This window comes from Cinclus cinclus, chromosome 5, assembly GCF_963662255.1.
Source record: "Cinclus cinclus chromosome 5, bCinCin1.1, whole genome shotgun sequence".
NCBI lineage: Eukaryota > Metazoa > Chordata > Aves > Passeriformes > Cinclidae > Cinclus > Cinclus cinclus.
In genome coordinates, this window is record NC_085050.1 from 30,872,968 (window position 1) to 31,014,815 (window position 141,848).

At 38.3% G+C, this 141,848-nt stretch overlaps 1 protein-coding gene across 2 annotated transcripts; it reads left to right on the forward strand.

The window, feature by feature from the left end:
• Nucleotides 1-11,589: 11,589 nt before the first annotated feature.
• FAT1 (FAT atypical cadherin 1) lies at nt 11,590-108,010 on the forward strand. Of its 2 annotated transcripts, XM_062493545.1 has the most exons (29): nt 11,590-14,872; nt 40,733-41,047; nt 58,477-58,538; nt 61,328-61,657; nt 62,163-62,373; nt 64,396-64,464; nt 66,442-66,581; nt 73,930-74,205; nt 74,437-74,647; nt 77,114-81,181; nt 81,795-81,991; nt 83,306-83,459; nt 84,875-85,108; nt 86,327-86,716; nt 87,961-88,175; nt 88,578-88,715; nt 89,011-89,154; nt 91,462-91,659; nt 95,743-96,544; nt 97,472-97,603; nt 97,711-97,874; nt 98,427-98,889; nt 99,421-99,574; nt 99,805-99,915; nt 100,129-100,760; nt 101,008-101,145; nt 103,183-103,242; nt 106,005-106,040; nt 106,936-108,010. In XM_062493545.1, exons 1-29 carry the CDS (start codon nt 11,605-11,607, stop codon nt 107,553-107,555), a joined length of 13,932 nt encoding a protein of 4,643 aa, XP_062349529.1. In that variant the 5' UTR covers nt 11,590-11,604; the 3' UTR covers nt 107,556-108,010. The 2 variants fall into 2 exon arrangements, with proteins under 2 accessions (XP_062349529.1, XP_062349530.1); XM_062493546.1 differs by lacking the exons at nt 64,396-64,464; nt 103,183-103,242; nt 106,005-106,040 and having other exon boundaries at nt 11,605-14,872; nt 97,717-97,874.
• Nucleotides 108,011-141,848: the final 33,838 nt, after the last annotated feature.

Consider the following 141,848-nt stretch of genomic DNA (forward strand, 5'->3'; position numbering starts at 1 on the left):
TGCTGGCCTTTTGTACTGTACAGAATTTAGTTCTTACTGTAAAACCAATCAGGTCAGTTCATATTTAACTGACAGACAACTCACTGGAAACTGTGTCTGACCTCTTTACTGAAAAGATGTATTTGCCCTCTGTCACAGACAATCGATGTTTATGGCCCCTTTATTGCCCCTGAGTCACAGGCTGCTATTGTGTTCAAAAGTGCTTTTTTTGAAGCTGAACTCTGTGTAGCAATTGCAACTGGTTTACCCTCATAGAGACCAAGAAAGAGTTATTCTCGCCTTTGCCATCTCTGAGCTGGTGTAATTCTAAGCGCCAGTTTTGATCTTCAAAGTTTTATGCAGCTGAAGTCGCAACAATTTAAAATTATCCTCTCTTTAACAAAATAGGGGCTGAGAAATCAGTCCAAAGTCCTTCAGATATCATTTCCCAAGTGCATACCTTGGGCTGGGAGCAGGAAAATTTCTCAGGAGGACACTTGAGTTCGGTATTTACTTCCGATCTCACCCAGCTAACTACCACCTCCTCTTTGTTAAATATATAGCAAACAAGAGTTGAAATAAGTGAGACTAGGTTTTGAGATAAATTAGTGAGAAGAGTGTTAGTGCCATAATGTCTTAGAAGAAGAAAGTAATGGTTGTGATTATGATTATGTGGAAATATAATTTCTATTTCAGTCTTTGGGAAATCCCTAACCTGAAGGATTCATTTTTCTCCTGAAAGAAAATAGTCAAGTCCAAACAACTATTTTATTTTTTTAATTGAAATCTGAGCTGAAACTTGTTTCATCTTAGGCAATTTGATAAGGACAGACATATGTTAATAGATGACAGGGAGAACCAAACATATTGTACTACAATGGTTGCAAGATTGGAAGATTTTCAGCAATGTGGATGGTGCCCTGGACACCCAAGTGTGATTTCAAGTATTCTGTTTCGTACCTTTCCTATAGGTTAGCAAAATAAAACAGAATATAAGAATCTTCTTTGGGATAACATATCACAAAGATACCTTTTCACATTATAGTGAAAGTAAACAATAATTATAACAGCTTTATAGACACTGTTTCCAAGAAAGAAAAAATTAAAGGGCAGAGAACACACAAAATTAAAATGGAATATTCAGTAAATATAAAAATTACTTTGTCAACATTATTTAGGATGTTAGAAACCTGTTTTAGAAGGTAAACCTATCTATATTAAGCAGACTTATGAATACACTTGCTTGGACATCATGGCTCCAACACTTTATCTGAAGTGCTAAGCACCATTTACCTACTTTAGAAGAATGATGACATATCCCTTTATTCTGCTTCTAAAGTACTTACTGTCAGCAGAGCATGTCTAGTAGGAGATCCAAATCAGAAGCCTCTGATATTTTTGTTATCTTTACCAGATACTTTTCAGAGATGTTCCCGTCCAACTTACAGGAGGTTACTGCAATTCTACCACATCTCCAGGCATTAAGATTTAAAGTTTAGATGAAATTTTAAGCAATCTGTGGCCCTGTGCTTTTGTTACTCAACTCAGCTATCAACCACAATATGTTAGTGGAATGGTAGGAAATTTCACACTCCAAAATGACAAAATATTTGCAACTGTAGGGAGGAGAAGTGTGGTTTGCATTTGTTTTTAGCCCTTAGCTATAATGGCCTAAAGTATTTCCCTTTTAGTCCTTTTCTGGAATGGTATTTTCAATGCAGTTTATTTTATGCGATGCGCTTTGAAGCAGTTTTCACAGCAGAAAAGGTCATTTGGCCCAGTGGCACTTGGATAAGGACTCAGTATAATTCCATTTAGGGTCTTTAAAAAGAAGATGAGATGCTAAATAAATCAGTCAGCTGTGTCTGTTGTGGTAATCTATAAGGACAGAGAATTTTGACATTAAACTTTCCAGAGGTTTGCCCAAAGTGGACATTCCTAGACTGAAATGGCATGTATGCACTATTTGGAAATGTACTTAATATTTATATACTGCAGTTTGTATCTGCTCTTCCTATCCTAGAATCCTTCACACTCATTTGGCTGATAGATTTTAGTGGTGTATCTTTATAGGAAATAATGACCCAATGTCTTCAGAAGTCAATTTGCCTTTTTGAAAAAGGCCATGACTTTAAGGCCCTTAGGGATAAATTGTTTAGTAAAAGAATATTTTACCTTGAGAGAATCTCAGAGTACTTCACAACTTTACTGTTACACTGTGTCTCTCAGGCAAATAACCTGTAAAGCATTTTCTGTAGTTATCCCAAAATTTTATAAACCACACCATTCAGGACCTTCTTAGGCCTCTCCTTTCAGCTGATCCCTGCCACTAGGTAGTGCAACATCTCCTGAACTTTGTCCCAGAAGAGTAATTGTTTGGGGCTGACTTTGGATGAGGGAGAATCACATTATAAATACATCTTGCTTGCTTGTGATATATTATTTTAGAGAAGGAGAGGAGAGGAGAGGAGAGGAGAGGAGAGGAGAGGAGAGGAGAGGAGAGGAGAGGAGAGGAGAGGAGAGGAGAGGAGAGGAGAGGAGAGGAGAGGAGAGGAGAATTCTTGACAACGCAGCCGGGCGAAAGCGGGAAATTCCCGTGCTCAGCCCACTTGGAGCCCCCCGGCTAAGCTCTCGGCTGTGCCCGCCGAGAAGGAGCCGCCAGGCGCTGCGGCGGGGGCAGCGCCGTCCCGCCGAGTCGAGCGGCGTTGCGGCGGCGGAGCCAGCGGGGCCTCCAAGCTCCAAGCGGCGGCGGCCACGGAGAGTTGCGGCGGCGGGAAGGAGGCCTGGGCGGCGGGGCCGTGCCGGGCACGGAGCCTCCTCACCTGCGGGAGGGAGGGCGTGCGGCCGCGGCCCCGGTGCCGTGCCGGCGGGCAGAGCCGAGCGCCTCTCCCTCCAGCCGCCGCGCTCGACTGCAGCGGCGAGGGCAGGGAGGGGGTGGTGCTGCCGTGAGCTGGGTCCGAGGGGGACGGACAGAGTGCGAAAGAAGACGGAGGGAGAGGGAGGGAAGAAGGGAGGGAGAGAGGCGGGGGAAGGAGAGACGGAGGGAGGGAAGGAGTCGGCGATCCGGCGCAGCGTCCCCACTCTCTCACTCTCTCCGCTGCTCTAACTCTTCAACTCTGCCCGTTCTTTGCCTGGACATGTCTTAAGAAAGTTGGATCTCTCCCTGCTTCTCGCCTTTCTTCTTCTTCTTCTGTTTTTTTTTTTTGTTTTTGTTTTTATTTTTTTTCTTCTTCTTCTCCGACTCCCCGTCTATTTTTCTTTCCCCTCCTCGCTCAAGTTTCAAGCAGCGGATGGGTCGGAGCCGACATGCCGCGCTGTGGCGGTGGGGCCGGGCGCCGCGCTGGCTGCGCGCCGGGGCCGCGCTGAGCGCCAGGGCCACCGCGGGGCTCACGCTCTAGAGGCGTGTGGGCACCGGGGCATTGCTCGGGCTTTCTCCAGAGGACAAAAAAGAAGGCGGGGTGAGGAAGCGTGCGGAGATGAACTGAGCTGGAGCGGACTTTGTGAGAAGAGTGCCGAGTCCAGCTGGTCTGGTGAGTTCTTTGTTTAATGAGTTTATTATCAGCAGGGTGCTGAGAGGGATGAGTCCCTCGAGAGTTCTAGTGTTTTAATTTGTTGCGTTATTGAAAACAGTAGGGTCTTCGATTCAACCCGTGTTTTTTAACTGTGTAGAGTGTGTATGTTATATATATATATATATATATATATATCAATATAAGTATATATACCCGCACACCGACTCTATGGAAATCTACCTGTACCTGGAGCTGAAGGTACCCCAAGCTTTACCGCCCCCTTCACGGGAAGAGCGAGCCTCAAGTTTCCCGACCCGAAGCCCTACACCCGGAGCCGGGCTCGTCGCCGCGGGGCTACCGGCTCGGTTTGTGCTCCCTTCGGAAGAGCCGGCGCTGGGAGCAGCGCCCGCCGCCCGTGCGCTGTGGCGCGGCGCCCCCTGCCCGGCCGCCACGGAACTGCGGTGGTGCCGCCGCTACCGCGGGGCAGCCGGAGCCCGGGCCGGGGGCTGCAGGGCCGGCCCGCCGAGGGGGCGCGAGTGCTACGGGGCGGAGCCGCCCGCCTGCGGGCTGGTGACCCTGAGAGCCAGCTCTTTTAGACGGGTTTGGTTCCTTTTGACCTGCAGCCCTGAGCGCGTGTGGCTGTGGTTGAAGAGGGGCTCCCTCCGCCGCTGGCTGTATTTATTTATGTGGCTAATAAAAGACGTGGCGGGGCTAATGCGTGGTAAATGCGCCCCCGCTGGCAGCTCCTGCCTGCAACCCGGCTTCGTCGTGAGTCCGCTGGGACAGGATTCCCCAGGCAAACATTTGATCGTTATTAAATGTGATCACTTATTAATGAGCGGGGAATCCTTCAAGGACTGTTTCGGAGTATTAATCTTTAACGGAGGTCTTATAGAATGCCAGATACCCATTCGGTATGAATCCGGCAGGGCACTTTTCTGCTTGAGAGTACGGAGAGATAGCCCATACCCTCTCCCCGGGCCGCAGGGTGGTCGCCGCTGCGCTCCCCCGGCTGTCTACCCAGTTCCGCGCTCCCCCTCACTGCCGCTGTATTTCCCGACGCCGGAGCAGGGCGCCGTTCCTTACAGCTGTGCCGGGGAACCGCGGGAGCCGCCAGTCGCTTTTGGCTTCTTCTGAGACCTCCCTCCTCCTCCCGGCTGCCGAGCGGTGGCTCGCCCAGCCCAGCCCAGCCGAGCCCAGCCGAGGTGGGGAGGCGTGAGCCCCAGCTCGCCGGCGCGGTCCGGGGGCGGCAGCCCGGCCGTCTGTGGGAAGGGGAGCGGTCGCCGAGGCGCTGCGGCTGCCGCTGGGCGCTCCTGGGTTCTACCGGTGCAGGCGGGCACCGCGGGACTTGTCCCGGCCGCTGGCTGTTCCTCGGACGGCAGAGGACCGCGTGTTCCCGCTGGCTCTGATGGTCTCCCTTGCCATCTCCGTAAGACATCCCCGGCAGCAGCTTTCCGAAGTTTCGGAGTAGCCTTTCTGGGGGAGAACTTCGCCATACGCGAAGTCGCCCGCGTCCCTGGACCGGCACCCGATTCCCTGCCGCTCCCGTCGTGCAGGAGCGGGGCGAGCGCGGCGAAGGTGAGGCTCCCCCCCAGGCTCGGGCCACCGGGAGGAACAGCTTATCCTTGTGGTTCGCCCTTCCCCCGCTCTTCCGTTTCGCGTTTCGTCCTTCCACGGCGGGGCCGGGCAGGGGTGCCGGGTCTGCCGCCGCTCCTGCCGAACGCCGCAGAAACGAGTTCCGGAGGGGCGGCCGTCCAGCGCCGCGGAGGAATCCGGCGGCGGGGGGCGCCGCGGCCCGCAGGGGGCGGAGAGGCACCGGCGAGGCGCGCTGGTGGCCGGGGAAGAAAGGGGGAGCGGCGCGGCAGGCACCGTGCGGGGCTGGCCCCGGCCCGCGCCCTCGCCCCGCAGGCAGCGAGCCGCAGAGAGGTGAGCGCTGGGCCAGCCGAAAGTTGGCAGAAGTTCTGGCGGTGGGGGAGGATGGGCGGCGCGGACCCCTTGGGAAGTTGAGGCTCTGAAGCGAGGCCGGGACGGGAGCGAGGCCACCCGGAGGCGCTGGGCGAGCGGCCGCCTCGTGCTGCGGGCCCCGGCGGGGCGGGCTGCGAGCGGCGCCGGCCCCCTCCCCAGTGGCCGGTTTCCCCCTCCCCAGTGGCCGGTTTCCCCCTCCCCAGTGGCCGGTACCCCCTCCCCAGTTACCGGTACCCCCTCCCCAGTGGCCGGTTTCCCCCTCCCCAGTGGCCGGTTTCCCCCTCCCCAGTTACCGGTACCCCCTCCCCAGTGGCCGGTTTCCCCCTCCCCAGTGGCCGGTTTCCCCCTCCCCAGTTGCCCGCCGCCCGTCGCGGTCCCTGGCGCCCCGTTCCCCCCGCGGCTGGCGGCGGCCGGGCGGGCTGCAGCCGGGGCCGTGCTCCCCGGAGCCAGCAGGACTCTAGCGGGCAGGTTCCGCCTAAGTTGGGCAGAGAAAGAGCTGGCGGTGCTGCTTTTCCCTGAGGCAAGGTGTCTGAGTGCGTCTGATGGGCCATTGCAAACTTCATTCCCGGGTGAGCCGGCAGGGGCGGTTCGCGGCGGGTGAGAAGTACCTTAGGATGAATTTCTTCCTTTGTTCGCACTTCCACACCGCCTCCCCCGTTGTGTTCCTCGCCGGATTGCTCCGAAAGGTAAAGGGCAGTGCCCGCCAGGACCCGACGTTTGGCAGCGGCTCCGCGGAAGAGTCCGGCTGGACTCACCAGTCGGCTTCTGCTACCTCTTTTATTCTTCTTCAGGGTAGTTGACGCAGAACCAAGTTGTGTTTGAAAGATGCATTTTTTAATCTCACTGGTTAGTAAGTGACGCCGTGTTTTACCGCTAATAGTATCCCCCTTTTATAAACTTTTTTTTTTTTTTTTGTAAAGGCATGTTAAAGGAATGCTGCCTTCTAGCAGCAGGTTTTCCTGCGGTTTAAATACTTGCATACAAGCTGTTCCTAGGGAGTGGCATAGGAAATATACCTGTATTCTTTCACCACCTCTGCTGTCTCTCTGTAAAAGCTAAGAACCTTGTATAATAGGTGTGTATTTCCCATTTGCTTTTCTAACCGTGTGGAAATAATTCAGTTGTTTAGAGAGTAAATATCTTAATTCCATGCTGTAAATTATTTTAAAAGTTTTTATTTCATTCACTGTGAAACCCTAAAATCTCTTTTAGAAGACTGAAAGGTGAGCTTTAGTTGTCACCCCAGAGGAAGGATAGTTTGTTTTTTTTTTAATTAAGCATGCTGAAAAACTTTGTATGGTTAAGTTAGCTCTATTATCAGTTCAAGTGTACAAGTGTAAAATGGCTTTAAAGTCTCCAAGGTTTCCTGTTTTGTTTTTTGTTTGTTTGTTTGCTTGTTTTTTAAAGTTTAAGCCTGAATTCAAAATCAGTAGAACTGTTTTTGTTTTCACAAATTTTAGGCTGCCACGCTAAATTTCAATCAAATTCTTAATCACAGAGAGATTGGAGGTCTGCTTTTCCTTGTACAGCTGATGAGTTTAATATAAATGCACCAGGAAGTAACTGCCTAGAGATAAAATTCTCCATGTGAATCTTTGCCTGCTGTTGGAATTTTCCTTTTAACAGCTGCTGCATTTTCCTTTTAACTGCTAATACCTCGAAAATGTAAATCAAAGTATCTAATGAGATTAACTCATTGAGGAATACAAACATAAAACTTACTGGACTTCAGTCACAAGTTGAAACTGTTATGTTAATCTCTGCGACAATGTACATTTTTTGAATAATTTACCAGCTTTACTAAAGTAACACGACCATACACTCATCCTGTGTTAATTTTCTGAATACCAAAGCAGACACCTTCCCTCTCTGAAAAGCAAGAGACACTGTTTATTTGATTGGAAAGTTAAGCGTATTGAAACAGCTAAACGTAGTATTTCTTTTTTTCCCATCAGACTACATAAATAATTACTTTTAAACAATTGAAAGGGTAGATGTAATCACAATTAGTGTAGCTTGCAAAGTCACACGATCTATCATAGATTTCTATGCTAGAAATGCTGTCACGACTGTTTAGCTTCACAGTGCATTTCTGTCAGACAGCATCAGTTGGGTGTGCTGATCAAAACTGACCTTTAAGGTAAATAGTTAATGTTTTGCTTGGTAGGTAGGTTATTCTGGACTTAACTGGTAGAGCTTGCATGTAGAAAAAGAATAGCAATGAGACTAAGATTAACTTGGGTATATGGCCTCGTTTAGTTCCCTTTTCTGCCTGTGACTTCTGTTGGTGGGGGAGTAAATATCTGAGTGTGTTCGCCCCATAGATGTATGGTAAGCTTTGTTCAATGTATCTATGATAAGCAAGATAAGCTTGATTTGGTCTTGTTTGTTTTTGTTGGGTTTTTTTTTGCTTGCATGAAATTGCTGTTTACTAAGTTCTGCATTTCATGCTTAAAACTTTCAAATCTCAAACTATAAGCTTTGAAATCTAAATACTGTAAACTTCCTGCTAGGAGAAACAGTCTCTTGTGTGACTGCTGTCTTATCTGGTCATCTTAATTTGTAAGTTAGCAATTTGAGCTCTGCTAGCTCCAAAATTGTACTTGGACCTTTAGTGTCAAGATAATTCGTATTTTTAAGTTGCATTAATGTATTTTTTTCAATGTACATATTATGTTAACGTTTTAATGCGTTAATAGCTTTTGTGATGTTGTAACTAAGTAGTAAAACTGTCTTCTGTATCCCAGTGCTGAATTTGCATATACATAAAAATGACCTGGGTATGCATAGAAATAAAAATTGTCTGAATAATAATTTCCAGATAGCAAATCAAAGTTTATTTGAAAGTAGCTTTTCAGAATAATACGGTGTGCACTTCTTAGGCATTTTTGGCTATGATGTTTTGTTAAGCAAATGGTTGCCTTATATATTGAACATGGATACAGAAAATCCTAAACTGGTCATATTCCAAAGATAATAAAAATTTAGGAGTTCAAAGTGTAGCCCTTGGCTAAAATGTTTCCGAAATTCAGTCATTTTGGCACATGGTAATGAGCTATCTGAGTTTATATCTAACACATTATCACTTTATCTTAATGCTTTCATACTTTCTCTTGGTCGTTAATGGTCTTTATAACTGGAATTGCTTAATACTTTCTAGTATTCTAGTAGCTAGTAAATTCTAGTATTTCTAGTTTCTAGTAGCTATGTAAATTATAAGATGGAAATGGTATAATGTAAAAGAAATTCCTAACTTGTTTTTATCTGACATGGTTAACTGTTCTGTTGAGAGGTACTTTTACATTCTTGATTGAGACTCAGCAAGTTGTAGGGGTTACTGCTGAGGAGTGGATTCTCTTACTGGTGGTTGCATTATTACTTGTAATGGGCTGTGCCTGTTGCTGGTTCTGAGCAGACTTGAACTTGTTACAGAAGAGCAGCAAAAAGTGCTTCAAGGCATTACGGCACAGAAAAATTCTTAAAGTAATAGTAAAACCTACAAATGTGGTCAGTTTTGAATATTAATGAGATGTTTGGATACCTTAAAGCAGTTTCATACATTGTAGTGTGGTACCTGTCCCGTCTAATGTGCCTGAGATGTGAGAAGCAAATTCTAAAAGATATAAACGGATAGAGTGTTTTACATTATAAGGCCACCACTTCAAATAGCCTGTTGCCAAACATAAGCATAGGCAGTGAATTAGCAGGTGCTACAGCATCAGAAGTAAAGCTGGAATTCAGTGTAAATTAAAAACAGTAATAATTAAAAATCCTAGTGTATCTGAGGGAGAAAAGGGGGAAATATCTGATCAGATCAACATGAAATTTGATCATTGAGTAATAGGTCATTGGTAATAGATTGCTTCGAAAATTCTAGCAAGATGGAGGAAAAGCTGTGTTTGTTGATTTCTTTAAAATGATATTTTAAGCAGTCTTAATATTGCCTTTTAGGCCACTCTGGTGACATCTTAAAATTGTCAAAGTTCTGGAATTAGTGATATCAGCTGTTTATTGCAAAGATTTTGTTGTGTGTAAGGGTTAGTTTTGTTTGTTTCTTTGGTTTTAAGCAAGTATTTGTTAACTTGGCAGTATGCTGGGACATAAAGCCCTGGAGATGCAAGTATCTCTGCATTCCCAGGACATATCATGGCCTGGGAAAGAGAGTAGATAGGGGAGGAGTAATATTGTTAAGCCATTGAAATGGTGACTGTTCCAGCCTCACTCATTTGCCTTCCCAGCCTTTTCTTCATGCAGAGTTAAGACCTTGTAGTATTGGTTCCAGCTACTGATTTACTTCAAAGAGTACTTTAATGCTTTTTATTTTTTGCTTATTCACTTTTTGTTTGCTATGTTTATAGTTTTAATTGTGGAGCTTAAGTGCTAGATTTGGAAGACAGACACACTATTTTTTCCTCCTTCCAAAAGGATATTCCTTTTCATTACTCCTCTGCAGTACTTCCATAGTTTGTGTGAATCTGAGTCTTAAATTCCTGTCAAAATCATTGACTTAGTAATATCTGTGACTGAATTCCTTCTGAGGATTTAAAGTGAACTGTTGACACAAGTAGATTAATTTGCTCTGATGTTTGCTAGTGGGCAGAGTCAGTCCATGGAGTGTTAGTCAATGTGATCTTTCACATATCTACCTGAGCAGGTAGGAAGTAGGGAAGAGAGAAATTATTGTAAGAGAAAATGCAAGTGGAGGAAGGAGAGAATGTGTTATTATTTTAGTGGGGATGAGCAGAAAACCAGCATGTAGATAGGCACTTAGGAGAGATTGACATCCAAAGAATAGGATTAGGGCAAACTAGGGCTAAAATGCGGGGAGAAAAAGTCAGGAATGGTAAAAGAACAACACAGAGGGTAATTAGTTTGATTAGTATAGCAGATTGGCCAGGGAAGAAAACTCAGAAGGAGAGACAAGGGGAAAATTTGAGAATAAATAGGGAAAGTAGAAAGAAATGAATGTGTACTACTTAATTAAAATGATCAAAACAATGTTAGATTGTTTTCTACTTCCTGGAAAGACATTTTGCCCCCAGGATATTTTTGGAAGCTTGGGCCTGTTGAGGTACCCTTCTGAAGCTTTGATTTGTTGTATGGTGAGACTTGAAGGACTAAAAATGGCTGCTGTAAACTCAGATGAAGAAGGTGGTCCCAGATGTCTTGTTCTTGATGTTTCTGCCTTTCTTCCTACTGCAGTCTTGCCTAGATTTAGGTAGCAAAAATGTTATGCTGACTTCAAATGGCAAATCCAGTGAAGGTGTGCCTCTATGACTGTCTTGCTGTTCCAGGTAATTTCTCTGTAATTTCTCTAATTTCTGGAGTGTGTTGGGGAAACCTGACTGAAGTATTCCTCCAGTAATTTTGATAGATTCTTGTTCTCATAGCTCATGATATTAATTTGTTTCAGATCTGGTTCTGAGAGGGGAATAAAGGAATAAGTCTTATTCTTTATGGGCTTTACACCTTAGTGGTGTTTGATACTTGCATTTTATTTTATGATAAGCACTGCTCTTAGAGGGATAGTCAGAGCTGCAGGGAATACAATACAGAATTATTCTCTTCATAATATTTATAATTGTTGGAACAGGTGCACATAGGATACTGTAAAGAGTTGGATACTGTAAAGAACTGATGGTAATTTCAACACTTGCAGTTTACTTCCACATAGTTGGACATCAGCCATTTTAAAATCTAAATGGAATAAAGGACGAGAATTTTCTACTAGATGTCATTGTGATGTATGGATTAGAGAACTGGAATCAGTGTTCTCATACTTCAGATTAGTTCAGACTTAGTTTGTTTGCTCATAGCAGACAGCACTGACCTATTTCTTCTAGAGTGTTGCTTCATGGGCATGTTCATTTGAACTTAACTCTGTGTTCCTCTTGTGTTGTGTTAGTAATTCCCGGGCTTTTGATGTAACGGATTCTTGGCTTCTTTTAGGAGTTTTTAATTTATCTGTGTTTTTATCACTGCAAATAATTTGGACACTTTCTGCAAGAAAAGTATGTAATCTAAACGTGTAACTTACAGTTTTCTTTCAAGTATGAATTCTGAACTAAACATCAATTTGATAAACATTTGAACAATCGTGTCTTACTGCATCTCTTTCTTGTTTCAGGGTTTCTTTGTAATTGCTGCCATGGGAAGATACTTGACTATGCTGTTGCTGCTGATGCTGCTGGTGCAGCATTTTGGAAACTGTGAAGGAAATCAAAGGCCACATCATGCTCCATCAATGCAATTTACACAAGTACAGTATAATGCCACTGTGTACGAGAATTCTGCAGCCAAGACTTATGTTGGGCATCCAGTGAAAATGGGCATTTACATTACAGATCCATTGTGGGACTTAAGATACAAAATTATTTCTGGTGACAGTGAGAACTTGTTCAAAGCTGAAGAGTATGTTCTTGGAAACTTTTGCTTTTTGAGAATACGGACCAAGGGAGGAAACACAGCTATCCTTAACAGAGAGGTGAAGGACCATTATATGCTGACTGTTAAAGCAGTTGAAAAAAATACAAATGCTGAAACACGCACGAAGGTCAGGATACAGGTACTGGATACAAATGACTTGAGGCCTCTGTTTTCTCCAACATCTTACAGTGTTTCTTTGCCTGAAAACACAGCAGTAAGGACCAGCATCGCAAGAGTCAGTGCAACAGATGCAGATATTGGAACAAATGGGGAGTTTTACTATAGCTTTAAAGAAAGAACAGATGTGTTTGCTATACATCCAACTAGTGGAGTGGTAGTTCTAACTGGTAGACTTGACTACTTGGACACTAAGCGTTATGAGATGGAAATTCTTGCAGTGGACCGTGGGCTGAAGCTGTATGGTAGCAGTGGCATAAGCAGTATGGCAAAACTAACTGTTCATGTAGAGCAAGCCAATGAACATGCCCCTGTTATTACAGCTGTTCCATTGACTCCATCAGAATCAGACACAGATCCAACATATGCAATTGTAACCGTGGAGGACAATGACCAGGGTTCAAATGGGGAAATAGCATCATTAAATATTGTTGCAGGAGATGCTCTTCAACAGTTCAAAACAGTGAGGTCTGTTCCGGGTGGCAAAGAATACAGAATAAAAGCCATTGGTCCCATTGACTGGGAGAGTCACCCTTTTGGATACAACCTTACCCTTCAGGCTAAAGATAAAGGGAATCCCCCACAATTTTCTTCTGTAAAAGTTGTTCATGTGACATCGCCACAATTTAAGTCTGGTCCTGTCAGATTTGAAAAAGAGATATATAGAGCTGAAATAAGTGAATTTGCTCCTCCAAACACACCTGTGATAATGGTGAAAGCTGTGCCTAGTTACCCACATTTAAAATACGTATTTAAAAACACAGCAGGAAAAGTAAAATTCAATTTAAACACTCACACTGGTCTTATTACCACGTTAGAACCCATAAAAGCAAAATCTGCATCCCATTTTGAACTTGAAGTTGTGACAAGTGACAGAAGAGCTTCTGCAAAAGTATTAATTAAAGTACTAGGCATGAATAGCAATCCTCCTGAATTCAGTCAGACATCCTATAAAGCCTCCTTTGATGAAAATGTGCCAATTGGTACAAGTGTCATGAGAGTAAGTGCAAAAGACCCTGATGAAGGGGAAAATGGTTATGTGACCTATAGCATTGCAAACCTAAATCCTTTGCCATTTGTGATTAACCATTTCAGTGGGATTATTAGTACCTCAGAAGACTTGGATTATGAATTGATGCCAAGGGTTTACAGTTTAAGGATTCGAGCCTCTGATTGGGGTGTACCATATCGCCGAGAAGTTGAAGTTCCTGTTTCTATTATTTTAAATAACTTGAATGACAATATACCTCTGTTTGAGAAGATAAATTGTGAGGGAATAATCCCCAGGGATCTTGGTGTTGGAGAACAAATAACAACTGTATCTGCTATTGATGCTGATGAACTCCAGTTGGTAAGATACCAAATTGAATCTGGAAATGAACTGGATTTATTTAGCCTAAACCCAAATTCTGGAGTACTTTCTCTCAAACAGTCACTAATGGATGGCCTAGGTGCTAAAACGTCTTTTTACAGTTTGAAAATTACAGCTACAGATGGAGAGAACTTTGCAAAACCGTTGTATATCAACATAACTGTAGCTAGTAGTCGCAAACCAGTCAACCTGCAATGTGAAGAAACTGGTGTTGCCAAAATGCTCGCAGAGAAACTTTTACAAGCAAATAAGTTGCACAATCGTGGAGAAGTTGAGGATGTTGTCTTTGATACTCACTCTGTGAATCTGCATGCACCTCAGTTTAGAAGTACTCTCCCCAGCAGCATTGAGATAAAAGAAGACCAACCTGTGGGCACCAGCATAATATCTATGAATGCTACTGATCTTGATACTGGCTTCAATGGAAAGCTAGTGTATGTTATTTCTGCAGGTAATGAAGACAGTAGTTTCATTGTTGATATGGAAAGAGGAGTGCTGAAAATTCTATCTCCCCTTGACCGAGAACTAAAAGATAAATATACCCTCAATATTACTGTCTATGATCTTGGAATACCACAGAAATCTGCCTGGACCCTTTTAGATATAAAAATTTTGGATGCTAATGACAACCCACCGGAGTTCCTCCAAGACAGCTATTTTGTTGAAGTAAGTGAAAACAAAGAGCCCAACAGTGAAATAATTCAAATTGGAGCTACTGATAAGGATTTAGGGGCTAATGGAGAAGTGAAATACTCTCTTCTTACAGATACAGACAAGTTCACTATCAATTCTGTGACAGGAGTTGTGAAAGTTGTAGGGGTCCTGGATCGGGAGGAACAGCACATTTATTTGTTGAAAATTGAGGCTAGGGACCAACCTACTGAAGAACCTCAATTATTTTCAACAATTATTTTGAAAGTGTCAGTAGAAGATGTTAATGACAATCCTCCCAAGTTTATTCCTTCAAATTATCATGTGAAAATTCGAGAAGATCTTCCTGAGGGAACTATTATTACGTGGCTAGAAGCCTATGATCCTGATTTAGGCCAGTCAAGTCAAGTACGGTACAGTCTTTTGGACAGTGGAGACGGCACCTTTGACGTTGACAAAGTAAGTGGAGCAATACGCATTGTACAAAGACTGGACTATGAAAAGAAACAACTTTATAACTTGACCGTGCGGGCCAAGGACAAAGGAAAACCCATTTCATTGTCCTCTACGTGCTATGTTGAGGTTGAGATAGTTGATGTGAATGAAAACTTGCACCCCCCACAGTTCTCCATATTTGCAGATAAAGGCTTTATAAAAGAAGATGCTCCTGTTGGCTCCTCAGTAATGACAGTATCTGCTTATGATGAAGATGCAGGACGAGATGGGGAGATCAGATATTCCATCAGAGATGGATCGGGTATAGGAGTTTTTCGAATTGATGAAGAAAAAGGTAAGGTGGCTTTCTGTTATTTTTATATACTAAATAAAATCAAATGCCAGGAAAGAGAGAAGAGAAGCCGCATTGTCACAGTTGATGTAGGTGTTCTTGAGTGACAAAAAGATGTCACCAACAATGTGTATAGTTGTGTCTGCTACTTAAGTGAAACTATTTTTATATACTTGATAAGTAATTTTTCTCTAATATTCCCGCATCCATCCAGCCTACCTAGAGCCGTGCTGAAGTCTTAAAATCTATACCACCCAGAAAAAGTAAAAACACTCATGATATAAAATGGAGATCTGCCTCGTGTGAGCACACATACACTCTGTCTTGTGGGCAGTGGGCCTGTCATACTTTTCAGTCTTAAATGACATTATTTTTTTGCTGCTTTTACTGAAGGTATGCATGGGTGTGATATTGCCATATGTGCTGGTTTTGTTAGTTACTTTCAGCATTTACAGTTGCCCATCTAGAATTCAGTAAGCAGTGCTTTCTTCATCAGATGGGTTATGCCAAAGAAAGCTTTGATGCAGCCTTAGAAAAACCTCATGAATCAAGCAGACTGAACTGTTGACTTATTTAATAAGTAATGCATACATTGATGAGCATGTGAGAAGTTTTCCGTTGTCACATGTTCAGCAGAAATTTTATTTTCAGTAAAATTCTAGTGCTGACTTAACGTTTTGGTTGAATGTCTCCCTAGCTATGTATTCATTTATGTCTGTGATAATGAGAGCATTGATATTTTACAATTATCTAAGCATCTTGAAATAAATTGAGGAGTAATCTGGTGCAGAATTTGTCTACAGCTTACATATAGGTAGATGGTGACACATGTGATCGATGTCTTAAAAGGAAAAAAAGGCTGTAACTGAGAATAAGGGGTGGGAATTATATCTGATTCATCCAGTAGTCATTCTGTGCATTCTCTGTGCTTCCCACAGTTAAGAATCTGGGTAATAGAGACTCATGAAGCCACTTTACTCTTTAGGGTTTGGGTGAACAAACTGTTTCCTGACTATTTATTCTTCTCTAGAAAGTTAGTTATTAAGTGGCTTGTGGCTAAGGAACCAGCTGTACAGCTCTACAGTGCTTCCCTTAGCTTTACTTCTAATGAAGCACATAGTTAAGATAGTGAAACAGGTTTCCTAAAAGTGATGAATTGAATATTTTCTTTCCAAGACTTTGTAGTTTCACTTTTAGCCATTTGGTATGTGTGTAGAATATTAATTTGTGTGTCATTATGCATTTATTTTGCCATAAGTATATTAAAGTTCCCTGTGTGTTACGGTATTTTAGAAGAGTCCCTAGCTGTCCTATAGAATGAGTGAGTTTGGCAGTTTATTATCTGAGCGATAGGTCACAGCAAGTGAGAATGGACCTGTTTATGGGCATGTGTATGTGTATTTTTGTGCTACCATGGCAGAATTAGTTGTCTGCATGTCTTGCCTCTACTCTTTTGGCACAAAGTTAGTTTACTTGACTAACGAATTGGTGTGAGTTTAAGTAAGGTTTTTTTTGTCAGCTGGGTTTACAAAGTAGGCAGAGCTTGGGGCAAAAGCCAGCTTCTGTTTGAAAATGTTGTCCAGAGCAGTGGCTCTGTATTTTCAAGGCAGGGGAAAGGCATTGTCTGTATTCATATCTGTTATCTAGTGTTTGCAGTTCTTCAGGGATGAAAGTAGAGAGATTTGGTGGGAATGAGGTGGTGGCAGAGGGGGGTTGCTAGTTTTTAATCTTATTGAACAAATTCCATTTATGACGCTGGCTGGTGTGGAGAAGAAAATGTTAATTTCAGTTTCCTTGATGTGTTTTTTTCCATCAAATGGTGATCTAAAGAGAAGAACATTGAGTGTGTACAAACTTGACAACATAGCTTAAATTTTGGATTGACACTTTAGTTTGGTTCAAGGCCATCAGAATTGTTCTTGAAGGCACTCTTTATTCTGCAGTGTCTGAATATTTGTCATATTTTTCAAAATGGACTAGCCTTGATACGGGGAACAGACTGATTATCAGCCAACAAAGCACACTGAAGAATTTGTGAAAGAAGAGATTTGTCAAGCAACTTGCTAACTTTTTCAGCTTGCTGAAAGGTTCTGGCTTTACCCCTGAGCTACGTCTCATCCTGCTGTCTTTGAAGAGCATCATACTACACTGTCAGTTCAAAGATGGAAAAGTCAGATTTAAGAACTTATTTAAAATCAACACTTAACTATTCAGTAGCTCAGAGTGGTGGCTATTTTGTCCCTTGCTTTTAAGAAATTACAAACAGCAATCATATTTGCAGGTAGACTAGATGATGATAGAACCATTGGATAGCTCCTTCCATGTGTTGATTTTTGTTGACTTTCAGGTTGTTTCCCATGTTAACTTTGTTTTGATTTTACAGTTCGGAAGGTAGGAAATGGTATTAGTGTTTGATATTTGTACCTGGAATTCTGGTATTTTCACGAGGGAATTTATTGTATCTTTGCTAGGATGTCTTGAGTTCTGCTTTCCAAGACTTACCGTTATTTTTGGTCAGCAGGTTTTCATAGCTTCTGTTTTCTACATTTGTGCCCAAACCATTAGCACAGAATCTCTTAACAGGGAGCACTAAGCACCAATATTTCCAAACTCAGGAGCTGCTTTGATTACTTAGTTCCCTGACTGCTCTGGTGCTTTTCAAGTGGACACAGAAAAAAGATGTGTTGGGGTGAATTTGTTAGTCAGTCATATTTCAGCTTTCTTAGTATTCTTTAGCCTGAAAAGGCAATAATGGTCAGAAGAGGAGGAGAAAAAGATGGTAGAAGTCTAGAAAATTGCTATAGTTTCTGTAGCACCTATATTTCTGTCTGGTTTTTGTAATGCAAGAAATAGGGCACACTCAGTTAATAGGTTTTAAAGTATTTTTCCTTTCCTAAGCTAAAAGAAAGTGTAATAAAGTAATGAAACCCCTTTCCTGAGGAAGTTACAGAGATTGAAAAAAATTCTAAAGAAAATAAATTGTACTAATGAGGTTATTTAGAGGTTCAGCCTCATGCTATCTTCAGCTCATAAAATGTTAACTGGAAGCCAAGGGCGTAAGGGAGAGAGATCAGAGGTCATTGCTCAGTATATGATTCAGAAGTACAACAGTTCATTGTGCCTGATATTGTACAGAAATAGAATTTAAATTTCACGATAAATGAAGACTCTGCTATTATATGAGAAGAAAAATGTTAAAATTTGATCTTTGTGCTGTGAATTTATATAACAAGGCCATTTGTTTATCCCTTAGGTATATGTTCAGGAGAACTTGGAATTTAAGATAGCTTTATATTTGTGAGCGGAACTGAAGGCTGGAAATTGAGATGATCAATTTGCTATATAAATTGCCTGCTAAAGTAGCAGTAAAATATTTTCTCAAAGAATTTGATAAGAAGTGGAGCACATCGGTGTGTGTTAATAATAGAAGGCATTGTGTTGATGCAGATCTCAGTGTGCCACAAGAAAACCGCATGCACCATCTAAATCCCATTAGCACAGAACAGTAAAAGTGAGATAAATCATGTCAATACCATGCTGCTACTTGATTCAGAAAAACTCTAAAGAGTTACAGAAGCAATTGCTGGAACAGAACCTAAAGCAGAAACTGTGTGGGACCAATGCAATACTGAAAGTTCTTTGTCCCAGTTTTTATTGCAGTGGGCAAGGAGGGAAAAAGAAGAATGTCTTCCTGTTTACATTCTGGTTTTCAGGTGCAAGGATGGAGCATTTCCATTGAGTATTTGCGCCCCTAGAAGGCTAACTGAAAGATAGAAGCTCTAGTTTGTAGAAACAGTGTTGGGAAGAGCTTGTAGTACTTCTTCCAGATGTATAGGCAGGTGAACAGTGTCACTCGCTGGGTTGGATGGACGGCACAGTATCATGGGAGCACCATGTGGTGAGCAAGTGTCCACACTGATTTTCAGCTGTCAAAATGAGACTAGGAAAACGTGTAGCAGTTACCTGGCCTTCTCCAGACATTTTTTGCCAACTAGATTGCTTTTTTCCTTGCATTATCAGGAATTCTAGCCTATTATTGAGAGCTGTTCTTACCTTGTTTCAAGGTTGTTTTCTTATGGTTTTGCTTTTCTTTCTAGTGCTCAAAATTTAGATAGCTAAGGGAGCCAGCAGACTCCAGATGTGTAGATGCCATGGGTTATGTAGCCTAAGAAAGGTCTCGTTGAAATGTTTAGGGAAGACGAGAGCCCATCCTGGAAACTGATGTTCAGAAGTGAAGGAAGGTTTAAGTAATGAGTTCCATGGAGTCTGTTATGATTAACCAGACAAGTGGTTGCATTTACAGTCCTTATACATGGAAATGCTGTGTGTTACGTGTAGGCCCTGCACAGTAAGATTTCAAGCCACAGGCAATTTGATAAACTTATTATCAGAAACTTAGCAATTAGTTTAATTTTCAAGGCTACCAGCAGGTGTTTTTTAAACTTCTGCATTTGAGGATATTTTGCAGTATGTCGCCTAGTTCCAGAATGGGGTAAAGGATGGTGTGCCAGTCTGAACCTCATGCATAATCTCATTACACGTGTTTACAGTGTGTAGTTATTTGTTACCAGGAATCTAACTGCTCCTTCATTAACCTGAATTTGAATTATTAGGCCATAAGTGTTATAGAATAACAGTAATTCTGCTTTAACGATATGGACAAAGTTTAAGGTGATTAAACTAATTTGCTGACTTAAAAAGATGCACAACTGTGGTTTATTAAAACACAAATCTGTCTAGCCTGAAATGCTGTCTCCAGTAGCATAGGCAGGGCACAGAGATGATACTATCTTCTAATACTTTCCCAGTCTCCAGTTGTTTTGTATTTGGGGACTTTTCAAGTCACATGGTTTGTAGCATTCACATGCTTATCTTTCTTGTGTGGTCTTCCCTTGGAACCATGTAACTTTCAAGTGTAACCTTGCTACTGTGATAAGGAAAAAATGAATTGTTTAAGTAAAGAGCATTAAAGGAGCAAGTAAAAAAAATAGCAGAGACATATGGGAGAAAATTAATTTTATTGCAGTATCTCTGTATGCATAAAATGGTGTCAATGAAGCTTAATGGCTATAGGATGCTATTTTTAATATTACCAGAACTATTTCCAGCTGGGAAGACATTCATTAAGGGGAATGAATAGGATTTTAACTGTGTAAAGCAAAGTACTCAATTATACTCATAAAAGAAACAGAGCGTGGCTAACATGTAAGTATGTTAGCATCACTTTGTAGTATTCATGTAAATCCATTAAATACAGGATATCATTAACATTTGTACATAAGGAATAGCTTCAGGTTCCTTTTCTTCAAGGGTCTTTGACTTTTGAGCTTTTCGAAGACTGGCATTAGCAAAGTTTAAATGTTGTGATCATCAGTGGAGCGGAACACATAAGCACACTCTGGATAGCTGTGAAACCAGCACCACTTTCTGGAACAGTAACCAACTGGCTTGCATCTGTACCAACCATTCTTGTACCTTTAGGAAGGGTGACTGTACCCAGATCATCTGTTGGGAATCCTAATCCTGCAGTTCACTGCTAACTGTGCCCCCTGCTCTTTGAAAAATGGTAGTTGGCACAAACTCAAAGCAGTTTAACAGTACACAAGTTCAAATGCTTGGGAATGTTTTCTGTCTGTTTATTGTAAAGATACACTCATAAAATACTTGGAGATAGGGGAGGCATTTTTAATCAAAACTGAGATTAGTGTGATTTGGTTTTAAGTTTATTGTAGTGAAGCAACCTTATGTATACAGGACTTTCTTCACACTATTTCATTGAATGGTTCATCTTGAAGTTCCTCCTTCTATATGCTTTGTTACCCTTATTGTATAAGTCATGGATATAAACATCAGGATATTAAAAAACTAAGTTATCACAGTTAAAATTAAAAAAAAAAAGGAAAAAAAGACACCAACAAATTCTTAATAATTTCTTTTACTATACAAATTCCATATTAAATGTTGGCTTAGTGTTTATTCTGAGTTCTTTGAAGAGTGTAGTCACTGAAAACTATGAACAGAAAAATATGTTGAGCAAATCTTATTGTAAGAAAGATGTGAAACATTAAATTAAAATTGTAATTGATCAGGTGATGTCAATACTAGGGAAATAATATTCTAGGAGGTTTTAATATAATTGACTAATTCTTAGAGTATTTTCCCATCATAGACTAAGTTGGTTTACAAACATTGTGACAATGGCATTTCCTGCTTGGCTTCTGTCCACAGATGCAGTCTCATTGGCACATAGATTCTACCATAAAATTCCTTATGTGTGTATTTTGACTAGTTTAAAGTGAGAAGTAACTGGGGAGATGACCTTCAAAGAATGGAGTCTCCTGATAGCATTTTATTCCTGCAAAACACAGTAATTCTTCTACTGTGTTTGAAGAGAGAGAGGGACTAAGAGGTTCTTTCTGTATTTCTGCAAAATACTAAGTGGCTGCAGCTTTTTGCATAGTAAAATTTTACTCTTGCTAGCTCAGGTACAGTCATGAGTGAAGCTCAGAGCACAGACTAATCTTCCAGGCATCTAATTAGCTTTTCGGGCAAATTTTTTCATCCTACATTGCATTCTGCAGTGCATCGTACTGAAGTTAATGATTTGCCCATGTACCTATAGCAGTTAAATTTCTTCAGTAGCTGAGGCATACATGTCCTAGAGTAAGAATTTAGATTATTCTGATGCAATTTGAAGAAAACCCACAAAACCAACCCAGACTAAAAAAAAACCCCAAGAAACCAACCCCAAACCTAAAACAACAACAAAAATAACATGAACAACCCTCAACATGCAAAACAGCCAAAAAACCAACAAAAAAAACCCCCAGCCCCAGAATGATTACTAGGTACTGTAAACTCCAAGTTAGAGTTAAATTCTTAAGCTTATAAATGTTAATTTGGAAGGTTAATTGTTTAAATGAGAGGTTGCATCAGCACTTCAGTTTGCAGTTAAGAGAGAGCCTAATTCTAATGTGTGCTGGAAATTTGAATGACATTGTAGTCAGCAGACAGGAGTCTTTTCTTAATCAAAGGACTTAGGCAGATTATTTTTGGATTCTGGAGTTGGCTGATAAGTTGTCACACTGACATCTGGAAGAGAATTTCAGGTCAACACCTGGAATTTTGAACATAAACTGTTAAACTTACTTCTTTGGAAAACACTAGAAGGGCAAGGATCTGTTTGTCTGAATACTGTGTAATTGAAGCTCTTGAAATAATTAAAGTAACACTTTCTGAGTTTGTGAGATTGTATTTTTGTGTGTATCTCTGTAAAGGTGTATGTTGGATTGGGGGTTTTTGTGTTTTGAAAATTTTAGGAATATATCTGTTCAAGAAGTTTTAGTTTATCTGTGCTAAATAATAAAAAATATAGGTGTTCTGGAAGCATGAAGTGGTTTAGGTCAGAGATGCAGGAGTAGTAATTTCGTTAGCTTTCTCTGTGAGGCTAGTTTTGTAAAATAACACTATTTATAAAAAGGGAGCAGGGCAAGTAAGGATTACCTTGTCAGTTAACTGCTCTGGAAAGATATTTTAATGCTGATACATGTTAAGGACTTTTTCTAATGGCATAATTTGTTCTTTGGGCATTTTCTCTCTTTGGTGTTGAATTGAGAAAGATGAGCAGCATTAGAACATCTTCACTGACTCTAGACCAGGTCTGCGCATCTCAGCTCTCCTGCTGACACTCTTGTGAATCCTTTGCAGGAGAGTTTTTATCAAGCTTCTCCAGAAGCATCAGAAAAAAAAGGTTTTGTTAAAACAATAAATAATAAAGCCACTTATGGTACTATGCCCACCCAAATACTATGACCTGTTTTTTAAAGTATTTATCCCATGTTTTTATGACCTCTGTTTTCTACCATAATTTTCAGTGGTAGTCAAGCATGCTATATATGGAACAGAGCTGAAATTCTAGCTTAGTCTGCAAGATGGGAGAGACAACCATATCTGTTTGGGATACTTAAATGGAGGGGGCATATTTGTGGTTGTTAATTACAGATGCTAAAAAACTTAGGTAGACTATTTCTAAAATGGGGTATTATTTTCTGCTTTCTAATTAAGGACTACCCAGTGGGTTTGTGTGTGTTTGGTATGATGTTGAAAAGAGAGTGAGGCTGATGTAGAAGATGAACTTTCATTTTGGTTTTATGAATTGGTTTCATTTTGGTTTTATGAGTTTTTTTCTTCAGTGTCATTAACACAAACTTGTGCCATGGTGCAAGAAAAAATAGTTACGTTAAAAAAAAAAGTAACTGTTCCTAAATTGAGTAGTGTTTTGAGTTTAAAAAACATTTGCTTAAAATTTCATGCAACTAAAATGTATTTTCTGCCAATTTGTTATGGTTTTAAAAGAGGCATTTAGCACGTAGATTTTCTTTTATGAGATAGTACAAAAATAGTTCTAACACCGGCTTACTAAGAATGATTTTTGTACTTCTAGATCTCCTCTAGTATTAGGAGAAATCTAAAAACTTTTCTTTTAAGAGTATAGACCCAATTTAACACAATTTGTGTCTGATTAAAGAAATCTGTCTGTCAGACTGAGGACAAGGCCTGAACTTGCTGCTATCCATAGAAAGCAGTACAGAAAGTATTTTACTAGAAGTTGACTAAATTCCGGTGTCAGGCAGCCATGGTACCAGCAATCAAGCAAAGTATCTTACACCCAAAAGTTAGTTAAGTGCCTGTTAGTACTCCAGTTCAGAAGAGGTTACCTGGTTAACCTGTCAGGGCCATCTGCTTTTTAACTGCAGTTTGCAGCTTTGTACTACATTACTGATGGTGTGATAATGTTCATTCTAAGGTCTAGAACTTAGGGTGCCACTGGGTTAAACTGTGATATGATGCTGTTGCGTTTGTGTTTCTTTTTAGGTGCATGGAGCTGAGCCTGGTATTTGGAACTAATGTTGACTTTCAGTTTGGCAGAGGTTAAGGAGGCCTGGGTTTGGACCAAGGTCCTGAGCAGCCTGGAGCTAGGGAGTTACTTTTCTTTCTTAGGCTTGAAGAAAACCACGTAATTTGCATTTGTGATGGTGGCAACTCCCAGAGTGCTGTTAGGTTGTTAATGCAGGTTTTAGAACGCGTCTTTGGAAAAAGCTGAATTAGTTTTAGACAAACATATTTATCTTATGTTTTCTGTTGGCCGAGGTGTCTTCCAAAGTAGTTGGAGTTTTCTTAGGTATTCTACTGAGTAAAACATCACCTTAGCTGCCAAATAGGGATCCCCTACAAAAGCTGAGGCTCCCCTCCTCTACTGCAGGCCTGCTGAATGTAAGGGATTGTTCTGTTGTGAAAGGTGTTGATTGGGTTACAGCTTGGTTTGGTGAAAACAGAGCTGCCTGGGGGCTGTCTCTCTGTAGGAGATGAACTGGGGCTGAGCCACATGTGGTCCCAAAGATTACCTTATAAACAGCAATCAGTTCAGGCAGCAGAATAGATATTAAGGGCCTATTAACTTGCTTGGGTCTCTCTTTGACTTGGAAAGTACTTGTGAGCAGTGGAATAATAAAAGGGAAGGGTTGCCAAAAGCTATGGAAGGTGCATCTTGCTGTATCACTGTTGGGACATCTGTTGAATTGGGGATTTATTTCCTACTAAGCATCTGCTGAGCTTTTGAAGTACATATTAAGGTCAAAGGAGGGGAGCTTGAAATGATTGCATAATGTTTATTCTTTTCTTTGAAGATTTTAGACTTTAATCATGCAGCATTTGGACATATTTAACAAAGGACAAACCTACATGAGCTTTTGGCAAACTTCCAGAACTTATTACATGCAGTAGTTGCAGCTTTAGAACTTGGATTTAAAAATACTTTGAGCTTTGCTGAAACAAGGTTTTGCAGGTCCATTTTTTAATCTGTATATCATTCTTACTGCATCTGTGACTTTATTACACTGGACGTCTGAATGTGACCAAAAATGAATTTTCAATTCATCACTCTCCATGTGGCTTAAGAAGAAAACATCTCTAGCATTCCAGTGCCGTCAGAGAGGGATTTTTGGAAAAACAAAAGTGTCCACAGAATCTAGCAACAGGAGTGCAACAAATAATTTCTGTGTTCAGAAATGAGGTTTCCCCAAGCTCGTTGTGTTCTATCCATGATTGTAATCACTGCTTCTTTTTAATTTAAAATTATTTGTGAGCAAGGATAATCAATATGTTCATGGTTCTTATAAGTAGTTGCATAGTTTGGATTGACCTTAGGGTTAAAGAGCAAACTGGTGAGTTAGTGGGCATAAAATGACTTGACCTCCTAGTAGTGGTGGTCATTAATAGTTAATTTGGCTCAGAGTTCTGTGTCTTTGCAAACTTCTCAGTGTGGTATTGCTGATAACAGAACTGAATATCTGCCTGTATGTTGGGAAAACTACACGTAGAAAATACAGTAATTGCATTGCTTTGTTGGCTAGTCTTCTACCTAGAATAGTCCTCTCTGACATTAATAATTTCCAAAATCTGTATGTATCTTAAATCAGTAATTTTGGGTGTTTATAGAAAAGGCAGTCTTTTATTTTGCTGATGAAAAAGCCTGGTACCACCTCTATACACCAGAAAGTGAAAATTACTGAGTTTTGGTTTTGATATTGCTGATCATAGGATGCTTGTTCATGTTTTGTGTAGGATTTAAGGATTAAAGGTTATTATATTGCAAATTTCAAAATACAGGAAGCATAATTATGGAATAGCCTTCTGATTTTCGTGTAACCGGTAATGTACATGACCATTACAGAATTGACCAGTCATATGGATAAAAAAAAATGAAGATACTGGTAACGTAATATGCTGAAAGTGAGTTAAGTGAATGGATAATATGCTAAGAATGAATACAGATTCCCTGTATGTGTTGCCTGTAGTCCTGGATGCATTTATGAGAGAGAGGGAGTTCGGTAGTTCAGCTTGAAAGACTTTCAGTGCAAAGAAGTTTATGATGGAATTATGAATTACGAAATTATGAATGTGATCTTTAATGTTGGTATGTTGTCCCGTCCATTTCTCCAAAGCTGTGAGAATGACAGCTCTTCCAAAGGGAACACATCTCCACTCTACAGGGGGGTTTATATTTATTTTTTTAAATCTTCCTCCCCCCTTTGCCTGTAGATTTGCCATGACAGGGTATATCCTGTCTCTATGAAAATTAGAGATTGCTGTCTAACGATAAGGGTTTAATCTGCAACGAATCAGACATGTGGAAACTTCTGTCTGTGGAATTTTCTGTTTGATCTGAAAGGAATGCCCTTGCTGTGCCCTTCCTGTAATGAAAGCAAGGTAGAGTGAATTAAAGTGATTCTAGATAAGATTGGAATGTGTCCATTGGTTATGCCTCCATTATATTTGCTGTTGCAATTCTGGCCATTTGTATTATTTTACTATTTGAGATATTAGCAGCATAATTCATCTTCTTAAAAGATATCTCTTTCTGTTTCAGCTAAAAGTGCTATTTTTTGCTGATGAAATTTGAGGTGATTAGTTAGGTTTGAACACAGAAAGCCTTGCTCGCAGCAACTAATATTGTCAGCAAGATATTGAGTGAGCTATAATAATAGAACATCTTTTTCTTACTGCAAATAATTTTAGAGTACTCACTTCATCTTCTGTTTTAAAGATTTTGTTGGTGTACCATTGTGAGAAATAGCTAACAGTTTCTCTCCATCATTATTTCAAAACTAGTTAATGATTAACAAATGTGCAGCTGCCTGTGCAAGGAATGCTACTTACTTTGGGAGGAGGGAAGGAAAGATGATTATTTCTTCACATAAGCAGTCTGGTGTGATAGTTCACTTTGAAGGTAGTTGAAATATTACAGGATCAATTTCAGCAGATTAATCAGAAATGGGAAAATGGCCTGTGACTTTCTTTGATATTTGGTTATATCTATATGCTTTCTATCTGTCCTATTAGTTAGTACAGTAATATTTTGGGTTGCCTGTGTTAGTCCAGACAGTAGTTTTAAAGTAAAAAATACGTAAGAAGGGATGTCTGTTTCTTAATAAGTTGATTACTTTTGTATGGATATAGGCAAAACATGGTTAGAAAAGAGAAGGGGATAAAAAGGGGATAAAATCTAAGCAGTTCATAGTCCAAACTATTTTACACCACTCCTAATCAGATTTCTGAATGGGGCCTTGTCTGTTAGGTACAGAAACCAGCAGATCAGGAACTGTGTAAATACAAAAAACCCAAAACTATTACAGAGTTTGTGCTATTCAATGTGCTTTTTGCTTGCTTCAGAATGTTCATTCTGAATGGTGAAATTTCTTACTGAAATTTTGGACTGACTTGAATCTTTACAGTTAAGGTAGAGGAAGAAAGTGTGAGAAGGTTGAAAAGTGGATAGTGGAAAATGAGTTGTCAAATTGTCATGGAATCAAATGACGCATCAGTCTTAATGTGCATTGTTTAATAAGAATTTGAGGGAGTGATGATTAGAGTGAGAGCAAGATTACTGCTGATTATTGGAGTAAATGTTTGAGTGAATATTGATCCAGCAGGTGATGATGGGAGGAAATGGAATAAGAAATACATGCCATTCTATGTCTGTAATTCCAGGGATGATGAAAAAATACTTTGGAAACTGAGTCATTTAGTCTAGTCAAACACAAGAATGGCCTACATGTGAGTGTTTTTTGACAACAGCTATGCATAGTTACAGAGATTTGAAAACGTCTCCTGGTGCAACTCCATCTAGTTGCTGTGTATTCTGTGAATTTCTTAACCAAGGAGGAAAAGCCTCAGTGGTTAGGATCAGAATGCATTTTGTGCCTAAATGGTCTGCTATTTACCTACAGTATCATATTGTTCTTTCATTTACAGAACATTCTAGTGTTGATAGAGTCGAGCTACTTCTTTTTTGGCTTTATGACAAATTACTGTTTTATGAAGCATTATTCATAACACTTGTTTTCTTTGATATTGGTACGAAGATTGCTGTTATCTTCAGCAAAAATGTTTGTGGAGAATAATTAAGAACTTTTTCAATGGAAATTCTGTCAGACTGACTCTGTGACCTCTGTTTGTCCAAATGCTTGCAGTTTCAGCTAGCAAGCAATAAAGTGAATTAAATTTATAGGTTTTTTTATAACTCTTTAGCTGTAACTTGCATTCATTTCTACTACCACTAGTAACTTTTTATTCTGGAGAGTGTTGATTAAAACTGTGTATGCAGTTATTCATTACGTGAGAAAGACTGAAACCATTTCCCAGTAAGCATCCAGGGTTCCCACAAATAATTGTACTTGACATCTGGTAAGTAATCTCTAGTTTTCCAGTTGAAAGTCTTCTTTTTAGATGTTAGGTATTGATTCTCCACTGTGCTCTAAGAATTTGCTTACAAATGGAGGATTTCTCATTTGCTTGATATACTAATCATAACCAAAGAGAATAAATGTAATATTATAGTACCAAAACTCTTTGCCTTCATGATTCCCCTAGCTTTAAATTTTTATTCAAAACTAGACAAGTTCAGAAATGGCCTTGTTCTTAATTTGATTCATATGCAAAGGCAAATAAGGCTAATAAAAAAAATGAGTTCAACAGGTATTGATCAATGTAGAATCCCCTTTGGAAACACGAGCAGAAGTAAAGTCTGAATAGGTAAATGAATACTTTGTAAGTTAATAAATCTGACTTTGTCAGAACAAGGATGAAAATGTCTTTTGATGTCATTGGATCCCAGATGCTTTAATTTAATGACTTTGTCAGTTTGCTTTGTTCTCCTTGCATTAGCATGCCCAGAGGTATATCAGATCTTCTTTGTACACAGAAATCAGCTTGGGAGCAGCATTTCTGTTGGCAGTAATTAAGTTCTATTGTGTATATAGCTATCTGGTGCAGTAACATGAACAGCAGTAAGGGCCTGATTTCCAGTATTCCTCAACATGCCACCTACCTTTTGATAGATATCAGTATATTTTCTTCTTCAGAGCTGGTCTGGAAACTGTCATTGCTAACCAGCAGTTTCTGCAACTGCAAATATTCTGGAGACTGAAAGCTTGAAACAAAATGCAGTAGTCCAAACCACAGCCATGTGTAAATAACACACACATGTGCTAAACAACAGTTTTTTATCGCTGGTTTGTCATGAGCCAGAGTTGCTGTGGAAGGCAGCTGTAACTGCTTCTTACTGAAGGATAGGATTGCTCTCTTGCTGGGCCTTCAGTGTTTTGCAGTAGTAAGAGGTAAGCTGCAGTTTCAAATTGCCATCAAAAAGGGAATCTGAGAGAAATGCAGTGTGTGCAGGAAAAGTATTCTTGGGGTACATGGAATATTTTTCCATTTTTAATATGGTCATTAAACCTTGAGATTTACAGACAAAACCTGTAATCTGTAAAGTTTAATAGTTTCAAAGTATACTTGTTGCAGAACTGTCCAGGTTTTAATAGTTTCCAGAGGTCTAAACAGCTAGATCCTTTTGTATCAACAAACCAATTTCTGAACAATTAAATGTGTTGCTCTTGTGCATAATTGGCTTCCCATGCGTCTCATTATTTTCCTTGTAGACTCTTCTTCTGCCTAAGGGGGACCTAGGTTAATCTGTCAACTCCAGTTAGTTTTGAAATTCCTGGGGCCATTTGCAGAGGAATTTCCCCTTCAGAGGCTCCCCATTTCCCAGCTAAATTATTAGACTTACCACACTCATAGTCAAAAATTCCTCAGTAGTAAGAAGACTGATAGAGAAGTTAAAGAGGGATTTTGCAGTCGCTGGTGAAGCCAGAGTTCTAAAGACTATATTTGTTCATTTGTGTATTTAAGAAATTCTTGTAAACTTTAACAAAGAATGTCGGAATTCATCATTTGCGTTTCTCATGCAGAGGCAAGTACACATTCTTTATAAAATTTTTATTAAATAATTTCCTTCTTTGTCCTTGATGTTCAAAACTAAACAAACAGTGGACCTGCAAAAGCCTTTGCTTGTTTGTGAATCACCTGCATTTTGGTAGCAATTTTCTTGGTCATGAAGGTAACTTAGCTTAAGATAGCTCAACAATATTATCCCAAAGTGTTTTGCTTAAATGTGGTTTCTTATTCTAATTTTATAGTACTATATAACTGAGTTTCTTGGGACATAGAAACTGGTTGTGTCTTTATCTGAAGACAAAAAGCTGTCCTGCATAAGGGATGGGTGGCCAGAGCAATGACTTGCCTGGGATCCTACAAACCTAGCTCGTATAATGAAGTAAGAGAAGCTTCTTTTGCGGGTATCAAAATCCCACGTGCTTGACCCAGAACTTGCTAGCAGTTTGTTCTGCTTTCTCTAGTATTTTGTAAACCTGCTGTAATGTTGATGTTGTAGTGCAGTTATGGTTTTTTCAGCAAGCTTTCTCTCAAATCATGAATGATGGCTCATGTTAACAGAAGAGCTTGCTTTACTTGCTCTCTGTTCAAGGAAACGTAGCTCCTGTGTGGTTGTATTACAATAATTTTTGCTATTGACATAGGAGTTAACATTACATTTCCCTAATGTGGACTCATCAGGGGGTTTTTATGTCTCTTCATATCAAGCTTTAGCAACATGGTACTGTTTCTCTGTATAGCAATTATATTTCCTGTCCAAAAGCTTGACATACAAGCTGCCTAGCTGACAGAAATAAGCTGGAACTCTTAAAATAACCATAAATGAGGCTGACAATGGGAGCTGTCTGCCATTGTCCCAAAAGATTTTTTGAGCTGGAAGTAATCAGTTGAGTTCTAAGGCAGCGCCATCACAGATCTTCTAATTGCAAAAATTCCCCCTTGCCAACCACCCAACTTCCTGAAAGGGAGTTCACAGTCTTTGTGGACCTTAGGAGGTTTATTGCTTGTAGCCCAGACTACCTAGTACCAAATCATAATTCCTGGGCCTAATATTTTATATAGACAGTTTTAGGAACATATGTAAAAACTGCTTTTCTTTTATAAATGGTCTGAACACTGTGTTTTCTGTTCATTTGACTTGCTTTTTTGTAGAAATGTGCAGAAAGTAAAGTGGTAGGAACTGAAGTTAAAATGTTACTGCATCTAATTATAATACAATTCTCTTTTTGGTCCATTTTTATTCTACTTTACCCATTTAACTGCCACATAAAAATCTGTTTTTTCAATGTTTTAAAATATAGTCTGGTTTTGACATAGAGTTTAACTATGCACATCTATACTTCTAGGTCTTTGTGCTGTCTCTAGATGCTTATTTAAGGGATAGCTGCTCTTAATTGTTGACCATTGTGTATTTCTTCAGATCTGTCTACCTACCTGGTTTATAAGCTGTACATAGCAGAGGACAGTAGTGGCCCTTTCTCTCCCTCCACTTGAGCACAGTTCAAGTTACTGCTGGTGATTATTGTTCATAGCAGAGAATTGACACATAAACTGTTCTGTGTTTCAAGTTTTATGTCAAGGTTTGGATTTGACTACATGCTGAGGTTCTTTGGATGTCAAGTTTCTGTTCCCAAAAAATAAAGGACAGCCTTGATAACTTCTGTGAACTTGGAAAAGTGAGACAGGTTTCACTGGACACTGGTAGTGTGTGATTGTTTCACTGGCTACGTTTGTTGTTTGGTTTGTGTCATAGAAATTCTTTAAATACAGTAGTTTTTTAATGAAACTTGGGGGATTTGAGAGCTTGTATTGGTATCACATTTACTTAAGCTGCTGCTATGAAACTGGATTTGGCTATATATTGCGCTACATTTAGTCAGTTCAGTTAAGTTGAATTTGAGATATAAAACATCATTTTACTTTGAGGTTTTTCTTTGTTCCATTTGTGTTTTTTTGGTTTAAATTTTAAATCTGCTCCACTGGTGATGGTTCCTCTGCTCTGTTTAAGGGTGGGTTCTGTGTGCCTTGCGGTGATATTCTTCCCCTTCCATCTCCCAGAACTTGCAATAACTAGTCTGTGGAAAGAAAGAAAACAGTGGTAGACTCTACATGTTTAAGGTCTTGCTACTGCTGCAGTTCTGTCAACTTACTGATATTGGTAGTGATTTTACTTGAAACTTTCCAGGCCTTGATTTGTTAGAAAATGAGCAGTTTATTCTTGAAACAGCAACAGGAGTTGCCTTCCATTTAACAGTTCTAGATAAGCATTTCTCAGCTGGTAGTACACAAGACATAGCCTGAAATGTGTATCATTTTCTATGTCAAAGAGCTAAAAACAAAATTTAATTACATTTTCTCAAATCTGCCCTTATACATGCTGACAAAAGATCAGTGGTTCTAATATGATACTTTAACCTTATTTTAAGTACTTTTTCTGTAGAGCTTCCTGAGAAAAAAATTTCTGTGCATTCTCTAAAGCTGAAACAGGGGAGTTTAGGTTTTTTCATTGCCTTTCTTATAAAGAAAAAATTAATTTATTCTAAAGAAGAAATGTTATAAGTAAATATAATACTATAGAAGTGAATGAAAACCACTGTAATTTATTGAATATTTAAAGAAATGTGTGAAATCTGTAAAATGTATGTGACAAGCATTAACTTTTAGAATGAACATTTATATTGATTATATTGTTTATATTGTATGTTAGACAATATTATCTTGGGGTACAAGAGAAGATGTGAGGTTGGTAGGTTGGTTTTTGGTTGGCTGTTTTTTCCCCCAGCATTACAATGCAATTAACCAGGGTGCATGCAAAAGGTAAAGCATCAAATTATTTTAAAAATAAATCAGAATTTGCATTTCAGCTTAGGCAAAACAGAAGAATTTTTGAGTGGTTGAAAAGGAAAAAATGAACTATTTCAAACTAGACTGAATAATTAGTTTTGCACATTCATATTCCTCAGACCTGTTTGCAGACAAGTCACCTCACTTTGAGGTATGTTAAACACAGTGTCGATGGTTTGTTGCCAGGTTACAGTCTTTCTGTCTTTGCCTAATTAATGGTTCTGGAGAGGAGGTGAGTGAAAAGCAGTGAACATTTCTTGTTCATGGGTGATTCAAAGGCAAGCAACAGCTGCTAAAACTTTTTGCTCTCCTTCAGGGCTGCAGGCAGAGATTATTTATATTCTGAAACAGTACAGTTTAGTCTGTGTCAGTCTTCAAATGCAAGAAGTCTGATATGAGTAGCTTGCATTGTCAGTGATAAGCCTAAAATTGCTATGGAGCTGAAGAGCAAATCATATTTCTCTGGGTGGCTTTTGCACTTTGTTCCGTTGGGGCGTAATCACATAATGCTTCCTGTTCAGAGTGCATACACAGTAAAAGTAAGGAACTTTTCCAGCTCAGCTTATTTGTCAAAAATAAAACTTTTCTTGAAATAAGAGTTTGTATATTCTTTAAAAAAGTTCCCACTGCCTGCCACAGGTCTTTAATATTTCAGGAGTTGGAGTGCAGTGCCTCTCTTGGCATTCTGCTGTGTTTATAGAGTGGATGAGCTGACATTTCACTTTTGCAAGAGGAATCTCATTCCATTCCTTCTTTAGAAGGAGATTGTTTCATGGAGTTACTAGGATGGGGATTTTGGTCTTTTTAGCTGATGTTTTATGTGCTGAATAGTTTGTTGTCTCTGTGGCAGGACGTACGTAAAATTTTCAGTGCTTAAGGATAGTTGGTTTGTGTAAAATTAGGGCTGATGTGATACTGTGCTGTCTTTGTTTTGGTTTTGCTAAGTGGTTATTGGATCACTTGAGTGATCAAATGCTATTAAATTTTGTTGACATTAGCATTGAATGCTATTTTAGAAGCATCGTAGGATTACGATTTGGTTGTCTCTTACACACTGGTGCTTGGTAGAGACCTGAGTTACAGTAGCACAGTGGCCTCAGGGAAAGAACAATTTTTTTTCTTTGGAGTTCAGTAGGTTGCACGTTTCAAAACCTTCAAATTATAAAACACTTCGTGGTATGTAGGGCTGTGACTGCTGCTTCAAGGCATTTCCCAATGTCAGATTATAGTCGTGACCAGAAGTTTCAGAAGTTACCAGAAGGAAGTTGAGAAGCTAACAGAAACATAGATAAAGGGTTGTTTTTTTTTTAATTGCAGAAAAAGTTGAAAGAATCTGAGCTAGGACAGTGGCCACAATTAGTATTACAAATGGGTGTAGTACTTGTAAGTAGTGCACTCTAGTCTGCTGTAGTCTGTTCTATTTTGCATGGGTAGATACCATAACTGTTAATAAAAAACACTTTTTTTCCAAGTCACCTTCCTTCTTCTTAGCGTTTCTGACAGGGACCATGAAGTGGAGGGGAAATAAAAGTAAAAAAACCCTATGTGTAACGCACAGGAGCACACAGGGTTGCACTTGCCAATTGTCCTGGTTTGACTGTGCCTCTAGAAGTTACTCAAGGGGAAAAGAAGGGTAAAAGAGAGTGGATATGTTCCTCTTTAAGGCCTCTGGAGTCTGCTGAGAAGCTGACAAGCACTGCTGCTTTTCCTGTGCCAGATGCTCTTTCCTGGTTTCTTGTGAGTTCGGGTTTTTGAGGGGCGAGGGATTTTTTTTATTTTTATTTATTTTATTATTTTTTTTAATCCTGTCTTCTCTGCTGTAGCCTCTGTATTTACACAGCTCAGGAAAATGCTGATCATGTCATGACAGGTAATAATGTAAGGAAAAAATTAGAAAAAATAGAGCATATAAGAAGAGATGAATAGGAAGTAACTTGTGTTCATCTTTGTTTGATCTGGATGTGTTTGAAGAACTACACTGTCGTTAACAAAGTATTGGTTAGAAAAGATGCTATTTTAAGTAAAATGAGCTATGCAAAAAGCAAAAGTTGAAAATACCAGCTTTATAAAATGTTTTTCCGGCCTGTTCTGGCTATACAGTTGTGAAAATTTTAGTAACAACCTGAAAACTGTCTGTTCTGAATTGTATAGCATTAGAAGCCAAAGTATGATAGTATTATATGAAATAAGAATTTAGTTTGGAAGGTAGCCAAACCACTAACAAATGAGGCCGATGTGACTCTTTCTTTGTTTTAACAACAGCTTAAGCAGAGTTTCACAAAATGTAAAACAGAAATTTTCCCAGAAAAACTGGCCAGTAAACTTCCGGAAGCTGGGATCCTTTGGACCCTTGTTCACAGGGTAACTTCTGAAAAATCTGTATGTTGCCTCTCTTGAGGTAGCAGAGATTCATGTAGTAAACTGCAGTATGTGCTGAGCAATTTCATCTCTAATTTAAGAGTGTGCAGGCCATAGTGATCGTTTACCCTGCACTGACTTGCTGTTTGTTTAGAATTCAGGACAGTTGCAGTCTGGGTTGGTGAGCTGGCAGTCCAGTGCCATTGAGAGCAGCACGTCTCCATGTTTATAACAGGCTTAATCCACTGGCTTTTAAAACTTTGATTTGAATTGGTTGTTTGTTGAAGGTCATATTTGATCAAAACTCCTGCTCACGCAATTCATAAAATATTGCTTTCCCCCTAGCCCCCAGAATGGCTTTTAAAGCAGCTGAAGAAGCTTTTTAATTTACCCAACTTATTACAAGTTAGATTAATTGTGTTTGTAATCAGATTTCAAGCATCATGTTCCAGGCCAGGGATTTCTTAGTTTGTTCCAAATGTCATTCCCGGGGCAAATTCTGCTAAACTGCATTTTCATGCTTTGCTGAGAAATGATTGCAGGTTTTGATTTCCATTATAGAATAGTTAATATTGTTAATTAGAGTTCTTGTGGATAAGCACACTTAAGGAGGATCATCCCTGGGAATTGGGAGTATTATAGTTTGATCATTTGTTAATTAGATAAAATTGGCATACGTAGGAACATCAGATTTGAGGTGTATTTTATGCTTATTTTTGTTTTTAAGAGTGCCTTTGGTTGTAGTGATTTGTGTTGTGAAATTTAAACTAGGGGAAGTATTGTTTCTTGTTGAGAGTGGGTTTACGGTTTTGACTTTTTCCTCAGTTGCTGTATTCATAAGCCATCCTGTTCCTCCACATTAAATTCTGTCCAAATTATATTCTACAGTAGTCACTTATGACTTTTGCCTTCCTATAACGGAATTGATAAAAAAGCCCTACTACATTGAGTGGGAACAATATCTAGTCTAAAATTTCAGAGATGAATATTGTAAAATCAGTTCTGATGTCCTCTTGCAGATGACTCAGAAACTTTTAATCAGAGCTCTTTTGTGCTCCCCTCTGGTGGTTAGTGACTGAATTTAAATTTCTTTTTATCCTGACCACCTGAAAGGCTTCAAGATTGCATAGCTAGTCAAGTGAAAAATGCTTTTAAAATCTTTGTTTCACCTTATGTTTTGAATAACAATGTTTGCAAGTGCTTGTGTTTATCATGCAGGCAAAAGATTTGTTAGTAGACTTCTCAGCTTGTTTTGCTCCATAAAAAGCAAATGGTTTGTGAAAGTCAAAATTAGCCAACTGCCCTAGCATAAAGGTTGGATGGGAAGTGTGCTGATTAAAGATACTCTGTGAATAGGAGAAGAGTTAGAGCAGACAAAGATGGAGCTTTTATAGCATTGACAATACTGGAGTGGCACTTAAGGTGTATTCCTTGAATGTGCCTTGCAGCACTTGAAAAAATAAAAAAAAAGGAAAAATTATTTCTAGCAGCCAAAACATGCTGAAACTGAGGTTATAATCAACATCTTACTGATGCTTAATGGATTTAGAAGTTTGCAAGATTATAACAAATTAATTCTTACTAGATGGTTTTATTATTTCTGTTTGATACAGGAGTTCCGATCAGTTTTTTCTGTTACCTTGAGAACCACCTGAACTAGAAACCAGTGAATTTATAAACTCCACAAGTGCTGAGTGCTGGCTTTCAGGCAGAGTACAGTTTTATGATGCCCTAATATGTAAAATAGGCTACTGTAGTCAACATTTGCAAGAGTAGCAAACTGAAACAAGGACCGATGGCACTTAAAGGACTGGTTCTAGACCTGTGATTTGGTAGGAGAATGGTTGTTACCATTGTTAAAAGAAATAATCAGTCAAATCTTTTGAGCTTGTGTTCCTTAGGTGTAGTAGGCTGCTGAAGTTTTCATGCAATTTTATTAATTATTGTTGCATAGAAATTAAAAAAGAATCTATTAGTGTTCTCGTAGGCAAAATCAGAAAAGATTTAGTGTTAAACTTGCAGGAGCAATTTCAACTAGATTATTGACAATAGGATGGTGTTTTGTAATTATTGATGTAAGATCAGACTGTTGAGGAGGCAGAGGAAAAACTGAAGTACTTCATGTAGGTATGTGTGTTTATTTGTTTTGATTGTAAAAAATCAAGTATAGTTTTGTGACATCAAAGCTCATGTAGAACCAGAAGAAATTCAAGTTTTAATTGTCTGAGCCTGCCCTCACCCCTAGCCATGTGCTGGATTAGTATATCTGTTCCATTTTATTGTTGGGTTCAAACATCAGGAAGAAAGCTGAGTCATATTAATAGACCAGTCATCCCTTCCCTTGCTATTGCCTGCAGCTTTGAGTGATGGGGAGAGCTGGGTGCGGTGGCCTCTCCTCCATAGCCCTCAATATGTGAAGGCTGAAGGGACACTTGTTCCCTGTCTTCTGTTCCCTTTTGCATAGCTCTTACGGAGGAATGTTATTTTGAGTCTTCATTTTTGATATTGTCAAAGTAATCCACTTACCTGAAATGCCTGTCTCTAGTAATCATGGAATTGTAGAACTGGAAAGAACCCTAAAGTTCATCTAGTTCCAACTCTGTGCCCATTGGCAGCGGCACTTTTCACTAGACCAGGTTATCTAAAGACCTATCCAAGCTGGCCTTGAACACTTCCAGGGTTAGGACATCCACAAATACAGACAGAAGTTTCCCAACTTTCATGTTCATACCTATCTATTGCAGCTCTTTTAAATCGTGTCCTTTGTGCCTTAAAAAAAATAATTAAAAAACATCAGGAATTAACCTGTTGATTAGTGCTAAAATGTTAGGCAGACAGTTCTGCATAGCTGATCAAAAAATTGTTTTCCTGGATACTCTCTATTTCAGATTGGAATTATAAAGGCCACATAAAGAAAAAAATGATCACCCTAAAATTCAGAATCAAGAGTGAGAAACTTGAGAAAAATGGAAAAACAGTGACCTGTTACTTTGACTAATGCATGCTTAGAGTGTGAGTGCCCATGTAGGAAATTGGGACATTCTGAAAGCCAGGGCTGTCTTGTTGGGGAATCTGTGTTAAGTGGTGCATCCAGTAGTCATCAGACAGATTCTAAACCTTTTATTGGACACTATGCAGAGTCTATGTAAAATATACAGAAGTAACATTATATATGCAGATCTAATTTGAAATTAAAAATCTTCCAAATGACAAAGTTGCCCATGTGTACTGTATCATACTGCAAGTTTTTCCACATATTTCTTTCTGAGATATTTCTTTCTGAGATATTTTTTGGGTGTTGTACTTTTTTTTCCTCTTCATCCCATGTGATGGATGTGATTTAAGGGAATGGACATTTGAGAACTGATACACTACCAAAGCAAAATAGGTTCAGTCATCCTTTTATTTGCGGAGGGCTTTGATAACTAGGGAGGTAGAATTTGTGAATGTTAGGCGAGCAGATTGCAAGAAGTGAGCTTCATTTCCAGAAGAATCTCTCTTTATCTTTCTTTAGAATCAATCAAGGCTATGTTAAAATTGATCTGCCACTTCTTATGCAGCTACTGTTTAGAAAGTGGGATGTGTAAAATGAAAACAGTTGCTCTTTTCAGCAGGAATCACAAGCAATAAAGGAGCATTGCTGGAACCCTTGCTAGGAGGGAATTAATACAATCCAGTCCTCTCTTTGGTAGGACAAGAAGGGTTTACAGAACTTTCCAAGGCATACATAGAGTCTACCCAAGATTAAGTGCTTGTATGCTACATCCAGCATTTAGATTTAGAAGTGAGGCCACAGTAAGTAATGAATTTGTTTACTCTCTAGCAAGTCTCCTGGGTGAGGTAGAGTCATGCAAACAAATGTGCCATGAGTTACAAAGTTTGGGTAACTGAGTGCTCAAGGCTGTGTCCATTTTTAAGAACAAATTTATGCAGAAACCAGTAACCAGTTCACAAATCCAGTGACTACTGGATAGTAATATATTTTCGTTTTAATAGTAAAACTGTCATCAAACAAAATATAAATAATGAGGCAGAGAAATTTAGAATATCAGTATTAATTAACACCTGAACTTAGTTGTTGATGATGTTGTTCTGCAAAAAAATTATAAAGGAAATTATAAAGCCAGTAGTTTACTTTCAGGAAAACTTTTATATTTATACTGCATGCATATTGTGAAACTGCAGTGCCCCTCCTTTTTATCAAATTTTGTAGCCTTTGGCGCTGTATTAAACCAATTTCCACACTGACATCTGGTGGCAGTTCTGAAATGCTGTGTTGCTTGAAATGCTATATATGGGAATTTGCTGGTCTAAGCATGAGTTTTAATCCTCTCCAGTCCTCCTGAAGTGATCTTATTGATATATTAAAATTTTAAACTGTCATGATCAGACCTTTATGCAGCTTCTCAGAAGGCAAAGAAAGTAATGAATAAATAAGTAATTACTTAATATTTTGCTCAGTCAGTACAATGTATTTAAAAAGTGTCTGTAGTGTGTGAAGGACACAATACTTGGAGTTAATTCCTTCCCCGAAGAACTCCTGTGAAAACGGTGACATATTTTTATTGATGGTGTGGGTATGTAAGTATATACACATATATGTATCTGTGTGAAGTAAAGGAGCTCAGTGGAAGTGCCACATCTTGTATACTCACATTATGTGGCTTTATCCAGAGTCCAAAACTGGCTGTCATGGTGATAGTTTGACTCATCTTGGCTCCAGTCCCAATTAGTCCTGGTGTGTGAGTGTATAACAAATAGTAAGAGCCTTGACAAAGCCCTTCAAAATTTCCCCTGAAATGGCTGCAAGGGCTTAACTCTATTCCTCATCCTGACATGTATCAGATTGATTTTAAGTTCTATTAAGAAAATATCTCAAATCAGACACCCTGTAGGAGTGACTGGATCAGGAAAAGAAAAGTGTGGAAGTTTTTTTGTCCATGTCTCCATGACTCTATTTAATACTCATTCTCCATCTTACGGGTTACACCATACCCCACATACCCTTTCAACATATGCATAATGTGGCTGTACCTTTATTTCATAAAAATAAAATTGTATTTATTCGCGCTGTGTAAATTCTTTAGTCCATTCTGGCTTAGACAATCTCCATAGGCTGAGCAGATAGCGTTTTATTAAGTTTGTGAATTGTATAGTTGTTTCTTATTTGGTAATTAATTTTATGTTTGTAAGATTGAACAGATTTTTGCCCCTATTTTTGCTGCCTTCCATTTCTAGAGTAATGGCAACCGTTGGTTAGTCCTGATGCAGCAAAGGTTAGCTTTGATATGACTTTGGTTTTCTGTGACATGTCTGTGTGAACATAAATCAGCACATTAAGAAAGTTCAGTCAAATAATTCACTTGGGCACAGAGATAAAAATATTTCATATTTAAGTAGTTGCTCATGAACACAAATAATAGCAAAAAGGTCAAGAATTTGGCATCCCAACTGGCTAGTTTAATATGGTATAAAATTTACTGTAATGAGTAAAGAGGGTAATTCAAATCCCAAAAGATTGTGAATTATATATTTGATTTAATCTTTTAGGCAAAACAGATTTTGTGAATAGTGGTCTGATGTATTTCAAAATATGTTGGAAAGGAAATCAATTAATACATTGTTTCAATATGTGATGCATAATTGCTGAAGTACTTTTATTTTTTGTAATTTTTTGGGGGGGCTTTGGATTAGCCTTAATATATTTGTGTGTGTTTATTAGCACACATTGTAGAATCACAGCTGGTTATTTTGAACTTGTATTCATTTTGATTGATTGATTGATTTAAACTTGTTGCTTACTGTATTTTTGCACATTTGTGCATGCTTATTGAACATTTTCTATTTATCTTTCTTCCTATTAAACAGGTATTATTGAGACTGCAGATCACCTGGATCGTGAGACTACTTCGCATTATTGGCTTACTGTTTATGCAACAGACCAAGGCGTTGTGCCTTTATCATCTTTCATTGAAATCTACATAGAAGTTGGGGATGTTAATGATAATGCTCCTCAGACCACAGAACCAGTTTATTACCCAGAGGTCATGGAAAACTCACCTAAAGATGTATCTGTCATTCAGATTGAGGCATTTGATCCAGATTCCAGCTCAAGTGAAAAATTAACCTACAAGATTACAAGTGGAAATCCACAGGGATTCTTCTCAATAAACCCCAAAACTGGTAAGTACAATACAGTGTTTTATCTTATGTACTAATAAATTAATGTATTTGCATAAATTCATAAACCAGGTGAAATTAAAATCTTTCGTTTAACATTGAAAACATACTTTCACAATAGCTGGAGTTAAGTGTCTTGGACTGTGTCAATATTAGTAAGTTACACAAACATAAGAAAGGATATGAGGGAAGGACTTGGTTCAAAGTACTTGACATCCACATCAGGCATGTTTTATGAAGGCTTACTTCTGAGTAACTCCACCCCTAGACTGGTCAACATTCCATGCATTTTTATAGTGCAGTAAGTATACATTAAAACCCCATATTTTAGTTTTCTAGTTTAGTTTCAAGCAAGTTGTTTTTAGTTGTCCTCAAAGTTTCATGGATAGTTTTCTTTTGTCAGGCATTTTTACTTTTTTTTTCTTTTTTTTATTTTTTTTTTGGTTGGGGGGGTTGCAGGGAGGGGTATTGTGTTAGTCTAAGCAAACTAAGCCATTTATTACCTGCAGAGTCACTTGTCCCACAGTCAGAAGATACTTTCTTTGCAATTAACTATTGCTGCTGCTAGAAATACATAAGTGGAAGGATTATTTTCAGGTATGGTTTTTACACAATGAAAAGAAAGACTCTGAGTTCACTGGCTATTTGGAAAGTTTCAGATTTCAGAAAAAAAACACTTGAGGTTTTAGCATGGGAGTAGAAACACAAGAGCCAGGTAACCTTTTAGTAACTGAATTGCAGATACATATGAAAGATGTGTAGGGCAGAGAGGAAGCAAAATAATCAGTCTTAACTGAAGCTACCCAGTAATTTTGAAAATATTTTAAGGGTTTCTTACCATCCCTTCCTTCTGAATGTGGAGAAAATAATACGTATACTGGATGTTTTTCCTACATTTATGCCTAGAGAAGAGCTTGGTGTTTCTTTGCCAGGTTGTGCCCAGCTTAGCTTTTTATATGTTGTGTTTAGGTATTATTTCACAGTCAAAATTATGAGAGATGCTTCTGATTCACTTAACCAGATTTTTTTTTTTTCTCAAAATTCAGAGAGTTTTAGATTAGAGGTCCTGCAGAGGTGTAGTGAGCCACTTTAATCTATTACAAACCCAGTATGTACAACGGAACGATAGAAGCTTTATTACTTTAGTTCTTGCCCATTCATGGAAGCAATTTCAGGGGACTTAAAGGAGCAAAAATGGAGTGAAAAAAATGTTTTGAAGGCTGTGGCTTTCATTTTGGTTTGTTGTTATTTTAGCTCAAGGTATGAAAGACTTGTGTGCTTTATCAATTACAATTGCTGTGTCAGCAAAGCTCTGAGTGCAAACACAGGTATGTTATTTGGGTTATTTCTGCCAATAATTTCTTTGTTAGCATGTGCTGCCTCTGTGAAAACACTGCCAAGAGGGACATATGAAATAGCTATAGCAACAGAAGACATTTAGTATTGTTAAAGCCTTCATCTGAATGCTATATTTACAAAATGCTGGTTTTAGGGAAAAGGGAGCCTGACAAGCAAAACAAAATCCAACTGCAGTGTGCTGGAGTAAATGCAGAAAGTGTTTGTATGCTTTATTTCTATTCGGTTTACTGTATGTCTCTGTTTTCTCTCATTTTATATGATGTAAAAGGAAAATAATCTGCTTTTTTATCTACTTCCTTGCCCTTTCTGATTTTGAAAAGTACTTTTGCCTGACACTTTGATATTTTTTGTTGTCTCAATATCATGCTGAATAATAATAGGAATAAAATTGCTTGTGAGTTGGGTGGAGAAAAATGAGTGACTGCAATATTCAAATTGCAAAGGAACATAAATGCTACTTCCATTCATTTCATCAAGACATATAATTGGCCAGTTATTTTTGGTTATTGTTTCCTTAAATATTCCTGCAGGTCGTTTTCTCTTCCTCCTTCTGTTGTTTTCCTCCCCTTTCCGCTCCCTGTATCATCAGGTGGCATTTTCCAAACTGTGATTTGAGAAAAGACACTTCTATACCTCCATTGCTTAAGTTTTGACATAAAGAAATATCTTTATTCCTATTTAATGGGTAGAAGAATTAAGGCACTTTGAGATTGTGACTTGTCTTTGACCAGTTTGCAGTTTTCCATATCAGTAGCTTACTGTGATTTCATTTATGTTAGAAAGGGACCTTGAGAGAGAGAGCTCAACAGACTAGATGGTGAAGTGATAAGGAGCACTTAATAGAAAAGGAATAAAGATTTTCTGTCAAGAGAGTTTCTTACCTGCCTCTGTTGTAGCATGCATACAGTAGAAGCATGCAGTGATTCACATTCTCCTCAGCTTGGTGTTAAAAAAAAAAACAAAAGGCCACCTGGAAATAATTAAATCATTATATTTCAGAACACAAGCACTGGGAATAAAAGAATATCCCTCTGATTTACATTCAGCAGAAGAAAATTATTTTTTCCCTCAGTATAGTTAGCTTAAGTATTCACTTATCATGTACCATTAATACCAACCTTCATTGGTGTCTATTACTGTTAAAATTGTAATGCTAGGTAGACATACTTCTAGACAGACATCTTAAACATAGTGATAGGGAAAAGGTGGGCAGAGGAGAGAAGGAAAACTTGTTCCTAGAGTGCACTCAGATAATTCAGTGGATGTAAAAAAGCTAACTCATTTATAGATTGTCTCCCCATTCAATAGGACCCTGAATTTAATGTGCTCTAATGGGCCATACTGCCTGTCCTGTACATGACTGTTTGAAACTGTTAGTCTGGAGTGGGCAATAACTTAGTGGTTGAGTTTTTTTGACTGAAGTTATCAGGTTCATGAGTTCTCAAGTCTCTCTTCTGCCTATTAGATATTGAATATATTTAATCTGAATAGATCTTATTTGGTGTGAAAGTGGTTTCAATAGAATTGGCATGTTAAGGAGTTGAAAAAACACTTTAAAATGCTGGTTTCTGTTCTAGTTATAACACAGTGCATTTTAACTTCCCCGATGAATTGAAGGAGGGCTCAGCTGAAGAGTACATTTGAGTAGTTCACTATGTGTGTATATTGTTTGCTTATGTGTGTATATTATCCTTGTTGTACCTTGTGAAGTTACCGCACTGAAAGGTATTTGTCCAAGGAAAAGAAGCCCCAAATTTCCCTTCCAGCCACAGAGGAGATAGGGCTGAAATATGAATAAAGTCTTTTTAACTGTATCCTCTTGTAACATCAAAAGTGACAGTGTGAGTTAGGTGGGTGCTGTTGTGCATCCTCAAAGGTGAGTTGAGGACTTAATGGCATTCAGTTCAAGTCAACTAAAAGCTAGTATTAAGATTCTTAAAATATGTGATAAGTGTTAAAAATATGTTTCAATTGGTAATGTGTTGTTATCTCTGCTCCTGGTCAAGGACGCATTGTTTCCTTTCTCTTTATAAAATTTAATGCTGTGGTATTGTGGTCCATGGCTAGAATTCCCACACAAAGTAGTAATACAGATTATAAATAGAAACAACCCACATGTAACCTGTATCAAGTGAAGCGCTGCATTCTGTTCTCCTGATGTAGCTAAGGCGTTTCTAGAATTTTGTAGACTCCAGACTAAAATGTCTGTGTCTTAATGTAATAATCCTGAATTTTTAGAAATTGAAAATTTAGCAATCCACTGACATGGATCTTTGTAGGATAGAGTTCATCTTTGACAAAAAGAAGAGATTTCTTTTCATGACTGATCTATTTCTTAGAAGTGCTACTGGCTTAAGTAGTATCAACACGCTTCTTGCTGCAATCTGTTTCCAAGTATCCAGTAAATCTTCACTGACAACTTATAAAAGTCTTTTTATTTCAAATAAGTATAAAATAACTTAAGGAAACACTGCTGAGTTTTTCTTTGCATGCTATTTCACTTCTTGGAACAGGATATATAACATGGTACATCACAGGATATTTTGTAATCTTTTCACTTGTAATTGGTCTTTCATGAAAGCAAATGAAATAACATTTTATTTGTCTTTGGAGTTTCCATATAATGAAAAGAAAGTGATGTACTTATGTGCTGTCCAGGTAGAATAAAAGTAGTTAGCATAATATTATTTGCCAGAAAGAATGAGAGCAAAGATTTACTTCCACAACTTTTCATGCTCAGTCTGTAGACAAATGTGCAAATTATGATAACTACTTTATATCTGCTTAACTTCTTGCAACAAAGCTTGTAATTTAATACAGAACTAATTGACAAAGTGGAAGAGTTTCAACTCATGTTAATACATTCTGGTGGAAAGAGTTGAAGTTGCACTATTTGATAGCTGTTGTGAACACATGTCCTGGGACTCTGTGGTTAATCTCAGCACTTAACGCTAGAGCTATTGCACTGAGGCTCAGAAAAGATTTGCACATTTAGCAGCACTCATGTACAGCAAAGGATTATATAGCAGTAAACAAGTTCTGGGATTTGTGCTTTGGAGCTCAAAATACATATACAATTCTTTTATAGGCACATGTAATACATATGTTGTATATAATAGTGGTTTAGTACTAATGCTGTTTCTTGCAGGTGTGGTTTATTTGCTTGTGAGCTATTTGGGTATATGTAGAACAGATAAGTTTTACATATGATAGATGTGAAGTCCCTGGCTGTATTTACAAAATACAATTAATTATTTTACTGTTTGGAATAAACTACTCATTATTTCTATTCTATATGAATGCAGTGATATTGAGTAGAAAAATTTATATTTTTCGTCATCTTTGAACCTTTCATATTGCAATATCATAATTTGCTTTTTTTTGCTTTTGAGAAGTGTTGGAAGGATGACACTTGATTGCAGGATTGCTTTCTTAGAGAAAGTGGAGCAGGTAATTAGTATGGCATCTAATAGCTGAGGATACGTATATAAGTGTAAGTTTATGAGTCTATGGATTATTATTTTATAAATTCTAATCTATTTGGATTTAGAAATTATATCTTTAGAAATGGATCTGTTAGTGCCTATTCAAAAGAGTTATTGTATTCATTTTACTAAAAGCTTTCAATCAAACTATGTACTTTCTTTCTTAGGAGGGTAGGGCATGGATGAAATAAGAGCTTTTTGTTTCACCCAGTAAGAATTGTAAGGGTGGTTTGCAAGCTAGCTCTCCAATTGAAAATGTGTGTTTAGAGTTCCCCAGAATGACATTGTCAACCAAATTCTTTTCCTATCATTGTTTCCTGTTTTGTATTTTTTTCTTCTAGCTTTACTTTTTAAATTGTGGGCTGGCAAACATAACATGAAATTAGAAAAAATGTATTAACTTTTAAATGACTAACAGTAGCTAAGCAAATGATATGTTAAACATGGAAATTGAAGAGTTAGGGAGAACTTCCTTAATTGCTGCAGAACTAGAGCCATTAGACTTAACTCTCTCAAAACCAAAAAAATCTCACTGAATTCCCTGAACTCTGTGTCAGTTTCCATATGGATGAAATAAGTTTTGCTATGCCATGTTTTTTTTTAAAATATGTCTGCTTCTCAGTGTTACAGGCTCTATATTATGAGTACCTCAAAGACTACTGAGTTAAGGTGCCTGAAAGAAAGTTAGACTGCTTTGTCAGTGGCAGCATGCACACAAGAATGGCAAAATCTGCATTTGCATAGTGAAAGGAGTTCCAGCTCTCCTTAGTATTACTGAGCAAGAAAATGGAATCCTAACCAGATATCCTATAAAGGCCCTTATACTCTTTTTGTATTACTGTGTGCATGTATTCAGGCTAGAAATAATTTCTGATCTTTTGCCCATTTGGTATGCTTCTTTGCACTTCCCCAGGACTTCTGTTACATTTGTTGTGCCAGCCAGATTTGGCTGGGGGGGGGGGGGGGGGGATGCAGGGCTACCCAGCAGAGCTGGGTAGCAAAAACAACTTTCTTAAGAAGCCATGCCTTACCTCACAAATTTAAAGCAATAATAGCAGATGAGGAAGAGAGGTACCGAATATTGTGCCATCCAACAGCTTTGATTCAGATTGGCAGAAATGCTGTTCGCAGAAGTATAGCTTTCTATGCTTTTAATGAAATTTGGTATGAAAGTGATGCATACTTCTGAAAACTAGACGTGGGTTCACAACCTAGACAGGAGAATGCCAAAAATGAATTTTAAATTGTTAATTTTCCCATACTTAGGTTTTGCAGGTGTAAATTGCATGACCTAATTACTTGGGAGTGTTGTAAAGATATATTGATCTATATATGAAGTGTTTTAGTATTATTGTGAGAATATGATACCTTTGAGGAAGTTAGTAATCATACAGTTTAGGAGATACTCCATTTAGATAAGGAGATTAGTTGTGGAATTCAGCAGAAGCTTTGAGTAATTCCCGTTTCAGAATATAACTGTATCTGTCCATTTTACACAGGAAGTGTTAAAGCAGTGTGTGTGTGTGTGTGTGTCTGTCTGTCTGTCTGATTTGGAGACTGAAGTGAAATGGGAAATGGGTACAACTGCAAACAACTTCCATGGGTTTCCGATAACGCTGGAGAATTACTTAGTGAGGAAATGAAGGGTCAGTGACCACAGAGTAGTATTGGCTTCGTTTTAACAAAGGAAATCTTTGTTGTTTAACTACTTGTGGGTTTTAATCCCAATTGACGTAATACTTTGGAATTGGATAAAACCAATGTTAGTATATTGCATGCTTACATGATTTAAAATTAAATAAAGATCAAAATGCTGAATTTTTTTCATGTAACTTCTGTAGCTGGTAAGCAATGCCAGGCTCAATTATTGTTCACTTAGGTCGCACAGCTCGAAGTGTATGTAGCAGCCTCCATGTGCTCAAGTGTTTACCTGTGACATGCAGAGAAAGTAAAGTATTTGATTATACTGTCTCTAGAACAGAATTTTTTCTTCACTGAAAATGTGACCTAAATTAGCCCAAATGTTTGTAAAAAGAGTTTAATTCTGCAAAAAAGTACTTGGATTTTCCTTTTTAAAAGGACTTGAAATGCTAGGTCTTTTTTGTAACTGGGAAAACAAGTTAATATCTGAAAATTCCAGTATTTTCATATCCACTTACTCTACACTATTTAGAGATTTAGCATTTGTAAATATAGAAATTTTGCTATAATAGAGGCAGCTATTTTAAAGATTACTTGAAAGAATTTATGTAGAGAGCACATCTTTTAAATCTTAGTTGGTGGTGGTGTTGGGGCTTTATTTATTTATATTATTTGTTCTCTTACATCCCTTTGGAAAAAGAAAAGTTTTGGGAAAATAAATGGGAAGCACAGCAGTCCTTTCCTTTTCCTTTATTTGTTCCTGGAACTACATAAAAACTTCAGGTCATACTCTGCATGATCTGTGTTGTAAACCAAGAGTAAAAGGAAAGTGAAGTTCTCTTTCAATTTTCCCATGTTCTGATGTAGCAGTCATGGAAACATAGGCTTGGGTTGGAAGAGACCTTAAAACTCATCTGGTTCCAGTGCCTCTGCCATGGGCAGGAAAATCACCTACTTGATCAGCTTGGTCAGGGACCCATTCAGTGTGGTCTTAAGCACTTCCAGGAATGGGGCATCCACAACTTCTCTGGGCAACCTGTTCCAGTTCTTCACTGCCCTCTGAGTAAAGAATTTCTTCCTAATATCTAATCTAAATCTTCCCTCATCAGCTCTTCCTTGTCCCATCACTATCTGCCCATGTGAAAAGTTGCTCTCCTCTTTTAGAAGCCCCCTTTAGGTAGTGGAAGGCTGCTATAAGGTCTTTCCAGAGCATTCTCTTCTCCATGTCAAGCAATCCAAACTCTCTCAGTCTGTCTTCATCAAGAGATGCTTCAGCTCCCTGGTTATTTTCATGCCCTTCTGTGAACCTGCTCTAACAGGTCCATGTACTTCTTGTGCTGAGGACCAGCCCCAGAGCTGGAATGCAGCATTCCAGGTGGGGTTTCACCATAGCAGTGTCGAGGGGCAGAGTCTGCTTCGTCAACCTGCTGGCCATGCTACTTTGGATGCAGCTCAGGATGTGGTTGGCCTTTCAGGCTGCAAGTGCACAGTGCAGCTTTTCATCCACAAGAACACTCAAGTCCTTCCCAGCAGGGCTGCTCTCAGTTTATCTCCCAGTCTGGAGTCATATCAGGGCTTGCCCTGCCCAGTACATTGCACTTGCTGAACTTCATGAGGTTCTTGTGAGTCTGCCTCTTAAGTTTGCCCAGGTCCCTCTGGATGCTATTCAGTCCTTCTGTTGTGTCATCTGTGCCACTCAGCTTTGTGTCATATACAAACTTGCCAAGGGAACATTTGAAATAGTAATGGAGCCAGACTCTCCCTATATCATGTGGTTTTTTGAGCTGGACTATACAATATGCAAAGTTATAATTCTTATCAAGGACGAGGCAGTGATCAGATACCGTTGTGAGCCACTTACAAAGTCCTTCATTCACGTGTACTTTCAAGGATAAGAGGCTTTGCTTGGTGGGATCTCTGAGTAGTGTAGCTTGAAGCTGTGTATATAACACCATTATGACATTAGTATTGATTAATTTCATTATAAGAAAAGATTCCTCAGAATTAGTGCCCTGATTCGCATCAGGTTGGCTTGATTTTTTTAAATCAATGAAAATCAATCTCAGAAAAAAATGTCATTCTATATGAGGTAATATTTTTCTCTCTGAAGTATTCACAGCGGAGTCACAGTTAAGAACTAACTAGAAGTAAGGTATAAAATTGTTCTTCCTCAGTTTTGCTGAGAGCCAAAGCAAGGTCTTTGACAGCCATTTACCTTATCATCTCTCTTACAAGCATTGCATAAAGTTCTTTATGTATATGGTTCAGTTACAAAAGCAGTTCCCTTTAAATCAGTAGATAAGGCTGCAGTGCACTTATTCTAGTACATTTTAAATGTAGGAAATAACATACAATTAAAAACAAAAGAAAAAGGGTAGAGGCAGCAGCATTTTATAAATCTCCAAACTTTCACTTAGAAATTAATGTTTTAGGTTTTAAATGTATAGGGAGTTCAGAGCACTACAAAGTAAGATTATGTCAGGTTTGTAAAGAACTTTCAAGATGATGTGTGATTTTGTGGTAATAATTATGTACTTAGTTATTGAAGATGGCATATTTCAGGCCATTAGATATGATGGACATAAAGTAACTTAATTACTGAAGGCATTTGAGCTTTGAGTTGGTGTGGCTTTTGAAGCAAGAGTATTTTCACAAAGTAAGCAAAGAGGTAACAAAAATTTATAATGTTCTCTTGATAGTAAGATTGAAGTTCATTCTAGAGGAAATGTATTATCGTTAGAGGAAATGTATTATCACTTACTAGTTTCCTTAAAACAACCATCTGTGAGTTTTGTTGTTTAATCTTTCATTCAAAATTATTATAGCTATTTGCTGTTACTTATTAAATACCTTTCTTATTGGATCTTAGCTTATACTGCTTTTGACTTACAGTTCTGGGTTTTATCTTTTGTGTAACAGAAACTAGCAAAAGAATATGAATGACAATGAAACTGGACTTGCCCTAAATGCTTTCAAGCACTGAGAATGCAGGATCATAGGCATTTTAATGTAGCTACTTGGTTGTTTTTTGTTATTTATATAGTTCTTTATCTCCCAGATAATTTTACTGCTAAAAATTACTGCAGAAGAAGCTAATGCCACTGTCTTAGTAAATCCAGAACAAAAATAATGTAGTCAGTGACTAATTAGAGTATTCAAAACTACATGGTGTACTTTTAGTTAGATATGTTTGTGGAATTTTCTAGAATTACATGATCAATAAACTTCATTTCATTTCACTTCATTTGAAATCTAGTTGAAATTGAAGCTCTAAAGTGTTTGCCCTATTGGATGGCTTAGCTGTTTATGTAAATTCTTTTTTTTTTCCTTGTGCTGTACATATATAAGCTTTGGTGGGTTGCTTGTCTTTGCTTCATGCTCAGATCACAAACATGATTAATGAGTAGTATTCTGCTCAGCAAATTCCAGGATGCTGTTAAAATAGTTCGGGTAAGTGACTCAACTTCAGATGTGCACCTTGCACTTATACTTTATAGTAGTAGGATTGAGTAGTTAAATTGCCTGGTTACGGATAAACATGGTGCCTGGTGGTATCAAATATTAGCCATAGGGTGAAGTAACCTACTTTTTGATCCTGTATAAAAAGCTCCTAGTCTGTCTTGGTAACAAGAAACAAGCTAATAAACACTGAGCTGGACTTGATGATCCTTGTGTGTCCCTTCCAACTCAGCATATTCTGTTATTACTGTACTTCAGTAAATATGCTGCACAAATACACCCTTATGGACAGGGTGTTGGCCCTTGTTTGATGTAGTCCTGACTTGGGTAGGACTGAGATCTCAATTATTGCTTGTCTTTTCATGGAATCATACAAAGGGCAAGAAGTGTTCATCTGGGACAGATGTGCCAGTGTGTATTTTGTGGATGAAATCGGGAGCATATGCATTAGCATTTGAAACAGGAATAAGGAAATACCTAAGGAAAAAGAAAAGGTGATCTGAAGAGCAAATAGAATGTGTAGTTCTTGATATGTTTCAGTCTTTTCAATCTGGAGTTTACTTAGGTGTCTGTACATTGTGGGAGTGTCCTGTTGGCTTTTGCTTGAATGGCTATACATGGGAATTGAAGGGGAAAAGGCACCAAAGCTGAGAAAGACTCTACTGGTTGAGGGCCATCATGCTATACTTGACCAAAAGGGAATAGTAATTTCAGCAGTGTACTACAGTAGGTTTCCATTTTAATTTTTCTAAAGCTAGGGTGTTGTAACTCATTGGTGTAATTACCCTCATCAGGAAGTTTATATATGAAGTAGAAAGTAAGTCATTTAGCCCCAAAAGTGCATTTAGACTATCCAGAAAAGTCTCCTAGCCACAGGCTGTGAGCTCTGCTAGGTAGAACGAATCTGTGTTCTACCTAAACAACTGCATAGCAAAATGGTAAAATTCAAGAGGCCAGAGAGAACAAGCGAGCAACAGCAGAACTAGTGGAGAGAGTATATGGCTAGGAGAATTGAAAGAGGAGCCCAGGCTCTCAGTTCTTGATGAAAAGTGGTACTGTTTTTGAGGCCTTTATTGAAAGAACAGTAATGATTGCTTTTAAGTGTTGTACTTGAGCAGAAGAGGCATTTGCAGCCATTTAAGGTGCTTGTAAATGATATTCATAGTTTCTCTTGGGACTGTTTATTTGCAATCATATTTCAGCATTAGAAAATTACTGGTGACAATTCTGTTGCTGGTTTCGATGAAAGTTATTAAGGTGCTTAGAATAAGGAAGTGTTTAGGAATGAAAAGCAAGTGAAATTGCCAAGGAATTATCTTTAAGACTATGTTAATGAAAGTTCAGTTCCTTTATGATATACTTGTTCCAGTGTGATAGCTTGTTAGCACTATCTTATTTCTTTTTTAACTCAGCAGTCTGCCTTCATGGTGATGTATGGCAGTGGTGATATATTAGACTTTCTAGCTTATAATAGTCATCATCAGTCGTTCCATGGCTAGTAAGACAGTTTATTTTTTGCCAGCTGCAAAGCTGGAATCTCCTCTTCAATCCCTCTACTATTAGTTTTTATTTTCCTGCTTTTATTAACCTGTTCATTTGGTTTGGTTGTGAAGACGTTTTTTGGCTTGCGTAGAAAAAAAGGTTTGACTACAGTCTTGCCAAAAACATCTGAACATCTTTAGAAAAATAATGTAAGCCTTTTCTGGTGGTCATGGATTGTATGGGAAGTTAGGTGTAAAACACAGTTAACTTGAAATCAGTGTAAAGAAGACTGAAAAAAAGTAATCTTTATGTGTCAGTGATGAAATAATAATGGATTAATTTATCAGTCATTTTGTTCATATTTTGGAAAGTGCTGAAATATCAGAAGAGGTTTAAAATGTTGTCATAAGATCTTTCAGACAGTGAGACTTGACACTCACTGTATTATGATAGATGTCTAAGACATGACATCACACCTGTTACTTCTGGGAGGAGGAAACTGCTGATTCCTGTGAACTTCTTAGTCTGTCGTACAAAAGAAAGATATACTCCTCTGTCTAGAAGGTAAAGCTGTCTTGAATTGGATATATTACACTACTTCTTAAAAGAGGAAGACTAGTAGGAGACCCTGCCTTGAAGGGAGACAGTATCTCTATCACCTGAAGAGATATAATTGGTCTTTGACTTACAAAATATTTGCTGTCATTTGATCAGTGCTTTTGGGCTGTGTTATGCAGTAATTAACATGATTACCATTACAGCCATATGCGAGTTTTAAATCTGTACTTCCTTCAAACCTTAGAGTGACTTACATATTAATACCTTGTAAAAAGATCTGAGGCTATAACAATATGTTAAAAATAGAAGAAGAAAACCCTTTATCATTCACTAGTAATTTGTTGTTTTGGCGGTTGAAGTGGGAGAGCGAGAGCTAAAATAATATTTGACTAAATTGCAGTAATGATGACTGAGAATTTAAGTGATAGTTGGCTGATGCAGTCCAGAGAAACCATTTCTGCTGGTTAGTTATGGTTTGCCTTTAACACAGAGGACAAAAACCACATGGACCAAATATAACCTCCCTCATATTTAATTTATAACTTGTATCTGTTGAAGTTAGTGATAAAAAATTTTGTATCTGCTTTCTTAATTCTTCAGTGCCAATGCATTCAAAGATCAGGGAAACTGTATTTCTTTTCATATGCTGCAGTAAGTGTTACACTAATTCAAATCAAGCCTATCAGTTCAAACTCATTGGAGGCAGCACAGTACACCTGGCATCTGCTTTAGTCTTTTGGTTCACTGTGGGAGTTAGCCATGTCTAACAGGCAAACTCTGTCCCAAATCTAGAATCTTCATCATGTCAAGCTGAATGTGCAGTTGGAAAGTCTGCAGATATTTGTGAAAGCACGAATGCATGGGGATGCATGATGTATACACAGCAAGATAAAAACTTTGAGCCTTCCTCCTCTCTTTGCAAAGACCACTTTTTCTGATGCTACTTCTTTCATCACTGGGATCATCCATGCCTTAAAGATAGCTAATAGATAATTCTTAACACAGTGTCCACCTAATATTCTATGTTTTTTAAAGATATTGCCATTTCAGCATTGAATGAAAATTGTTGTTGAAGTGCTAGGCTTCAGAAACAGAGATAATATGATGTAGCTGGGAACCGATGTGAAATAAATCCCTGCTAGTACCTGATATCTGGTGCTAATTTCTGCTCCAAATGTAGCAGTTCTATTTACATTTACATAATTATATGCTGTAGTTGCATTTTTGTATGTTTGTTTTGCTGTTATTTAAAATAGAAATCTGAAGTTTTATCTGAATGTGGGTGTGTTAGCTTTGGGGTAGACCTCAAATAGACAGCGGGTATCCCCAGAATGAAAAGTGAAATAAGGAATGAAGGAAGAATACAGTTGTATCTGCTACCAGTACAGATTTTTTTGTTTTGTTTTGTTGGTTATAGATGTTTACAGTTAGTTTCAGTTGATTCTAGTAGCTCTCCAGCTAGTGAGGCAGAACAGCTATGATTTATCCTAAGACTCTAAATTATTAAGCTGCTATTGGGAAAATGTTCCTGATGAGGCAACCTTTTAAATATTACTAAAAACATAAATTTCACCAATTCACTCATCATTATCTTAGAAATGTTTTTTATAAACTTGTATTTCTCAAGAATGCTTGACCCATCTTGCCATAGTGACATTGATTTCAGGTGAAATACAGTAGTCAGTGATGTGACTTACTGGAGCTTGCTGTTCCTGTTGGTTTTGGGAGAGGGAGGCTGATAAGAGGAGGCAGAAGCAGAATAGAAAACTGTGACTATAAAACAATGCTCTGAGTCAGTTTTGATTTGAAATAGCATGGTTTGTCACAGTGACCTGTTTCTCAACATGTTGCTATTTCATTCAGCAATAAACACATTCTCCCCACCTCATAACAAGGATTTAAAAACTGAATTTTTACAGCCTTCTTCAGAGCTTAATTGAAATCATTTACTTGCCACTCGTTTGGGGATGTGGTGTGTGCAAAAGTGTGGTCATGCGTTTATTTTTGTGGAGGGAGGGGCACAGCAATGATACACACAAAGTAAGGAGCTCAATCTAAAAAAACTTAAGAACAGAGCACAGTGGTGGGGTTTTTTGCAGGGAGCTGACTTACATTAGGTCCAAAGATTCTCCTCAGCACTCTTAATAGGCAGTCACAGTGCATGGGAACACTTGACCTTATTATCACAGCTGTAGTTCAGGAAAGCTCTTCAACAATGGACAGGATCTGTTGGTGCAGCATTTAACATTCTGTAATAAAGAAAAGCATGGCAAAAATAGAAAAATGTAGTGATTGCACTAATCAGACTTTTCATAGTCTTAAGCTGAAGTGAAACCTTTCACTGAACCTGAATTTGCACTTAGCAAAGTGTCTAGCAGTAAAGAGTTAAATAAAAAGAATGTCATGCATGTGTATGTGATTCTAAATCCAGAAGTGTTACATTTCCTTTGTTGGCATTAGTGATTCTAAATCCAGAAGTGTTACATTTCCTTTGTTGGCATTAGTTTCTGCTGAATATACAGGGTATATATGGTGAAGACTAAGCCCTTCTGTTATTGGTCTGAAGTGTTTTAACACTTCAGTTAACAGTGAGGTGTGGCATGCTTGGCTGAAATGACTGGAGGTTTTAGCAGATTGAAGCATGTATCTTTTGTTCGTACTGGATATTTTTCTTCTTACCTATTTGAGTTGTATTGACCAACTTCATTAATAGGAATTCTGTCTGGAACAAGACTTCCTTTAGGAATCACTAGTGTGTATAGTAGTGGTAGATGGTAGAATTTTGTTTTGAGTGCTTAAAGCAAAAGCTTTCAAATGGTTTTCTGACTGATATTCTTTCCCTCCAACTATTAATTGCCATTTTTAGGGGTGGCTCCAGTCTTCATGGCTATTGATGAAAAATCAATTGGATAGGAAGCTGTTGAAAAGTGCCATTTTTCTGCTCTCATGTAATTCTCTACTTGGTGCTGCTGTGAGAGATAGAGTCTTATTATTGTCAGAGGATGTAGACTAACTATTGACTATTCAGGGGAGTGCAGGCATCATGAGGTATTTCTGATAGGATTGCTTCATTTTTCTTGGTCTTTTTTTTTTTTTAGATTTTCCCCATCTTCAACCCAGCTGTTCAACAGTCAACTTCTTTAGTGGCTGTGCTGCAATCTACCCTTTTCTCTCATAACTGTGGTGAGCCTAGAGATGAATGCTTCATGGGGGGGCTTGTGCTGGCTTTTTACAGAGGTACTTAGTAGAAGGAGGTTTTAGAACTTGTGTTTCATGAAGTCACCTGCAAGTCCCTTTGCTGGAAGGAAGCAGATGAGGTGGTGGCTGTGCTACTTGTGCACTTTCAATTAACAGTCCTGTTCTGTTTCCCATAGAGCCTGTGAAAAGAAAATGTGTTGCCCAGACTAAGGCAGGATAGTAAAGCTTTTTAGAATATGTAACAATAAATATTTTCAGCTATCATTGTTCACAGCTCTGTAACATCCATGTGAAAATATTATCTCAAGGAGGTTAATAGACAACTTTCACATAATTTTCTCTCTTCCCCTGCCTCTTCCTAAATTCAGAGTAATAATTTAACCTTTTTTTCCTCATTTGTTTGGTTTGTTTGTTTTGGGTTTTTGTATGTTCTAATTTTCATTCCCCCTTTCTTTGTAACTAAGGACAATTACTTCATAATACCAAAAGATATATCCTAACAATAGCAAATGTATCTTCTGTGTACTCTAAAAGCATGAAAATGTAAAGCAGGAGAAGATGGCATATCATTATCTAGAATACTACATAAATAATGGGTTTGATATGATGGCAAACAAGCTCGCTTGAAAAACAAGGGCAGATTTGACCATAATTGAAACAGGTGTTATTTGCACTGTGTTTTAGAGAATAGTTGTTTGAACATTTGACAGCTGTAATATCACCTTATATAGGTTTTGTCAGTATTATTTAGTACAGGCTGTTTTGCTGGTATAAGCAGACTACAGCTGTTTTTGTCAGAAGCACTGAGTAGCTATGCATCTGTAGTATACAATTCTGCTTCTCTTGGCCTTTTTCTTTTAAGTGAAATGGAAGTCTTTATTGTTTTCCTTACACACTCTGCTTTTTATCAGCTGAGAGACAAAATTGAAGGCTTTTTTTACTGTAGCAGACCAGCTTTGAAAACTTTATAAGTGGACTTGAATTTTACTTATATAAGATCATATTAATAAAAAAAATAATCTGTAGTTAAAAATGGAACATGAAGTAGGCTGGCTATATTTTGATCTCTTTCATCCTTCTTTGGATAATTGCTTCTGTGTTTTCCGGTGTGACCATTAAGAATCAAGATGGCAATGCTTTCTTTTAACTATCAAAAGCTGGGATAGATGGATAAAATGTCTTCTGACATTGCAGAAGTCAATGTTGTTGCTCTTTGTTGCTGCTTCAGAGAATATTGCATGCTTAGATCAGTAGTTGCTTAAGCTGGGCAAATCCAAACCTTGGTGTTTGCTTCATGTAGGGCCAGCAAGATTTACTAGCACAGGCTCAGTCCCATATGAGCACAGCAGTGGTATTTCTAGGGCAAATTTGTACCTGCAGAAAGGTTAATGGCTTTTGTGCAGCAAAGAAACTGAATTCTCTTGTGTCTGCATCTGTGGCACAGTTAACTCACACAATAGCAAATAATTTCACTATGATTGAGAGTTGACCAAATTAACTTTTCATGAAACTCAGTAGTTAAAATTCTGTACTGTTAGGGAGAGTTACTTCAAATAAGATCCTTCTGTATTAGATTTTACTTATTTTGTTAGCTCTTATTCTTCGACTTCCTTCATTTAAAGCAAAACCATCATGCTTTCCTAATCTTGCATCAAGACTGTATCAAGGACTTGAGATAAAATATAACATCGTGCATCAAAAACTTGTGGTTCTTCTCTACTATTGTCAGCAGCAACTGTTTGACCAATTGTCATTGTGAAATTAAACCAACACAGACCAATTACTCCTTTTTATTATTGCATCTCTTCAGGTTATCCTTCTTTTGCCTTTACCACTAAAATTACAAATAGGTGTTTCTCCAGAAGAGATGAGTAATTAATTCAGATAATGTCTGTCAGCACCCTTTGAAAAAGGTGCATGAATGCCTTCTGAAAACAAGATTTCATGTGAGGGAATTGCATTCATTACTCTGTTAGAAACATAACACTCACAGATGTGTTGGAACACTGAACTGTATTTGTCTTAAGTGTTACAGCACCTTAGTTTTCAGATTGCAGAGTATTTTCACAGCTTTTAAGGATTGGAAACCCCTCACCCTTTCCCTTAATGAAAGCATAAATTCTACAAAAATGGAAGTGGCCACCTAAGAAGAAATTGATATTGAGGATATCAGTAACTGCTGATTTAACCTAACTTTCATTCAGATTATTTTCTTGAAGGATCTGATTAATTATTCTCTTACGTTTACAGGGCTAATTACAACCACATCCAGAAAACTAGATCGAGAGCAGCAGGGAGAGCACATACTGGAGGTAAATAATTTATTTAGATTGCTGAAAAACAGTGACTATAAGTTCATTGCTCTTTTAGACAGAATTAAGTTTGCCAGGCTTGATTACCATATGAAGAATGAAAAAAACCTGGCTTTTGGAAGTAATTTCCTTGTGTGTTCATTATGTTGCAATGCAGATAACCACCTATCTTATAAAAACAGTATGTTGAGGCTTTTTTGCTTAAAAAAGAGTGAAGGTATAGATTGAATGCAATTTTTTTTCCTATATCTCAGAACAAAGGTTTGCGTTCAAATGGTACAAAGGCTTGATTGTCAAAAGGAGTGTGATTTCTCTTTTTATCTTCCTGTTTAATTATCAGAATAGCTATTTCAGCCTAACTTTTGCTGGGTATAGGCTGCTGAAAAAGAAATGCAGAATGTTTTTATCATGTGGAGAATACAAAAGGATGGTATGTGAGTAGCCCTATTTTCTGCATAACATGTTTATCAACCACATCAGTTGCAGGACATGCATTATAGAGCCCAAATCCAAGGGCATGAAACTTGTGACATAATGCTGTTACTTAACTACATGTAATTAATTGCCTGGACTTTATTTAAGAGCTTTTCTCATTCTCCGTCAAACAGCCTGAAAGGAAAACACATAGAGAACTTTAAGTTGGTTTCACAGTGTTGTTGAGCAGTGTAATGGCATGTTACTTCCCCTGTAGTGAGGACTTAAAATCCACAGTGATCCTTATGTCCTAAGATTTATTTGGGATGTTTTATTGTTCCTCTTGTCCTGGATGACAGATAAAAGGCTGCAATGGGAGTTCACCAAATTAATGTTAAAGACAGAGAAGCAACTCTGGACTTACACAGAACTTGTGAAATCCTTAAAAAGGTGTTCCAATACAAGTGCAATGACTGCAGAGACATGGAGATAAATGTACTTATTTCCTGACAGCACAAACTATTCTTTTGTGTAATTGCAGGATAAGTACAGTCTTCCTGGGCCTTTTGTATCCCTTTGGTGCATTGTGAGGTGGATTAATGCAGCTGTTGGAACAATTTTTTTATCATTATTTTCATTTTTGTGTCAGCTTTGAAAGAATGCTCTGTACCCAAGTAGCAGTGGGGCAGAATTTCCTCTGCAGCGTGTTTCTAGAAGTAATAGTAATCAAATTAATTAAATGGCAAATCTGATTTAGCACTAGACATAGTATTCAGGTACATTTTAAAGTAATTATATAATTCTCTTTTCAAATTGCCTCCTCAAACCTGGTTGTTTCAGTTTTCCAAAGCACTTCATGTCCATTATGTCTTATTTCTTGACCACTGTTAGGTATATTGGTTGTAAAATTGGTAGATAATGAATTCTAGTTCTCTATATATTATACAGGGGATTTTTGTTAGATTTATACAGTAAATAAAATGAGCTGTGGATTATTTTCTGATCCTGAGGCGACATGGCCCATATGGCTTTGACTGCTTACAACTTAGCCCTGGAACAGGGTGGCCACATCCAAGTTGCCTGCTGACAATTGCGTCTGAACTGTGTGAATTCTCAGGCTGCAGCTAAGCAGTGTCTGTGTGTGTGTGCTACTTGTTCTGGGCCAAAACTTATGCCAGATGTCGCACTCATAGTGTAATATTAGGGGCAGTTGTCTGCTAGTAGTCTTGCTAATTTAAGCTTACTTTTATAACCTTAAGCTAACATCTACAGAACTCAGAAAGTTTTATTTTTAGGATTAAGATGTCACGTAATGGTACATAAATCCTCCTGCTTTCATCATTCTGTATTAAATAGCAGTTAAGGCTTATTGCTCTTTAGTTTGGAACGTTGTTTACTGCATGCTGGTGTCATTTATAATTTTTTGTTCTTTGTTAATTTTGAATCCCAACATTAAAAGTTTTTGCTAAATGTCTGTGAAGTATCCGACAGGAGAAGCCTTTACTACAGAGCAATACTGACAGGCAGCCTGGCTTAAAGTAGAAGTTTTCCTATGTGTTAGTTTTATGTTGACAACCCTGATAATAGGTTGGAAAGAAACCCATGAATGCACAGAATGGTGGACAGTATTATGACCCCAGCGCTGTGAATCTGGCTAATTAATTGAGCATTGAAATGTTGACCAGATGGGTTGGTGGGTTTATTCCATTTTGCTATTAAATTTGATCTTTGATAATACTAATGTGCCCCATTTTTTTATTCCAAATTGGTTTTCTGAGCTCCAGTTCGCACTTTCTTATGCAGTTAATTTAGATTAGCTTTATGTTATTCTCTCATATGTCTTGGTTATGTCAGTATTGTCTTCAAAACTGATGTTGCATTCGAATCACATAGATGTTTCTCAAATTTGCCTTCGTTATTTTCATGGTTCAGGGCAATGCTAATTTTAAGTTAATGGGCATATTATCCCATACCCCTTGTAATTTCCTCATTTGGGATATGCTTTGGTTTTCTTATTGGGTGTAGTTGGGTTTTTTTGTGAACTGAAGGGTATATGGTGGTGTTCCATTACAAGTACTAAAGGGAACAGATACTCATATGTGTGGAAATCATACCTCATACCATCTGTTAGAGATGAGCATGAATATTTGCATTTCATATTGCATTTCATGTATTGAAATATTAAGGTAATAGCTGAATATACTTTTGAGTGCCTTTTGCAGTACTCATCTAATAGCTTTAGGCAAGTGCTTTAATTGGAGTTAGGGGATAACAGTACAGTGGTTTAGGCAGTTGTAGGAAAATCTCATTTAGGGAGGAGCATTGTTGGAAAGACCATGTTTGAGCTCTAACTTTACCCTTGTTAATAAAAACAGGTAACAGTAACAGACAACGGTACTCCTGCAAAATCAACAATTGCACGGGTGATTGTGAAGGTCTTAGATGAGAATGACAACAAGCCTCAATTCTTGCAAAAATTCTACAAAATTCAGCTTCCAGAGCGTGGTAAGCCGGAGCGAGAGAGAACTGCTAGGAGAGAGCCAATCTATCGAGTTATTGCTGCAGATAAAGATGAAGGTCCCAATGCAGAGATCTCCTACAGCATTGAAGATGGTGATGAACATGGCAAATTCTTTATTGAACCAAAAACTGGAGTGGTTTCATCAAAGAAATTTTCTGCAGCAAGGGATTACGATATCCTTTCAGTGAGTGAAAATCTTGTATAGCACTAATATGTAAAGTGTTCTATAATCTGTTCATTTCTTATTCAGTACTTGGCAGGTGACTGCAGTATCTGAAGGAAGAAAGCTTCAACAAATCAAGAAGTATTGTTTTGTGTGTTTGCTTGGTTTTTATTAAATGATGATTTGAGATGTTTGTATTGTGTGTTAAGAACTGCTGTTCTTTCCCAGAACCTGACAGATAATTTATGTGATGGGAGAACATAAACAATCAGTTAGACTCACCTTCAGGAAGAAAGCAAAATAAAAGTGAATTTATGATAGCAGTTTGTGCTGCTATCAGGTGCTGCATACTTTTTCTCCATTTGCTGCCCAGATAATGAAGGGCAAGTGGCACTTTGAGAGACACTTAACCTTTTTGGAAATATCTCACACGAGCAAACATGCTTGGAGCTTATTACTGCTTTCTATTTATGTGACATAATGATTTATGTGATCCTGTAGCCTAAAAGATGTGTCTGTTTCACAGATTAAAGCTGTAGATAATGGTCGTCCACAAAAGTCTTCGACTACACGGCTTCACATAGAATGGATTCCAAAGCCCGTCCCACCCACAGAGCCTATTTATTTTGAGGAATCATTTTTTTCTTTTACGGTGATGGAAAGTGACCCCGTTGCTCACATGATTGGTGTAATAGCTGTTGAACCTCTTGGAACACCACTTTGGTTTGACATAACGGGTAAGGATGCCTTAAGGGCCTTTATTATTAGAAACAAATGTATGGAGTCTGAGATACTGGAGGGCTCATTGCAGCTTGGTTTTAATCACTCTTCAAAATAATGCAGGGCTTTGACATTCTTTAAATGCAGATATGGATTTGATATGTCAAATTTATTTAGTTTTTATCAATGCCACTCTGTATCAAAGATTAACATAAAGTTGCAAAATACCTGCTGTGTTGCGGTTTTAAAATTGATTTATTAATACTGCGTCACCGAAATGAAAACTAATGAAGTCAATCTCATAGACTCTATGATAGGCAAGGAAACAAGATGCTAGTTTTCTGCAAATCAGGGTAGCATGCTCAAAAAGAGATTTTACAGTTCACATGGATTTCTTCTCCTCTGGGCTGCTTCTCAGTTTGCTGTCCTTTGATTCAGTACTAAAAGGAAAGCTTGCAATGTTCCTAACCCCAGCAATCTTCTTCCTGTATATATTCTTTATACTAAATAATGTGTTAATCTCTACCATTGAAAGGGGATTTCTAACCAGTAGTATGACTATATGTTGATGTCGTGGTAACAAAACTAATAGTACATTTTTGAAGTTTAGACTTTGTCACTAGACTTATGAGTGCCAGTGTTATACACAGCATGTTCATATGCAGTCATAGCTGATAGTAAAACCAAATTCTGTTGTGTGTTATCTGTGTTAGAATCCAGGAGAATGGCATAGCTTTGTTTCAGGAGACGTGCCTCGTAGTGAATTGCTTCTAGTCTTAAGTAAAGTCTCTCTGTCAGTCTATCAGATTTTTGATAGACTTGTGATTCGATAGATTTGTGATTTTTCTACTACATTAATGAGAACAGCAACAGCTAAACATAAAGTATATGAAACTGACCCAAGTAGCAGGAATATATAATGCCAAATACTGAGTGTGCTTTCAAAAAAATTTTAAGCACATGTGAACAGATGGAATTCTTCCCTAGAATCATGCTTCATGCATGAACAACCTGTGATGATAGTGATAATCATTGCTATACTTGCATAGAATTTTTAAATGGTTCTTTCTAATGCATTCTTGAAAGAAAAGTTCCTGTCCAAATAGATTATAATTGAAAACCAAAAGTTGGCATTTAGACAAATCTAGGGATTACAGATCTGTACAACTCTCTAGAGGGACTGAAAAGTTGAGGATGCTTTCTTGCATTCTCATAGGAGCAAAATTTTGCATTAGAGGTATTTTTGAACCAAGGGTGCTCTTTCATTATTCTCCCAAACACACTCAAACACTCATAGATATGGGAGTAGAAGAGGAGAAAGTATAAAAATGAGCAGGAAAAATGAGAAGGTATCATGTACTCCAATTCAAATTAGGGTTATCCAGTCAACAGCAAATATCTGTAGACCGAAATGAGTCCATTAAAAGAAAGGTTAAGAAAGTGACATTGCCAGAAAAAGGGAAGCAGTTCATGGAGATGAAAGATAGTAGATAGAAGACGCCTCAGATTTTTGGAGTCTGAACACAGTACAGCAGTGATGTTTTCTGGGGCCTTTTATTAGCAAAATTTTTTAATTAGATTTGGGATGTACTTTATAGAAAAGTTCTTAGTGTGCTTCAACTACTATGCACTCTGAACAGTGTGTAGGTATGAATAGAATTCTGATGGATAATATTATTTTGATCTGCTCCTTCTATGTATTCAGCACAGTTTGGACATTTACATATTTTTATTGTTTGCCTAATGCAGAAAATGAATGCTCTTTTCCTGCTCTCTTTAGAAAGAAATATACAGAAAATTCCATGGGGAAAGAGCATAACTTGTCCAAGCATTATAAAATAAACCATTTTGAAAGTTTTCTTAATAAAAGTGTTTTGAAAATTTTGATATGTGATCATGTTGTGAAGTTATGGGCTACTCTTACAGGTGGTCTACCACCCTCTTTTACTGTTTCTAATAGCATGAATGAATTTGATTGACAGCTTTCCTTTGTGTTCTGTGCTTGCTTTCCATGCTTTCTTTCTTTTTGGCTGAGCCAGGAGACAAGCTTGCTAGTGAAGTATTTTACATCTTACAGATGGCTTGTGACCTGAACTGTACAGCAGAAGGTATCTGCTGAGATCACATAATTTATTACCAGATTATGAGATCTGAAATGAAAGCGTACATTTATAAACTATTTATTTTGTTAACCCTTCGGAAATCAAAGTGCTCACGGTTGCATTTGTGACAGGTTCGTTTTTGTTTTGTTTTGTCATCATTACATTTATACAGCATCAATTCTGAGCATCCAGTTTTGGCTTTGGCCAAAACTGTTGCTTTTACACTTTCAGTGTACTAGATGCAGAAGTTTGGGTTGAGTTCTGCTTCAGTGGATCACCAGATATCACTACTACTACAAATGCGGGCAAGGCTCTGGTGATTTTCTTGATAAGAAAGGGAAAACTGTTGGTTAGAGAGCTTGTCTTTGTGTCAGGAAAACTGATTGTACCAATTCATGCTCATTCACTTTACCCTTTCCTTAAAATGTAGAAAACTTCATTGAGACATCTGAGAAAATGGTTTTGCCTGCCAGGTGAAAAAGGAAAAACTAGATTCACCTTCTAAAACTGACATACTGCAGAAAGCCCGTTGAAAAAATATCATGTATATCTGTTACGAAAAGAAAAAAGCTGCTACCTTTCATGATATTCAGTTTCTATGCAATTGAGTAATTCAGAAACTGCTGCTGGGCCAGTAGGAGTAGTCTGCTTTCAGTTGAACTAGAAGAATTATGCAATGTTGGTCATTATCAAATATCTCAAATCCAGTGAAGCAGAACCCAGCCCACCTTTCCTAAACTGATATGTTTGTCGTGCAGTGAAACCTTCTAAAGGCAAAATCCTTTTTACATGTGAATGGGGGCTCATTTCAGTATTTACTGTTTTTTTTCTTGGACTAAGTTCAAATTTGCAACCTTTGGAATTTCACCCTCTCACTCCTAACCATGCCATGGCTCTTCATAAAAGGCATTTAATGATTTGCAAAGCTTAGCATGTATAATCTTGTTAAAGGAAAAAAAAAAGGCACTCAGATGATATCTGAATGCTCTCTGCTATCCTTGTAAAATATAATTAGAAGTGCACATGCCCGTAATTAGGAGAAATTGGTTTGCCATATCTAGCATTGGCTTGACCAAAATAAAAATTGATTCTTCCATTTTAGGCAGTTTATTGAGAGGTATAAAGCAATTGTAGTTAAATGGTAGTATTCATCATCACTAATAGTATTTGGACTTAATGGACATTGCATTCTCAGGACTGTCTGCTCCAGGCGGCAGAATGATGATCAATTAAATGTTTAAGCAACTGAGTGTAGCTATTGATCTATACAGTTATTTAACTATATTTCAAAGAGTAATTTGAAAGTTTCACAAGGGAAATTAAGATAATTTGCTTCAGAAAAGGAACTTGGCCATATTTAAACATTGGGCATTTAAACATTTAGCACTATTCTGAATCCTGCCTATCTCAGTAAGAGTGAGATAGTGAATTCTTGAGATACTCAGCATTAAGATGAGAATCCTTTGGAGATTCTGCAGCTTTTTCAGCCTTATCTATAGTGATATATGATTATAATAATATGTACTCTTCTCCAAAAGACAAAAATTTGTATGTCTGGTTTGAGATTTTAATGTATTTTGATAAAAAGAATGCTTTTCACTCATTAAACAAAAATCTGTCCAAAAAGAGCTATTGCATTGGACACAGTAATTGTCAATGGCCTGCTCTATGGAATCATTAAATTCCATGGATTTTTTTTTTTTTAAGTAGAGAATCTTGCAAATAAAAATGTCCCTGCTGACTTTCCATGATGCAGGCAAGTCAGCTTTGTCCAAAACAACTCACTTTTAAATATCTAGTAGCAGCATATCATGTTACCAGGAAAAAAATCGAAAGTATTTAAACTAAATGGATGTATTAATATATGTGTATATATAGTTCCACCTTCATTAAGTATTGGAAGACAGCACATGATCATACATGAAAACAATGAAGCAATAATGCCTTTTATTAACTTCTCCCTCTCACAATTTCCTGAACAAGGTGGCAACTATGACAGTCGATTTGATGTGGACAAGGGCACAGGAACTATCATTGTTGCAAGACCTCTTGATGCAGAACAGAAATCAAATTACAACTTGACAGTAGAAGCAACAGATGGAACCAGATCTATCAGCACTCAGGTAATGAACTTTCTGATGAAATATTTATAAAAAGAATGTGTAGCTGGAGGGTGGGGAAGGTGTTGGGTTTTCTTCTTACCATTTTTTTAATCCTAGACAATGAACATGGTTTATTTAAATTAGGGACTTTGTCTAAAATAGAAGTGAATTCTGATATTCACAGAGCTATGCTGTTTGGTGCAAGGTAGTATGTTACTATACTGTGGTCTGAACAGCTTTGAAGTTATAACATGTTCCTACAGCTAAGTAAATGAAAGTAGAAACTAAGCCCAGAAACTAAGTCATGCACACATGACTTTTTCACAAGAAAAGGATTAATACTACTTACCTGAAGTTATGTTTTATATGAAACTGAGCTGCTTCTTCTGCATAGCGTACATAAAAACAAGGTTTAGATTATAATATTCTCTTTGTATTGTCCCAAATACAATATTTTAGTTTTGGTGGAAGTAGTGATTGTTTGCCAATCTCCAAAATAGCTGCAACCTCAGACAAACCAATGTTTTAAAATTACCTTTTTACTAACACTCTGTGATGGTGGCAACTCTTTGCAGTTGGACTAATAAGTTCACTTAAAGGTGCAGAAGCCTTTTGTGACAGTACTGGAAATAATTAATAGTAAAGTAGTTTATGATGTGTATCCTGCCTGTTTTTCCCATCTAGTTTTTTTACCCAGCCCAGAACCTGAATATATTTGAAAGTACAGTTTAGCTGAGGTTGGTCTGAAGAGAGGATCACAGAGGAGCTTCTCTTTTCTTCCGGCTGGAAAGGAAAGGCTTTATTTACCGATTAAAGACTTAGACTTGGGCAGTGATGTGTCTGTATTACCTACCCCTATCATTGACCTACCCCTCAGGCACTCAAAGAGCAATAGTTGGGTTGCTTCTGTCTTTTCTGTACATAGAGACCTGTGTTACAAATGCAATTTCTTCTTGTTAAGCTTCTGTGAAGTTCATATGTTCTTCTGTTATCTTTTCTAATGTCTTCTATGTTGTCTTCTGCTTTTGGCCAGAGGAAAAGATGTTTCTTGTCAATGTTCAGGATTTTAATCATTATTGAGCTGAGTACTTGTCTGGAGGCTTGACAGGTCAAATAGAGTAAATTTGATAGTAGTATGGTGACCAAGTTTAGCAGTTTCCTTTGAGAATTGCCTTTTCCTTTAAAGGTGACAATTGTGAGTGATTTTTCTAGACCATGAATCTTCAAAGACAGCAACATATTTCCCAGTAGGAACTTGCTGGAATTATGGCTGTGGTGTCATTGCCTCTGGTGCTGATAACCACCATAAAAGGTTTGGAGAATCCTGCTGTAAATCTATTAAATTTGCCTACTTGTAGTAAAAATATGGAGCAGATTCACTGCTAGCGATTACAGAATGCTGGATAGAAGGCAGGAATTACTTAGGACAAAAACCAGAAGAAACATGAATTCAGCTAAAAGTCAAAAAGATAACAAGAGGCTTTTCCATAAACACTTCCACCCCCCTCCCAAAATACATTCAAAAATGCCATCATACAGTGTATTGGGGTAGCCTAGGGACAAGGAAAGGCTTAATATGGGGTCTTGGTGAATGCAGATAGCCTATTCAGTGCTGCTGCTTGAATAGCTGAATTTATGCAGATGTCCTGAGCTGTCACAGTTAAACCATAATCTGCTTTGTCTTTCAGAAGAACCAAGAATTGGAAAGTCATAAAATTACTTTAACCCTCACCCTTTCTCTTCCTCTGAGTTCATGGGATTAATTTAGTTCTTCTTGGGAATTCACTGTGTACCTTTTTTTCCAAGTTCTTTAAATGAATTTATTTTAACATTTTGTAAAGCTAAGTGAACATTATAAACGTTTACCCTACAGCACTCTTCTCCAGAAGAACTGGAGTAGTAGTCTCAAGTTTGTCATTTCTGTGATTGCTTTTCTACGATTGTTTTTCATATCTTTCCCTTCTTCTCTCAGTCTGGCTCAGCAGGAACAGAGGTTGTGGTTTCTCTTACAAAAAAAGCACACACTTCCTTTGCGGTGTCTTCCTTTTGCCCTGCTTGTGGGATAAGCACAAGTTTTCCCTGTTGCTGTGGGAATCTCACTCTGGTGTTCTAACTAGATTGAGGCGTGTGGACTAGTTCAAATTCTGCAACTGTTGGTGCATGATCCTGATTTTAATTGATTCTCTTAGTTCTCCCATAACTCCTGGCCCACCCAAATACACTAATCTGTTAAAATAACCCTCAGGACTATCCCTCAAAGGATGCATTTCAGATCAGACTTAAATTAAGGGGTTAGAAATGTTGATACAATACCAAAACTGAAGGTGTGATTTATGGCTGCCAGTGCGCAAACTCCATTACTCACTGGTGAAATGCTGATGATTAAAGTTTAAATGTGCTTTAAATTCTTCTAAGAGCTGATAAACAGTTAGAATGGAGTGACAGGCCAAAGAAATTCTGAATTTTGAGTGCATACATGAGGAGCAGCAATATGACATTCAGAGCTTTTAGCTTACAATGTAATTGCTATAAACACTGGATATACAGTAAACAGCTTAACAGATCCTGATTAACAGCAGAGTAAGTAATTTTACATTTAATTTGGAAAAGGAAATGGCATTTGCAGGAAATTGGGGAGGGGCACATGAAATGAAAATCTTACTTAGTAAAAGCAGTGCATTGAATCTGACTTCAAACTCGAAGGCATTTGTTGGCCTTGGGCCATTAACATCTGTAGAGCATTTGACTCTTTCAGGACTTCAGTTAAATAGCTTTTTTGAAAAATAGAGCAATAGTAGGCGTGGAGTCTATTAGAATTTTGCATGCATCTAAATGCCAAATGTATGAGTCAAAGCAAGGACAAACAAATTCCAGGCCTACAGTAGTGGTGTTTGACATGATGTTAGAAACTACTAGTGTCACACTTCGAAGGATTATGATTAGAAATAAAACAAAAATACAGAAACTAAATAACTAAATCCCACAAGTCCATGTACCTATGTACTGAAACACAAAAGGTTATTCACAGGCTGTAAGTAGTGATAAATGAACTATTGAATTGATTTTTAGGGGAAAACAAAAATAAGTAGTCCAGTTTCTAGCTATAGCCACTTGCAGTTATTGCTATGCATATCAATTTTTTTCATTGAAAGTAATACTTCAGATGGCTTACAGCTAATTGCAGCCTTTTACATATTCCTTTCCTATTGCAGAATACTTAATCTTGCTTTATGCAAAATTTATATGGATTTGATGCTTTGGGAATGAAGCATAGAATAATCATCATTTACTATATTTTTGCATGCATTTTTGTTTGCTTGTGATTGCCCTGCTCTACAGAGACATTTAGAACTGGAATGAAGTTATATTATTTCTGGGTAATGCAACTTTTTATTTATGAAAATTATTATAAACCTGGAAATGTAACTTTCTGTAAGTATGGGACAGGAGTAGGTTTTGAATTCCACATAGAATCAGTAAGCGAAAAATGATATTAAAGTAATCTAAAGGAACATGAGTGCAAATATTGCACATTGAGTATATTTTGTCAGTGGCACATATCTTCTCTTATTAGCAATCAATACATCCCTATGCGAATTTAGGTTTCAGCTGCCAGATTATTAATAGATTTGAAGTCCTTCCTCAAAATAATCCTGGGCTGCTTTGTTCTCTGTATAACCAGTGTGCATTGCCCTCAGTGGGATCTGTGGGCAGAAGGCATCTGTGCAACATGGCCCTTGCATATTTTTGCAAAATGGGTGAAGTTTCTTTGGTTCCAGAGCATTTTGTTTGAAAGATCATGTTATGGTCTGCTTTTCTAGATTGTGCCTCCTTAATGTGCAACTATTTTTAAGAGATTAGTGTGTTTCATTTGAGTTGAATCTTACAGTTTCACTGAGAAATGTTCAATAGCTAATTTTATTTTGTGCCACATTATGTTAGAATTAATACAAATTCTTTGTGTGTTTTGTTCTCAGACACACTAAACCATATTTTTCTGTATAGGTCTTTAAAACTACTTACAGTTATTTCTGCAAGTGCTTTCCATTTAACTTCAAGGTCTTAACAGTTTACATGAAAATTCGGTCCTCTTACGGTTAAAAGGTAATTGCACATCTAGCACCTGTCACTTAGCCTCAGTAAGAATTCCTGAATTGAAAATGGGGTTTACATAGTACATTTATTTAGTATTTATTTAACAGTTTAGATTGGAAAGAGCCCCTAGATTTCCAGTTAAAACTCCTGGTCAAAGCAGAGCAAACTGAACAGTTGATCAAGTTTTCCAGTGACTGGTCAGGTTCTAACTGCCTGGGATGACTAGGTACACCACCTCTTCGACTTGCTGATGTTTAACAACTCTCCTTGAAACCTTTTTTTTCTTACATCTGGTTGTATTTTCGCTTACTGGAGCTTGTGAGTGTCACCTTCTGTGCTTTCACTGTGCATCTCTGAGAAGAGTCTGGCTCTTTCCTGCACCCCTCCTGTGGACAGATTTCTTTTCAACCCCCACTGATTTTAATGACCTTTCATTGGATTTGTTTCATTTTGTCTAGGTCTCTCCTGTACAGCAGGTCTTAAAACTGTGGTGGGTCTACATTCCCACCAGTGAGTGTCAAAGAGAAGGGGGTAATTCCTTCCCCCTGCCCTTATAACAGCAGCCCAGTGTGCAGAGTTAGACAAGTTACCAAAAGGGAACCCATCAGGTCATGTTATGCTTGTCCACCAGAATTTGTGCCGGGACATAAAGTAATAGCATCACGGAGAGCAAAATGAATCTTTGAGTATGCAGATAAAACACTTCACTTGAAGAGAAGATAAACTTTGGATTTTGCATGCATTTGAAATGATTGCACTAATATATGAAGTTGTGTATTTGTAGTTGTTTTTGGCAGTGTGGAGAAAAACTGCAGCCTGAGCATCTAATATGACAAGTAATGGAATACCTGAGCTAACAATTTATAGTGACTTAGTTGCTATGTTTATTTATTGGCAATATTTATTTTTAATAATTAATATTTAATAATGCTGTACATTTTGAGGAGCTAACTCCTTATCTGCTTAGCCCAACAGTACTTTCTGGAGGATTTCTCCTCATGTGTCATTTTAATGTCTTTGCTAGCTAATACTCGAGTTGATGCTAAATCCTGATGCTATGGTCAATGACTCGCTTTTCAGTTAAGCTGGTTCATTGAATGCATCGTTAGTCCTGCAGGTACTGATGTTGGTTTTACAGTCATTACATTCCTGGCATTAAATTTACTAGTCTGCATGGGGTTTTTTGTGGTGCTCCATTCCAGAAATGCTGTTTTTCTTTCTTTTTTTTGTGTACTACCAGCGGCATGGGTGGCCATGGCTTCTGCTCCGAAGATGCATGTAACAGAATTTCTCTTGTTGCATACCTTCTGTCTTCCAATTTTAACCTAAGTTTCTGTGCTTCCTCATTTGGGAGTGGAAATAAACATGAACTTAAAGAGCAATTTAAATTCATTGCATTTGACACCTTGTCTTTTCACTTTGTTTCTTTCCTGAGTATGACCTTAATAATTTCTTGAGGGTGGAAATGTAATAAAAAATTGGTAATGAGTTAATTTTTGAAAGCATGGTATACATTAATGAAGTGTTGCAATTGTATATGGCCTTCAAAACTTTATTTTATGTAAACATTTTTTATAGTTTGATTTGTGTTGAGTGTTGGGGTTTTATGCTTTTCCTTTTCTGTTTCTTCATCTTCATTTTGTATAATTTTTAATTTTCCTGAGCACAAATGTTCCGTGAGCAGCTTTTTTTACTCAAATGCTTTGAGTGTGTATTAGACTCTTCTGTCTTATTTCTTCCAAGAGGCATTAAAATGTATTTTATGTATACAAAATTTTAAAAGAAGCTAACAACTGTGCTTGCGTTGCTTTATTGTATCCTGTCTAATTATGACAATATAAAAAGACCACATTATTTAATATAATACTGATTCTTGCTTGTCATCTTCCAATTGATTTTGTTAGTTAATATATTTAAAAACTTGTCCTAATAGGTATCCCGAGTCACATACCATTAATATTTCTCACCACTGAAAGTCAATATTTATTCTGTTTCTTTTATTTAATCTGTTTCTAATCCATGACAAAACCAAACTCCTTAGTCTCCATAGCAACACCTTGCAAGGGATTTTATCAGTGAGGCAAATGATTCAGTTTCAGAGTAAGATGCTAGGTTGACGTTTTGCAAGGTTGACGTTTTCTTTTCCTGTAGCAAGAGGTATGGTATTTTCTAATTATTTGCCACCATCAGGATTCATCTAGTTTAGTTTCTTCTGCATGCAGTTGGGTGTCTAAATTACATCTGTAAACTCCACCAGTTACCAATGGAAAGCAGTAAGTGTCTTCAAAGAGCGATTTAACCCACTTACAGTATTGTAAGTGCATATTTTAAAAACCTGTTTATATCCAGCACTTTACAAATTTATACAAAGCACCTAACCTTTGGATGGATAAAAGCATGGCTGTACGTGCAGCACATAAAGAACTTGAATTTAGCTGTGTGTTGCTGGGGATTTGCTGTCTACTTGCCAACTCCTTTGCATTACTGTTTCTTGTCCGATGTTATCGCTGTTGAAGGAGCAGGATGGTGGTGGTCTGTCTTACCCTTTTTATACAAAACTTTGGTGCTGTGAAAAGCAAGTGGGGGTGCATGGATCTTGTGTGGTTCCAGTGAGCAATATTCTACGAAGACGCAATTTAAGCATCTGATTTAATTTAACTGTAACTTCAGAGCAGTCATGTTGGTGACCAGTGAGCTATGCTGAAACTGTGCTACATTGCTGGAGAATAGTAAACAACACCACTTCTTCAAAATAATGTGTGGCAATTCCACCACTTTTCTATTCTTGCCTAGGCTTGTAGATTTGTGGGGCTGAAAGAGGATGGGTTTTATGTGAGGGCAAGAAGGAGTATTATATGTGCACTGCCTTGAAAAAAACATTTCTTAAAATTGTAAATTTGTACCCCCAAAACAGGATTTTTGCCCACCCTAGGATCCATATTATATATTTTTAATTTTTTGATTGCAAAATTAAAGAGGATTTTTTTGACGTCTTGCTTTGGACAAAAATCATTCCCTTTAAGATGTCTTAGATAAGATGCTTCTGGTAGTACAGATTTCTGGTTTGACTTTGGGGAAGGTGAGGCAGATTTGGCTTTAGTGACATTCTTCCCTACATGTCTTGGATCTCTCTTCCTCCTCCCATCAAAGTAAAATTGTCTTGAGGTGGTTTTGCTTCAATATTATGGTCTGATTTTTAATGAAATATCCTATTTTCATCTCTTTTTTTACCAAATATCATCAATGTTTTCCCCTTCCCATTGTATCATTTCAGGTGTACATCAAAGTTATAGACACAAATAATCACAGGCCTCAGTTTTCTGCTTCAAAATATGAAGTTGTTATACCTGAGGATACCTTACCAGAGACAGAAATTCTGCAAGTCAGTGCCACAGACAGAGATGAGAAGAATAAACTGATTTATACAATGCAGGGCAGTACTGATCCCATCAGTCTTAAAAAATTTCGTCTGGACCCTGCAACTGGATCCCTTTATACCTCAGAAAAACTGGATCATGAGACCATGAATCAGCATATTCTCACAATAATGGTAAGTACGTGTGAGGTGTCTTCTATTGTGAATGACAAACAGATACTTTTAAGTGTCATTTTAGTTTATCCCCATAATTCAAACATTTATTTGTATGTTTAATTTTTATTGTATTTTTAATTTTTATGTAGTCTTGGACTCTGTGACTGATTGCACCTTGAATAATTACTAATATCTGGTGAACTGCTGAAATAGCAGTGCTCATTGCTAGTGATGTGCTGACTGTTGCAGGTTCGAGATCAAGATGTTCCTGTGAAGCGCAACTACGCCAGAATTGTCATCAATGTCAGTGACACAAATGATCACTCTCCATGGTTCACCAGCCCTTCCTATGAAGGACGAGTGTATGAGTCAGCAGCTGTTGGATCAGCAGTACTCCAGGTTACAGCATTAGATAAGGACAAAGGAGAAAATGCAGAAATTGTGTACTCTATTGAATCAGGTATATTCACTTTCTCACATTTTCAGTCTGTTGAACTCGCTGATACCTTTTCAACTGTAGATGTGTAAAAACATACCTGTGAAAAAAGGGGGCAGTGCAGGTTTATATGCCATATTCTGAGAGATATACTGAAAATGCATCCTCAGAGTATTTAAAAGAAAACAACAAATATTCATCTATATACTTGTGAGCTATTTATGTTATCCTCTAGATACATTTGGCATGTTTAGTAGTAGGGGAAGACAAAGCCATCTCTAAACGTTCAAAACGAGTAATTTCTTCAGAAATTACAGAATTGTTCCGTTCAGGTCTAAAACATGCATTCTATTTTGATATTGTCTTATTTTTTGTGGCATAGGCAAAGCAAGGATTTGATTAATGGAGTAAGAGCCCGAGTCAAATGCTTTCATGTTTAATATAATGCAGAAATAAGGAGCTAAAAAATAACTTAAATATGCATGTACCAAACTCTTAAATAATCCCAACTTTTAAGGTAAACTTTCTGATAGATGCAGCAAAGAAGGGGTTGCTTTCCATACTTCTCTCTGGCTGATTTTTGTAGTGGGACTGCTATTCTATCTTATTAAAATATTTGAGAAATTCTTCAAGATCTGTTTAATTTGGCATTAAGACTCCTTCCAGATTGCAAGCTAGGAAAGAACTGCTCCTTAGTTTTAACCTCAAAGTATGTTTCTGAACTTGCATACAACAGTGTGATTCAAATAGTGGCAATTTTTAATATTAGAAATCAGGATGACATTGATTGAGTTCACTTACCGGACAGAAGTGGGTTTTGGTTCAGTCCATTAAATCTGAATTAATGCAAGTTCACCATTATCAAGGTCCTAAGCTTTGTAGACACCATGACTAGAAAAGAAAAATTATTTAAATTTCATTCTTTATGTGAAGTACTACTTTCAAGGCAAAAAAGAATTTAAAATAAAAATACCAGTAACAAGCATAAGAGACTGTATATTAATGAGATCAGCAACAGGCAAAAAGTTACTCAATTACTGTTGCATGCAAAGTGATATGTGCAGATTTTTTTTAATTTTATGTAAATTGCTATGTAAAGGATAGGAATTATTTATTATTAAATTTTTCTTCCCCGAAGTGCTGTTTTCATATAAAACCATATTTTAACACTGTATTAAAACAAAGCTGTGATTATGATACTGTGACAAGACTGAATTTTTTGAGTGTCTCATACATGAGATTCTTCTGTTGTTTCTAGAAATACGACATTTACTGAGCAGGACACCAACGTCCATGAAATTTTTCTCTTGCCTTTCCCATTTTGTTAGTGCTTGTTTTATGAATGCCAGAAAATGACAAGAAAAAATGCATGTGCCTGCAGTCTAGAATGAAGTAACATGCAGTTCTGTTCCTTTTTTCTAGCTTTTTGTAGGAGTAAAAGCGAGACCTGTAAGATTTATATTATAGGATTGTGATCTACTGGGAGGTTAAAGCATCATAATTGATATGCTAAGCAAATGGAAGGAACATTCCTTAAATGCTTGTAATGGCTGCTTAGATTTGTAATGGGATATTCTAAGAATGCCAGTGTGTTTAAAGTCTCCTCTAAAAAGCCCAAAAATACCCAACCAAAAAAACCAAAAAAAAAAAAAAACAACCAAAAAAAAACAAAAAAAGAAAACCAAACAAAAAAAACAACAGTAAAAAACCCCAAACGAAACACAAAACCTCCTTCTTGCCTACTTGTGTGCAGAACTCAGAGATTTTTAATGATTTTTTTTTCATGCTGAGATCATGTAATGTAATACAACTTCTTAGGTAAGTAAAATGTTAAGTCTTCGCATATTTAATACATGAGCAGGGTCTTGTATGCAGTGTACTTAATCTGTATATTTCAAAATTTGAAGCAAATATTATATTAAATGGAAGCTGGTTCTCAGCAGGCATTGTTTTTCTTCTAATATTATCACAGGGAATAGCTTGTCTGTGTATCAAAAGGAAGCTGAAAGAGGTAACTGTTAGTCCAATTCAAAAAGTTTGTTTTTGAAGCGGTGATTTAAATACTGGTATAAACAATTAAGATTCACAGAGGTTTGTTGCAGCCCTTTTTTTTTTCCTGCCCACAACATTCCAGCTGTTTTAGATTGTAAAATGCAACTTTTATTCCACTAATGTTAAGTTCTGAATATAGGCTCCTTTCAGCTACAGTCAATATTTGTTTGTTAAAAGAAAATTTTTGCATTTATTTTCAAGACTTGGATGGCTTTGCTAACTATATTTTATGCAGAATTTCCAGAAGTAAAGTTAGAATTACTGCCAGCTCTTGATTACAGAAAACTTTCCAGACAAGCTAACAAATGTTTATCAAGCAATACTAAGAAACTTCCATAGTCTCTGTGTTCTATGTCTTTTTAAGTATAAAGATAAATAAGCAGTCATCCCTTTAAATTCTGTATACCTCTTTCTTAATTGCTTTTTCTTTCTTCACAGGGAATATTGGAAATTCCTTCCTTATTGATCCCATTTTGGGTATGATTAAAATTGCAAAGGAATTAGATCGTAGTAACCAGGAAGAGTACAACCTCATGGTAAAAGCTACAGATAAAGGACATCCTCCAATGAGCGAAGTGACCTCCGTGCACATACTTGTTACAGTTTCTGATAATGCCTCACCAAAATTCACAGCCAGAGAATATTCTACAGAAATCAGTGAAAGTGCCAACATTGGCAGTTTTGTGGGAATGGTTGTAGCATACAGTCAGTCTTCTGTAGTTTATGAAATAAAAGATGGTAATACAGATGATGCCTTTGCTATCAACCCCAACTCAGGTGTCATCGTTACTCAGAAGATACTGGATTTTGAAACTTTGCCTTCTTATGCTCTAACTGTGCAAGGAACAAACATGGCTGGTTTGTCCAGTAATACAACAGTTTTGGTCCATCTTCGGGATGAGAATGACAATGCACCAATTTTTATGCAGGCTGAATATACAGGACTCATCAGTGAATCAGCTTCAATTAACAGTGTGGTCCTGACTGACAAGAATATCCCATTAGTAATTCGAGCTACAGATGCTGATAAAGAATCTAATGCTTTGCTTGTTTATCAAATTGTTGAACCATCTGTCCGCCAGTATTTTGCCATTGATTCTAGCACTGGTGCCATTCGGACAGTAATGAGTCTGGACTATGAAGAGACAAATATTTTCCACTTTTCAGTGCAAGTACATGATACAGGGATACCACGTCTATATGCGGAATATGCAGCTAATGTTACTATTTATGTGATTGACATCAATGATTGCCCTCCTGTGTTTTCAAGAGAGCTATATGAGACATCCATTCTAGTTCCAACTTACAAAGGCGTGAAAGTCATCAGTGTAAATGCCACTGATGCAGATTCAGGCATTTTTTCCCAATTAATTTATTCCATTATTGAAGGCAACATTGGAGAAAAATTTTCAATAAACCCTAAGACTGGAGATATAACAGTACAAAACACAACTCAGTTAAGAAGCAGATATGAATTAACAGTGAGAGCATCCGATGGCAGATTTGCAAGCACTGCATCTGTAAAAATTAATGTGAAAGAAAGCAAGGCAAGCCAGCTGAAGTTCACACAGAGTTCTTACTTTGCAACAGTGCAGGAGAATTCCACAGAGGCAAAAACAATAGCTGTTGTTACTGCTATAGGGAGTCAAATAAATAAGCCTTTGTTTTACTATATTCTAAATCCAGACAGCAGATTTAAAATAAGCCAAACTTCAGGAGTCCTTTCAACAACAGGAATACCATTTGATCGTGAACAGCAAGAATCTTTTGATGTGGTCGTGGAAGTGACAGAGGAAAATAAGCCATCAGTTGTTGCACACATTGTAGTTAGAGTCACAGTAGAAGATGTAAATGATAATGCTCCATTTTTTGTCAATCTTCCATATTATGCTGTTGTTAAAGTAGACTCTGAAGCGGGCCATGTTATTCAACGTGTGACAGCAGTAGATAAAGATACAGGCAAAAATGGAGAGGTGCATTACTATCTCAAAGAACATCATGAACATTTCCAAATTGATCCCACTGGTGAAATCTCCCTGAAGAAGAAGTTTGAACCAGACACACTAAATAAGGAGTATCTGGTCACAGTAGTGGCAAAAGATGGAGGAGACCCTGCATTTTCAACTGAAGTTACAGTCCCAATTACAGTTATGAGTAAAGCTATGCCAGTGTTCGAAAAGCCTTTTTACAGTGCAGAGATACCAGAAAACATTCAGCTCCATAGCCCTGTGGTACATGTACAAGCAAACAGCCCTGAGGGACTCAAGGTGTTTTACAGCATCACAGGTGGAGATCCTTTCAATCAGTTCACTATCAACTTCAACACTGGAGTCATAAATGTTGTTGCCCCTCTTGACTTTGAGTCTCATCCAGCCTATAAACTGAGTGTCCGAGCAACTGACTCACTAAATGGGGCACATGCTGATGTGTTTGTAGACATAATAGTGGAAGACATCAATGATAATCCTCCTGTGTTTACAGAGCAGTCTTACATTGCAACACTTTCTGAAGCATCTGTCGTTGGAACATCTGTTGCACAAGTGAGTGCTACAGATGCCGATTCTGGAACCAACAGGGGAATTTCCTATCACTTGATTGAGGATAATAGTGAAAGTCATGACTACTTTCATATAGATATCAGCACTGGACTCATTGTTACAGCAAGAGCTTTGGACTATGAACAAATTAAGCAACACAAGTTACTAATAAGGGCCATAGATGGTGGCATGCTGCCCTTGAGCAGTGATACTGTTGTAACTGTGGATGTAACTGATCTCAATGATAACCCCCCTGTTTTTAGCCAGATGCTTTACGAAGCCAAAATTAGTGAACTGGCTCCTCGAGGACATTTTGTGACATGTGTGCAAGCCTCAGATGCAGACAGTTCAGATGTTGACAAGCTGGAGTACTCCATTCTGACAGGCAATGATCAGAAGAACTTTGTGATTAATAGTAAAACTGGCATTATCACCATCTCAAACCTACGCAGACAGACACTGAAGTCACATTATAATCTTAATGTGTCGGTTTCTGATGGCGTCTTCAGAAGCTCAGCCCAAGTCCATATAACTGTAATCAGTGCCAACATGCACAGTCCTGTTTTCAGTCAGAATGAATATGAGGTTGAACTAGCTGAAAATGCTCCATTGCATACTTTGGTTACTGAAGTTAAAGCAACAGATGAAGACTCTGGCACACACGGACACATGACTTACCACATTGTAAATGACTTTGCCAAAGACAGATTTTATACAAATGAGAGGGGGCAGATATTTACCTCTGAAAAACTTGACCGTGAAACACAAGCAGAAAAAGTAATTGCCATTAGTTTAATGGCCAAAGATTCAGGAGGGAAAGTTGCTTTCTGTACTGTTAATGTAATACTTACAGATGACAATGATAATGCTCCTCAATTCCGAGCAACGGAGTATGAAGTAAATATTGGGTCTGATGTTCCACGGGGTACTTCAGTCATTAAAGTGTGGGCATCTGATGCTGATGAAGGTACAAATGCAGACATCACATATTCTATTGAAGCAGAGTCTGAAAATGTAGAAGAGAACTTAGAAATTGATTCATTGTCTGGTATAATTACTACGAAAGAAAGCTTAATTGGTTTGGAAAATGAGTTTCTTACTTTCCTTGTTAGAGCAGTTGATGGTGGATCCCCCCAAAAAGAGTCAGTTGTTCCTGTCTATGCTAGAATACTCCCACCAGAAGTGCCTCCTCCAAAATTTTCAGAACCATTTTATTCTTATACTGTTTCTGAGGACATTCCAATTGGAACTGTGATAGATGTTATCAAAGCAGAGCATAATCAGACTTTAGTATATAGTCTGATTAAAGGGAACACTCCTGAAAGCAACAGAGGTGACTTTTTTGTGATTGACCGACAGACTGGAGAGTTGAAACTTGAGAAGAATCTTGATCATGAAACAACTAAGTGGTACCAGTTCTCAATTCAAGCACAGTATGCAAATGAAGATTATAACGTTGTTTCCTCAGTAGAGGTAAGCATTCAAGTAAAAGATGCAAATGATAACAAACCCATTTTGGAGTCCAACCCATATGAAGCATTCATTGTAGAAAACACACCAGCTGGAGCAAGAGTCATACAAGTTAAAGGAACTGACTTAGATTCTGGACTCAATGGGCAGGTTACTTATATCTTGGATCCTTCTCAAGAGCTAGACATTATAGAGTCTTTTACCATAAACATGGAAACTGGCTGGATTACCACTCTGAAAGAACTTGATCATGAGAAACAAGACAAATACGAAATCACAGTGATTGCATCTGACCGGGGTGAAAAAATTCAACTGTCTTCTATGGCTGTGGTTGAAGTTACTGTCACAGATGTGAATGACAATCCTCCACGGTTTACTGCAGAGATATATAAAGGAACAGTCAGTGAGGATGACCCTCCTGGTGGGGTAATTGCCATCCTGAGTACAACAGATGCTGATACAGAAGAAACCAATAGACAAGTCTTCTATTACATCACAGGTAAATCTTTTTGGGTAATGTCAGAATAACCATTTTAGTGGTGCTGGAATCATGGGAGATACAACTTAATCTTTGAATAGATTGGCAAGTGTTTGAAACCATAGAGCTGCAAAGAGAGAATGTGTGCATCTTAATATGAGTACTAAAAACTTCAGTGGAAAAATGAGTTTTAGTTGGTTTTGTTTTGTGTGTGCCTTGCTTAAAATGCCTTTCTCCGTATAGTATTTATATATTGAATTTAATTTTAAAAACTATACTTAGATTAGTGATGTAGTTAAAGAACTAAGGGAAGAAATTTCACAAAATAATAAGCTGTTAATTTCCAGTGGAGTATTTTATTGTTTTTTATTTAGTGTATGTCATGATATGATGTTTTCTATAATGCTACATGAATTTCTAAATTAATTTTTAGGGATTCTGTTGGCCACAGTTCAATTGGTTTTGTGAGCATCTACTGAAAATTTCTACCTGGGAAATGAAGCAACGAAGCTGTCTCCTCATAAAGCCGCAGAGTGCCTGCTTATTTGCTTTTTTTTATAAGCTATACTTTAATTTTGATAGAGTATTAGTAGAAATATCCATCATCAAATAAGTACTTATTTTCATATTTCAGGAGGTGATCCTTTGGGACAGTTTGCTATTGAAAATATACAGAATGAATGGAAGGTCTATGTCAAAAAGCCTCTGGACAGGGAAGAAAAGGATAATTATCTTCTAAATATTACAGCTACTGATGGGACCTTTGCAGCTAAAGCTGTGGTGGAAGTTAAAGTCCTTGATGCTAATGATAATAGCCCTGTTTGTGAAAAGGTAGGCAGAGTCTTGTATCTTCCATCACCCACTTGCTTTCATACTTAAAATTTACATTTTCTCTGAAATGCTTCTCAGGAGACTGACAAATAGCTATTCCTTTTAAACCAGTAATAAAAATTTCGACTGTTAAGATAGAATGCTGTCAAATAAAAGATACTTAACAGTTTTTTTTTAAAATCTAAAGACAATTCATTTACACTCAGTGAGTATTTGAGAGAAATAAGGTGAATTGCAGTACATTTCTCATATGCTGATTCTTTTAAAAAAATTCTTTTAAGCTGCAGCCATCATAGTTTATATGCTCTATTTTATGAAAGAAGAAAAGTTTTTAAAGAAAGCTAAATCCCATTGCTTAGTTGAAATATGTGCGTATTTCCAGTGATAAAATAGTTGAAAAGGGTGGAACATTACCCTGTAATTGCAGTCAACAGCACCAAAAATTTGTAAGCCATAAATGTTTTCTTGTTACAAAACTGTCTGCTATACCAGATTTTATAGTCTGCAAAAATGGACATGAAAAACAAGGAATGGAAAGAACTCGGGAAGATAGCCCCTGAAAGATGTGTTATTGCCTCTTTTGGACTTTTCATAGTTGAACACAGATTTGATATTACTAGGTTGAAATCTTCCCTTGTACTAGGAAGGACAAGTATAGAATGAACACAAGATTCTTTTTCTTAGTTGATGCTTATGTTGGTTACTTCTGTGTAAATGATTGCAGTTATACACAGACTGGCAGGTCAGTATTTTTAGCTTTTTTTCCCTTTAATTTTCCCCTTTGTTAATATTTATGTTACAGGTCTTCATGCTTATAATGTAATGCACATTCCTGACATGGTTGAGCTTAAGAGTGCTTAGTGCCATTAAATTCTGAATTCTTTTTCTTATTTTTAATTTAGAAGCTTTTGTGTCATTAAAAGAGCAGATATCAAGGAGACAGACCTAGAAAAGATGATCCACCAAAAGAGATAAAAGTGAAATTAGCAAAAATTTGTAACTCCTATTTTGGGAGCACATTCCACTATCAGTTAATCAGTTAGAAGTGTTTAGAGTTCTGAGCAATGCAGTTCAGGAGTCCCTACAGTTGCAGTATTAAATTCCTTTCTGAATAATCTAATAAATGTGAAGTAATTAAATAGAAAATCATGAGTTATTTTAATTTCCGGTGTTTTCATCCTCCGGTTCACATTATATGTTACCAAACATGCAAACAGAACATTATTTGCTCAATTGTTTCTTCTTCCCCTCCCCTTTCCAAGCTTTGCTTACTTTGTATGTTTGGTTTTTCAATGTAATTTTAAAATCTTGCAGACTTTATATGCTGATTCAGTTCCTGAAGATGCTCTTCCTGGAAAACTGATAATGCAGGTGTCTGCTACAGATGCAGATATTCGTTCCAATGCTGAAATTACTTACACACTGCATGGCACAGGAGCAGAAAAATTCAGACTCACTCCAGACACGGGTAATAATACTTTATACATTATACAAGATTCTAGTCACCTCATTTTATAAATTGTTTTGCTATTACATTAAGACATAAATGTCAGTCATTAAAACTTTTCACTAAGGGTTGGTTTATTGTACAGCGGTTTAAAATGTGACTTTCTACTACATAAATACTAATAATATATTGAATAAAGTCAGGCAAAAGGCAAATATTTTAATATATGAAGAACTAAAGCTTAAATAGGGTAATTGCCCTGAAGCCAGAAACTTTGATGCCAAAGTCACTGGAATAAAAGTATGCCATAAATTTTGCTCTTTTTTATATTTCCTGTAGTAGTCGTAGCAATCATGGTTTGTAACTGAAAATATCTTCCTTCAGATTGTCTTTGCCATGTTTTGTTTTGGAAAATTAAATGGGATGAGGTTAGGTGGAGCAACAAATTTCTTTTCCATAGCAAACACCAGAAGTGCTCCCAGTTTTATCAGAATGAGATTAACTTTTAACTTGCTTCACTTCGGTCTTCATGGTGTTTGTGTGTTATGTATTATAGTAGAGGTCACAGCTATTGCCAAAATCCTATACTGTGCAGGCTGCAGTAGACATGCAGTAGGAAGGTAAACAGCGTAGAAAAAAATGGAATAAGATGAATACAAAAATGTAATGCAAGTAGAAGCAATTAGAAGACTTCAGTGACAAAATAAAGGAGGAGGACCTTACTTCATGGGTTTGCAGGGTTTTTTCATATTTGAATGTCACCTGTATGATGTGCTGCTGTTCTGTTACATAAATTGAGAATTGATAGGGCTAGAATACTCACAAGAAGTGTTTCATAATACTTTTTTGAAATGCTCATAAGGAGACAATGACATACATAGTAGTAGCCTCTCATGCTTTCTATCACTTCAGAAAGAAAGTATGTGATAGAGTTCTAGAGGTATTTCTGTAGTAGCAGTTGAGACATCCTGGTGAATAGCTGTGTTTATTCATGGAATGTTAGAGGAGGAAATACCAATGGCTATGGAAGGAATACAACTAAGTATCCCAGAAAAAACAGACATGGATTTAACCTTGCATTTTTTTTAAGCCAGAGTTCTAGCATTTAAATTTTCTTTGCACAAACACACATGGGGTTTTGCATGTATATACATTCTCTCTCTGTACTATCAGAGAGTTTAACTTCAGCTAATTTTGGTTTCAAGAGCATTAGGACAAAAAATAAAGGGTTTTAGTTCTTAACCTTTTTGAGATGAAAAGACAGGTCACTTACATGCTTTGCCCAAAGTGGAGTTCATTAATAAAGTACAGCTGTTGACTTAGCCACTGATGAAATTACTGTAAACATGAAAACTCTTGTTCAGCTTCTCTGAAAACATGTTAGGGGTACTTAAGCCTTGCAATTTGCATCAACTTACGTGTTACGCTATTTGTAGGTGAACTGAAAACATTAATGACACTTGATCGTGAGCAGCAAGCAGTTCATCATCTTCTAGTGAAAGCCACAGATGGAGGAGGAAGATTCTGCCAAGCTAACATTATCCTAACTCTCGAAGATGTGAATGATAATGCTCCAGAGTTCACAACTGATACTTACTCCATTACAGTATTTGAAAACACAGAGCCTAAAACCCTTTTGACAAGAGTGCAGGCAACAGATGCAGATGCAGGTATGCATTCTTAGACTGATATTTTTGTCAGGTTCTCAGACTTACAGTGTTATTTTTTTAGTTTTATCTTGAGAGGTGTCAAGTGTTTCAGTAGAGCTGACAGATGTTCAATACCTTCAGGATTAGACTCCTGAAAGATATATTTTGGTCTGCTAAATCATTTAACACCTGACTTCCATGTGTTAGTAGCTTGGAAGACATCCCTATAGTGTCGTTGGAAAAAGGAGGAGAGAGGGGAGACAAAATGTAGGGTATTTTTAGTGTCATAAGATATTAATGTTTTGATTTATTCGGTTCATCCTTTTACTGCTGATGTAAGTAACAGGACTATCAAGCCATGTCTGTTCATGTAAATGAGCATTCATGGATTTTTGAATCCATGTGTGTTCTGAGGCCAGCCATCGGTGATCAAGAGAACCCTGGTCAGCTGTAGCTTTATGTATATGCTGTTAAGATTTTTACTGTCTCGTTGTCTTCATTGTTCAGTTACAAATATTTAAGTGAGCATGAACTGAAAATGACATTAGTTTGTTCATAGACTTTGTTGTGAGGAACACAACAGCATAAAGTATTTTTTAAGTGTATGATTTCCATGTCTCATCAACTTCTTAATCAAGTAGTGCTAATGAATAGTTGCCTTAGTCTGCTAAAACAACTGAGCTGCTTTGTGCTATGATAAAGCTAGGTTGCTCATTTGGAAGGTAACAGATGTTTTCATACTTCACTAGTCTTTGAGGCTCAAATGGACCAAAATACTTGCCCCTGAAATTTATAAGGTTTTTGTTTGTTTTATGAAGAAATATTGCTAGAAATTATGCTCCTCTTAATTTTGGGGCATGAGTTTTTGAGTCTAGTTAATTAGTACAACCCTTATTCTCGTCTGTTATTATAAACTTGCTAAGCAGACACTGTTGTTCTGAAGTTATAACTACATTTATTTTAACAATTGTTTCATATTAACTACTGCTGTAACCAAAGCAGAACGATGGTTCATGTTTTCTGTGTGGCAGAAAATAGTGCAGTGAAGTGTTAGCTTATTTTCTTTTGGAAGTAATTCTGCCCTTCACAAAAGACTTTTAACTCTTTTTGAAATTTACTTCTAATGTGAATGATAATATTTAGCATGTATGTCTTATTTCCATCACTACCAGATGGATTATTCTGTTGTTACGTACTTTAATGGCTGCTTCATACTTGTAAATTGTTTTCACAATGCAGGGTTGAACCGTAAAATCCGTTATTCACTGGTGAACTCTGCAGAGGGGCAGTTCTCTATTGATGAATTCTCTGGAATCATTCGTTTGGAGAAGCCTTTGGATCGGGAATTACAAGCTGTGTACACGTTAACTTTGAAGGCTACAGATGAAGGCTTACCTAGAAGACTGTCTTCAACAAGTATTCTTACAGTTTCTGTTCTGGATATTAATGATAATCCACCCGTATTTGAGCACAGGGAGTATAGTGCAAGTGTATCAGAGGACATTTTGGTTGGAAATGAAGTTCTCCAGATCTATGCTGCAAGCAGAGACATTGAAGCCAATGCTGAAATCACATACTCAATAGTCAGTGGGAACGAGCATGGAAAATTCAGCATCGATTCAACAACAGGTAACAGGTTACAACTCTGAATATTACTTTAGGCCAGGCAAGCATGATGCCGTGTTGACTTTCTCCATAGTTCAACTAGGTTATGTATAATCTAAGTGCATCTTCTTGGCTGTAAAGTTGCTGCTTCTGTCTTTTCACCCATTTTTCCAGTATACTTTCTAGAGGAGTGCAGTAAAATGTAGAATATGAAGTTTATTTGTTTATTTGTTGCTTCTGTTTATTGGATTATTACTTGGATTAGATTCATTTAGCTGGCAAGAGTAAGGGTTTCCAAACTGGAAATTCCCCACTCTAGAGGCAGGCAGGTAGAAGGACATAGATTTGTAGTGAGAAACATAATAGTCTTTCCACAAAAGATATATAGATGGCCAGGCTTGGCAAAAGAAGGATTAGAAATAAAATCATTTGGGAAGACTAGTCATTGGTTCACAAAGGCAGTAATCCTAGAGAAGTTTGATATGGCATTAAAGAGAGCTTGGAATAGGAATGCTATGTTCAACCATGTATCCAGCATGACAGTGGAGATTTTAGGCTTGTATGAAGTCGGATTTAGTCGCAGGGACTATTTAGGTTATGTTGAGAATTTTTCCCTATTAACAACGATTCTTTGTTAAAAATCAATAAACACCTCAATTTTAGTTTTGTTTACTTATATAGTTCTTTTTTGAGAGCTAGTTTCTCGTAAAGTTGTTTGGGTTTTGTGGTTTGTTTGTTTTTTTTTTTTTTTAAATAAGATTTCTACCCAAAAGTTGATTATAACTAAATTTTTAGTTGAATAGTTTATTCATAGTAGTGTAGTAGTTAATTGTACTGGTGTGGTGGAAATTACAGTTCTGCTTTTCCCAGTGGACATGCTGGTACTAAGGTATAGAAGCACTTTGCCAGATAAACTTCATATATTTGAAAGGAGTAAAAGGGTTCCAGAAAAACTCATCCAGCACATCAGTGTTGATGCTAGGGACTGCACTGTCTTAACTAGTCAGTTAAAAACTGACATTACAAAATGTAAGCCAGGTATTTTAGAACTGTGAATCTGTTATGGTAGTGGCAGGAACTTTGCATCTTTTTACTTATATGTGTAAAGCATAATCATTTCTTTGGGTAGCTCTAGTTTTACAGTGACAAATCAAGCCCTGAAGCTGAATATTTCTCTGGTCAAAATGAAAAGTTGCAACACATAATACCACAGCAGTAGCAAAGTTTGTGTGAGGCTTTGGTGTTTTTTTTTTTTTTTTCTTCCCTAGGAGCCATTTTTGTCATTGAGAGTTTGGATTATGAAAGTTCCCATGAGTACTACTTGACAGTGGAAGCCACAGATGGAGGCACACCTTCATTAAGTGATGTTGTAACAGTGAATATTAATGTCACGGATATCAATGACAATTCTCCAGTGTTTAGCCAAGACACTTACACTGCAGTCATCAGTGAAGATGCTGTGCTTGAACAATCTGTTATTACAGTATGTATTGGTTTTTTACCTTGAAATACTCTGTCATGATGATCATGCTTTCAGTCTGGAAGGAATTAAGCATTGATTTGAAGGTGAACGTCAATTAATAGATGTTTGCCACTGAGTGTAATGAAAATTTACTTAAAAAAAGTTTCAGAAGTAGAGACTTTAGCTGCTGTGGGAAAGTAGATAATATTTTGTGAAATGTCTGTGTTCTCTTCACGAGACTATGACAACTGTCAGAAGAAATTCAGGAAATTAAGTGATGTTGGTATATTCTGTTGACATAGCATTTCTCCTGTGAACTGTGAAATTTGTTAGACCAAAAGAGCTCATCTTCAGGATGAGTTTATCTGAAAGGTGCTAGATTCTATTTCAGCCTGTTTTAAATGAGACTGTAATGTCCCTTAGGTTATGGCAGATGATGCTGATGGACCTTCCAACAACCGCATTCACTACACAATTATAGATGGCAATCAAGGAAATCCTTTTACAATTGACCCTGCCAGGGGTGAAATAAAAGTGACTAAGCTTCTAGACAGAGAAAAGGTGAGTTTTTTGTGTTTAGGGCAGCTGGGATTAATTTACTTGTACATAATTGATGACCACCATTTTCTTACTCTATTTATAAAACACCATTTAATGTTCCAAAATCAATATAGCTATAATAAAGTGCAAGCATCTCTTTATATCAGTACTTTTGGGAGGAAGAGAAAGAATTAAATATATGAAGGAAAGCTTTACTGGGGGTTGTGCTAAAATAATTCTTCCATAAAATAAAATCTGAGTTTGTTACTTTTTTTCCTCTTCAGTAAAAGTTAATTTTTTAAATTATTTTTTTTAGATTTCAGGATACACCTTGACAGTTCAAGCTTCAGATAATGGAAGCCCACCTAAGCTTAACACAACTACAGTTAACATTGATGTTTCTGATGTAAATGATAATCCTCCAGTGTTCTCAAAAGGAAACTATAGTGTTATCATCCAGGTAAATACAACTGGTGAAGTAGTTAAATCAATAATGTTACTGGACTGTGAATTTGTGACTTGAATTTTTCTGTAATTTTAATTATTTAAGGTCGCCATTGAGACTGCTTATCAAATAAGTGTTGAGGGTTATAAAATTCCTGTTTGCATGTTATGTGGAAACTTACATTGTAAGTTGTCAGAATCACAGGATGGGTGAGGTTGCAAGGGACCACAGTGGGTCACCTGGTCCAACCTCCCTGCTAAACTCATCATAGAGCACATGGCACAGGATTGAGTCCAGACAGTTCTTGAATATTTACAGTGAGGGAAACTGCATAACCTCTCTGGGGTCTTTTTCAGATTCCTTGTGTGTGTACATATTATACATTCCATTTATGCATAGAACAATCTTAGAATCATACAGGGATGTTAAAATACATAATAATTTTACTATTTCTTTTTAGTCTTTAAGAGTCACTGCTTATAAAAAGATCTTTTAGATATCTGTTACTGTAAAGCTAGTGTTGTGCACCATGGCACATAGGTTAAGCCTTAATTCCCATTGGCCTCCTCTGGGATCAGCAATAGAACCTAGAACAAGAGTGGAATTTCATTTGACGGCATAGCAATCCTTTGGCTAATTTTACCCCGTAGGATGGTAGCAGTAGGCCACGTTCTCAAGTGTCTGGCATGTACTTGCCTGATTGAGAAAACTGCTAAAGCAAAGACAGCAGAGTCAGCTTCTATAGTTCTTGTCTTCCTAAATCCAATAGGAAATAAATGGAAGTCAACAAAGGAATTGCATTAAGACCTTAGTAGAGTAGTCATGTAAATGAGCTCAATCCCTTGTGTCCTTCTACTGTTTCCTGGCCTGGTACACTAGGTCAGTGAGGATCAATGTTACCTGGTGCACTGTGCCATCCTAACATACCACTTGTGTTTGAGAAGTGTGCGAAATTCATAGAGGCAGCTTTCTGAAATAGAATAGGGCAAAGTGAATATGTACAATATACACACAGTGTGCAAGTAAGATGTCCTGGATCTTGCTTTAAAAAAAAAACAACCAACCAAATAAAACAAACAAACAAACAAAAAAAAAGAAACAACAACAAAAAAACCCAAATCAACTGATTTATGTCTGTGTGCTGTCAAATGCATCTTCTTTTCCCCAGTTACAGTCTTTCTTGAAATAAATGTTAACTTATATCTCTTAAAATGTAGACTGTATAGCCAAAGTCTGTACTATTTTGTCTGTACTATTTCCCTTAATTAAAAAGGAAAGCCTCTTGTTTTATAGTTCATTCATATGGGCCTGCCATAGCTGAAAGTAGCAGAGAAAAAGCTGAAGGAGTTGTCCAAGAATTCTGGTGTGCTTTTCCTCATGTATTGGAGATGGATATATTTGGACACAGTAAAAAATGTGCTTAGCTCTTAGGAAAGTCAAATTACTTTGGATTTCAAACTGTAAATATTTGTATTTTAAAGCAGTGGTCTTTGTTTTGCTGAAAGGGAAAAAGCTTCAGCTTTTTGCGGTATCTGATAACTAAATTGACTCATTCTCTCAGAAAGAATATTGTTATCAGGAATTTTTATGTCTGTGAAAGGGATAGCATTTTGTTACCCTTGTACTTCAAAATAATGTTTCTACTTGCTTTTTAAGTAAGTATGTATATAGAAAAGTCTGGCTGATGTGGTAGAGCACAAGTATTCTGGGAGAGGAGTTCCAAGTGTCAGATAAGGTCATATGTGTATGTAATATACATGATAAGCCAGCCTATGTGAAGTGTCTGTGAAACCTCAGATGGCCACATGATGCAGACTTGAACGGATTTGATGATGAAAATTTTAAAACCTGGATTTCATATTTTAGCTGGTTGCTAGCTGTAGCAGCCACAGCTGTGGTCAGAACTCTAATTAGGGGCACAAGGGATCAGATGGAGGAGTGTATTTTTCTAGTCCTCCCAACAAAGGCAATCAGTTATTCTTAACAGGTGTTTTCTTCAAATTTCAAATCTTTGATGACGTAGTATTTAGGCTACAGTAATATTAATTCAGACCAGAAGCGGAAAATGTAAAGTGTCAAGTCTGAGCGACCTCCAAAAATACAATACAAAGTTTAAAAAACTGGCTTTCTCCTTTTAGTTTTTCTGAGTCATATTCTCCAAGGGTAGTAGTTTCCCTGAAGCAATATTGTCATTCTGATTTCTCTTGTACTGTTTATAACTGCTTTGACAGTAATTTTGTGGGGTTCCTATTGCAAGGAAGAAATCAGCATCAGACTATATCCTCAATTATAACAAAAACAATGTCTATTATATATCTATAGGAAAATAAGCCTATTGGATTCAGTGTACTGCAGCTAGTGGTGACAGACAGGGATTCTTCTCACAACGGCCCTCCTTTTCTCTTCACCATCCTGACTGGAAACGAAGAGAGAACTTTTCAGATTACCCAGCAGGGAGTTCTGACCACAAGTGCTGCACTGAATCGCAAAGTGAGAGATCACTATTTGCTTCATGTTAAGGTAGGATGTTTTTGTCATGTTCCTCTTACTGTTTTGCATTTTAAGTATTTAATTTTCCCACACGTTCACTCCACCACTTGTCTTTCTGTTAGTAAATCCTGACATGCCAAGTAGTCATTTGAGGCATGTCCCATGAGGTGACATCTTCATACACAAAATATGTTGGTTTAGATCAGATGCAATGGGAAGTTCAGTTAAACTCACATTTAGAAGTAAGGTGTAAGTGAAATGTTAACTGGGTGAGTGGTCTTGATAAGTCCCTTGCCTTCTTGTTGGAATGCTAAAAAAAATCCAACAGGGGACGGGTCCCTTGTGTCACTCAGTATTGACCACAGAATTCCTCTTGCCACTGTCGTTTTGACCCTTGAAACAGTGTGCTAATCTAAAATCACATGATGAAAGCGGGGATTGCACAACGTAGCAGTAATGAAAAATTCTCGTGGAGTGCCACATTGTTTTTTCAAAGGCAATTGAAAACATCTGTTTTTTAAGTTTGGACCTTTTTTCTTAGTATTTTCAGTAGAACTTTTCATAGTATTGAAATTTGCAGTGCAGTAGTTTGAGATCTCAGGATCCTGCAGTGGAAACCACTGAATGCTATAATGACCCTGAATTGCTATAATACATGCTGCATTTGCCATTGTTGCGCAAAAAGACCAGACCATGTCCAAGGTTACATTAACCTAGCTAAGTTCTCTCAAATACTTTTTGTAACCTAATGTGAGAGAAGTTCAAACCAATTGTTTTAATCCTGACTAGTCCTTTTAATTTCAGTTATAAATTTAGCAGCTGGCAACAGAGGACTTAAAATCAGTAGGGTAAAAATAGATTACCTTAATTCTTACATTTCATTTCCAGATTCAGGTTTTATGAAAAATTCTTACCTTCATTTTCATGAGGAATTTCTTTCAATCTTCAAATTATTCTTACACATAACTATTGCAGATAATTTATGAGTAAAGATGCACTTTTAGAATTTTAAAGTAATACTGTTTATAAGAGTGTATGCTGAATTCAGTCCACATTGGGATAATTGTGAAATACACCAAGTCTTATTTTCTTTGGGAAAAGAAGAAAAAATTCACACAGATACTGTAATCTGCTGTTTGAGTCACTGAAATGTTAGTAAGCAGGAGCCATCAATATAAGGATAGACATGGTTTCACTTAAGTGTAGTTTAGTTTAGTGTTTAAGAATTGGGATGAAAATGGGTGCTAGCATATCATTCCTCTGTCAGCTATTTTTCCCTCAAGAGTGATATGCCAGTTCCCCCAAAGTCACCTTTTTTGATTTATGGATGTTTTTTCTCTGTGTGTATCAGTGTAGTACAAGATTCATATGTTTTACTTTAAATCTTCTCTAAGCAGTAACTAATTTCTGTTTATTTTGCTTTTAAAATGTGTTCTTATAAATGCATGTACAGGCTGTTAACACTGATTTTGTCACATTCCATGATTTAGCTGCACCTTTGGCCCTTCCTTATGTGCTGGCTTTTCTTAATTGTGAGATGCCTGTCTAACATTGTTCCTCTGGGTGGAATCTTACAATTCTTTAATTTCTAAACCACTTTCTGGTCCTAGTCTGCTTGTAAACAGCTTGTCAGTACTTCAGCTATCTTGTCTTCAGCACAGCAGCTGAAAAGTGCCTTTTATTAGGGAATGAATATGGGCTATTTTAATGGCATCCAGTAGCTAAAAAAGTGTCTTAAATGTACTCATTTAGAACAAAGACTTCTCAGAGATTATAAATCATTAAAGCAGACTGTACTAATGTGCCTCTTTTTGTGTGCTGTACTACCCAATCTCAGTTTTTTGGACCTGTCTGATCTGTTGATTTCCAAATTTCTTAACTGCATTCTTGAAATATATCACTGTCTTTTAATTGCCATTTGTCGTGTTACACTTTGCTAGCTTCTTTTCCAATAGCCATACTGCTATTACTTGCTTTTATCTTACGATCCATGAGTATGAAGGCATCCAAGACTAAAACTATCATTTCCCTATCACAAGACTCCAGTTCCAATGATAGACACAAAATTATAGGCATGGCTTTTGAGGTAAAATATTCTTCCTCTGTTCATTTAAAATAATATATTTAAAAGTTTGTAAGGAAGGCATTTTCTCAAGTTTGCATTACATTTAATTTCTGCATTTTGATCTTGCAAATAGCAAGTTAATGACTTTGTATGATCTCTTGATACCCATTTTCAGTTTTTAATTGACCTTTACTGGTGTGCTTCTCACTATTGACAGCTTTCACCTTAGTTGCTTTCCACATTCATTGCTGAGGTAGTGATGTTTTTAATTTACAGGCATACTTTCATTTGAAAAAACTCATAACCAAAAATAACCCACTAAAACCACACAGACTTTCCCCATATGCAATCTACACACCCACTACCTCCAAAAGACTTTACTTTTTATCATTTTAATAGAAATAAGGATTTTTTTTTTTTCCCAGTGGTCACCTTATATGGACATGCCACTCATATTTGCTTGTCCTCTCTCCAAAGGAAATAGATTATCCATTAACAAATGTCTCAACAGCATTAGTGTGTAAAATCTTCAGCTATGAGTCATTCAGTCCTTTATGCCACACTCTGTAATCTTCAGTTTAAAACCATAGCACATCTTTAAATATCTGCACTACTGAAAAAGCGCTTCTCCTGGGGCTCTTCTTCCCTACTTTCCTACATTTGTTATAATTTTGCTTGTGTTTGTTTTGAGCCTTTTCTTGTTTCCCTTGGGCATTGTTTCTGTAGCTGAATTGCTTGCCTTGTTTTGTTCCCAGGCAGAGATCTAGGCAAAACAAAACTTTGCCAACTTAAGCTAAAACTCTTGTTATTTATTTGTTTAACTGGAGGACAAGTCTCTAGCCATGCCTGTCTTCTGGAGTTACCAGAAACAGATGAAGACATGCATTTCCTTTTAAAAATGCCACATTTATGTGCCCATCCACAGATAATCTTGTGCCTGGAATTACTCCTCTTTTGGTTAAATTTGTATAAAAAAATCAAAAGCAGCCTCTCTGCATAGATCTTCAAAGTGTACTCTGTAAAATTATTGAGAAATCTTTTAAACAATGCAGAATATCTTGTACTTTCTGAGCCCTGTATATCCCCTCTGTACCTTCACTTGTCTCAAATTCTTCTTTAACTCTTTATTCAGTGTCACTTTCAGTAACTGGGAGAGAGTTCTGGAAAAAGGTAGATGGGAAACAAGAGGTGAGAAATAGAAGGGGAAAAGCTAACCCAAGGGAATGCTCTTCACTCGCTTTTCCACTCTTTTTTTTTTTTTTTACTGTCTTCATAAAGCAACAGCGTATGTCTTTGTCCAAACAGGGTACAGAATAGGCTGTTCAAAAAGGCTTCAAAATTGAATTAGGCTGATACAGTTAAAGATAGCTGATTAACTGTCTGAAGCAAATAGCACTACAGGTGCTACAGGAATGTTCTGTAACTCTCTCCATAATATTTGACTAGTCTTATTCATAATAAAGAATAATTCTTTCTTACCTCATTACCCGACCTCTTTTTTCCCTCTCTGACCAAAGTCATGAAAGGCAGCATAATTGATTGTAACTTTCTGCATGCATTCTTTTCCTTTTGAAGTACTGTTTGGCACAGTGCATTTAGTTTGTCTTCCAGACCACCTCCTAACTGAAGCATGTTGTACATTTCTAGTGCATGACTCATTTCAGGTTTGTAATGTGTTTCCATGCTTGATATACAAAAGCTTCAAGCACCATCTGCTGTCTAAAATCAGCTATTGTGCATTTCATCTGTATTTGCTATCAGTAGCTTCCTGGCATTTTCCAGTAATAGGAAAACTGTAGGCTTTTAATCATGGGAGAAGTGAAAATATGTTTGTGTGTGCCTGCTTATATAAGCTTCTGAAATTTTTTGTTTTAACTTTTATGTCAGGAATTGTGTTATGAAATTTATGCTAAGCATTTTCCTATAGGACTTTTTGTTGGGCCTTTTTTTTTGGTACAAAAATACAGCTGTACTGTATACAGTATAAATATTTACAGTAGAATTTGAGGTAAAGCAAAAATGTAAATCTGTCCTCATCTTTCCTTTAGGTTGCAGATAATGGAAAACCACCGTTGTCATCTTTGACTTACATTGATATTAGAGTTATTGAGGAAAGCATTTATTCTCCAGCAATACTGCCTCTGGAAATCTTTATCACAGCCTTTGGGGAAGAATATTCAGGTGGTGTCATTGGAAAAATTCATGCAACCGATCAAGATGTTTATGATACCTTGACATACAGTCTGGACCCCAAAATGGAATCCCTGTTCTCTGTTTCCAGTACTGGTGGCAAACTAATAGCACATAAAAGGTTAGATGTAGGACACTACCTCCTAAATGTCACTGTTACAGATGGAAAATTTACAACTGCAGCTGATATTACTGTACAGATCAGACAAATCACCCAAGATGTATTAAATCACAGTATCACAATACGCTTTGCAAACCTGTCCCCTGAAGAATTCATTGGTGATTACTGGCGCAATTTCCAGAGAGCATTAAGAAACATCTTGGGTGTGAGGAGAAATGACATCCAAATTATTAGTTTGCAGCCTTCTGATCCTCCTTCCAATCTGGATGTCCTCCTGAATATTGAAAAGTCTGGTGGTTCTCACCACCCAATGAGAATTTTGCTCCACAAGATAAACTCTTCTGTGCCTGACCTAGAGGAGATTTTAGGTGTCCGGATAATTGATGTGTTTCATAAGCTCTGTGCAGGCCTAGATTGTCCTTTGAAATTTTGTGAAGAAAAAGTAACAGTGGATGAGAACATCATGTCAACCCACAGCACAGCCAGGTTGAGTTTCGTCACTCCTCGTCATCACAGAGCAGCAGTTTGTCTTTGTAAAGGTAAGAACACAGTAAGGAATACTGTATCCTTGAAAAGATTGTTCTGGTTTTAAAAAGCAGTAATCCACAGATGGAAACTTATATTACAGGACAATATTAGGAATGTTCAGGAACCCTCCCATAATATTTGCCTAATCTTATTCATAGTAAAGAGTAATTCTTTCTTATCTCATTACCTCATTTCAAGAGTTTACATAATGCAAGCTTATGGGAGCAGATACTTTTTTTTATAGCTACACCTTCATTTTCCATTTTATGAAAGAAGTTGTTTTTTGTTCTTGTCTATCCTATATTGATGGCCAGTTTCAGTCTTGTGTGCATAAAAGTAAATTCATGCAAAGTACCTGAATACTTCCTAGTTTCTGCTTAGAGGAATAGCCCACACAGTTTCCAGACTTCTTTAGAAACGAGAGGTTAAAGTAGGAAACAAATAGCCATTAAAATGTATGCAAGTATAAAGATTTCTGACAGAAGATTAATTTATCTCTGAGGAAAACAACATTGCTTTTTAAAATCAGGACTTAATCTTGCTGGGTGAACTTGCACATATGTAGTAAATAGTTAAAGCCTGTTCCTTTTCTTTCTCAAATACAAACATGCTTTTCTCTTCTCTCTCCAACTTACTCTGTCCGTGTTTAATGTCTACATGTTGGGTTTTGTGGTGAATGATTCTAATGGTAATCCTTAAACCACAACACTAGTTTCCCAATTTTATCAACTGAAATGAGCAATCAAATAAGATAGATATCAGCCACTCTACATGCTGTTTGTCTAGTCTGTGCCAGTCATGCCCTATAACTCTTATTCACTTCCTTGTCTGATAGTTAGGGATATCATTTGGGGTACTTTCGGCTGCTATGCTTGAGAGGCCCTTTTCAAAATACCTTCACCACAAACAGAAAAGAAATAATGGATTTGGTTTTACAGAAGGGAAATGCCCCCTGGTGAACACTGTGTGTGAAGGAAACCCATGTCCTGAAGGTACTGAATGTTTAGGAGATCCAAAGGAAGGAAAATACACCTGTGTTTGCCAAGACAGCAAAGCTGGACAGTGTCCTGGTAAGGAATTGACTGTAGAAACTCTGTGTAAAACTATATTACTTTCCAAATATAAATTTGATTCCAGTCCTGTGCTAATACTTTTTATGCTTTTCTGTATTCCTAAGCATCAGCTGGCTCTGCTGTGACATTTACTGGGAGCAGCTATGTGAAATACCGTCTCATGGAAAATGAGAACAAAGAGGAAATGAAGCTGACAATGAGACTTAGAACTTACTCTGCTCATGCAGTTGTTATGTATGCTCGAGGAACAGACTACAGCATCTTAGAGGTATATTAAAATCTCCTAGTGCATATGTCCTCCTTTCTTCCTACCATCTTCTTACTATTTTTGTGTCAGATTAAAAGATTGAGTCATAACATCTCTGTAGAATTGTTATAATTGAAAATTGTCTTAAAGGTAGGGCGTGTTAACACATCCAGGTGACAAACTCGTACAGAACTTTTAAAATATGTAAACAAAGAAAGCTGCCTGAATCATATATTTTAAATAACTTTATATTTATTTGCTTCTAATGCTGAAGTCCATACAAGAGAAGTTACTTAATGCACAAGATGAAAGGTATTGAAGTACTGTAATATTTTGGATATGATCTCTGACTGCCTTACTAGAGGAACAAAACGTACAAAGTGTATGTTTCAATTAGAAGAACCATATAGAATAAATCACAGTTGCTGTGACTGGAAAATGGTGTTACTAAACTGCTTTTTATGAACACCACCATCATCCTGTCTCCAGCAAATATAAACTTTTATAGGCATCAATATTTTACACTCTTTAAGTGTGCAGACCATTTATTGATGTTGTGGCTTTCCTCTGTAGATCCATCATGGAAGACTGCAATATAAATTTGATTGTGGCAGTGGACCCGGGATTGTCTCTGTTCAGAGCACTCAGATAAACGATGGCCAGTGGCATTCTGTATCTCTTGAAGTGGATGGAAACTATGCACGACTTGTTCTGGACAGGGTGCATACTGCATCTGGTACTGCTCCTGGTACGCTTAGAACACTAAACCTAGACAATCATGTGTTTTTTGGTGGTCATATTCGTCAGCAAGGTACAAGACATGGTAGAAGTCCTCAGGTTAGCAATGGTTTCAGAGGCTGTATGGATTCCATTGTACTAAATGGACAAGAGCTGCCCCTTAACAGCAAGCCACGAAACTATGCACACGTGGAAGAATCTGTAGATGTCACTCCTGGATGCTTATTGACTGCCACAGATGGCTGTTCAAGCAGCCCCTGTCAGAATGGAGGCATCTGCAATGCACTGTCAAATGGAGGTAAGCTGCTCTTTAGTCTTCTGCTTTTAGTTTTCAAAACTGTATTTCAACTTCTCTGCTTTGAAGGACAAAACAACTTTGTGCATAATTCTTGGTTTCCTAGAGTTGTAGGTCGTCAGTTGTTGAATAGGTAGGAAGGCTGTGTGTGCCTTCTGTATTCAAGTCCTTTGGGTTTGAAGTAGACAAAGTCTGTCTGGCAAAGTGGGGATTTAATCTCCAGTGCTGACATCTGAGATCCATCCTCTTAACTGCCTACTTGGGAGTCTTTCTTTAAAAATTCTGAAATCATTGGGACAACTCGTGTTTTGTGAGAGAAATGGAATCATCCTTCAGTCATGTTTAAGGAATCTCTTACGGTTACATTTTGCCTCATCTTTCGATAAAAGAATTTCTATTTTTTCCCCATCTCTCTCTTGTAACAGATCGGTGGGTAGGCAGGAATTTATCTTAAATCTGTAGGTGGGCAGGGAGGATTTTATCTCAAATCCAGTAAAGCTGTGCATCTTTCAAAAAGACTGTATTTGATTTCAGGTTACTACTGCAAGTGTGCACCTTTGTTTATGGGAACTCACTGTGATGTAAGTGTCAACCCATGTGCTTCCAACCCCTGCCTTTATGGTGGGACTTGCATCCCAGTCAGTGATGATTTTATCTGCCAGTGCCGAGGACAATACACAGGTCAAAGGTATGTTTGTATAGTTATTTGTATCAATGAACCCCTTAGAAAACAGGAGATAAATTTAACATTTCTTCTGTTTCCATTTTTATCTGTTTGCTACTTAAAGCTCAGACTTTGAGACACACTGGAGCTGGCTGAAGTTAACAACAGCCCTATGTTACAGTCTGAATCCCACATTATAAACTCACTTGCAGTGAGGTAATGTTCAGCTGTTTTCGTTTGTTTTGCCATTGCAGATGCCAGCTGGGTCCATATTGCAAAGACAATCCTTGCAAAAACAGTGGCAAGTGTATTGACAGTTTGGATGGACCTGTTTGTGAGTGTGAAGTAGGCTTTCGTGGAGAAAGGTAGGTAGCATTCCACATCTATTGAATTTTAGTAGTGTTAATTAACAGATTAACAGTTCAAACTAGTTGAAATCTGGGGTGTTGATAAAATAGCAAAATGAATGTTAGTGTGCAGTACCTTATAATAAATATATCTAAAGTTGTTGAGAACAAGATTGCAAGAAGGAATACTGATGCAAACTAAACATCACTGCTGTGCTCTGTTTCCAATAGGTGCCTGACTGATGTCGATGAATGCGTAGAAAACCCATGTCTCAATGGTGCCCTTTGTGAGAATACCTATGGTTCATATCACTGCAACTGCAGTCATGGATTTGGAGGCAAACACTGCACAGACATTGTTCTTAATAAATACGTTTCAACATCTTGGAACATTAGCTTAGCTGAAGTGATTGGGATTATTGTTTTCATCGCAGGAATCTTCTTGTTAGTTGTGATTTTTGTTGTTTGCCGCAAAGTGGTTGGTAGAAAGAAGAAGCACCAGCCAGAACCTGAAGACAAGCAACTGGGAGCTACAACAGCCTTCTTGCAAAGACCATGTTTTGATGCAAAATTGAATAAGAACATCTATTCTGACATCCCACCACAGGTTCCTGTTCGTCCCATCTCATACACTCCAAGCATTCCAAGCGACTCCAGGAACAATCTTGACAGGAATTCCTTTGAAGGCTCTGCTATCCCTGAGCACCCCGAATTCAGTACTTTTAACCCAGATTCTGTGCACGGTCACCGAAAAGCTGTAGCTGTTTGCAGTGTTGCACCAAATTTGCCACCTCCACCTCCCTCCAACTCGCCTTCAGACAGTGATTCAATACAGAAACCCAGCTGGGATTTTGACTATGACAGTAAGAGATGTTCTTATTTTTTATGTTCCTGTTAAATGTGTGTGCTTGTACTATTTCAATATGTGTACAAAGTCTCTGTTTATACCTCTTAGAGTACAAAAGGCACTATGACTTTACTGAGTTTTGTGTCTGATCAGCCTTCATGCTCTACTAAGTTTTTTAAAAATGTTCAGATCTCAACTTTAAATTGTATTGGTTCTTTAATCTAGAATCTATTCATTGTCTCACTTGAAACTTTTTCTTTCAGCTAAAGTAGTAGATCTTGACCCCTGCCTTTCTAAGAAGCCTCTGGATGAAAAGAACTCCCATCCTTACAGTGCTAGAGAAAGCATGTCTGAGGTCCAGTCTCTCAGCTCCTTCCAGTCTGAATCATGTGATGACAATGGTACGTAAAATGCATTCATTCTGTACTGCTGCTGATGTTCATTTGTTCTGTCTTTGCATCTGTTTCTCTTAGTAACAATAGGATTTACATATATTGAATATATATTAAATAGTAGCTTATTTAATATATATTTGTATTTGCTTATGTTAATACCCAAATCTGTTAATTTTTAAAATATATTTTACATATTTCTATACCAACTGTTAATTACTTTACCTTAAAATTATATGTAATCATTCTGCTGTTAGAATATTACAGTGAAAAGTTGCTCAGAGCCTTGTGTTTAAAATGTTTTAGAATTTGGTAGATTCTTCTAGGTTATCCTTAGTTATCACCTTATGTAGATTAAAGTGAATTTAAAAAATGGCCTCTGCAGAAATATAACTTCCACTTTGCTGTTCAGCTCCAGGTAAAAAGCTTTCTGGTGTTACAGTTTCATTTGTTTCCTTCTCTTTTTCTTGCTGCGACCTCAGCTCCCATATGGATCAGATCAGTTCTGAGTGAGAGCAGAGTTTAAGGGACTGCTTGTAAGTTTGATTACTTTAGTAATGAAGGAAACTGCACAAAAAGGAATTTTGTTATAATAGAACAGTATATTTGGCTTTCACCATGACTAAAATGAATTCATAAAAACATTTCATGCATTGAAAAAAGCCAGTATAAAAATATAAATATATAAATATTTTAATCATACCTCAAGTCCATAAAATTATAATCAATGGATGTCTTTTCCATTGTGATGACAGATGCTTCTGTAGTTGATATGAATGCATCTATGTATCCAGAAACATGTCATACTGATTGGACAAAGCCACAGTGTGTCCTAACTTAATTTGCTAAGTTAAGGTGTGCTTTGACTCTTTATTCCATTTTCTGCTTTTGTCTCTGCCTGGTAAAAACGAACTTGAAATGCCTTTAGTTTAGGAATAAAGACCATTCTGCTTCTTGATGAAGTAGAGTGTTTTGTTATTAACAGCATGAAAAAAACATACCCGTTTTAATGATTGGTGAAAGTAAAATGGTATGCCTACAGTCCTCATCATTTTATCAGTAGACCTGGTACCAACTCCCAGCTTTTTTTCCCTGTGCTTTTAAGTGTTGTGTTGTACATGCTGTTCTCCCCTTCTCACCATCTCATATGTTTAGTATACTCTTTTCCGATTTCCTGTCATGAGTTGATTACTCATTAATATATCATTTTAAGAGGAATAGCTGTAGCATCTGTAGATACTGTTCCTTCCTTCCGTTTTGGCAGATTCAGAATTTATTAGCTTGATATTTAAGCCTTGAGCTGTGCAAATAAGTTGAATGTTCTTACTTCATTTTAGCCTATGAGAGTAAATCTTTCTCCATTCCAAAACTATCTTGAGGGAAAGGGAAGACATAAAAAATACATTCATTTAACTTTTGGTTTGTTGTTTTTTTTTTTTTCAATAAGCATGTAACAGCCTGAATTTGGTATTCCTATTGTGATATCTCTACTTCATACAAAACTTAAGTAGATCAGTAACAGAAATTTTCAGTAGGTGTTTTTCATATTTTATCCTTTTAGTTAATTTTCAGGGAAAATTTCTTTCCCATATCTTTCACTGGTAGGTAGGAAACATAGTTTACATTTTTAAAGAAGTCTAATGCAATAATCCTTAATTCACCCAGCACAAGCCTTTAGAAAAGTCTTAGTTTGTTGCTTTGTAGATAAAGTATTATGTAAATTAATATATTTAGGCAACATTTCAGAAATTGTAACACAAGTTTAGCAGCCTCAAGCTCATGCAAAATGTACTTCATGAGTAGTTACAAGTATTTGTATGTTTAGCAAGAATAAAATTGAGCTTTAGATATGTGTTTCATGTATTACATGCAACTGCTCTCTAGACTGAGAGTAAATGTGTATGTACACCAATAATCTTGTTCTATAAAATAGTAACGAACTGAAATTTCAGTGTTGATGGGGGGTTTTATGTGTATCTGTCTGCTGTTTAAAGTGATACTAATCATAGGTTTGTTTTAATTTGCTCCTTTTATACCTTTTACAAGCTTCCGTAGCGACTGTAATACACCTTGTCAATGCTGTTGTTGACTCGGTGGAAAAAGAAGGTATATACATGTTTTCATATTTATTTACTGCTTTGGCAGCATAATGCACGTTTATCTTCTTACATTGTCCTCTAGTAACAATCCTAGCCAGACGTGAGTTATAAAATATTATTTACTTAGACTTTCTGATAAGTTACAGCACAAAATACATTTTTATATTGTATATCTGTTAGTATTTTCTTGCGTATGCTGTAGATGCCTTGTGAACAGGTTTCAAAGTATGTTTTCTTAGGAAAAAAGGGATTGTCATAAAAAGATCTTGGTGCTTACTCTCTTCTGAAAATGTTCATACTAAAGCTGGCAGCAGAATTGAGACAACATCAAAGGCAAATATGTACAGTACTGTAGATGAAACAGCAGCAGCCTCCACTTCCTTTTCTTCTCCTACCCACACCTGTTGATACCTTGTCCAGCTGACCAGAATCAAAATGGTCTTTTATCAGTACTAACTTCCTTAGTCTTCAGATTAATCTGTCTCTTAAGCAGAAAAAAAATATTTTTGTCTGCAGCTGAGATACATAGCCACACATCCTCCTCAGTTTAAATAATTTGTTACCATGCAGGCTTACAACAGTACCTAAAATGTATGGTTGTATATGTGTATGCACACATATATTTGTGTGTGCTTGTGTGTAGTATGCATTTAGAAGTTTAGAAAGAGGCAAGGTAGGCATTTTCAATGGCATTTTATTTAATTTCTCCAATGTTTAAGAACTAACCGCTCTGGGAAACACCATCTCTTTAAAAAATAATAGTAGTAATAAAAGTGCCAGTGAGTTTATGCAAATGCTGTTTATTGTTTTAATTGACTAAATAGTGCTTTAAGTTCCAGTAAAAGGCAAATTATTCACTCCATGACCATGAGTTTGTAGAGGTTTTTTCTGAAATAACATCCAGCCTATGCTGCCTATTTCTAGATACAGACTAGGAAACGATGTTTTTTACGAAGTCCTACTTAAAATGAAGCCATTGTAAGAAAATAAAATCGATTAGAGTAGCTAAAGTTTCACTTTGGGATCTGAAGTATCCTTTTTAATTTACACAGACACAAAAGAAAGTAGACAAATGCAAGGACTTCCAATTAATTACTTGGGAGTATCTCATTAATGAGGGTGTCATTTCATTAATGTGTACCTATAGACAATAGTCCTCAGTGCAGAAAAATTGCAATGCACAGTACTTGGGAATGGGAGAATTACAGGAGTAAAAGAGGCCAGATCTACCAGGGGAAGTATTTAATAACGGATTCAGATATTTTCTAAGATTTTAATTGGTGGAATCCAAAAATTATAGGTAGAGTTCTCAAGTCGAAGATAAAAGTATGGCTTGGTGTTATACTATCACTGTAAGATAAATACAAACATTGTATGGATTGCGGTCATAGAGAAATTAAATATATTCTACTCAGCTGCTTCTTAACATTTGAAAGCTTCTGCTCTTAGTAAGCATTTCTTCTTTCAAAGCTTCTTAGGTAAAGAGTTCTGTTTTTGAACATCCTCAGGAGGGTGTCAGTTCAAGCAGCTGAGATCCTTCCTCAAGCCTGCAGCAAGGTCATGTTCTGGGACGGATGGTCCTTACCTTTAGTCTCCCCCAGTGTTTCTGTCCAACAGGCATCCAGGAAGCATGAACTGTAGCTAATCTCATTTTGGCCTGTATTCTCTGCACTGCTTCTCAGGTTGTAGCTTGATGCAAATCAGCAATGCTGAGTGCAAGAGAAAATATGGCTTCAATCTAACAGATTGTCACATAAAGATGGGCAGCACATCCAGTTCTAGTTTGTGTTTCTGTCATTTATGTTAAAGGGTCTTTGCCCCAGAAGAAGAGGAAAACCAAGATTTCTCCATTCCTTGGCAGAAGTGCTCTAAATCCTGAAGCCTGTTTGCTTTAATTTTGTACCCAGTTTCCCATGAAAAATAAGGGATTCTGTCTTCTAAGCAGACTAGTGATCAGAACCATCTCCTGGAGTTGAGGCCAGAGATGTTTTAAGAGTCTCAGAGCTCAGACTGACATCTCCATTAGTCTGAACAGTACTTTTCTTGTCTGGACTAGGCAATTTTAAAAAGCCAGGAACTTCTCTCCAAAGAGTCAACCTCTGTCCCTTCAGTCTTCCAACAGATGAGTGTGAATTCTTAGGAGAAAATTCTGTTATTAGGATGGGTATCACTCATCTTTAGAGACTTTAATAGGGAATATAGATTCCTGAAAAGAGAAAGATTTAATATTTTTCAGATCACACAGGGCAGTTCTCTGGTGGGCATGAGTTGTTGCAATTGCTGTACAAAGGGAGGCAGGTTTCCCAGTGCTTTATGTATGGAAGCTAGACACTAAAAGAAGAGATACCTTGATACTCGAGAGATACTTCAAAGTGTTAAGTGCCAGTAGATGGAGCCCTGTATCAAGACACAAGGGTAGATACAAGTAAAGAAAAAAATCAGATCAAGTCCTGTTACCCTGTGTAGCAGAAGTCCTGAATATAGTGATACAAGGATTTCAGTGAACTCCAGACTGCAGATTTTAGCAGAAGACAGCTGTGTCCCAGATGGGCTGTACATTAATTCAGTAGCTGTCCTACCGAGTTTTAACAAATAAGAAGGCCAGGAGAAAGTTTTGAAAAAGACAACTTTAGTATTGTTACTTAAACTGGACAAAAACAGCATGAATGTCACAGTGACTAGTCATTGTTTGTCTTCATATTGGTTCTATGATTTGATTCCTAACTACAGATGTTTTCTCCTTTTTTCTTCTTATTCTGCCACCTAAAGAATCTTTTGCTGTTCCTGACCTCAGCAATTCAAGAGGTGACTTCTGCATGCAGTTCATTGATGTTCACCAAAATATTTCTGTTAATATTTGGTTTTAACACAGACTTTCTATCAGTTGCTTGCTGTGCATTTGTCTGCAATGATTTCTCTTTAGTAGATTTGCACTATATTACAACAGTGTATTTTTTTAACTGGTGTTCAGATGAGAGAAATTATTGGTTTTTAGTTAGTTTAGGCTTCCATCTAGTTTCCAGCAGACAAATACAAACTTATTCAAAGGGAGTTAGTAAGAGAGGATCAAGTCCAGTCATTTTTGCATGATTAAGCTTGATTTTCCTGTTTTGGTCTTGTAGTTGAATATGGAATGTATTTACTAATAACAAAATATTTTTATCAGAGGTGTTCCTGTAGAGCTAACAGCATTTTGTGAAACTAACTCTATTGCTTGAGCAGCAGAGTCACTTTAAATGGTCTGAATACTTTACCAAATAGAAATTGCTTCTTTTATGTAAGAAAGTCGTGGGTAAATATATTTGTAAGAAAAATAGGCTGTTGTCATCACCCTAACTAATTACTCAGCAACAATTAAGTATTCAGCTGCATCAGGTAGGGTGTTGATTCTTTGCTATCCAGTGAACAACTATGTATTGTGACAGGACATTCCATAGGTGACTATAGCTCTTCCCATGTTAGGTGTGAAGTCTGAGAAAATGTAAAAGTACAAGTGTGAATGATGCACTATCTCATGCATGGCATAAAGTTGTTTTGAATGTCTTTTGTACAACCAGGGCAAACTGCTGATTAACAAGTAGTGTCCTAATCACAGTGATTGCATTGTCTTAATACATGTGTTCATGTGTTGATTTCTCAGTTCAGACTGACTTGAATACAAGATAGTAATACAGTCTTTTTTTCTTAATTAACTTTTCAGGTTATCACTGGGATACATCAGATTGGATGCCAAGTGTTCAGTTGCCAGGTATCCAAGAGTATCCCAATTACGAAGTGGTTGAGGAGTCAGCTCCCCTCTACACAGATCCAAATGCCATCGATACAGACTATTACCCTGGTGGTTATGACATAGAAAGTGATTTTCCACCTCCACCTGATGACTTCCCTGCACCTGATGAGCTTCCACCATTACCACCTGAATACAGCGACCAGTTTGAGTCAATACAGCCACCCAGAGACATGCCAGCCGTAGGTAGCTTGGGTTCTTCTTCAAGGAGCAGGCAGAGATTTAACCTTAACCAGTACCTTCCCCATCACTACCCTGCAGACATGTCAGAACCTCAGACTACACCCAGTGGCAGCAGCTACAGGGAGCCGTATGCTCCGTACTCACTGGGGTTCAGTCAAGACTTTGAAGCACCCCCTGTAGACAACATGTCCATGTCTGTGTATGCTTCCACAGCCTCCTGCTCAGATGTGTCGGCATGCTGTGAAATGGAGTCGGAAGTCATGATGAGTGACTATGAGAGTGGAGACGATGGTCACTTCGAAGATGTGAAAATTCCTCCACTTGATTCCCAGCAACATACAGAAGTCTGACACACTCAACAAAAGTGCCTGGACTCTAACAAACTTTATCAAATCTAGAACAATTTTCGTAATTTTAATTTTTTTCTTTTTTTTTTTTTTTTTTTTTTTTCCTAGCCACGGTGGATGCTTTTATTTCAGTGAGCTAAACTGGCATGGCAGCATTGGATCATGCAGTTCATTTCACTAAATGACCTACTGTTTTTGGAAAGTACCAAGATTTCCATTGGCTGCGCCATTTCTGAACATCCTTTATGTACTTACATTGTTCTATGTTTAAAAAAATCACATACCACTTCTCCATGTTAGCATGATGCATATATTTATATAGTTTTAATGCAATTAATTTTCTCCTACTTTTTGTAAATTTTATGTACAGTTTTGATTTTAATAGTTTTAACTAGATTTTGTAGATATTTTGTGAATTTGTTTTCCACTGAAACTAGTGGTGTTAGTGTGCCATTAAAAATGAGCACCCTGACTTATTATAATCAGGGCATCACTGTATGTATTCCCCTGAAAACTAAGGTTTGACATTTCATTGTAAAACATATTCACACAATTTCAATTGTACATACATTAGGTCTGATATTTTTCTGGGTCAGCTATATGGAAATGTCTTAAATGGGTTGCTGTACTTTAGAACTGTAAACATTTTTTTCCCTTCTTGGAAAGTGTGTTGGGGACCCTCTGCATACCAGTTTAGAACCAAAACCACCATGACACAGTTTTTATAGTGTCTGTATATTTGTGATCCAATGGTCTTGTAAAGGTTTTTACTGAAAATTACCATTAGCCAGTCTTTCTTACTGACAATAAATTATTAATAAAATACTTTAGCTTTGCTCTGTGTATCTCTATTATATAATATACCATTGACAAAGCATTCCGTGCAGCATTTTTTTTAAGTCTGTATATGTTTTGTACTGTATTAAGTTACTTGCTCCAAGCAACTCGTTTTCCTCTCCTCCGAAATCAGCCTGCAGCTGTGTTAGAGATGCTCACAAGATGGCAGTGTGTGTCTGCTTAATGGTGTTTTTAAAAGTAATCGGGCCAGTCTGAATAAAGATTGATGGGTATCAAACTGCAATAGCCTTTTTGGTAGTTTGCATTTTTCTTTAAACATATAATATCAGCTATGTAAATTGCTGAGTATTTTTTTCTCAAGTCACAAAAATAAGTACAAAAAAAAAGTCCCCAGGATCTTTAAAGCAGTTTCTCCCCTCCTTTATTACTTGAATACTTACCCCTTGATTGTGCACCCCAATGCTGAAATGGCTGTGCCATTGACTTTCTACTAAATAGTGGTGGTTTCCTGCAACTGTATTTCAATTGCAATTTCTTACATTAAGTTCACACTAGGAGTTTACCTTCAAGAAGTAAAAGGTGGAATACAGTTTTCCTCTGTATTATCCAGCTGCTTTTCTGACTGGAAAAGAACAAAGCCTTTAAGAGAGTTCTCTAGCATAAATTTGGCTTGATGGTAAGGTAAAGGAATAATGGAACTGTATTGTGCCTCTTGCTTGAGGGATGCTTTTTAAGTTCAGAACAGATTTCCTGGCACATTAGTGAATTTTTAATATAGCCTGGAATCCTTTCAGCTCCACCTCCATTTTGTTCCTACTGTCATAAAGTTCTGTAGCTTAGAAATATACAATATTAGATTCTTTCTGTCATGACAGCTAAGCCTCAGCCTTCTACCATCTAGGGGAACAGGGTACTGTATTTGGAGTGCTATTTATATACAAAATGGAACAACTCCCAGCTTGGCAGCTGTATAATGGAAATTGCGTGGATTACAGGACAAAGCCAGGCACTGACATTCCTGTGTTAACTTGCCCATATACAGGTTAAGAATCTCATGACTTAAGTAAAAAGAATAAAACAGCAATAGGTTTAAACCCACAGTCTTGCTGTGCAGCCTTTTGTACATCAGACTGTTAGAATTTTCTTAATTAGTAGCTTTAGAAGAATCTTACAGAACAGTGAGCAGAGGGTGTCACACACTGTAGAGTTCACAGCACTGCTTAAGGCCCACCTTAAGTGAGGAAGGTTAAGCTTAATGGAAGTTCTGCTCAAGATTCCTTAGTATCTGCTACTCCATGGGAATGAGTCTCAGGAGTCAGCAAAAGGAAGATGCTGCACAAATCTGCATCGTTTCTCAGTTTATAAGGATTCCCAGAAAAGATGAAAACCTGCCCTGTGAGTACATTTTCTAAAGTTACTCATTTACAGAAGAAAGGCCTGAAGATAGATTTTTAAAACAGAGAGGTGTGAAGGACAGGAATATCAACACTTAAATATACTTTGATTTGTAGTACTGTGAACCGAAATGTAACACAGAACATCAAAAGGAAAAGGAACAATGTCTCATTATTCTATGATGAAATTCCATGTAGGTGTAAGAGAATGTTTTGTTGAAAGTATCAGAATACATATATATGTGTGTGTGTATTTCTTTTTTACTCTTCACAAGAACTGTGCTGCTAGGCAACGTACAACACCAAGGTTATACTTCACAGCAGAAAACAAGGCTGCATCACAACACTCACTTATGAAAATAGCAGGCGTTTTCAACAGCTTTGCTGTTGGTGTGTAAAGCAAGGACACATTGGACAAATGCTCCCTTTGTGGGGAGCTCTTATTGCCTAATTCAGGTCCAGTAAATGCAATCAAACCTATTTTCCCACACAGAGCTACAGCAATACACCAGATGAAGTAGGTGACATTTTAAACCCAGTTAAAACTGATACAGCAGAACACTGCTGTTCCACTCAACAGTAGTCCAGCACATTCAAAAGCATTGGCCGTGTGATTTCTTTTACAAGCCAAACATTTTAAAATAAGGAATTTCAGTGAAGTCACACATTCACTATTCCAGTGCTTATCTGTCCTCACGTCACAGCAAGAGGTTTATGTTAAGATGTAGTTTCATGTGTTTCAATTTATGCCTATTCTTTCTTACTGTGCCAAAAGGCACCACTGAGATGAGTCTGTCTCTGTCTTTACAGCTTCACATGGTATTTATAAACACCATTAAGTTCCCCACTGAGCCTTCTTTTTTCCCCTGTTGATCAACCCCAGTTCTCTGTGACTCTTATATGAAAGCAGCTTCAGTCTCTTAATCATCTTACTGGCCCTTTGCTGAACTGTAGTCAAGTGCCCTGTGGAAGTTTTGGTTTTTTGGGCTTTTTTTTTTCCAATTTCAAAATACTTACGAGCTAGTAGAATTTAAAGTTTTAATGAGCAGATTTGAGTCAAGCTTGTTACTGTTTTGTCCATTGTATGTATTGAGTGAATGAAATGTCACATAGCCTTGAAGTAGAGAACAAACTGCAATTCTACCTGATTAGGAATAATTGAGGCAGAAACAACAATGGACAACCCTATGAAACTCCTTTCATTCAATATTTAACACACCTGGTCTGAGAACTCCAGGATGCAGGCATATATGCTTAGTAGAAGGAAGATGACCAGAGAACCAGATCTGGGGCCCTTTTCCAAGGATATTTACTCAGATTGTTTTTCCACTGTTCCCTGTTCTACCCATTGCCTCCATGAAACAAGTACTGTCCCAAGAAACCACATCTGAGGAGAGTTCTTGCACTGCCCAGGGGGTATAAATCTGAATCCACTCAAGCCAACTGCAAGCTGCATTTTGGAGTAGAGGAGTAAGAAGAAATGCTCTACTTCCTTCTTGAATCTACTTCCTATCTTGAATCTGTAAAGCCCTTGCAGGAAGACAGCTGCAGGAATTAGTCCGTGTTGCATGAAGGGCTCATGACTGACCCGTGTCTGCAGACAGACCAGTGCTGAATAAGTGCAGTTCACAAAGTGCCTTGCATGACTCCTGACTCAATTTTGCCCCTGGAGAAGCCACGCTGATTGCCTTGAATCACCTCCCTGTGCCTTTAGCACAGCTTCTAGGACAATCTCTTCCTTGACCTTCCCAGACACAGAGGTGAGGCTGACAAGTTGGTAATTCCCAAGGTACTTCTTTCTATCCTTTCTAAAGAAATGTACTATTGTCTCTCTTTTTCCAGTCACCTGGGACTTCAGACTGTCATGACTTTTAAAGTGTCATGGAGTGTGCCTTGGCAACTACATTAGCCAATTCCCCCAGGACTCTGGGATGTTCCTCACTGGGTCCCACAGGCTTATGTATATTCAGGTTCCTCAGAAGGTCATGACATTCATCTAAACTTACAGTTGGAGGATTTGCTCCTCCAGTCCCCATCCTTCTGTCCATACTCTTGAAAGGTGTAGGAAAAGACATACTCTTGAAAGGTGTAGGAAAAGAGGTTTCCATTGGAGACTGAGGCAAAAAAATTCTTGAATTGTTCAGCCTTTTCTTCATCCTTCTGTGTTGGAGTGACTTTTCAATGGACAAGACAAGAGCTACAGATGAAATTTATCTAGACTTCTGTAAAGCCTTTGACAGGGTTCCCCACAAAATCTTTCTCTACATTATAGAGAGATGGATTTGATGGGTAGGCTGTTTGGTGGATAAGGAATTGGTTGGATGGTCACATCCAGAGGGTAGTGGTCAGCAGCTCAGAGTCATGATGGACATCAGGAGTGGTGTCCTTCAGGGGTCCATACTAGGACCAGTGCTATTTAATATTTACAAAATAAATAATAATGTAATACTCAACATTTAATAATACTTAATATTTAAATAATTATCAATGTATTTTTAAATATTATTAATTAAACATCTTCATGACATGGCTGAAGGAAGCAAGTGCACTCTCAGCAGATTTGCAGATGACACCAAGCTGAGTGGTGCCGTTGACATACCTGAAGGATGGGAATCTATCCAGAGAGACCTGCACAAGCTCCAGAAGTGGGGCTATGGGAATTTCATGAGGTTTAACAAGACCAAGGGCAAGGTGCTGCACTTGGGCTGGGGCAACCCCCACTATGAACACAGGTTAGGTGGGTATGAACAAATGAAGAGCAGCCCTACCAAGAAGGACTTGGGGGTGCTGGTGGATGAAAAGATGGATATGAGCCATCCATCTATGCACTTGCAGCCCAGGAAGCTGAACAGGTCCTGGGCTGCATCCAAAGCAGCGTGGGCAGCAGGGCTGGAGGTGATTCTGCCCCTCTGCTCTGCTCTGCTGAGACCCTCCCTGTGTCCAGCTCTGGGGTCCAAAACATGGGAATGATACTGACCTGTTGGAGCAGGTCCAGAGAAGGCCACTAAGTTGATCAGACAGATGGAGCACCTCTTCTATGACAAAAAGCTGAGAGAATTGGGATTGTTTAACCTGTAAAAGAGAAGACTTTGGGGTGACCTAATTGGGGCCTTCCAGTACCTGAAGGGTACGTACAAGAAAGATGGAGAGAGACTTTTTACAAAAGCCTGTCATGAAAGGACAAGAGGGAATGGCTTCAAACTGAAAGAGAGTCGGTTTAGATGAGTTATTAGAAAACTTTTTTCCCCTACTGTGAGGATGATAACAGACTGGAAGGGGTTGCCCAGAGAAGTTGTGAATGCCCCATGTCTGGATGTGTTCAAAGCCAGACTGGATGGGACTTTGAGCAACCTGGTCTAGTGGAAGTTGTCCCAGCCCATGGCAAGGGCTTTTAACTAGATGATCTTTTAGGTGTCTTCCAACCCAAACAATTCTATAATTCTGTGATTCACAAGCACTGTCTGGATCACAGCTCTGCACACATCAGCGGTGAACATCCATACCAAGGAACCTGCAGGCTCCACACAAGCAGTCTGCATGATTCAATGAAAACTCTGCACACACTCCACACACATCAGACAACAAAGAGGTGGGTGCCTCAGTTTCTTTTCATAGCTCTTGCCAATTTTTAACATTAAATGGCCTTCAAGACTGCACAAGTCTTCATACAAGTACTAAATAGATGAAGTCCCCATTAAACCAAGCATGCTTTAGCAGACATAAATTTTGGCAGCATTACTCATTCTTCCACAGCTGCACTGGGGGAGAATAAAAATCAGAGAAGCATAGTGAAATATCCAGTGCAGTTGCAAAGCAGGAAAATGGGATCTTTGCTTTGATCTTACAGAAAAAAAGTTTAAGAGAAAGATAATTACAATTATTTCCCCTCATGCAAGGAGGAAACTTGCTGATAATCAAAAGCTTATTAAACACCAGTGCCCAATGTCCATTGCTAAACCTGGTAACACACATCTAAAACTTCACTCACAAGTTAGCACTGGAAGCAGTCACCCAGGAGTCAAGGCTATCAGTAAGAACATGACCTTAGAACAAGAGCAAACAGTCTCATTTAGCATTATCAAAGCTGAGCCATACGCCTTTCTAGACTTCTTGCTGCAGATGGTCATTTCTCAGTTTCTTATATTCTTATATGCTTTGAGTTGAAACCTTCAATGTGAGGAAAAGCACTGAGAAGCCCAATTATGTGAATGAGTCATTCTATCCTTAATCCCCAGGGTCCCAATTGGAAAACATGTTAAGCAAGATGAATTACTTTCAGAGCTTGAATTTAACTTTGAAGAAATGCATAGAGAAAGATTATTCTGCTGCATCAAAAAGTTTATTTTGCAATTTCATCTTTTTCTTGAGAACTTGAAGCACCAACAGTAATTTATAGCATAAAAAATTCAAGGGCCTCCTCTTTAAACATGTAATACCTCATGATAGCCATTTAGGAAACAGAAACTTCTGCTTTGACTTTCACAGGGGAAAAAAATACCTAAACTCACAAAGAAAAAGGCTAAAAAATATAATTAGCCTGGCAACTGGAGCCTGATTGTATGCATTGAGCTTTTTTTGGTTTAAAGCCAAACACTGTTCAGTGCCACTAAAATTTCAGAGAGCTCACCTCCAAAAACTTACTGTAGTTGTTCAGAAACACCTAGAAAGTGGGAGAACCAAGTTCACTTTGGCTAAGTTGGATTAGACACCTAAAGAGTCAAATTCACATCTTTTACTGATTGCCCACCTCAAGAACTGGAGGAAGCTGAGGAAGCCAGAAAGCCATCTAACCTGGGCAACAGAAAAGACAAAGATGCACCTAATGTCCCAAGAAAACAAAAGCAACAAAACAACTACAGAAATAGAAACCACTAACACTGAAACCATGCAAACACACAGCCAACAAAAACAGGAACTTGCCAGCCCAGAGTCAGGTATGCTAAGAAGCAAAATGTGAGGAATTTTCAATCAGAGCTACTAATTCTCTCTCAGTTGAGAGCAGCTGAGGCAGACAGAGATTTTGCTTTAAGTCCAAGAAAGTGTATCTTAATAACAGTTTTGAAGTCTTTTAGTAGGCCATGTCTTAAGTATTTTAGACATTTAAATTCATAACATAGAGGCTTCCTCTGATTCATTGTAGGCTAATTCTTGCTCAGTGTCAAAGCTTTTTCCAAAAGCTAGATGTGAAGCTGTGTTCCTCACGTTAAAGTCACATTTTATTTGGGAGATAGCAAACCTTTTTAAGCTGTCCTCAATAGCCTTCCTAAAAGGAAAATATTTTCCTTCTTAAAAAGGCTACTAGAATCCATATTCATCACTATTGCTGCCATGGTTTTTCTACTGGCCACCCTAAAAATCCCACAACCAATATTTTAACACTATGAGGAAGTGAGGCAGACTCAAAATTAAGCCTCCTCAGCCCCATGGGGACAGCAGCTCATTTCTCCTCCATTTCTTCAGCTCTAGTTGAGGTTAATAAATTCTGTTGCCAAAGCCCTGCTAAACAGCCTACAGCCACTTTGCCCCACAGCACAAGCACACAGGAGGGAGGGCTGGATTTATATCTCTAAAAGGCAGTGATATTCACACCTATTGCTGGAACAAGTGGAGAACAGGTCTTGCATTAGGGGCTGACATTCAGCTCCAGCTATATCTGAATTCAGATATTACTGAGTCACCTCTCAAACAAGGAAAATATACAGTTGTGATGCATTTTAAATGCTAGAGATTATTTCCCTGTATCTGGAGTGAAGCATGTTATTTTAAGCACCATTGAGGTTTAGAGTGTTTGTTTGGGGCTCTTTGGGGGGGGGGGGTGGTTAGCTATAATTAGCAAATTTTCTTAGGAAAAGGCAAAAATATCTTCTCCCATATTCATATTTGCTTTAACCACTCTGTCAAAAAGTTTGTTCAATTCAATCCATTTTAGTATCCTGTACAGAAAAGAATGATCTTCAGGTAAAAGACTCAGGAGTGTCTAACTTGGCCAACCTCTCACAAGAGGGTTAAAGTCTAAAGGAAAGCTTGTAACAAACAAGCTCTGTCTATCTCTTCACAGACTTTAAAAGATGCTCTAAGTATGAAGGGTATATTGAACAGTTCCTTCCAGGGACTGGTGTAAAATATTTCATTCCTACACTGTGTTTAAGTAGGCTTTGCAGCTGAGAATGGCTAGATTTGTTGATATCAATTAACAGACATACAGATTCTCAAAGAGGATGACAAAATTTAAGAAGGAATCCTCTGAACAGAACTTTTCAGGACAATTCAAATTTAATGGTTTTATGTCTCCATATTTCCCTTGTATTGTTCATTTTTCACAAGCTTAACTCTACAGTACCTTCCCTCAGGATCAGCAGGGTCTCTGTGGTCTCACCTGTTCTCACCTGTGCGGGTATTTCATGCCCATCCACATGATGTACCACACCTTTCAGCCCTATCTGTGGCTCCTTCACTGCAGAAAACATGCCCTGAGCCCTTAAGAGCCAAATCAGTTTTCTGACTTGTGCCTTGCTGTTCACAGTACCCAATGACTACTGACACTGTTGAAGAAATAGTATTTAACAAAAAAAGTTTAAAAATGAAGCTTTGAAAAAGCATCAAAAGCCAAAACTTGTAACTGGCATGATCAAAAACATCTAAACAACACAGAAGTGAACAAACTTTTTAAAGAGAACCAAGAGAAGCAACTAAAAAGGCAATTCTTAGAGTGCAGCACAGAGTGTGCAAAGATGTCATATAACCTAGCTCATACCATTTATTTCAGTGGGAGTTGAAAGACAAAAAGGAGAATGGCACAGTACTACAGGAAAGCAAGGAAGGCTATGAACTCCAGAAGGAGGAAATCATACAAAAAATGAGGAAAAGAGGGAGCAAACTCTGGCAAGTAAGATAATACAGAAGTGTTTGAGGACCAATTTGCAGACATCAAAAATTACAGTTTATCTTAAAATACATTAAAAGCAGAAAGTTCTTCTAGAGAAACTATAAATATGAACTAGAGGAAGATTAAGGTTTAACAGGAAACTTGGAGAACTCAAGACTAGCAGATATTTTCCCTGCTGGATCTGCATCCACTGTGGGAAAAGCTGAGATGTTTCACTGTTTTCCAAATGGCTTAACGTGCAAATCACACGATAAAAAGATATTAGTGAACGGGAATAAACAGTATCAAAGTGAATATGGCACTGGCTCAACAATTCTAAATCACTCAAGGATCAGAGACCCAGATCTTCAGTCATAGCCAACTAAAACATCTCCAGGACCACATGACTAAAATCTGGCAAAGACAGGATACCTAGCAAGATGAACCAAGTAGTAGCTTCTCACAGATGCATATTCTTTTAAGAAAGAATGAAAACACTAATAGCAGAAGCAGCAGCAAGCAATTGAGACAATTAAGACTGCTAAACTGAAATTGTTAAACCATCAATGTGGTCCACCGCTTGTAAAATAAGAACTGAATCATATCACATGGCACCAGTTTGGCCATTTGCACATTCTCTGTACAATCTTTTCACATTTTCTTTGTTCCCAAACATAAGAGACAAAAGAGCGCCTGCCAACATGACCATTATCAAAAATATTCATCCAAACAGCTTGGTCTTATCTAACAAAAAAGCAGATCTCCCATGGGTACTGTGACATTAGGAGTATAATCAACTTCAGGGGACAAAAGCCATTCATTTCTGCTGTCAATCAGACAGTTATGGAAGAGGGACAGAAATTCAGGTTCAGGTAGAAATAGTAAATTAGAATTACAGCCTAAACATAACCAAATTAGCATTTCCTGAAAGACAGGTTTACACAGCAGCCAGTTCTAGAGGAAAAAAATATGAAAAGGAAAGGGGAAGGAAAAAAGTGCCCTTTATGTAGAACAAGGTTTTTACCAAGATTTCCCACAAAAAGTAAAACCACTTTAGCAATTTGGAGCAGTCAATAAAGGTACAGAGGAGTTTTACTACTGCCTTCTTCCCATTTTTATGAATTATTTTAGTTCTGCTCCTTCACTGTTTTGTTAAATAAATGAAACAAAAAGTTTTCAAAATAGGACTAAAAGTTCGCTTGACCAAAGGGTGTTTTGGGTTGTTTTTTTCCAGTGTTCATTTCAGCAAGATAAAGGAGTTTTCATACAGCTATACTGAAGGAAGTTTTCAGTTTGGTGTCTGAACGAGGGAGAAGTTATTTTTACTTCCTTGCTTCTGAAACTGCTCTTCATCTCTGTTTCTATATGGCAGTGCTGTCAGCTGTGTCCCACAATACAGTTCCTTCTATGCTTTTTTAAGGCAACCCGACAATGTTATTTCCTCCAGCAGAAATCACTGCTGCTGGAGCACTCTGGCATATTTTCCTCAATGTGTTAATTTGCAGTGTCAAATCTTAAAAGAAAGTCATGGGCAGCAAAGCATTGGTTGTAATTGAAAACCTCTGTTAGTACTTCAGGGCTCTAATCACCCCTTTTGTTATCCCTCCTTTGTCTAATTTTAAATATAAACATTACACAGGCAAAAAACCCAGGTGAAGTTGATATCAAACTACAGCTTGAAGCTATTAATGCTGTCTCTCAAAAGCATATGGACTATGAGGATGCATAAAATAAAACTGAATTATGTTTACTTCCCCTTTCAGGGAACATCATAGGTGAAAGGAAGTTTTCTTCCTCCTAATATTCCTTCTAAGTATTTCTGTTTCTACACAGTAGAAATTAATCCAAACTCAGTGAAGTGTCTTTTCATTTGGGATTTACAAAAAAATCAAATATACCTTCTATTCTATACTGACAATAAATAACTACTATGTGAGATACACTTATGAGTCGACAAGATCTTATCCATCAATATCTTTATATTTCAGCTCCACTTTCATTCAAAGGAATGATGTGACAAATGCAGATCAGCACACAACAGGCACACAGGCCAATGGAGCAGCACTAACAGCACAGGTTTGGAAATCACTGTCAAACCTAATACTGGCACTCAAACCCAAAGACCTTTCTACCTTTTCAAATTCCAGTTCTTTTGTGATCTATCACTACTGCATCCTCCGGAGTATTTCAGAAGCATCTCACACAGCACCAATGTCCTGGTTTGAAAGACAGGTGTTTGCTAAGGAAAGCAGAATCCTCCCTTTGAACTGAAAAATGTGATCCTTCCTTCCTACAGATTATTATGATTTTGAAATGAAGGGAGCTCTCAGGCAAAGATATGGGGATAGGAATAACAGTTCTTTACTAGTATATCTAACAAGACAAACAAGAACAACAACAGCTATGAAATTACCCACAAACAGAACAGTAACTCAGTCCCAGTGTTTTTTGGCTGCAGGCACCTTTTCCTTGAGCTGCAGTTCCCGGTGCTGGGGGCGGGTGGGTCCCGCAGAGCCGCAGGAGGGCTGGGGGTGATGGCAGAGCTGTCCCAGGGGGAGAGAGAGATGGAGAGAGAGCCCTCTGCTCACGGTGTGGGTCCTGGTGCTCAGCAGAGTGCTGGATAGTGGAAGGTTACAGTGAGAAGGCAGCAGGGCAGGGTCTGACAGCAGTGAGGATGGCTCCCAGCGCTGGGATGGCAGGGATGGGTCAGAGGCAGCGATCGTCCTTCTCGTCTGAACTCTGCAGGGGGAAATGGGGCGAGCCAGAGCCTTCTGTCTGCTCTTCTGGATGTTTGGATATCGAGGGGTTTCCCTCTTCCCTGCCCACCCCCGTTTCCCTGTGACTAGGGCCTAGTCAACAGGTGTCTTAGCATGACAATGGGGAAAATTCCACAGAGGGAATAGGGAAAGAACCAACCCCCAACAACCAAACACATAGTATGTAAAAAAATATTTATTGCACTTGTAAGGTGCAACATTTCTCCTGCATCATCTTCCTTTGATACAGAAGTTCTACAGAGCTCACTACTGGGCCAGCAAACCCACCAACATGAGTCCAACAGGAAGGAATCTTTGAGATTTTCAAGGGTTCAGTTCTGGGTGTGACAGTAACCGCACATGTGCCTGGAGGGGTCAGGACCCCAAAGCAGCCCTTGATGCTGGCCAGTCACTCCCTGCTAAAACATTCCTCTTTGTGACACTAGAAAAACACAGAAAGAAGTAAGTCTGAAGGAGGATAGATTTACACTAAATATTAATAAGAAATTTACAGTGAGGGTGATGTTACAATGGAATAGGTTGCCCAGTAGAGAGGTTGGAGGTATTCAGGAACAGGCTGCATGGTGCTCTGTGTAGTCTAGTGGAAGATGTCCTGGTTTCTCCTTTAGCTATTTCACTTCCCTACCTCTACATCTAGGCTCATTTCCAGAGCAGATCAGCATGTGAGGAGCAGCTGGTGGTCTGGCATTGACATAATCCCTTCCCCTTCCCTTTTCACTCTGACCCATACTACAGCCCCTAACGCAGCTGTGGGTCTTGCAAATAGCAAGAAGAGCCATCTCCCAGAGCTCATCCTGCTTTCCATCCAGCGGCAGCTTGGGAGCCTGTTTAACCAGAGCTGCTCATATGGAGACCCTGAGTGCCAAAAACTCTTCTCGCGGTCACAAGGGGCCGCTGTTAGCTCTCATAATCCAAGACAAGATGGTTTGGGAAACCTCCCAGGCCTCACTACCAAGCGAAATTCTGAGAGCAATGAAACCAAGTGCTCAAAAGTGCAGGAACAGCTCCTAAACTAGAAGACATATAGGTTTCTTCCAGGCGAGAAATATATATTTCTTTTCTCTTTTTTTTTTGTATAGGATTTAGATTACTACTACTTCTATCAGGGAACGGAACCAGCATACACCACCGTGCTGCTTATTAAGAAGCCACAGAATCACAATACTTGAGCTGACCTTTAGATAGTGCAGATGGCATGCCAGGCTGAATTAGTGAAACTAGATATTGTCATAGTTGCCCAGTATACAAATTATTGAGGAAAACTATTCCCTGGGGAAAATAGGCATGTAAAGGCTTTAAAGTGATGTGTGTGAAAGCTTCAGTCATAGCCAAAATAAAGGATATGATACTGAATGACACTGGACAGATGAAATAAATGCAAGGGACCACTGTATTTAAGATCTTAGGGCAGCATAAAACTATACAGCTGAGAAATCATCACCTAGTCTGACACACCTAGAGCAATACTACCCTTATGATTATTTGTATTACTAAAGTAGCAAGACAGTAAGGGAACCTCAGTCTGAACCTGATTCATAACCATTCTCTGAAGCATCTAAAGAAAACATTTATTCCTAGCTCAAATTAAAATATAAATGGATTTTAAAATTGCTGCAATTTCTCTTCAGCTTGTGATCACACCAGCCTGGTTTCTTGCTTCAAGGATCTGTTCAAAGGTGTCTCTGATATTCTGGTTATACCATTAACTTCAGAACTTGCCCAAATGAATTGTCAGCCTCTCAGGCTGAAGGAGCCTGCACCCAGACTTTTGGATTACATTTCTGGTTGTGCTCGCTGTTGCTTGGGTAGGAGAAACACCCAAGAGAGCACTCACAAGAACTAGGATTACAGAGCATTGTTTGGTTCGATCTTCAGTGCATGTTGCTGTTCATATACCAGTGAACTTCTGGTTTAAACTGCAGAGAGGGGTCCCTCCTCCCATTTTAGAGAACCAGGCATCAGTCGGGGTGAAACAAGTGATCACATTATTCCTCCAAGGTAACAAGGATCTAAAATGAAAAGCAAATTAGTAAAGACTTGTCTTACACAAAACTGCCACACAGTCCTGACTGTTGCACAAACTGACTGCAGGTGGGCATTAGGAAGAGTAGTCAGTCCAGAATCTGCATTAGTAAACAGTATCAAAAAATGTGGTGAATTTTCTTCTCAAGGATAATAATAAAACCAATACAAGGAAATCACAGTGAGACCTGGAATAATACCCGTTCTTTCATCATGCTTAAACACATCCACCTCCTTTTCAGGAAACTGGATTAGAATATAGAGATTTTTATCCCTTGGTCAGTCTGGCCTCTCATACAGGCTCATGTCCCTTCAAGTCAGCCCCCAAAGCAGCTCAGCTCCTTGCAGGTTTCCCATTTCCCACACAGCTTCAGCCAGACAAGTAGCCCTTTTGCAGCTCACCTCTGCTGGAGGCATTACCCCCAATAAAATTTCTCTGCCTGTTGCCAATTAAAGGCTGTGCCAACCTTCCCACATCCTCACCATGATCCTGCCCAATCCTCAGGTGCAATGCAGCCAGGGAGTTCATGGCATAATATAGACAGATGGGAATGATGGAGCTGCTTCGAAAAAAAGAACTTTTAATGTAAAACTAACAAATGTAGAAACCACATGGTACAAGGGGCAACCTCCAAACATCCTGAAACCCAGAAAGCACAAAGGTATATAGATGGGGTGGAGGACATAGGGTCTAATCAATAACAAGGATAAGGAACAAAACCACATATGTAGCTGGCCACCACCCAACCATATATGGAAACCAAGAATAACATCTTATTTGTAACAAACAAGTGAACATATTAGCTCCCATGAGACAACTCTTCTTTCTATCCTCTCACCATGGTGTAAAAGGATGTCCTTTCTCCTAGCTACGTATCTCCCAGGGTTTGAAGCTCAAGCTCTGCATCTGCAGGTGAAGCCAACTGCCCATCCACCTCAATTTCTACAGGATTTCAGGAGTTTGTGGTTTCAATTACAAAGAGAAGAAATATCAGACGTTTTACAATTAGGATTGTACACAAGCAGATTAGAAACAACTGTAAGATAAAAGTGTAGCTCTTTGTTTTATTAGTCATCTAAACAGACAGAAGTTGATGTCAGAATGAGACAGATTAAGTCCCTTCCAAATATATGCAATGCATCTTGCTTAAAGCATCTATACATTCCCTTTAACCATGACCCCACTGTTCAAATTCCCACTCTGGCTAATCTCCAGCTTGAATACATCCTTCTTGCCACTGCCTATTTGAAGTCTTCGTAGACCAATAAGCAACACCACATTATCCTTGAAGATTTACCCCCTGGTAAATCCCCTTGTTAGACTCATCTAGCTTGTTAAAGAAATTCTCTTCCTACATTAACTGCAGATAAATTTGGGTCAGCAATTTTTTTATATATATACATATTTGTTTAGAATTTCCTTTCTTAAATTCATCTTTTTTCATCTTTGTCCTTGTTTACTCATCACCATATATACTGACTCTTACAATGAGGTTGAAAGTTCACAGTTTTTCAGTTCTGTCAGCCAGCAAATAAACCTCAAAAATCTTAACACCAATTCTCTTGCGACTGATTCAGCTTCTAAAACATACAGTTCATTGGTTTTAACAGCACATTTTCTTTCACACCAGATATTCTGTACAGTTGCACATGACACTAAATGCAGAACAGTTTTCTTGAAATAGCAAAATAATAGTTGTAAACAACATAGTATTTGTATAGTATGTACTCTGATGTTCTTGCTTTATTTAGAAGACAAAAAATAAAATCTTTCTGGAGATCTTTCCTTCCCATGCATTTTTTTGTGTGTGTATGAGGGCATTTCTTTGGTTTGTAAATATTTTGTTTGTCCATATCATTTTTTTAAAGATGCTACACTGCTGAGTGAGAGGCACCTCAGGGTTTCATCAGCTCTTTGCTGTAATTGCTGTAATTGCTAATACCCTGTTCCACCATGAAGGATATCTGTTTACTGTATTGTAACAGCATCCTTAAGGCTGCACAGTGAGTACATATTTAGAGAGAAAGAAAATTACCTTGAAAAGCAAATACAAAAATGGAGGTGGAAAAATGGCTACAGTAATAAGACAGTCTGTTAAAAACACAGCTAAATCAATAGAAAAAGGCAGAAAATGGGTAACTTTCTAGAGCACTCACCAACTCTTAATAACATGTGGTTGCACGGGACAACTACATTAAAAAAAATCCTTTTTTTAAAGCTTTTTACTATTATGTAACTTCTTTACAGTTAATTTGTGCCCAAAGAGCTTTGCCTGTAAGAAACAATATAGAACAATTCTAGGAGATGGTCTTGCAAGATACATGGATGTTACATATTCAGGGATACCTCAAAGCCACTAAAAATCCCCATAACTGACAAAAGAAAGAAAGAAAGAAACAAACAAACAAACAAACCTACAAAGAAAATAAACCAAAGAAAAAAAAACAACCACCCAAACAATCAAAAAGCCAACCAAATGATGAACATAAAACCAAAACAAACTAAAAAAATCCCAAACAAAACAAAAAACACAAAAACCCCCAAAAAAACCACCAAAACCACCCCTCCCCCCAAAAAAAACCCCAAATAAACAAACAAACAAAAAAACCCAACCAAACAAAAAAACCAGTTCTGAATGTGTTCAGGCAATGTAATCAAGAAGAGCAGACACAAGAAGAGCTGTGCTGGAGTACCAAGTCTGTCCTGGCCAGCACTGGCCAGCTCCACTGCCTTTTCCCTCACCTTCCCCTGCGAAATCCAGCTCCCACCTCTCCACTACCTTCTGCTTGTACAGCCTTTAGACCCAAACCAAGGAGTCTATGCAAGACAGCAGTTGAACTTACCCATTAAAAAAAAAAAAGTACTTGAAAAGATTGAATGAACAAGGGTGCCTAGAGGGCAAAAAGTTAATTCCCACTTTTCTTGATGAAGAGCAATACTGTGTTTTCGGCACTCTCCAAAACAGTGAAACATTGCTATGATTCTACAACCCACTGGGATTTTTACCTTTCATAAGTATTTGATCAGAAAAGACAAATTCTCTACCCCACATCTACCTTGTTTCAAGCACTCATTCCTCCTTGTAACCACTGAGAGGTCTTTGTCACACTATTCTACTGTGGAGGACAATATCTCCTTCTCCTTACACATAGCATCTACAAATCAGCAGTTGCTTCATCTAGCCAAGAAAAAGTGTGTCTTCTAGAACATGTCATAATAGGCTCAGTTTAAGAATTTTTCTTAAAAATTCTGTTGTGGGTATTTACCCAAGCTTTAAGGTTCATCTGGTGTACTTTATTTTTTTTTTTCCTTAGCCCTGGAGAAAAATGCAAAGCTAACAACATCCAGGGCAATAAGAGATGGAAAATGCCTTCTGTATGATTAAATATGTATTTATACTAGGGTTTATCTCCCTAATTCAGCTGTTTTCTTGGTTTAATCAGGAAGTTCTTTTCCTTGATTCATCTACCTTTTTCTTTTTGTTTTTTCCTTGCTTTCTCCAGGACTTAAGGAATGCATAAATATAATAGCTGTTCAGAGTGAGAAGCATAAATGCCTCTGGTATTTAAACTGCCTCTCACACAGCATAGGATTTTCTTTTCCAACTCAGCTATCTACTTCTTTGTTTTTTAGTTCCCAAAGTGCAAGAGGGGCCTTAGAGGAGAGGATTACAAGATCCATGTTCCCAGTATATCCAAACGCCACTTTAAATCCAAATTCCATTTTAAAAATCCTTCCTTCTAGTCTAAACCAGAACACAACTGTCTTACTAAGGAAGAGCCATAAGAAGGCTCACACAATGGTAACAAGAACATTTTATTGCTATTAAAACCATAAATCAACACAGAGAAGATGAACTTCATGATGATTGCTTCATTTGCTATTACCTAAAGTAAGAGGATAGGTGTTAGGAATAATGCAATAGAAAAAGACAGGAAGATCAAAGAGGACATGACATCTATACAGAACTTGTCCTTCCTCTTCTACCTCACTGGGTGATTTCCCTTGCAATACTAACATCAAGACAATTGATTCCCTGATGGAGTTGTGCCAGGGTCTCCAACACCACTCCTGCCAAAGCAGATCCTACTCCTTGAAGCATGACAGGAATTGCATATTTTGACAGTAGCTATGTCTCCCTTCCTTCCAGAGTAGATTCTCCCAGTAGCCGTGTAGCAGTGTCCACAGAAAGGTCACCTTAAGGTCCAGTCACCTAAAGCATATTACTTTTTTTTTTTTTTATCTACTTCTGCTGAGGACAGCTTTACACACGTTCAAACATAACAGGAACATATAGCACAACTGGCAATTTTGAAGAGGCTACAGTAATCAGAAAAGAGTAAAAGAAGAAAGGAAGAAAGAGCTGGATCTTGCCTAGCCAATGACAAAGAAGGTTTTGTTATGTCATTGAGCACTCTCTTTTTCATACCCAATTGAAAAGAGTATTTCTCTCCCAAAAGAAAATCATTGCATGCCAGAGTAATTTCAAGTAGAAACACAAGGCAAACGACAGAGGGACAAAAGGCTCATGAGAAGGAAGCTTTCCCAGTTTTTTTTAACCTGCCTCTCCTGACAGACTTTGAAAAGCAGAAAGGATCTTAAAAAGAGAATTTACCTTGATTTGGGTCTTTCTCATGTCTATCAACTCCATACATGAAATGAGAAGACTATCAAAACTTCCAGGCTGTGGCATCTAGGTCTAGAGCAGACCTTACCTAGAAGCACAAGAAAAGCATCTGGAAATACAGGTTCTCTACTTTCACACAAAATTTCATTTAAGAAAAAAACATGCACTCCTCAAGAAATCTTGAAAAAACTCAACTCCTTTCCTAGAATGGGAACCAGACATTACTTCAGTGTGGGCTGAGTCACTTCTCACAGGAAGGACATGATTGTGGAGTTCAGGATCTCAGAGCTCCCATGCAATCCTAGAGCTCCCCTATGAATCTCCATAAACACTTGTGCTGGTTCTACCTTGAAAGCACCTGAGGGGAGGGCACACTAGGAAGTTTTGTCTCCACGAGAACTTCCTCTGTGGATTGATGGGATCAATTGGAGGCTGGTTTAGTTGTTGACAGCCTGAGAAACCAATTGGAAAAGTCGGTTCGCTCCGTGAATCACAGTTTTGAAACAAGTAAACCCCGGGAAAGCTTCTCTTGAATTTCCATCCTCTCCCAAGGTAACACCGACCCGGCCCGGGCCCCTCTCATGCGGGCAGGGCTGGGCTCGGGAGCTGCCGGGCCCCGTTTCCAACCAGGAGCCCCGATAACCAAAAGAAGCCGAGCCCATTGCTGGGATCCTCGCCCTTTTCCCGGTGTGTCCGTGGCTCGGGGGGCCCTGCCCTGCCCTGCCCCGGCTCGGAGCAGCCCTGGGGTGGCCGAGCCCGCCCGGCCGCCCTCACGGGCTGGGGGGAGGCAGCCGGGCCCGGTTCGGGAGAGCCCCCAGGGCTTTGTGTGCTGGGCAGGGCAGAGGGAGAACCCCCGGGCTGCGGCTGGAGCTGGGGGCGGGCAGCGCCGGGGGAAAGCCATGGACACACGGCCTTGGCACCCATTTCTCCTCTGCGTGCGCTTTGCAGTTCTCGTCCTGCCCCTCCAGCGTGGCCCGGGCACCCTGAGATCCTGACACAGCTCCGGCATGGCCTGGCACAGCCCCTGCAACTTCTGGGGGAGATTTTAACTTTTTAACCAATGCTCAGATAGGACTTACAGACTTTCCATCCTTCCTTGAGTGAGAGGGAGAAGAACAGAAAGGATACACCAAAGTCAACGAAGTAAAAGCTAAGTTTCTAGATGGAAGGAGAATGAGGAGATGCCATGAAGGTTGGCTGAAAAAATCTTTTTGTAAGTTATAGGGGTGGATTGTACTGCACAAAAAAGGTCCTTTAAAGCATGGAGGAGAAAGACATTGGGGGGCTGAGGGGTGAGGTGTAAAGTCTTTGGAACATCCTTTGCCCCGAGGGAAAAGGGAGATCTCTGTTCCTGGGAATGAAGTATGAACAGAGAGAAGTGAGCTGAAGAGAACTTTTGCCTTTGACTAGCTCATCCTTAAAAGTAACAGCCCATGACTTTGACATGGCCCACAGGCACAGCTCTGGGAAGGCTGTGAGGGTGGGAGGAGTTTCATGATTGCAGATCCCGGGAGGCTGCTGTTCATGGAAAAAGTGGAGTCAGGAGAGAACTGGTTATTTCCTCTCTTGAAAAAAATCCCTATAGCTGAACAAGAAGAAACTCCTCTCCCTAAAGTGAACTGGAAAATATTATTAAAGTAATGAATTGACTGAAGTGTCTCTGTATGTTGTTAAGATGTGAAAAGGGGAAGAAAGGAGTAGTCTGAAGATCTGTTCTGAATTTATTATTTTTTTTCTTTATGTTGTTAATAAAGTTTTTCTTTATTCCCTTTTAAGATTTAAGCCTGCTTTGCTTTTACTCCTAATTCTATTTCATGACAAAAGGTAAATATATTAAAATTGGCAAACCCAAACTATAACAACACTATTTTCCTCATTAACAGGGGAAGGCACCAGGATTTATACTGATGTGGCAGTGGAGGGTCTCAGGGCTGTCTGTGCCTTGACCCTGGTTGTATCTGCAGGGGACAATAACTCTACTTACCCCAATCTCAAATCAACACCAGGCTTTGCACCCCATTTTGCATAACCCCAAGGATCCCTTCTGTTTGCTGGTCTACATATATGTCCACATCACACTTACCCATTGTGTTCTTAATGGCTAAATTCAGAATGGAATTTGTAGAAAGCAAACATACAGAAAGCAATAACAAGCCCTTTCTCCCCCAGCCTTCTGTAGTACCCACTGCAGACAGCATGTATGCTTCCTTGGGTTTTCAGCAGACTGCGAATCAGGGCTATCATCTTCGTTCTAAGTTTCAATTCCCCTACACTGAAGTTCACCTTGCACTTCAATGACAATATATTTTCTGGGTTGTGCCCTCCAGCTTTGCTCTGAAATAAGCCAGTGTCGGGCAACTCCAGGTCACAATGCATGTTCATTAAAGGCAGTGCCACCCATGCACCTGATATGGTCATGCAAATGCAGGCTAACCTCAGCAGTCACACAGAAGAGAGACATTAAACAGCCCATGACTCAATGAGGAAAAAAATAAAAAGACACAACTTATTTTCAAGATTGGAGTTTGATCACACATTGGAACATGTCTTACAATACTGGAAAAGTATGCAACTTGTTGGGGATTGGTTCTCTCCCTTTTCCCTCTGTGGAATTTTCCCCATTGTCATGCTAAGATACCTGTTGACTGGGCCCTGGTGGCAAGGGGGAGGGGAGAGAAGAGGGAAAGCCCTCGATATCCAAACATCCAGAAGAGGAAGCAGAAGGCTCTGTCTCGCCCCATTTCCCTCACAGAGTTCAGACGAGAAGGACGATTGCCGCCTCAGCCCCATCCCTGCCATCCCAGCACGGGAGCCATCCTCACTGCTGTCAGACCCTGCCCTGCTGCCTTCTCACTGTAACCTGCCACCATCCAGCACTCACCGTGAGCGGAGGGCTCTCTCTCCATCTCTCTCTCCCTGGGACAGCTCTGCCATCACCCCCAGCCCTCCTGCAGCTCTGCGGGACCTGCCCGTCCCCAGCACCGGGAACTGCAGCTCAGGGAAAAGGTGCCTGCAGCCAAAAAACACTGGGACTGAGTTACTGTTCTGTTTGTGGGTAATTTCATAGCTGTTGTTGTTCTTGTTTGTCTTGTTAGATATACTAGTAAAGAACTGTTATTCCTATCCCCATATCTTTGCCTGAGAGCTCCCTTAATTTCAAAATCATAATAATCTGTAGGAAGGAAGGATCACATTTTTCAGTTCAAAGAGAGGCTTCTGCTTTCCTTAGCAAACACCTGTCTTTCAAACCAGGACACAACTTTACTAGGCAGTCCTCTAAATCTAGGTTGTCTCTCCTATACACAGAATAAAATCAGGCACAGATTCTCTCTGGACTATCAGTAGCAAGTAGGCCTGTGAGGAAAGCCTAACAATTTCATTTTGCCCTGTTTTCTCAAGACCTTTCCATTTCCTGTTTCTGTCCTGCATGGTGGAAATGTACTTTAAAGTCAGTGATTGCCATTGCTGCAAAAAATAAATGGGGAAGAACATAGTGAGGAAAAATGGCTCTGTCCTCTTCCTTAAGGGCCACCCATACTTTAGCTGCATTTCTGTGATGCAGTGATCAATTCCATTACTGCTATTTTTTATGCAGACTTCACAGATTACACTTAAGTGTTCAGATTCTAACATATTTAAATAAAAATGTTCTCCTTCTGCTACTGCCCATATTTTTATTTGCCTTTAATAAAATACATGACAATGGAACACATCTGAAAACAATTCTAGTGATCACTGAAAGGATGACAGCAAAATTTGGAATTTTTCTTTGAAAAAATCACATTATAGGTGACAAAACCCACTGAAGCAAGAAAAAACACTGTGAAATCAAAGGAATTTAATTTTCTTTTAATCTCAATATGCCTACACAAAATAGGCATCCAACAGTGAAATAAAAAATGCACAACTTTGCCAAGGAGTTAATGTAATTTAAATTTCACTTAAATTACATATCTGTTTCCACTGTTTCTTTGGTTTACTCCTCAAAAATTTTTAAATATCAAAAGATCTGGTAGCCCCTACAGTAAGATAGCCCAGCACTACATGGTGAATTTTCTTAGTGATTCTTGAGGCTTTAATAGCACCGACAAAAAATTTACTAACAGTGCATAAGACAAATGCACCATAAGCAAAGTCTGACACCTGTTTTACTTGGAGACCACAGAGCTATATCAAATTAATTAAAATAAATTAATAAATAATAGATATAGTAAAATATATATCTTATATATAAGTATATTCTTATATATAATATATGCATTATATAGAATATATAATAAATAATAGTAAATTAATAAATAATAGAAAAATCTCAGCCCATAACTTAGTGAACACTGTTGTTTTTAGTAAGAATACACATGGAAAAAGACTAGCTTCAACCTGTTATATAAATTACAAATTACTTCAGCAGGTTACTCAGTAAGAGAAAAAAAGAATATAATTTTATTAATGGTGGATCATCTCTCTATACTGGCAGTTACAGGTAGTTGTAACAGAATTTTTTGTTGTTGTTCATTTTCTTATCTGGGATACTTTGTTACAGGCAAGCAAAACTCATCATAAAGCACATGCTTATCCCAAGAAATACCACTGAGACCAGGGTCTAAATGTCTGGTGAGAATCAAAGCAAGATATACAAATAAATCCTCTTGTATGATAGGAGAGACAGTTCTTCATAATTAACAATCCACATGATAGGCAAAATGACAGAAATACTTCTGTATGATAGGGCAACCTGACAATCCATTTTCTCATTTAAGGAAAAAACCTACGGCACCTGAAAAATTATAGACAAAAATAAAAGGGATAATTAAAGAAAGATAGCAGTGATAGAGTGAAAAAGATAGCAGTGAAAAAAGCAAATAGATATTATATAAAAAGATAGATGAATACATCATGAAAGTCTTTAAAAATTTGATAAAAAACCCTAAACCTTTTGCAAACTTCTCTCAGAAAATGAAAAAAAGTAGAAGAAAAAAAATCCACACAAATCTCCAAACTTGTACTGGAATGTTTTGTACAGTTTATTTTACCTTATCCAGCAGACAGTTTTTTGCTTTGTATTTTGGGTCATTTCCTTAAGATATCTATTAAAAAAGGTACTCATAGTGAACAAAACCAGTCAATAATGCTATATAAATTTTGCCAAGAAAAGTAGTATTGTGGTCAAATTATCCCACATCATTTGTAAAGTAAAAAACTCAGGAGTTGGCTTTTAGATTACTTCTTCCCCATAAAATCACAAGAGCTCTTCAGCTATAATGGAATGGCTGCAAGTTCAACCATCTCAATTAGAACACTTTTAAGTATTATATCTGGATTCTTTATTAGTCAGATAATTGTTCACCAAAGATAATTTTAAGTGGATTCAGTCTGCAAACAAATTGTTGGGTCACTAGCTATAGAATAATGTCTCAACAGACTTATTAAAAATATTAACTACCACTTACACATGCTAGCTGTAACCTTGAGTTACACTCACAGATGAAAGAGCAAGTCATTTCCACCTCCATTGCTTTCTTATTGTGTCAGCTGAATTTGCTACAAAATGCTAATAAAAGGAGTTTTTCTTCTTTGAACATTGCTTTGATCCATTAACTAGATGAAAACCACTAGCTTATTTCAAATAAAACACTGAATGGTAAGCATTTATCAAATAAACTAGATAGAATAAAGAAAATAAGTCTTTTTAGGGAATGATATGTTTTAGGGGAATATTGCAGGAATCAGAGTCAAAATGTTGGTCACCCATTTTCAGCAATGAAATTACACACTTCTTCCAAAACAAATCCAAAGGATATGTGCACCTGTCTAAGGAATCACAGTGATATAAATACAGATAAAATCTGTGTCCTGGTTTGAAAGACAGGTGTTTGCTAAGGAAAGCAGAATCCTCCCTTTGGACTGAAAAAAAAAATGTGATTCTTCCGATTATTATAATTTTGAAATTAAGGGAGCTCTCAGGCAAAGATGTGGGGATAGGAATAACAGTTCTTTACTAGTATATCTAACACGACAAACAAGAACAACAACAGCTATGAAATTACCCACAAACAGAACAGTAACTCAGTCCCAGTGTTGTTTGGCTGCAGGCACCTTTTCCCTGAGCTGCAGTTCCCGGTGCTGGGGACGGGCGGGTCCCGCAGAGCCGCAGGAGGGCTGGGGGTGATGGCAGCGCTGTCCCAGGGGGAGAGAGAGATGGAGAGAGAGCCCTCCGCTCACGGTGTGGGTCCGGGTGCTCAGCAGAGTGCTGGATGGTGGCAGGTTACAGTGAGAAGGCAGCAGGGCAGGGTCCGATGGTGGTTTCCCGATGCTGGGATGGCAGGGATGGGTCAGAGGCGGCGATCGTCCTTCTTGTCCGAACTCCGCGGGGAAATGGGGCGAGCCAGAGCCTTCTGCTTCCTCTTCTGGATGTTTGAATCTCGCGGGGCTTCCCTCCTTCTCTCCTCCCCCTTGCCACCAGGGCCCAGTCAACAGGTATCTTAGCATGACAATGGGGAAAATTCCACAGAGGGAAAAGGGAGAGAACCAACCCCCAACAATCTGGTATGAAATTCTAAATCAAAAATCTTCTCTGAAATGGATCACTATACCAATTTCAGTAATAATTCAGATAAATTCAACAAAGTCAATGCACAGTATCAAAATGACAGCCTTTATTCTGTGTCCCAGATCACATAAAAAGTATATGACAACTATATATGATTTTTACTATATTTGGATTTAAAAACAAGCTTAAAAGGAGTATGTCTTTTCATAAGGAGATCAAAGTTATATGAAAAGTTCTAGAGATTTTTATCAATGGCAGAAAATTCAAACTTTAGAGACGACATACCTTCAGCAGACCTTGTAGCAAAACACTGCTGAAATTAATCACTCATGTCAACAAAGTAGATGTGGATCTAGCCAACATAATTGAAGTTGATGGTACTAAAATTTCCTGGCTAATATATAACTTTACCTAGCGTAGATGACTTTTGAACACAATATCTGCACTTTCATATGTAGGTTATTGCTACAGAATTTTTCATAGTTGAAGTCCCAGAGAGTAAAAAATTTAGAAAAGGTGAGATTGGCAACACAAAACTGATCAAACACTTCACCCAGTACATCACAGAATAGTTTGGGTTGGAAGGGACCTTAAAGATCATCCAGGTCCAATTCCCCAACATGGGCAGGGACACCTTCCACTAGAGCAGGTTGCTCAAAGCCTCATCCAGCCTGGCCTTGAGCACTTGCAGGGATGGGGCATCCACAACTTTCCTGGGCATCCTGTGCCAGTGCTTCACTGCCCTCATAGTGAATGACCAAAGAAATTCTCCATTAGCACTTTATTTACATCATGCTCTGAACTTAAGTAATTCCCCAAGTTTTTTCATAAATTTGAGGTTTTCCACCAAGAGTGGGGTAACTGTTCATGCCGGTTTTTCAAGATCTGTAAAAAAACCATCATTTGATCATGTCAGACTAGTAGGTATTGCATCACAGGTTGAGTTAAAAATATTATAAATTCTTATTTTATATAAAATTTTAAAAGAACTTAGACCAGAAGCCTGGAGCATATAAATAATTATACTCTCGTGAATAGTTTCTAGTATTTTCATGATTAGAAGCTATCTGGGCACCTTTTCCTAAAAAAATACTAGTGAGAATAAATACCTTTTATGGTAACCGTCACAATACTCAAGGAGTAAAAATTTTTATATTACTTTTGATTCTTCCATAATGCATGCTGTCTTCTCATGCAGTTTTGATTTGAATATTGTCACTTTTTTCATTTTGTTCTAGAATGCAAAACAATTACAGCAAAATGAGAATTTTTATTTTCAAAAATTAATCATGGATTAATGATGTCAGATTTCTAAGCCAATAAATTTAAATGGTACTACAAGTGGTGCTTATTGACTGATTAATCACCAGATTTCTTTTATTCTGTTTTACAGTCTTCCCATTTTTCTTTATCTTTTCTAAGAGACATGGGAAGTTTCTTGTTGAAAGAGGGGAGTAATTGCCAGGAAAGAGCATGCTCTGAAAAAGTAAAGAGCACAAAATAATAAATACCTCTGTGTTACTGTGCCAGGCTGAGGATTCAAGGACAGAAGTGAAATGAAATCTGCAAGTGCAGAAATAAAATGTTAGGGTGAAACTGCCTCAGAACTGAGGAGAAATTCTGTGGCTGAGCTTGAGGATTGTGACTAAGTCAGACAAACAAACTGGATTTCCCAACAAGCGGATAGGATGTGTAGAGGGAGATAAAACAAATACTAAAAAAAGCTGCAAGATTTTTAAGTGTTAGATAAGCACAAGTCCACACAAATATCTTGACATAAGGATGCAAAACCAGCAGATGAAATGAATACAATCAGCCCTGAACAGGACGTGTGAAGAATCACATGTCACACATCATGTTACCTGGAAAAAGCTGGACCAAGTGACAGAGTGATGTAGTGCTGACCAATGACTTCAATAATATTTTACAGCCTCCCATCACCACTCCAGACTTTTCCTGAGCAGATACAGGAAACAAGACATGTCTTACATGTCTTGAATAATATTAACTATCTCAATATAGCAGGTATCCTGGTTGCGGTTTCCAAAAAAATAACAAGTTCTTCCTCTGAAGGCAGAATTGCCCTCTCACACCTCATTGCCTCTGAAATATATATTCAGGTATGAGAGTATTAGAGACAGCATTTCTATTCCCTGGATGTACTGTACCTTTTCCACACAGAGGAAACATTTCTCAGAGATCTTACTTGTCTCTTTGAAGAGCAGTGTATTGAAAACAGAAAAGTGTTTTTTGATTAGCGAGCAATACCAAATGTGTTGAATCCTTTCTAAAGAACCTCCGATGCGTCACTTTTTTAGTCTTTGAGGAAAACATTAAACTTTGAGATCCCTGAGAAGATTAAGTAACCTTTGTTGAACTCGTGGTTTATTTTGTGACTAAGTTTTATATTGACACAACTCTTAACTACCTGAGGAGTTACTAAAACTAATATGGATGAAGTCTAGTGCACCACACTGAGAGGGAATTAAAAGGTTACAGCAGAAATTGTCATCAAATACATTTTTGCTTATTAGTGAAACAAAAAGAGTAGAAAATAAATTATATAGAGTATGAAATAACCTGTTGAAAGAAATAAGAAAAAATTAATATAAAGAGCGTCTGAGCAGTACACAATTAACAGCTCAGAAAAATTACTTATTAGGCCTTTCTAGCCTCTATTTGTTCATAAACATTCTCTTTCCAGAATTCAAGTTTAGAAACTGTTCGTAGCAGCACGTCACCTGGATGATTTAGTGGAAGTTCTGTGATTTTCACAGGCAAATGGGGAAGGTAAATCACTGTAATGAACCCTATTATCATCTACAAACTGTATCCAAGCCTGGGAATACTGGGGGACGTCTCTGTGGGTGCCTGTGTGCGTGCATGGGGAGAAGGGAGTGTGTGCAAACACAAACAAATGAAAAGCCCCCAACCTAGAAGTTGTTATTTGTAGACTCAAGTATGAAAAAGTTTCTGGAAACACTGCAGACAAGGCAAACTGTTTAAAAATCTCTTCCTTGATTTGCTGATGATTGATTTTTCTTCTAATTGAAGAGAATGGCTCAGCCCATATTTGCTAAATAAAAGATTAATTTTGCTGATTCTTTTTTTTGTTTGTTTTTGTGAGACTCTGTAGTAACAACACCATTAGTTAGTACAATAACACACCAATAGTTAGTACAGCAACACCAATAGTTAGTACAGCAACACCAATAGTTAGTACAGCATCTGAGGATTTCAATTCAGATTAAATCTTTGTGTTTTCCCATCAATTCTAATTGCAACTGATTCCACATTTCTTAAAGGGCCCATTGTGAAGTGCTCCTTAGCATTACATCATGGAACTGTGTCATCACCATTTCAGTCAAGCTTTATTCCACTGATTTCAGTTCATTAATAACAGCCTAAATCTAGAATACTGATTACACACAACAATCCTATGTTTCTCCATTTTAAGCATTTTAACTTCTTCCAATCCCCCAGACTCAACATCTCACCCTACCCTACCCTTGGCTCATTCTCATCTAGCTTCATGTCAAAGACTACCAATTTCAAGACTATGAATTTCAATTCTTCCCATTCACTTCAACCATTTCCATTGTAACTACTTCATGCATTCTCTGAGGCTGTATGCATTTCTCTGCTTTTCTATACTTGGTAAGAACTGCACTGGCTGGATTTTAATACTTAAGCTTTACTACAGTCAGTTCTTTTTGTAGTCCCTTTCCAGTTCAGTGATTTCAATTCAAGACATGTTCTCTCTATTCCCCATATTTAAACAAAAGGGAAGCATTCACTCAGACTGACAAAAGGCTCATATAAAAGAATACAAGATGATATTGAAAGGTTTTAAAGTCGCTGCCAAGGAGAAAAAAGTAAACACACAATAGCAGAATATTCAAAGGTGAATATAAAAATATACAACAAGAAAGTGAATGTTATTTCTATTTTAAACCATTCTATATGCTCTGTTAAAGGAGTTTGCTGTTTCCCTGTCTGTAATAGATTCTTGTATAGAAAAAAAATGCAAACCAAATTTAAATATTAAGTAGACAGGCTGAATTTGGTCAGCATAGTGAGAACACCAGAGAAATGGGTGTGCCAGAATCAGTGAGGATTTCTGAGTTTGCTTAATAAAAAAGCACTGTAACAGCATACAAAAACAGGCTACAGCCTTGCAAGAAAAGAATACCAGCCAACAATCTGAATGTGCAGGTACATTCTGGCTTTTGCAGAGCTTTTATTTATTTCAGGAGAATTTAAACCTCTATAGTTAATGCAAGGAAATGGTATTTACCAGGAACTGTGGAACTGTGCTCAAAGGGCAGGGCAAAAGAGTGGCATGTTGTCATGACGCTATAAAATGTTAGTGCCATGGAAATCCTTATTCCTAACATTTTAAATGCAGACTTGAAGGAAGCAGAAGGCAACCATAAATAACAGGACAGTTCTGTTTCCTCGGTGCACACAGGTGTGGCAATCCAGAGTGCCCTCTCTCTAGCAGCCTTGCTTGTTACTGGACTGCTCACACAGTGGAACAATCTACATTAGTCAGCTTTCAAAAGCACTTGCTGGGGACCAATATCCTGAAGAATCATAGAAATGGACGTGGCAAAGAAATAGACCAAAAGCACAGTCTGAGGTAAGCAACCTCACTCTATATATAGGGAGCTAGGTCTCTTAGTGTGATCTACCTCTAGATGCACTGATTTAGAAGTCTTGGAGACACTGAAGACAAAGGTGAGTATTAACTCACCTATCTCAGCAACTGTGGTGTGTGACTGTGGGCTTCAAAAAGTATCAGTTTCTGATCAGGATTACTAGCCCTGAACCTTACCCACTCTCATCTCCCCAACTTCAAGATTAGCTCCAAATTAATCTTTAAAATCAAAATTATGAGGTAACATGCTCCAAACAGTCAATTACAATATACAGCATTTTACTTTCCTACCCTAAAATACAGAGAAGTGGAGATTAGTTATCTTTTCTGCTTGCAAAGTTTCAAAGATAATTTTCTAATCATCCTGGAAAATGCTTTAACAATTATATAATATGCTATTCTACAGTGAGAAGATACTATTTCTCCTTTTTGATGCCATTTCATATTGGAGGACAAGAGAGTATTAATGCAGAGAAGATCCTAGGGTGTAGCTTCCTTTCTAAATGAAATTCCCTGTCCCAGCCATGTGGTGAATGCCATCTCACCTTAGAAATCCTAAAGCCAGAAGCAAAACCAGACTGTGTTGCCCAAGAATTGTCAGAACAGTGCTCTCTGAATATAAAAACTGTGCTCTAAGGCAGTGCTGAATGAAGAATTAAAGAACTGGCACATTTCCCATCAATCTCTTACATCATCTGCCCAAACCCGACACTCAGAGAGGATGCGATTTACACAGTTTATTTGTGACTTATAACATGTAGGTAGGAGATGCCAGATTGTAACTAAAAAAACCCCACTGAAATAAAAGACTTGTCACAGAAAGAAAGCTGCACATCACAAAATAAAATATGGCAAAATTTCAGCACTCTGAATCACTCCGCTAAAAGACAGAAGGAACAACAGCCACTCTTTTTTTGTAGTGCAGCATCACAAACAATGTGATGTAATGAAGAGTAGATACCTCTTGCCACAGGATGAGCTGCAACAAACCTGCTACCACAGCAGTTTAACTCTTGAGGAAGTGGAATTGCCCCATAGGTGTATCAGCAAGATTTGTATACTGAACAACAGTTGTCAAGGCAGGTTTATGGGGAGAACTAAATGACTGTGTCAGTGTGCTGGGAGAGCAGCCCAAGGGGGGGCCTGGCAAATGTAATGGTGAAAATGTCTCTGAGCACCACACTGGAGAGGAGCTGTGAGTTTCCTTTCTTTCCTAGAGTGCTCAAGAGCCATCAGCATCATAACTGTTCTTCAGCATAAGAGGGGAATTATGAAAGTCTCAAAATAGTAAGGAACAGCACCAGACAGAATCTGCACCCACCTAGTTTAATGCTAAGCATTCAAAGGAGCAGCTGTTCCTACTCTCCACACTACTGCTCACCACAGACACAAACTGCCAGTAGGCTTACCTCATTCTTTTCCACCTCAGTTCTAAGACAGTTTCAGCTTTTCACTACAGAGATACATATTGTGATTGAGCAGAATAGAGTTTGCACTTATGCATTTCACGCAGCTCTTGGGCTTCTCTGAAAGGAGGGAAGAGGACCAAAATATAAAGGATATCAGAGAGGCTGCTACTTCTCTGCCACAGGCACCACAACTTCCTTACCTCTCTGTTCCCGTACAGCCCTCCAAAGCCTTCTTCCTGTATTTGTATTCAAGTCAGTCCTTTCCAAGATATATCTGCCATCAACCTCCACAATATTTCCTCTGATGGAAGAAACCACACTGTACCATGGTGAAAACTTTTCCAGAAGAGACTAATGTTCTGCCTTTTGCCCTCCCACTCCATTCTCTGTCAGGCACCCACACCAGCATGCTCTCAGTACTTGCCCCTGTTTTTGACCATCTCAGTCCCATTGGCCAGGCAGTCTCCATTCCCTTTCTCAGAAAACCAGCTGAACTGTTGATTTCATCTCATGTTTTCTATATTTCCATATATCTTTTCAGATGGAAAGTGATCCCTCAGCTCAACTAATGTCCTTGCTTTGTAGTTTTAAAGAGCTTCTCCACAGGAAAGGCAAACCAGGAGCCAAGAAAAACCTGAGCCCAGGTAGTGCCCACACCAGACCACAGTCTCACAGGACCTAAGAGCATAAGGCAGAGCCAGATGCTGACAACAGGCTCAACTGATAGCCCTAGACAGGACAAAAAGAGGACTCAGGCCTAGAACTCATCCAGAGAAGCCAGGTTGCATCCACAGGACACAGGACCAAAACCAAGATTACATCAGTTCAAGATCAGCCAGGAAGCTTGGCTGGAGACAGAACGAGCAACAGGCACATCCCAAACACAACTCAAGCAAAACCAAATCAGGACTCTTTTATGACAAATCAGACAAGTTCTGTATTTCTTCATTAAATAAGATCTCTGCCAACATTGCTCATTACAGTGAAGTAAACTCTGATTTAAACTATTGTAGTATGGGGTGGCTGGCCCAAGTGATTTGCTTGTTCTTGTGCCTTGATCTTATCTTATGCTGCTTTCATGTAAAGCATCATTTAACTTCACTCAGTACTTTAAAAATGTGTATGTAGAAAAAGTGTAGAAAATGTGAGGGCAGAGAGACTAGACTCAGAGGATGCAACAAACAATACCAAACTGCCTCTAAGATTGTCTGACTGACTCTGAATGCTGATCAGTGTGAAGGAGCCTGATGTTGTTAGATGTGTGTTCCTCTGCAGTTTTCACAGCTTGCTTGATTTGGGTGGCATCTTAGAGTCTGTAACTCTCCAGGAGGTGAGTAAACACATGCAAAACCTTAAAGAGTATCATTTTCTAGTACTAGGCATGTCTGTCAAGGCGAGAGGGAGGAAAAAGAAAGTTGTCCCACTCCCTGGTATGGGAAGGTGATTCTTGCTGGAGCCTGACCCACATGCTGATGCCCATCTCCCACTCTGCAGGAAACAAATCCAACACACAGAGCAGCAGCACAATGCTTCTCAATGTATCATGGCCCCTGCTGGTGCTTGGGTCACCCTTAGGTCTTTTATAGGGTTTTCTGGTAGGACATCTTCAGTCACCTTCTCAAGAAGTGTTCCCTTCTCTAAGCATTGCTCTCACCACACAAACAGCCTTGGTCCAGAGTACACTTTTGTCACAAGACTAAATTGGGATGGATGGAGCGATATCTCCATTCCCCTGTGGGTCTAAATATGTAACTGAACATCCCAGGAATGAGACAAGTAAGGGTAGCTCATGCATGGACCGGATTCCCTCTATCTGAAGCAAAATCCTGGGCTGATCCTCATCATCACTCTACCTTCTGGTTAAAAATACCAGACCTCGTGAAACTTCACAGCTCTCTCTGGGCAGCCAGCCCCTCCCTGCCCAGTGAAACACCCGTGGAGGACCAGGCAGTTCTGCCTGTCTCCACGTGTGGCTGCCTTTGATCTGATATCCCCCTGATACTGGCTCCTCCTATTTTTAATCTTCTCCCACAGCTTGATAACCTACTTGTTATGCACCTACACGGGCACATGCACTAACCAGCCGGGGGGGGGACGGAGGGCGATGGCTGGTGGTGGGTGGATGTGGATGGCAGGCAGTGCTCACCACCACCCTCTGCCCAGGAGCTGCGGCGCCGCGCTGAGGGGTTCCTCCTGCAACCTCCTCTTTCAGCGCGGGCTGCTGCTCTCCATCTCCAGTGATGGATGGGCTTTGATCTTCTCGGGAAGTAGTTGGAAGAAATGCTCTGTAGCGCCGACACATCTCCCAGGGTCTGCTGTTTATCGGGGAAAACACGCTGCTGGAATACTGAGCATTTAATAAGTCAGTAAGTGATCAAATAAGTCAGCGCTCCCCCCACGAAACACAAGCTCTCTCATTCACCAGCGGGAGGTTGAGCGGCGGTGCTCATCGCTCCGCTGCCCGCGGTGGTGTAAGAAAACCGTGGGTGAACGGGGAGCTCGGGGTTTCCCTGGCTCACTCAGCCGTGCAGGCTGGGACTGCGGCGCCTGCCAGGGCGGGAGTGCCGCTGGTGCCGCCACCGCCCTGCCTGTCCGCGCCCCTCCGCGGCTGCGGGCCGGCCGCTCCCGCGGTGTCCTGGCACACCCGCCGCGTTACATAACTGCTGGTCACAGCGGTGGCTTTGGCTGTCCCTCACCTCCCCGCGTGCCCCCCAGGCGCTGCCCCCCGTGAGCGCTCCGGGCGGGATGGCGGTGGGAGCGCGGAGCCGTTCCTAGCCGCCGGCACCGCGCCCAGCCCCGCGCTCAGCGGGGAACAACACGCACTGCCATCCGTGGGAGAGTGAGTGATTCTCATGCCCAGTTTGCTCAGAGATTTTTCAACAGCTCTATATCATGCAAGCGAGAAGATTCAGTCCAAAGAAAGCGCCTTTTTTTTTTTTTTTTTTTTAATTTATTTAAACCCTCCGCACAAGAGGGTGAAGGGATACGCTATTCAGTCAACCGGGTCCTCCTCACGGCTGGGCAATGGCTCCCCGTTCCTTCCTTTCTTTGTAGCAAACGCTGCTTTGGGGGAGCAGGGGAGCCAGACCTCACCGGACTCGTAGGGGTGGCACAGGGCATCCCCGTACCTTTCCCTCCGTCTTCCCCGTGCAGATCGCCCCCGCTGCCCAGGGTGCGGGGGAGGGAGAAGAGC

Coding starts and splice junctions, on each gene's coding strand:
- FAT1 (XM_062493545.1), top strand. CDS start 11,605: ATGGGAAGATACTTGACTATGCTGTTGCTGCTGATGCTGCTGGTGCAG. Junction 81,182..81,794: donor AGTCTTCTATTACATCACAG/GTAAATCTTTTT, acceptor TTCATATTTCAG/GAGGTGATCCTTTGGGACAG. Junction 91,660..95,742: donor ACTATTTGCTTCATGTTAAG/GTAGGATGTTTT, acceptor TCTTTCCTTTAG/GTTGCAGATAATGGAAAACC.